This window comes from Rhinatrema bivittatum, chromosome 16, assembly GCF_901001135.1.
Source record: "Rhinatrema bivittatum chromosome 16, aRhiBiv1.1, whole genome shotgun sequence".
Lineage (NCBI taxonomy): Eukaryota > Metazoa > Chordata > Amphibia > Gymnophiona > Rhinatrematidae > Rhinatrema > Rhinatrema bivittatum.
Genome location: NC_042630.1, coordinates 26,814,697 through 26,923,734, shown reverse-complemented (window position 1 = coordinate 26,923,734; position 109,038 = coordinate 26,814,697). Strand labels below are relative to the sequence as shown.

General features: G+C 47.8%; 3 protein-coding genes across 11 annotated transcripts; all 3 read right to left on the bottom strand.

Moving 5' to 3' along the window:
- Positions 1-227: 227 nt before the first annotated feature.
- Positions 228-38,969, bottom strand: PI4KB (phosphatidylinositol 4-kinase beta). 5 transcript variants are annotated; one of them, XM_029581147.1, is made up of 13 exons: positions 25,930-26,189; positions 24,121-24,248; positions 22,408-23,368; positions 15,364-15,408; positions 11,935-12,162; positions 11,334-11,561; positions 11,055-11,164; positions 10,008-10,112; positions 9,059-9,182; positions 3,841-4,106; positions 2,546-2,678; positions 2,190-2,310; positions 228-1,481 (listed from the first exon to the last, which is right to left on the bottom strand). In XM_029581147.1, the coding sequence occupies exons 3-13, from the start codon at positions 23,338-23,340 to the stop codon at positions 1,300-1,302; spliced, it is 2,475 nt and encodes an 824-aa protein (XP_029437007.1). In that variant the 5' UTR covers positions 23,341-23,368; positions 24,121-24,248; positions 25,930-26,189; the 3' UTR covers positions 228-1,299. The 5 variants fall into 5 exon arrangements, with proteins under 5 accessions (XP_029437007.1, XP_029437008.1, XP_029437006.1 ...); XM_029581148.1 differs by lacking the exons at positions 24,121-24,248; positions 25,930-26,189 and adding an exon at positions 38,865-38,969; XM_029581146.1 differs by lacking the exon at positions 24,121-24,248.
- RFX5 (regulatory factor X5) lies at positions 30,787-59,951 on the bottom strand. Of its 3 annotated transcripts, none has more exons than XM_029581145.1 (10): positions 59,705-59,951; positions 49,886-50,000; positions 44,608-44,641; positions 43,106-43,188; positions 42,299-42,421; positions 41,838-41,954; positions 40,687-40,768; positions 39,888-40,086; positions 39,134-39,225; positions 30,787-39,020 (listed from the first exon to the last, which is right to left on the bottom strand). In XM_029581145.1, exons 2-10 carry the CDS (start codon positions 49,978-49,980, stop codon positions 37,929-37,931), a joined length of 1,917 nt encoding a protein of 638 aa, XP_029437005.1. In that variant the 5' UTR covers positions 49,981-50,000; positions 59,705-59,951; the 3' UTR covers positions 30,787-37,928. The 3 variants fall into 3 exon arrangements, with proteins under 3 accessions (XP_029437005.1, XP_029437003.1, XP_029437004.1); XM_029581143.1 differs by lacking the exon at positions 59,705-59,951 and adding an exon at positions 57,632-59,550; XM_029581144.1 differs by lacking the exon at positions 59,705-59,951 and adding an exon at positions 53,993-54,054.
- Positions 59,952-75,675: 15,724 nt separating this feature from the next.
- Positions 75,676-108,119, bottom strand: SELENBP1 (selenium binding protein 1). 3 transcript variants are annotated; one of them, XM_029580730.1, is made up of 12 exons: positions 108,033-108,119; positions 87,109-87,162; positions 86,699-86,811; positions 86,227-86,412; positions 85,659-85,779; positions 82,131-82,313; positions 81,516-81,694; positions 81,219-81,297; positions 80,166-80,287; positions 78,869-78,955; positions 76,279-76,397; positions 75,676-76,188 (listed from the first exon to the last, which is right to left on the bottom strand). In XM_029580730.1, exons 1-12 carry the CDS (start codon positions 108,034-108,036, stop codon positions 76,026-76,028), a joined length of 1,410 nt encoding a protein of 469 aa, XP_029436590.1. In that variant the 5' UTR covers positions 108,037-108,119; the 3' UTR covers positions 75,676-76,025. The 3 variants fall into 3 exon arrangements, with proteins under 3 accessions (XP_029436590.1, XP_029436591.1, XP_029436592.1); XM_029580731.1 differs by lacking the exon at positions 108,033-108,119 and adding an exon at positions 107,926-107,946; XM_029580732.1 differs by lacking the exon at positions 108,033-108,119 and adding an exon at positions 101,392-101,411.
- Positions 108,120-109,038: the final 919 nt, after the last annotated feature.

The following is a 109,038-nucleotide window of genomic DNA, read 5'->3' as shown; positions in this document are numbered from 1 at the left end:
TCCCCCCCCCCAACCACCTTGAAAATTGCTTGTGGATGTCGCACTGCATTTTGAAAGCTGCCTTGCTTTCGGTTAATAATAATCAAAACCACGTGCCAATTTCTGAGTCAAAGGCAGAAACCAGGCTTCGTGAAGTGCTCTCTCCCATCTCACTCTTAAATGTGTACAGAAAAGGAACAATTAACTCCCCTCCCCACCCCCACATTCATCTGCCATGACCGGAAGCAGTAGATTCATCATATTTTAATACAAAGGAACAAGAAAGCAGTAGCAGCAGCAGCACTCAAGGCTGGTTCCTCTTAGAAAGTTCAACCTCACCTTCCTTCGCTCGTAAGGCCGCTCTCCTGGAAGCGGTGGCGTCGCTCCTGCGATACTTGCTGGGGTCCCGTGATTCTGCAAAAAAAGGCACCATGCCGTGCTCCGTGGATGCAGGAGCGGGGCTCAGAGATGGGGGGGTGTGTGTGTGTGCGCTATATCAAGCCCACAGACCGGAGAGAGCAAGGAAGACTTGGAGATGGAAAGGAGAAGGCATAACAAGACGCACAGAGGACGTCTCCAAAGGAAATGAACCATCTTCAGTATAAAAAAAAAAAAAAATTCTTAACCCTTACAAATAGTGTGAAAGGGAGGGGGCGGGGGGGGGGGAGGAGCCAACACTGCTACGAAATATTGAAGGTACAATTCCCACCCTCTCTACCCCAGAGCCTGGGGTTGAAAGGACTCTGCTCTGCTGCCCTTCCATCACAGACACAACAGAGAGCAAGAGGTGCAGCTGTGAGGCATACGTGGTGGGGAAGGGTTTCTGGTGCAACCTGCCCAGGCCAGAATATCGGTGACAAGAGCCTAAGCTGCTGAACACCGAGCACACACCAGGGGGGGGGGGGTCGTCTCCGGACAGGGGCGGTGGAGTGAGTGAGTAGTGGCGGTGAGAGAGATACCAGTGCAATAAAAGGGGAGTGATGGTGGAACCGAGCTCCATAACCAATGTAACAATGACGGAGGTTGTGCGGCAGGGAAGCGCCAGCTCTGCACCTTCAGGAGGCGGAAAAGCATGATTAGCACTGCCCAGAGCCCTAACACTGCAAGAGTCAGAAAGGTCACAGGCCTAATACTGGAAGGAGCCCCTCTCTCCATTCAAACGTCCAGAGAGGGGGGGGGGGGGCGCGGCTCTGTCCTGCTGGCCCCGGGGCCCCACAGACGACTCTCTGCACATGATCCTCGCAGTCCATCTCTTTTTTTTTTTTTTTTCCCTTTACTACATTTGACACGATTCAAGTCCAGCGGGAGCCTGGGCCGCGCTCACATAATCCCATTGGTTAGGTACTGAAAGCCATCGTACAGCTTGGTGGTGATGGACCTCATGCTCCCGTCCACCATCTGCTCCACCAGCAGCTGCAGCTGCTCCTCGGTCATGTTCATATGGAAACGGTCCTTCAGGTTCCGGATCGTGCTGGAGCCATGGAAGCAGGGCAGCTGGGAACCTACAGCCAAGAAGCACAGGCAGAGTCAGGCGGGAGGGCCGGAACCCATCCCCTCCCCCTCCTCCACCTTCACCTTCCCCCCCCCCCCCCCCCCCAGGCACAGGGGGAGGGGCACGAGAGCTCCGCCTGTGATCCTACCCCTGCAGCACCGCCCCCTCCCTCCGCTAAACCCAAGAGACATCCTTTGCAGAAAGCTAATGACGACGCTGGATATGCAGGATATTCTAAGCTGGATTTCTTGCTAAGGGAAGCAGAAGATGCTATTCTGACACTCACATATGACCTGCACTAAGTCGAAGGCCTGGCTCTGCTGGGCTGCTCCTGAGTAACCTGTGGGACAGACTGACACGCGCTCAGTTATTTACGCTCACTTTCTCTAGGTATCTGTCACAAAGCAGGAGAAGACAGGTTATAGCCGTAATACACATTCACTTCCTGACATTCCTCCGTTGCTCACTAGGCTTTTGGATCATGCACAGGGGATTGGCAGTGTTCATCCAGGGCGACACAGCCATCTCGGGGGGGTGGGGTCAGAGCTGCGCCGAGGCTGCGTACAGGGGTGGGTACAGGTAACCCAGGGCGCTGCTGCCATCTTGGGGTTAGGGCTGGGCCTGGGCCAGGTCATTCGGACGTCAGTGCCATTGCCGTGTGCATGCCCTGGGTCAGCGGCACCGTGCTGGGGAGGGTGGGAGGGGGTGATTACCGTACCTTGCTGCATGATCTCCACAATCTGAACCACCCTGTCCATGTGCTTGCGAGCAGCGATCAAGCCCTGCAGCATCAGCATCTTGTAGTAATTAAACATGTCCCCGTCAGGGCCTCCCATGACCTGGCAAATAAGAGGCAAGGCGGATTAACCTCACTGCAGGTCCAGCAGAGGAGTGAAATAAATCTGAAGAAAGGCCAAGGAAAAAAAAACCAAAAGAAATTCTGCAAAACACACAAAACTTCAAACTAAGGTAATAGAATATCTGTCCTCCCATCCCCAGGTACAAAAGAATATTAGCAAACCCCATCCCGCCCTAAATACAAAAGAGTAACAGCAGACCCCCCCCACCACTCACATCTACAAACTCTGAGGTAAGTTTGAATGCAGAAGTCTCAAAGCCGAGATTCCTGGGGGAGCTGGAGAGGATAAAGCCGAAGTCGATGTGGATGATGTGTCCGTCCGCATCCAAGAGGATGTTCCCATTGTGCCTGTGAGCAGGGGAGAGAAAGAGAGACGGCATCAGGGAGCTATCACAGCCTCTAGCCACCCAGCTCTCATCAGGCAGCCACCAGAGCCAGCCTTGCACAGATACAGCAGTACTGCCTCATGCCATCTCCTGCAGCAGGGCCCCCCCTGTGTACCCTCGCTCGCCTGGCCCCAGGTTAATCTAGCAATTCAGTTTGCTTTTTCAGGACTCCTCCTGTACAGAACGGACTAAAGCATGAATCTTACACACTGAATGCAGGTTCAGCAGATCAAAATAATTCAGCACATGCACAGTAAACATAAAACATATGCAACCTTATTTTTACAAGCCCCAAACTGGTCCCACCCCCAGCACTATACACTGTACCAGCCACTTCCTTCACTATTTACTATTACAAATTCAGGCCCCCAGAAATGGTCCTCCCTGGGTCCTCTGGTCTAACCCCTATGAAATCCACTAGTTAAAATGCCAAGCTTTTACACTATGGCAGGAGAGAGAGTCCTTGTTAATTCCTTAAATGTGCAACCAAAGAGTATCCCAAGAACATGGGGCGCTGCTGAGAATACCTCTCCCTGGTTTCCAGCAGGCCTAGGGCTTTAGGAGAAGGAAGCACCAATTTCAAGGCTCAATTCACACAAAGGGGGCCTGAAGAACTAGGTCAGTAAGAGAGGAGGAAAGAGGCCGCACAGAAGGTTAAGCAGGCTAAATTAATGAAGGCAATGCAAGGAGAGGAATAATGGGAGGTCCTTGCCCAAACAGCCTTGCCCTAACCACTAACCTGGCATACAGCTTCTATACCATCCGCAGCCTAGTCACAACCCTGATGGGCAAACGCACATAAGACGGCAGAGTACCACCCCCATACAAAAGTCACCTGGCCTTGGCTGGGTAACCAGCCTCAACCTTATAACTTCAGACTCTTGGGCCTCCATTGACAAGATGGAATGTACAATCATCCCAAATTTGACCTGCAGCAGGCCACACCCCCTCAGGTTCAACCACCCTTAACCTGCAGCAGGCCACGCCCCCTCAAGCTCAACCACCCTTGACCAGCAGCAGGCCACAACCCCTCAGGCTCAACCACCCTTGACCTGCAGCAGGCCACGCCCCCTCAGGCTCAACCACCCTTGACCTGCAGCAGGCCAAACACCCCTCATGCTCACCTGTCCTTGACCTGCAGCAGGTAGCACACCAGACAATATCCTGCACAGCTCTGCACAAAGTTGCGCTGTGCGGACAGGAAGGCTTCCGTGGTGTAGTTGCCATGCTCCTGCAGAAAATAGTCCAGCAGCGAGAGCTGGGATTGCTTTTTCACTTGGTGGATGGACACTGCATTGACAACAGGTTCAATCATCCCACTGTCTGCAGAGATGACCAGGATTTTATAAGGTCGGATCCAAAGGGGGACACGCTCCTGCTCCCAGATGGCCTAAAACCCAAGAAAGAGGCAAAGGCAACTAATACAATCTGTGGTTATAGGGAACATGTGCCTGATACTGATAAAACCAAACAAAAAGCCCCATTATTGTAAGCTCTCTATAAACTCCCTTCCTCTCACTTAGAAGCACGTGCTCAGATACAGCTGAAGGATTTCTGGTAGAGCAGCGCATCCCCCTACACTGGACCATAGACCTCTGCAGGCTGCCACTGTTTCCAATAGAAGGTGCTCTCTATCACCTTCTCCCCTCAACTTTGGGGCCAGGTGTACTGAGGGATTTCTTCCATAATTCTGGTCATGCCCTGCCCTTCTCATCTCGGGAGCAGGGTTTTTTTTTTAATAGGGAAATCAATCTTTAGCTCCCACCTAACTGTGGTAGAGCCTTCAAGCTATGCACTCATCAGTCCCCTGCAAAGCTCTGAGAACTGTAAAACAGCCTTAGAGAGAGGAGGCATTCAGAGGCATGAGACAGGGCACGCTGTCTGAATGCAATATGGATAGGAAAATTGGTTCTTACCTGCTAATTCTCATTAAAAAAAACATAAGAACTTGCCATACTGGGTCAGACCAAGGGTCCATCAAGCCCAGCATCCTGTTTCCAACAGAGGCCAATCCAGGCCACAGGAACCTGGCAATTACCCAAACACTAAGTCTATCCCATGCTACTGATGCCAGTAATAGCAGTGGCTATTTTCTAAGTCAACTTGATTAATAGCAGATAATGGACTTCTCCAAGAACTTATCCAATCCTTTTTTAAACCCAGCTACACTAACTGCACTAACCACATCCCCTGGCAATAAATTCCAGAGCTTAATTGCGCATTGAGTGAAAAAGAATTTTCTACGATAGTTTCAGATGTGCCCCATGCTAACTTCATGGAGTGCCCCCTACTTCTTCTATTATCCGAAAGAGTAAACAACCGATTTACATTTAACTGTTCTAGACCTCTCATGACTTTAAAGACCTCTGTCATATCCCCCCCTCAGCTGTTCTGTACCACAAATCAGTCCAGACTCCTGGGTTTTGTACCTGCCAGCAGATGGAGATAGATAAAGTCTTACTGACATTGCTATATAACCAAGTGTGCCACCTGCAGTCCCTCAGTATTGACCTGTACCCAAGTCAAGAGAAAAACAAAACTATACCAAACTTAACAGCTCACCCCTTCCCAACAAACAGGAGGATGGTGACATTGTAACCTATTGGAAACATAACTCTGTTCTGGAACATACATACAGAGTTGTTAGCAGTTCACTAAGCTATATAATAAAACAGCTTAGTGAACGGCTAACAACTCTGCACGACATACAGACCAACAGAACGAGCAGAAGACTCTCTCACTTTCTTTCCATGGCTGGGTCTCTGGACTGATCTGTGGTACTCCGGGAGCGAAAATTAGCAGGTAAGAACCAGTTTTCTTTTCCAGTACGTACCCAGATCAGTCCAGACTCCTGGGACGTACTTAAGCTCACTAAACTGAGTGGGACCTGGAGAGTCCCGCTCACAGAACACGCTGCAGCCAGAGCCCCGACATCCAAACAATAGTGTCTGGTGTGCAGAGACTTCCGAGATACTGCTCTGAAAATCTCCTGCGGTGATACCCGCTGCGCCTCGGCCCAAGAAGCTGCCTGCGAGCGTGTCAAATGAGCTCTCAAACTTTCCGGAACCAGATGACCCTTAAGAAATATACACCGAACTGATCGCCTGTTTGAGCCGACGTGGACTGGTAGCTTTGGAAGCTTGACGTCCCTTCCTCAGACCATTCCAGAGGATGAAAAGATGATCAGGCGCACAAGTCCGGAAAAGCCAGAAGCTCCACTGTCTGATTAACTGGAAACCTGACACCACCTTCGGGAGGAACGAGGGCACAGTGTACAAAGATTCCCCCCCCCCCCCAACTCTAAAATCTGCAAGAAGGGATCCCAGCAGGACAAATAGCTACGAGAAAAACCACCCTAAGCTTCAAATCCTTCAGAGTTGCTCTCCTTTTGACTCAAACGGAGCCACGCACAAAACTGTAAGCACCAGATTTAGCTTCCAAGACGGACATGCCTTCCGCAGATGCGCAGACAGGGAATAACTCTGCACCTTGCAACAGTCACAGCCCAGGCCGCCATCTGGACAGAATCAAGTCAGATCCTTGTGAAGGACCGGTCCCAGCAGTGGGAGGCAGAGGGTGTCTCCACGTGTCGCATACCACGGGTGCCTGGGCCACTCTGTGGAGTTCCATCCTGTGAATGACCCTGCCCAGGAGGGGTCACAGAGGGAAGGGGTATAGTAACTCTTCTTCCAGCCAGGTCTGAACAAGAGATTTGATTCCCAGGGATCACTGGGCTCTTCTGTAACTGAAGAATCAGGGAACCTTCCCATTGTGAGATGCGGCCAACAGGTTGATGGACGGGAGACCCCAGCTGAAAGACTTTGACCGACAACACCCACTCTCCTGGATCCAGACTCTTCCTGCTTAGAAAGTCTGCTCTGATGTTGTCTTTTCCTGCAATGTGGGAGGCCGAGATCATCTGTAGATGTATTTCCGCCCATTCCATATGGAGATCTATCTCCTGTGACACCTGCTGGCTCTTGGTTCCATCTTGGCGGTTGATGAAGGCCATCACCATTGCATTGTTCGACATTACACGGACCATTTGACCCTGGAGTCTGTGGCTGAATGGTAGACATGCCAAACTTACTGCCCAGGCTTCCAGGGCATACTGGCTGAGGCTCCGTCCGAACAGGGGCAAGTGAGGTAGCAGACTGCGCCTGTACGAAGGCTTGAAGGCCCTGGAAAATTTCAGCCCTAGCGTAGGCAGCCGGGTCCATGCAGGAGGTACTGGGGTAGGTGCCACTGAATTTCCCTCTCCCATGGATGACCCAGTCCCGGGGGTACTCAGATCCGGGTCACTTCCAGTTAAGGCTGTGGCTAACCTATCCTCTGAATGGGAGGATCCAGGCTTAGCAAAATCCGGGGAGGCCAATTCTCCCTGGGCTTCCTCACAGTGCTGACATAAGCTGGAATCCAGGTCAGACTGTGCAGCCCTAATAGGACAAGCAGCGCAGAGAGAAAGGCGCTTAAGTTTCTTGGCTGCTGAAGCCATTGGCGGCGGTAACTGTGTGTTCTGTCGGCTTGCACTTAAAATGTTTATGCGCACTGATTTTGGGCGCCTAGGCGGGACGCGGCAAGGCGCACACACAGCCCGTGCACCCGGCTTTACCTGCATTCGGCACTTAGTGGGCTGTGTGTGCATGTGCGCATGCGACGTTATGCAGCGCCTGCACAGAGCTGACGCACTGCGTGTACAGATGTTCAATGGAGGGCTACTTGGCACCCACAAAGACATGCGCAAGATGGCGCCGCTGCGGTCTGCCATGCAGTGCGCCGACCAAGCCTAAAGCGGGGTCTAGCCCACCGGGGGGCCGCTCAACCCACTCGGAAGCCCACGTCCCCTTACCCCAACGGGATCGGGAACGACATCTGCGCACCAAGTAAGGAGACCGGAATTCTTACCAAAACCCCTCCAAATGTCTCTGAATTGGGAGGTAAATATATATATTTTGGGTTTTGGGTTTTTTTTTACTTACCTGGGCTCATTGTTTACCGGCTGAGTACAGAGATGGTCTCCAGCTGCGGGAGGAGAGGGTTTTGGCAGTCACCGCTGTGCTCGGCTTCCTGCACCCGCTGCCTTTCAGCTGCTTAAGCAGCAAAGTCTGCGTCAGGGAACGGCTACCAGACCAAGGCTCACCTCTGAGGGAGCTCAGAAATCACCTCAGGAATTCTCAGCTGGGGGAGGGACCTTTAGTTATCACCACAGGAGAGTGGGGCTCAATGTTTTTCCAATTTAAATGTAGAATTTCTCCTTCCAAAAAGTACAATCATCCCCATACGGAGAGGTACGTCCGCCATCCGCTGGAGACGGAGAAATACTGAAGGGCTGAGGGTCACTGCAGGGGTGTGTGTAGGGTGACGTCAGCTTTAACACCTGACTCCGTCTCCTCCTGCAGGCAAGGGAGCATATAACCCACTGGTCCTAGGTCCATCTGGCTACACGCTAGGAAATGTTCCTTTTCCTTCTTACATTTTTTTCTCAGATTGCAGGTTTTGCACCATCTACCATCTGCTGAAGACAGAAAAATACTGAGGGACTGCAGGTGGCACACCGGGTTATATAGCAGTGTCAATAAAGCTATCAGTCTCCATCTACTGGCAGAGGTATAAAACCCAGGAGTCTGGACTGATCTGGGTACGTACTGGAATAGCGGTTTTCCATCACAACCCCAACTGCACCTGGTACGTGGAGGAAGGGCCAGATTAATCTGCAAATTACCCGGCACAACCTGAGTCAATCTTCTGAGGCACACCCACTCCCGTTTAACTTCTCTCCCTCACAGACACTAAGCAGCTCTTGCAGCCAGATGAAGGATTCTCAATTTTGGGTTTTACCAGTAAGAAAACAAACGAAGAACCTCCTCCCCAGCAACCCCACCTAGCCCTGGCAGTCTCACAGCAATGACTACTAAAAGCAGAGCCTCCCAGGGAGGATTCAGGAGAATGCGCTGCATGCTCTCCCTGTCTCACACCACACAGCTGTGATGACAAGTCCTACCTCTCTGCTCAGATGCATGTCCTACAGGCCAAAAGCATCCCAGCTTTCCCTCAGCACGGATGGGAGCCATGCCAAGTCCAACTGTATCCAGGGGCCTAGGTCTTGGCCTTGCTAGCCACTCTGGCGGAAGCATTACAAAGTCTCCTTGACGGAGACTGCTGGGATTGCAATGCAGGCATGCTGGGCATCTCTGTCTTCTGAATGTAGTACAGTGCTATGAAGAGGCAGCAGTGCTCTTGGGCTCAGCACAGTGCACCGACTTTCTAGAAAGCGGGGCCAGCACTTGCTTATGGAAGGTAAAGAGGTATTTTCCTGGCTGTGTTTGCTTTTGCCTTCCCCACCTGTAGCTGCTTGAGGACCTGGAATGCCAGCAGCTCTTGTCGCAGGTCATCTCCACACTTCACTATCACAGAAAGGAGACGCCAGTTAGGAAAGTGGCCGTAGGGAGACCCCTCTCTGATTCGCCTAGAGGGGAAGGAAGAATCAAAGAGTGCTCAGTGCCGCTCGGCTCATACACGGCTCCATACTGCTAGGTAAGAGAATCAGGACTGTTACAGTCACCACACGCTCCACAGCCTGCCATGCCCACGCATTCTCCAGCCCGCAGCTCCTACCCAAGCCTGCAAAGCTCACACATACAAACATACACACTCCATGCCTACTCAGGCCTGCAACACTTGCATATGTTTTCCAACCTGCAACACACACACTACACCTTGTCTACCCAAGCCTGCAACTTATATTCCACATGCACATGTAACTGTCTCATATGATCACACTGTGTGAGACATCATCCAAATGCTCAGACAGGGCACTCAGTTGGTCAAACCCTTTTTCAGCTCCTGATTAACTGTTCCCTAACACCTCGGCACCTTCTGTACAGATGGGAAGATATCAGGTTCCCCTCCTGCTCACCCGTCACCTTCACCGCCCCATGCACAACACGGGAAGCACGAGCGATGGAGCCGCGTCGTCATGCATCACAGATCCCACTCCTCGCTGTGCACCGGTCTGCATATACTGACAGAACCGGTAGCCAGCATCTCGGGCTGACACATTCCCTCAGTCAGCCAAGTGAGGGCAGCCCACAAAATGCCACTTCTGAACAGTGGGTTCATCAGAACCCGGGGAATAAATTATTGACAAGGATGCAGCAAAACCACCTGCTCCTGTCCAAAGCTCCTCCTTTGGTCTTTTCATGCACAGAGTTCACCCTAATCCAGGGCTGCAAGATAAAGGGAAGAGGACACGCCCTTTGATACAAGCAGGCTCAGGACCCTGGAAACCTACCCGACTTTCTCCTGCCACGGTTCCTTCAGTGCAACGGCAGATGGGTCTTCGGGGTCTCTCCGGAAAGTGGTCGGGGTGTGCGCCAACTGTTCCGACAGACGCCGCCTGCGCAGAGAAACACAGACATGGAAAAGGGAGTCAGGGAGGCTTGCTCCTGGGACAGGCGGTTTTGTCCTCTTGGGCCAGCGAGGCGACAGGGGCACAGCAGGACCGAGCAGCACGTTCTCTTAAGTGTCTGGAAAAAGCTCTGTACGGGGACGAGGAGCACAACTAAACCTCAGAGCCCTGTGACCTGGAGACCTTGGGTCCAGTCCCAGCACAATTCACTGCATGAGCCAGAAATTACTCATCTGGGTGTGCTACAAGGGTTTCATGCATTTAAGGTAAAAAATGCCAGAGACGTTGTTTCATCAGCACTACCCTCTGCTCAGCTCCTCCTACCTGTTCAACTTAAAACTGTGGAAGAAGTCGCTCCAGCTTCCCCGAGGCCAGTGATAAAAAAGTGCAGAGCCCGCAGTGCTCACTGACCCTCCAAGCACAGAGACACTGAAGATTGTGGAGGCTTTGACCTGTATCCTCCTTATTAAATCGATCAGCTTTATTCAGAAAGCAATATACTGCTACGAAGTCAGGATGCAAATAATCAGACCTCCGCCTTTCTGGCCTCAGACGCTTTGCTGGTTGTTTCTTCAAACCACTACACAGTTACTTTAGCTTAAAACATACTGTTTCCTATCAAAACGTTGGCAATATATATTGAGTACTTGACGAAATTTGCTCCTTCCGCCTCCTAATTGCTAATTTGTTAATTTTTCTTATAATTAAAATGTCAGTAATATATATATATATGATGAAATATGTATATTTCGATAGACTTTGTTTTCTTGTAATGACATTGAATTTTCTGTAAGGAGTTTTTTTTCCTGGAAAATTTCAAAAAATTTGAAAATAAAGAACTGGAAAAAAAACCCAAAACATACTGTTTCCCCAGACTGGTACCCGCTCCCAAAGGGCAAATCTCCCGACATTAATCGCGAAAGCTCTCACCGGATATCGCCAGCTGCTATGAAGACGGGCTCTCTGCCCTCCTGGCTGGTGATGCTGTCCACAGAAAACTGAGAGATGTTATCACAGCTGTTGGTGTGAATCTCCGGAAGCTGCAGAGAGAGAGAGAGAGAGAGACAAGTTGGTTCCAGAGAGAGGTGTAGAGCCAGCTCCCACTCCAACACCGGCACCCTCTAGCGTGGCGAGGATCATCCCACTCCTGCGTCCATCACCGTTACCCTCCCTTACCACCAACAACCCCCCCCCGGGGTCTTTCCTTACCTCCACCTGCAGCTCTCCAATGTCATCCACGGACCAGGCTTCGTCGTCATTGTCGTAGTTAGGGACCGTGGTGAAACTGCTTGCTCGCTGCTCGTGCGTAATCCCACACTCCGGCAGGTTCTCCACCGACCTCGTGCTCCGGATCCGGCTCTCCGGAATCCGGGCTGGGACCAAAGAGGTCTCAAAGTTTTCACATTCAAGTACTTCAACGTATATTAAATACGGAGCCTGAGAGGACAGAAAAGCAGGGGCCATGGGAGACCACGTGGTGCGGCAGAGCAAGACCGATTCCTCTACATCCCCACCCAATCACTTCCAGTCCTAGCCCACACACACACACACACCAGTGTAGCCCCGGCATTCGCCGCCAGCAGACATCCTAGCACGAGACGCTCTCGTCGACGGCGCCGCTTCTCGCTCATTCTCTGGCCGAGAGCATGGATTGCAGCGCATGCAACACCGGCTGGCAGCGGCGCTGGGCAGACGCTGGGTGCGAGGGCCCTGGCAGCTGCCTTCCTTGCCGCCCCCAAATTAAGAAGGACCCAGCGAGTGATCAGCCAAGATAAAATGGACGCCATGTGCTCACGTCAGCCAGACTTACCTTGTCCTTAGAGTTGAGGACCACGGCCTGCGTATGCGGCACCCGGACCACATGGTGGTCGAAGCCGGCCGTGGGGAGCCAGACTCTGGCTGGCAGCTTGTGGTTCAGCAGCGAGAGCTCAGAGATGAGCCGCTGGGTCTTCTGCTCTTTGGTTGGCAGGGTGGCTAGTCTTTTCCCGATGGCCATGAGAGACTTGATGAACTCCCTCTCGGGGGCAAGTCTGACCGGCTGTAAAGGGGCAAGAGGGAGCGAGGTGGTTAATTGTGCTATCCTCCTGCCTGGTGTCGCTCAACACAGCAGAGACTGCTTCCCCATCCTCTGATCTCCCGGCAGTACCAGCAGTCTCTTAAGACAAAGAAAGTATTCAGAGGTGGCCCAGAGAAGGTCCTGCAGGAGCACAGAGAGGACATCGCCTCCCCGTGCTGCGAGATCCTGCAGCAAGTACCAGGGACCTGCGTGACACACCACTGAGAATGTATTCGAAAAAAAATCAGAATTTCAGTTTATGACCGGGACAGAGCCTGGAAGCCTGGGCTCTGATAATGGGACGGGCCGAGGACGTCACTCTGCTTTTTCACACATTCAAACTGCAACGTCATCTGCTCCCAAATCGGCACTCCTTGTTCAAGAGCTCTGGAGAACCGACACTGAAAGTGGAACTGCACCCCGGCTAGCCCCATGCACTAAGGCGTGGACGGTCTCGGTGTGGATCTGCTGCCCACAGAACAGCTGACGGCTTCTGTAGGGGCAAATCCTGCTACCACCGAGGGGCCCTGCAAGGGGACCTCAACTGTCTGGGGGGGTCAAGGTGCAGGGTAGAGAGAGAGAGATTGATTAAAATATAAAGCTTTCGCCACTATATGAGAAGAGGCAGTAAGTGGCTACAACACGGCTATTTTAATCCCCCTTTCACCGTATCTCTGATATGCAATTGCAACATGAGCTCTAATCCTGGCTACCAGGACCCAGCAGCCACCCACGCAGAAGCAGGCCTCCCTCGAACGCGACGGACAAATCTACAAAGCAAAGCTCTCGCAGTAAGACGTGCAGCTCGTTTCCAATGGAGAGCAGCTGTGCAGGGACTGCAGACCTCCCCCCTCCCCGTGCCAGTGATCCTCTTACTCAGAAAGGGACGTGTGGCAGGCACCAGCCTTCCTGGTCAGGTTTCTGCCCATACCCCCCACCCCCCAGCTGCTGGGTTTTCAGATCGCCAGCAAATCTTCCTCAGGACCTATGCGCACACACACACACACAGCCTGCCAGAGGCACCTGAACTGCAAAGCCAGACAGCACACAATTCAAGGTCTTTTCAGGAAGATGCGATAATGCCCATTGAGGGGGGAAGAAAAAAAAAAAGTAAGAGTCACTCATTGCGCTAATAACCTGCAAATTACGACCTTAACGTTTCTCACCGCCTGAATCAAAGTTCAGCGCACACGTTCTACCCGAGTCAGATGATCCTGCACTCGTTCTACACAAAGGGCAAGGAGCAATGATGCAGGTGGTATGCACCGTCTCAGCTTGCACCATCCCCCAAACTGCTGTATTCCTGACAGCGGCCCTGTTGGAGGCCACGGATAAATCGTTTTCCTGCACTGCTGTAGGTCTAGAAGAGCCACTGAACTCCCCTTCAACTGCAGTCGAGCAAGGATATTGTCAGCCAGCCCTGGTTTCAAAACGTCAAGCACGCCTGGATATGTAATCCTGCATTTTCTTATCAAAGAAAGCATAAAACACAAAACCCAGAACTGGTTCCGTGCCCTCAAAGGGCAGGACCTGGCTTAGGGCCTCCTCCCCATGTCCTCCTGCTCTTCAGCTGGCCAAAGAGCTGGAAATGCAAGAAAGCATCCAGAGTCTTGCTAGCCCTGCTCCCTCACTTTCAAGCCGTAGAAAGCAGAACAATGCTCCACGTTCTCATATGACTGCTGGATCTGACCACACTGAACACACTACCACCCCCCCCCCCCCCATCTTTCCATCCTAAACAGGGGGCTCTGCTCAGCATCCCGCGTAGGATACGGCCCTCCAACAAGGCTCAGAACAAAACAGGACCACTAAAGCATCCGGACTCATCTGCAGAACCAGGAAAAGACCCACAAGAGAGCCGCCCGAGGGGACGTTCATAACTGTGCCAGCTTGCAAACCACCCCTCACTCGGTAAATGCTCTGCCCTCTCAGTGAGGCGGTGTCGCCCCCCGATATGTGGAGGAATTACAGGGCATTGCCCCACCAAGACTAAGCAGAAACCAGCGCACCTCTAGCTTGAGAGAGAGAGAGAGAGAGAGAGAGAGATTTGTGCTCCTTCCCCATCAGTGGCCTCAGTCGTACAGGGCGCCTACATCTCACAGCACCGAGACACCGGCACTTGGCAGGAGCTCAAACCCTGTTGGCACGGCTGTGCTTCTCGGGGAATGGGAAGACGTCTGGAGATCAGTAGGAAGGATGAGGAGAGCATGTCCGTTTCTCATTCTCCTCCCTTCCTACGTGCAGGTCACATACTGCAGGCCCCCCCCTCCCTCAGCGGGTCTCCAAGAGGTGCTCTGCCCACATGCACAGCCGCGAGTTCAAGTCCCAGCCCTTCCAAGGAGGAGGCAGGAATGGGACCCACGCCTCCCGAGCCGAGCGCTACGGTCACATCAAACGCGCGCAGTTTGCAATTCCAAGACGTAAACCTTACAACTCTACGGTTCTGAGATCAGTACAGAGAATATGTGAAGAAAGTGTATTAGGAAGCCTTCTGGTAGAACTGACAGACTGATTTCCAAAAGAAACGAAAGCTGATTTTGGAAGGCAAAGTAAACATGTCCACATGGCAAAGGAGCAGCATTTCCTCTTCAGTACCTTCGGGGGGGAGGGCAAAGGAGGGTACAACTCTGAGGATCTGCAGAGACGCTAATGTCTCCTGCAGGAGCCCCGCCAGAAGCTTCTAATCACCTCTCCCCCCCCCCCACCACCACCACAATCGTTCTGCTCCCCCAGGGGCAGCACCCAGCTCGTCCGGGGGGGGGGGGGGGGGGGGGGAGTGTTTCAGTTCTGTCTGGTTTTATTACAGTTAGAGGGGGGGGAGGGAATAGCAGAGCAACCTTTCTGGTTCACTGGTACCATCGCAGGGAGACGCGGACTGGTGACACCGACAGCCCCCCCCCCCCCCCCCCCTCCCCGTAGCTCTGCGATTCCCAGACCTGGAAACGTTTCTGAACTTCATAAATTTCCCAGAAAGCATTTTATACCCTTTTGAGTTTCACGGGTGCCGCTGCAAGCCTGTGCGTGTTTATGCAGGGCTACGAGGGATGGGGGGGGGGAGCGCCGTGGATGAGGGGGAGGCGCAGGGTGCCACCGCCAGGCGGGGTGCCACGGCGTGAGGAGGAGATGCTGCTGTGAAAGGAGGGAGCCAGCCACCCAGCCAGGACAACAAAACTGGTGACTTACAGAACAAAACGATTTAGTGAGACTGTCCGAACTCGACGAAAGCTCCTGGGAAAAGGGTGACAGAGAAAATAAAGCGGGGGGAGAAGAAAAAGTGAACAGTTAAGCTCCACTTTTTACTTTTTTTTTTGTGGAATTTTTCATTCTTCACAAAGAAATACAAAAATTCTCAAGTGTGTTATTAAATCTGGACAATGACTCCATGCTCTCTGCTTCTGCAGGGGGTCTCACTATCGGCTGTGCGCCCTGGCCCCTCTCCCCCCCCCCCCCCCCCCATTCTCTCTCAAAGAGATTCTGCCATGCAAACCAGTGACCACCAGATACGCTCCAGCCCTGCATCTATAACCCCGGAAAACCTCGCTAATATCTCCTACATCCTCATTCACAGGCTAAAACGGAGCACAATCTCAGCACACAGTGCAAACATGGACAATCACAACCAGGCGTGCAGCTGCAGCTTCAGGGCATCAACTCCCACATCACAGGGACCCCCCCTTCGCCAGGGCCACAAGCTGCAGGGACCTCACATCGCAGGGACCCCCGCACTCGCCAGGGCCACAAGCTGCAGGGACCTCACATCGCAGGGACCCCCGCACTCGCCAGGGCAACAGCTGCAGGGACCCCCGCACTCGCCAGGGCCACAGCTGCAGGGACCTCACATCACAGGAACCCCCGCAGTCGCCAGGGCCACAGCGGCAGGGACCTCACATCACAGGGACCCCCACACTCGCCAGGGCCACAAGTTGCAGGGACCTCACATCGCAGGGACCCCCGCACTCGCCAGGGCCACAGCGGCAGGGACCTCACATCACAGGGACCCCCACACTCGCCAGGGCCACAGCGGCAGGGACCTCACATCGCAGGGACCCCCGCACTCGCCAGGGCCACAAGTTGCAGGGACCTCACATCGCAGGGACCCCCCGCACTCGCCAGGGCCACAAGCTGCAGGGACCTCACATCGCAGGGACCCCCACACTCACCAGGGCCACAAGCTGCAGGGACCTCACATCGCAGGGTCCCCCGCACTCACCAGGGCCACAGCTGCAGGGACCTCACATCGCAGGGACCCCCCCGCACTCGCCGGGGCCACAGCTGCAGGGACCTCACATCGCAGGGACCCCCCCCGCACTCGCCGGGGCCACAGCGGCAGGGACCTCACATCGCAGGGACCCCCGCACTCGCCGGGGCCACAGCGGCAGGGACCTCACTTCGCAGGGACCCCCGCACTCTCCAGGGCCACAGCTGCAGGGACCTCACATCGCAGGGACCCCCCGCACTCGCCAGGGCCACAGCTGCAGGGACCTCACATCGCAGGGACCCCCCGCACTCGCCAGGGCCACAGCGGCAGGGACCTCACATCGCAGGGACCCCCCACACTCACCAGGGCCACAGCGGCAGGGACCTCACATCACAGGGACCCCCCACACTCGCCAGGGCCACAGCTGCAGGGACCTCACATCGCAGGGACCCCCCCCACTCGCCAGGGCCACAGCTGCAGGGACCCCCGCACTCTCCAGGGCCACAGCTGCAGGGACCTCACATCGCAGGGACCCCCGCACTCGCCAGGGTCACAGCTGCAGGGACCTCACATCGCAGGGACCCCCCGCACTCGCCAGGGCCACAGCGGCAGGGACCTCACATCGCAGGGATCCCCCGCACTCGCCAGGGCCACAGCGGCAGGGACCTCACATCACAGGGACCCCCCACACTCGCCAGGGCCACAGCTGCAGGGACCTCACATCGCAGGGACCCCCCACACTCGCCAGGGCCACAGCTGCAGGGACCCCCCCGCACTCGCCAGGGCCACAGCTGCAGGGACCTCACATCGCAGGGACCCCCCGCACTCGCCAGGGTCACATCGCAGGGACCCCCCGCACTCACCAGGGCCACAGCTGCAGGGACCTCACATCGCAGGGACCCACCGCACTCACCAGGGCCACAGCTGCAGGGACCTCACATCGCAGGGACCCCCGCACTCGCCAGGGCCACAGCTGCAGGGACCTCACATCGCAGGGACCCCCGCACTCGCCAGGGCCACAGCTGCAGGGACCTCACATCACAGGGACCCCCGCACTCGCCAGGGCCACAGCTGCAGGGACCTCACATCGCAGGGACCCCCGCACTCGCCAGGGCCACAGCTGCAGGGACACTTGCACTCAAAGATACAACTGCAACTGCAGGGCACCTACACCAACTCCCAGGAAACTGTCTGGACGGAGGGCACTTCCTATCGGCACTTATTCAAAGTTAAAGTCCAAATGTGTACCCACCCTCCAAAAAACACTGGGCCATTTCCATCACCTCTCTTTTGTTTTAATACTAGGACCCTAATTATTAAAAGCTGCACTGTTCCCCAGCACCAAATGAAAGAAGCTGGGATCCTTGACTTGTGCTGAACACAAGATGAGGTTGACCTGTCCTTCTGGAGTTTGAATTACTGTGATATTCTGGGACTGCAAACCTCAGCTTGCACGCTGTCTCCCCCACGGATAAGATTATATTCCCATCTGCGGCCAGCCTCGGATTTGCTGACTGCCCTCCGCAGCCTCAGCCATACAGCACTGACAGTCGTCGTTGGGCTGCAAACTCTGACCATTATACAGCAGGGCTGGGCTCCAAGGCGCAGGAGCCCACTCCCATAGCCCATGCTGTCCTTTTGCAACATGCTTACAAGCTTCAAGCTCAGAGAGAGCAGGCCACGTTGCTTTGCCTAGAACAGAAGCCCCTAATATTTAGAGGTGTGTACAGCAGAGAACATCAGCTTGCTCCGAGCATCCCATGAGCAGCCATTCAAGAATGTCAGGGAGCAGCAAATAATCAGAAGTCATCCACAGCCCACGTACATAACCGGGCCAAAGGCTTTGTGGCAGCTTCACGGGAGTGTTCAACTCCGGGACTCAAACTGCAAAACCTGTTTGTCAAGCTTTGCTACGCCTTATCTCCCAAGATCCCTGCCATCAATAACAATGAGTCTCGGAGACCCTACACATACAGACACACACGCACGTATACACACTACATACAGGCACACAGAAACCCACGCCCGTATACACACTACATACAGGCGCACAGACACCCACGCCCATATACACACTACATACAGGCACAGACACACACGCACGTACACACACTAAGTACAGACACCCACGCCCGTATACACACTACGTACAGGCGCGCAGACACCCACGCCCGTATACACACTACATACAGGCACAGACACACACGCACGTACACACACTAAGTACAGACACCCACGCCCGTATACACACTACGTACAGGCGCGCAGACACCCACGCCCGTATACACACTACATACAGGCGCACAGACACCCACGCCCATATACACACTACATACAGGCACAGACACACACGCACATACACACACTAAGTACAGACACCCATGCCCGTATACACACTACGTACAGGCGCGCAGACACCCACGCCCGTATACACACTACGTACAGGCACACAGACACACAGAAGGCCCAGACCAGAGGAGCAGTCAGATGGTACAAGAGTTCCTTCAGGCATCCCACCACCAAAAGAAACATTTTTGCTAAGGCAAGGATGGGAACCTCACGGTAATGACAAATTGCAGCTTGGGTTGTATATGCTGCTCAGCAGCCCAGCGAGCACAACTCCAAAGGACAGAGGGAACGTGTATATAATTTTCTCTTTGTAAACTTGAATCTCGCAGAGTGTAATAAAAGTTATTTTGGTGGACCGTTCTATTTCATAAGACGTCAGGTTATGTTTCCTGATAGGAACGTAAACCCCCACCCTCCCTTTAGTGTAAGAGCCTGGGAGTAGGGGGGGCTAACCTTGGACTCGTCCAGCAGAGATTTTATCAACTAGTCACAGGGCAAGTGACTGCTTCCTGGGCGCGCACACATGCAACTCTCGCGTTTCCCTGACCCACCGTCACACGTTCTGCTACTGCGCTGGCTCCCATATCCAGTCCTCCAGGATCCACACAAGGGCTGCTCTTCAGCTAATCCAAATAAGCAAGCTTACATCTTACAGTCACACATGCAACTAGGTGCCCCGTGCAGAGAAACCTGAAGACCTGGCAAACTCATGTCACATGTGGGCCACTTCCGATCCCCTCTCTTCTGGGGTAATGTTACCCACTAAGGGCCTGATGCAATGAGGTGCACTCGGCAGACTGCACAGTTTAATACCAACAGCTGTGCAAAGCTGCAAACTGATTGACTGATAAGAGGGCCTGCTTTGATGATGATGATACATCAGTCACACTAAAAACGCCCAAACTGAAAGCAAAGCTGTGAGGTCACTTTGTGGACCTCCCACACGTTGCCGTCACCTTGTCTCAGCCACACGTCAGGAGCAAGGGAAGAAGCTTCCTGCAGGGGCCCGGGAAAGACATTGCCAGGCTCGACCAACGTACAGAAGTCACCACGGTGGGATGTCAGCAGCAGAAACAAAAAGGGGTAGCGTTCCTTCTGAGGGCGGGCAACACTGTGGCAGCTATCGCACGTGCGCGAACAGAGCCAACACGGCCGCCCGATGCCACTGCTCTCTCTGCTATCCTACTGCAGTCTCCCCAGTCCCGAACTCACCGATGCCTGTACATAACATCCCCACACCCACCACACTACCATCAGCTGCCATCTGCAGAGACCATTAGGCTAGAATACAAAGAGACCAGGTCTGGACATTACCCCTCCCTCGTCATCATTAGCTGGCATCAGATGAGCCAGAAACCTGCCATTATAGTAAAAGCAAAAAAAAAATTCCTGACAAGAAAATCCCACAGAAGCTCCTAACTTTTTTTTTTTTTGGTTATTGGCTTATTTGATTCTCCTGCCACTGGGTGATAGTAACTGGGACACGACATTCTCCGGTAACCCATTTTGAAACTAACACCAGAGCCTACAGCAGAAAAGGAACATAATCTAGTGCACCAACGACAAAGAGAAGGTTCGCCTTGCAGGACAAGGGCATGCAACCAGGGTCCATCAATATTCACAGAGTCAATGTTTTAGTGCCGATAATTGCCAGCAACCCATGAAACAAACGCTGCAGCCTCGCCACTGTAATTCAAGGAAGAGTTCCTGCCCGCTGCCCTTCCCACTCCCCATGTCAGCAGACACAGACAAAGGGCTCTCCAAGGCAACCAGGAGAATGGAAATATAGGGCAGAGCGTCTCACTTACTCTGCCACACAACAGAAGCTCAAAGAAAACCTGAGAGCCGTACTGAAGTCACAGGACCTAATTCATTATGAATGACCAAGTCCATGCCTGTTCCATCCTATAAAAAGCACGCGCACACACACACACACCAAGCAGCTGTAGTTATAATCTCTTAAATCCACAGCCATGAATGCATGGAATGATCTGCCAGGGGAAGTGGTGGAGGCTAAAGCAGTAACAGAATTCAAAGATCCCTAGGATATGCACAGAGGATGCTTAGCTGTGGGGGAGTGAGGGGGTAAAGCCTAGGATATGCACAGAGGATGCTTAGCTGTGGGGGAGTGAGGGGTAAAGCCTGGGATAAGCACAGAGGATCCTTAGCTGTGGAGGAGTGAGGGGTAAAGCCTGGGATAAGCACAGAGGATCCTTAGCTGTGGGGGAGTGAGGGGTAAAGCCCGGGATAAGCACAGAGGATCCTTAGCTGTGGGGGAGTGAGGGGTAAAGCCCGGGATAAGCACAGAGGATCCTTAGCTGTGGGGGGAGTGAGGGGTAAAGCCTGGGATAAGCACAGAGGATCCTTAGCTGTGGGGGAGTGAGGGGTAAAGCCTGGGATAAGCACAGAGGATCCTTAGCTGTGAAGTATTCAGGAAAGGTTGGATGACAAGGCACCGGACTATGCCTCATCTGTTGTCATCAGAGACTACACATTCATTTCTAAGTGAAGAAGTAGTCTTCCTGTGAGCCACACTGGCAGTGCAATTACCCAGAAGGGGACAGACTGCACCTTTCTGCAAATCACGGTTTCCCAAGAAAAGAATCTGGACTAAACCACAAGAGATCTGCTCAAAAACAGCCATGTCCTGCCATGTACATGCAAAAGGGTGCTGCAGCAAATGTTTCCATCTCTGAAAATGTATTGACAATGCAGAAAAAAAGCATGTCTCCATGAATGAGAAAAATGATCAGACTCCACAACAAGTGGCCAGTGTGTGGCCAGCTGTCAGACACCCGTTAATGGCAGCTGTTTGCCGGACTGTGAACAGCACGTGCCAGTACGCTCTGAGGAAGAAGAATCCCATCTCCCTGATCACTGGATGTGTGGCACAGTTGGAGTTCTTGGAGGCCTAGTGGGCTGAAGCTTTGTCTCTTCTAGCAAGTGTTTTTTTTGCTCTATTTCCTGTGAGCCCCCATGACTAATGCTACTGGCCTTTAGCTGGAAGGGGGGGGGGGGGGGGGGGGGGGGTAAGATGGCCCGTTTCCTGCCTGTGACAGCAGGCGCCGAATAGGCTATGTACGTACGCACTCGTACTGCACCCCAAAACTGGCTCAGGAGCAGGAATGGGCATGCAAAGCAGCACCTCAGGTACGAAGACGGAATGGGAGTGGGGTCGGCGCAATTTTTCTTGGGGGTTTTTTTCCCCCTTTCTTGCCCTTTGCTATCTCTCCATTCCAGGCCAAGCCCTGCCCCTGGTACATCATCAGGATGCTGGGCTTGATGGACCCTTGGTCTGACCCAGTATGGCATGTTTTTATGTTCACCCTCCACCAAGCACCGACCCATTGATAATCAGCCAAGTGATCTGAGCTGAGAGAGGAATGTACGTGCAGCGTCCCAGAAATACAGCACAATTTATATACACACATGTACATGTTCGAGCGATGCCCCAGGAGCCTGCAAAACCACGGCGGCATGCTCTCTGCTTCAAAATTATCTCAGCCCCCATTCAGTAAGACATTTCTTATTATGCTCTGATGACTGCCATGCCCCAACAAGGCAAACGTTTAACATCACTGTAATAAAAAAAAAAAAGGTTACCTTGGTTATTTCCATCCCAAATCCCTCCCACTCCCCCACTCCCAAAAGGGAGTATCTCAGCCCCCCCCCTACATTACCTCCTCTTCATTTTCCACCTTGGGATTACTGGAGGTGCGCTTCAAGTTGCTGCTGAGGCTGATGTTAGCGGTGGCATCTGACTTGGATCTCTGATGAGTTCGTTTGGAAGGGGACAGCCCCGCATCAGGTGCTGGGCCCAGCACTGGCAGTTCCCTCCTTTTCTGAGCTGGCTTCAGTTCATCAGAGAGGATGAGCTTGCGCAGTTTGGTCCCCCGGGAGTGGCGCTGGGTGGAAATGTGCATGTCGGAGGAGTAGGCGCCCAGCAGCCATGCGCACTGCAGGGAGAAGTTGATGCTTTGCCGGCAGCGGTGCACAATGTAGGGTTTGATGGCATCGCCCACATCCTCATCCATGTGGATGTACATGTTTAGCAGCTGAGGCAGGTAAAAGTCCACCTCCTCGTTCTTGAAGTAAAACAGTCTATTCCCGATGTAGGCCTGCACCCCAGGTTCTTTGGAATTGTACAAGTATGAAATAGCCATGGAAATGTCAAACAGTTTGGACTCAAAGAGCCGCAGCAGCCAGGACTGCTTGGCCGAATTGTTCTTTTGCCTCCTGCGGGCATTTTTAACTGTGTTTATGTCCATCAGGGATTCATCTTCTTCTTGGATTTTGGAAGGGGTAATGGGAGGGGGCTCCGTGCTTTTACTATTGCTTCTGGTTGTAATATCACCATTTGCCAATGTGATGCTCTCCAGGCTTTCACCATCAACCTTGTCCAAGCTCTCTGTGGACGTGCCATGCAAAAGCTTCACCTTTTCCAGAACTTCCTCACAGGCCTTCTTGGCCACTTCAGGGTCAATCACCAGGGCAAGCTCTCCAACACCTTCTGTGATGACATCCAAAGCATCTCCTCCTTTTCCTTGAGGGCCCAGACCCGGCAGATGGTCCACAGGCTTCTCAGGGACTGGTTCCACCACTGTGTCACCCATCTCAGTGACAGTACCACACACCTCAAGGCTGAGAAAAAAAAAAAGATAGGGAGAGAAATCTGTTAAAGACATTATAGTAAACCACAGTATTATCATAGGAGAAAATTTTAAGAAACTAGAAAAGATGTCTCCTTCCATAAGGAATCAACAGAATTACTCCTATTTGTTTCATTACAAGAATGTTTTCACAGCACATTATTGGAGGCTAAACACCTTATAAAGTTAAAGGGAGCCTACACAACTATTTTTCAATATCGGTCGCATTTCTGACACAGATGTGAATCTGACAGTGAGCAGCCAACAACTTGGCACTGTAGGGCAAGCCCTCTGCTGACAGTAAGTGCCCCAAAGCACTGTCCCTGTGCCCCCAAACTAGCCCAGCAGGTCAGAACCCCTACACCTGCACAAAAGTAAACATATACAATCAACCTCTGGGCACCTAAGCAGGCCAGACGCACACCCATTAAATTAACATCTCTCTTGCTCTTTCTACAGCTTATTGACATGCAAACAGGAATGGACTACAAACGCCTTCTCTTTCCTTTTGCTAAAGGAGAATTGGACACAGCCAGGTGCCAGTGCTTTATTTATTCATATTTACAAAACCGACCCTTAAACAAGGACTCGGAAGAATACATAACATGCAACAAAATTGCAATCAAAAACACTCCACTTAAAAACAGTTACAATAAAAATTTAAAAAATTACCACAGGAAAAAAAAAATAAGGTCCTCACTTAAATCAATCAGTTGAATGCAAGGGTAAAGAGCCAGGACTTACAGAATTTACAGAAACTCAAATCTTCTGTGGAACGTATTTCTTTCAGCCATGAATTGTTGAATAGGGAAACTAGAATACTGTGGCAGCTGGCTGTAACCTCTGCATTTGTCACTTGCATAGACCTATGCCTGTTTTACAATCAAAACAGATCAATTACTGCAATGTGCATAAACGTGTGTAATGATAAAACAGCAATCTGCTTCCCATCATCTCCATTAGAAACCTGCACCTAGAAACCTAGTGAACAAATCCAAGTGCTTACAAGAAGTGGTAAAGCTGTCCATTTTACCTAATGAAAGTGGGGCCCCAACATGAACAAGCACACCCCCCACACTACCAAACCTGTCAAAGAATAAAAGTATAATCAGTGGTGAAGCAAACCCCTAATGCATCCAAGTGAAAAGATCGCTTTTAGAGCCTGCCTTTCAGCTCTCCACCCCACATTTGTGGCAGAGACCCAGGCAGCATGCCCTCCTACATTCAAGGACCCCTGGGTTGGTCGAACTCGAGTCACCCGAGTTGACTTCAATTACAAATATTTGTAATTTCTCCGGTGCCTAGTGGAGACTTTCATCCCTGGAGAAATGAGATTCCACATCTAGCTACTCATCTGTCCTTCAAAAGGATTTTCTTCTCACATCTCCAAAGAGGTCTCTCAGTTTGTAAATGAAAATTTCAGGTCAAGGAGGGCTCCATGGACTTGGAAATGGAACATTTCATAAAATGCACCAAAAGTGAAAGGAAAAATCCAGCGCCCCTATTCAGAAATAAACAGCTTTTTGTACAGATTCAGGGCTAAAAAGGATCAACTCATCAGGAAGCCTAATCCTGCACTCTCATGCCCTACTCTGCTGCTTCTTCACCTCAATGTGTAGTGGGCAGGTCTCTTCCCCCCTCCCCCCCAGAATATCTGGAAGGGTCTGACTCCCAGGTATGGGAATAACCTGGAAGGATATGACATGTCTGGTGCCCAGAGTAACATCAAAGAGCTGAAGCTAGCAGTGAAATTTCTCTTAATCTATGGAAATTTCCACCATCCAGATATGATCAGAACAGTGCTGAATCAAAGGCATGCAGAAATGATCAGCAATAAAGTGCAAGATTTAGACCAGAAAAGTGTGTTTTGGTTTTTTTTTTTAAATCACAGGGCAAAATGTAATGAAACAGCCAAGAGGGGTTGAGGAGGAACAGCTCTCTCCCTGAAGTCCACCCTCTCTAATAATTACAATTGTAGGCGGGTGACAATCCACATACATGCAGAGGAGGCTGTCAATGGAAGAGAGGCTCTAGAATGAGGGGTCATGGGATGAAGTGATTCAGGAATAATTTTAGGAAATATTTCTTTACAGAGAGGGTGATGGACGCATGGGTCTCCCAGTGGAGAAGTCAAGGACAGTACTGGAATTCAAGACAGACCAGAGGATCTAAGAGAGAGGTGTGGATGGACCGTAAGGTCTTTCTCCTTTTCACTTTCACTGTGACAAGAACTAGCCCTGGTTCGATTCTGGGGTTGGATCTTCCGCTCCCTGGGTCAGCCAGGGATGCTGCGGAGAGCGCAATCACACCCCCCCTATGGAGGAAGTCGTGATCACCAATCAGAAGTGACGCGTAGTGGTTGGATTCCGGGTTTGAAGAAAACGCACTGGTACACGACCCCCAAGCCAGGACTCTCACAGGTAAAAAAAAAAAAATAATAATCCCGAATAATTGTGATTGAAGGCTCACTGCTGCAGCATCCAGTTCTGGAAGCCCACGGGCAGCCCGACCGGGTGTGCAAACGGTGTATCTGCAGGGGGCGTCATCTCATACCTGGGTAAGTCGGTTGCAGCAGGCAACGCGGCGGAGGACCAGCTCCGCTCCTCCCTTTTCTCTCTCCAGCCCTCCGCAAAGCCAGGATGTGCGCCTCTCCCTCGCCCGCACGCCCCCTGCTCACCCGCGCAGTCCTCGGAAGCCCGCGGCGGGAGGAGCGGGGAAGAGAACAGCTGTAGCGCTGCGGAAGTGATCTCATCGGAAGCCCGGCAGCATAGGAAGTGACGAAAAAAGCCCTCCTAGCATACCGCCACCGCGCGCTTCTGACGCAACTTCCTCTGTAGACTATTCAAAAGAGGAAGCGAGAGAAGAGGAAGGAAAGGCGGGATCAAACTACGGACCGGCGCTCAATCAGGCCCTGCAGTGACCCCGCCCCTCGTACGGTTTCCTAGGTAACAGCGCCTGAGCGCGCGCCGGGTCACGGCCTGCCTTCGCCTGTGCACGTGCACAGCTTACTCCCGCAACCTTGGGGTCCTCCTAAATGAGCTCAGCAAAGCAAGGGGAGGAAGAGGGGCTGAGAGGGAGTAAAGGAGGTGGGGGCCATGGGAGGAGACTGGGCCGACAGTTGAGGCGTAGAGAGAGGGTAAACAAGGGAGATGCTGGTAAAAAAAAAAAGGCGGGGGAAGGTAGCAGGAAATCTGTAAGAAGCGAGATGCTAGAGCAAGGGGAGAAAAAGTGATGGGTAATGCTGTGTGGGAGGGGGTAGAGAAAATGGTGGGAAATGCTGGAATAAGGGAGAGATGGTGCGAGATACTATAAAAGAGAGAGAAGTGGGAAATGTAAAAGGAGAGAGTGGAGGAAGATACTGGATAAAGGAGTGTGTGGTGGGAGATGCTGGGAAAGGGGGAGAGAGGGGCCATGCTAGGGGAAATAGGAAGTGAAAACAGAAGGAAAGAGAAGAAAATGTTAAATCAGAAGAGAAAAGCAAGAGACTAGTACCGACCTGATTAAAAAAAAAATGTGCAGACCACAAAGGTAGAAAAAAAAACATTTTCACTTTAGTAATGGAAATATGTCAGCTGTAGCAAGTATATCTTTGTACTTTGCTTAGTACAGGAGAAATGCATTTCTGTTCTCCAGCATTGTATGCAGTCTTCTTCACAGGGACCCCATTTCATATTCTGTCTGTGCATTTCCAATTTGTGGTTACTTATTCTGTATTTCGTGAGGTTCTGCATGGTATGAGCAAGGTAAGCGTTTCCACTGCTGAGTTGTAATCTGTAGCAGTTAATCTTGTTTTTCTAGTAGGTTTATTGGTATTTTGCTGCCTTGTCATAGGTAGGAATGGTTTTGTTTGAGCTCAGGGTGTCATAATGGCCAGTACTTTGAAATCCACAAACAGCATGCGGTGGCAGTCAAAAAAGCAAAGTATTTTAGGAATTGTTAGGAAAGGAATCGAGAATGTCATAATGCCTCTGCATTGCTCTATGGTGAGACTGCACCTTCAGGCCAATACAGTACGGTGGAGCGCATTGTTAACCGGCATTTGGACACGCGTTTTTGACGTGCTAGCTTTACCCCTTATTCAGTAAGGTGTAATAGCACGTCGAAAACGCGCGTCCAACCCCCCCCCCCTGTGATTAATAGCGCCGCACATTTTACTTTAAGAAATTAACGCCTACCCAAAGGTAGGCGTTAATTTCTGCCTGCGCCGGGGAAGTGCACAGAAAAGCAGTTTTTACTGCTTTTCTGTGCACCCTCTGACTTAATATCATGGCGATATTAAGTCAGAGGTCCCAAAAGTTAAAAATAAAAAAAAAATTTTTTTAATGGACTCACAGGTTGAAAACCGGACGCTCAGTTTTGCCGGCGTCCGGTTTCTGAACCATGGCTGTCATCGGGTTTGAGAACAGATGCCAGCAAAATTGAGCGTCGGCTGTCAAACTCGCTGACAGCCGCCGCTCCTGTCCAAAAAGAGGAGAACAGAAATGCATTTCTCCTGTACTAAGCAAACTACAAAGATATACTTGCTACAGCTGACATATTTCCATTACTAAAGTGAAAATAAAATGGTTTTTTTTCTACCTTTTGTGGTCTGCACATTTTTTTTTAATCACGTCGGTACTAGTCTCTTGCTTTTCTCTACTGATTTAACATTTCTTTTCTGGGGTTTCCTTTCCATTTTCTTCTCTTTCCTTCTGTTTTCACTTCCTATTTCCCTTAGCATGGCCCCTCTAGCCCCCTTTTCCAGCATCTCCCACCACTATTGTCCCTAGCATCTCTTTTTACTGCAGGCCCTAATTTAAATAAATTAACTTACTGAATCGCGCGCACAGGAGAGTGGCCTGTGCGCGCGCCGGGAGAGCAGGCACTCTCCCGCGATTTTTACTGTATCGGCCCGCTTGAGTATTGTGTGCAATTCTGCTTGCTCCATCTCAAAAGAGATATAACTGAACTGGAAAAGGGACAGAGGTGGTTAACCAACATAATAAAGGAGATGGAACAGTTCGTGTATTAGGAAAGGCTAAAGAGGTTAGGGCTGTTCAGCTTGGAGAAAAATGGCTACATGATGATAGAGGTCTATACAATCAAGATGTGAAAGGTCCTGTATTCCTGTTGCTCTCCACTCACTGGTTACTTTGTTAAGTTTCTTATCTTCAGTGCCTCACAAACAGAAGGGGAAAGTGAAGATATACTCTTCCCAACCCTCAATCCCTTTGGATCAACAGACCATCCCCGAGCTCCATTGGTGAGAGAGGAGCTGTTCTCAGCCCGCCCAACACACACTCCTCACTGTTTGCGTTATCCCAGATGAACACTGTAAAGCGGGGGGCATATGCTGATGACCTCACAGTCACACCCTACTTGGAAGGCGCTGTCGGCTTTTCGCCTGGAAAGGGGCAGAACTCCACGCCATTGCAGCATTTTCAAACATCAGCAGAAGAAGATAGCGTTTCTGTCTTGGACTCACCTCCTTTGGGGGGGGGAGGGGGGGGCGGGCCAAAGTAGTTCTAGAAGGTGAGCAGTCCACTTTTGGGGTTCCCCCTTTTGATTTCCAAACCAGCAGTGGATACCCTTCACTCTCGCTGGGATCTGATTGCAGGATTATCCCCAAACCTTTAGAGTTCATTTTTAAGAGGTGGAGGCAGTCTCTTCAACATTGGATAAGGTTGCCATCAGAGCACTCTGTGACCCCGCCATCCTTGGAGAGGGATGTGGAAGGTATCAAGGCTGCCAATGCTACTGTAATTCGAGCGCATCATTTCCTCTCCAGGAGAATGGAAAATCAGGCCAAGCGTTTGAATTCAAGACTTTTAAACTTTCCCACAGGTATGGGTGAATTGCCTCGTTTAAAGCTTAGGCATTATTTTTTAGATGCCCTGAAGATTCCTGCAGACAAGATACCTTCTGTCGATCAAGTGATATTTCTGCCCTTTAAGTCAAGCACTATTCAAGAAGTTCAGCCTCAACGTATTGTTGATTCTCCGAACTTCTTATTTGGAGAACACTAAGATTGAGGTGACTGAAAGGTCTGCAGTGTTGCTTTCTTCTTCCCGTGAACAGGATGTTTCCTTCGTAATGAAGTCCTATTTTTTGAATTTCAATGTTTCTTTTTTTTGGGAGGCCTGGTCAGAATTTATCCTGACCCGGCTGAGATAACACAAGATGGACTTAAGGGGCTTCTGGTCATGCGCTCTGATGTATTAGCTTTAGGTGCTTCTTTTCTTTGACGATATCCTTCCAAATGCGTGGTAAAACAAGGTGCTAATACTTACATTTTCTTTGATCCTGAGCAGTTGAAAGAATGTTTGCATACTTAGAATGGACAATCCTGTGATCAACCCAGATTCAATTTAGGGGAAAAAAATCGGCTTATTATTGTAGGTGATAATATCCACGCCGTCTATTAAATTTAGATTCCTTTATTTCTCCTCGATTTCTTAATTCCTCCCCCCTCCCCACCCCTGTGTTTGTTTCCACTTATTTCTTATGTTTCTCCAAATGTTACTGTGCAAAGGTTCATTCTTTGTATGAGAGGGGGTGAGAAATTACATCCTCCCACAGGCAGGGTGAATGAGTGGGTTCCATCAATGGGGGTGGAAAATAGGACAGCGCTTTTCGATCGCCTAGGCTGCCTGAATTAATACAGAGAATTCGTGCTGTTTTTAGATCTGGTCCCTGCCCCCATAGCCTGGCAAGGCAGCAGTGACAGACTCCAAGGCACAGAAGCTGAGAGCAGATGAGGTCCATAAGGCCCACTGAGCCTGTCCAATTTCATACAGTGCAACTGACCTCACCCATCTCGGGCTTTCCCCTTACCTCATTGCCACTAGGGAGCCTCTGAGAGTATCCCAGGGTATCCTGAACTCTGTTACTACTTTCATCTCCACCATACCAAGTTTCCACTTCCCTTTCCCTGACAAAATATATTCTAAATGTCGCTGTGTCTATCCCCCCCCCTTGGAGCCTCATCTTGTGACCTCCTCATTCTAGAACACTGTTTTCAGAGAAAATGATTTGCTCCTTGTACATTTTTACGTCTGAGGCCTGAATGTCTGATCGCTCTCCTCTGGCTCTAGGGGATAGAGATTTAGGTCCTTAAGTCTCATTTCCTACACTTTTACAGCCTGCACTACACCTCCAGCCTATATATATATATCCTTTCCTGTGCAAAGCCTCCAAAAGTGGACACAATTAACACCGCACACCAGTGACAGTTAAGGAGCAGGTTCTGAAGGGAGCTAAGCTCCCTGGTCCTCAAAAAGCTATCACTACCCTAGATGGGGTATTGAGGGAGGAAGGGCGTTAAAAATGAGGAAGAAAAAGTTAAAAATATACAAGAAAGGGGATTACTCAGAATGCGCCTATGTATGAGGGCTGAAGTATTATACACCTCATAAAGCTACCACTACTCAGCAATTTTGGCACAAATTTATTACTAAAACATTTTAGAAACACAATTAAATGCAGTGGTTTATTGGTGACCACAGCCATAGCAGAAAAAAAAAAATTAAACTCCCACATCAGTGGTGGCGCCGAAATTCTGCTTGCTAACCCCTAGAAGCCTCCCTCTGCAATTTAAAGGTTACAGTTAAATCCCCCACCAATACAAGACAGGAGAAAGCGGCCTACGTGAGAGCCCCAGCTCAAACCCTGAAAACAAAATACTAAATGGAGCTGGCCCCCACCTTGTACCAGAGCGGCACAGTTGTCTGTAAAATCTAAACTGGCTCAAATTACATGGGTGACGGAGGCTTCTCTTGGCATGACCCTAACAGGAGGAGCAGGCAAGCAAGAGGACACCTTCATTTGTTACAAATACACTCAAAAGATTTCTGATGGAGCCAAGAGGAAAGCAGAGAGCAACTTTGACCCTGAAGACTATTCAGAATGGCATCTGAACTGGTACATTTGAAAAGCGGAATAATGATCAACTACAGGCCACTGAGAAGTCAGTTAGCAACTATTAAAAATTAACTCATGCTTTTCAGACTTTTTTTTTTAAATACCATGGCTGTAATCTTCCTAAATTACTTTACACCTAAATATGTAAGCCGATAAACCTGTTAAACCATTTTTAAGCTTCTGCTGTAAGTAAAGTGCCTGACGTCATACAAGTCACTGTGCACCTTCCAGGACATATTTGCTCATCCTACTAACCCCATCATGGTAATACAGTGCAGCAATGAATTGTGAAGGTAAATCTATTGGGCATCTGTAGAGAAAGGTACAATCTGGATTGGGTAATAATCATGTGAGAACAAAGAGCACAAGATGAGCCTGAAGTTACCCCCCAAAAAACCTATTCACACAAACCCAAAAGATCTAGGGTTCTTTCAGCCTCATCTTGTTCACAAATGTACCAAGATGAAAAATGTAAAATAGCCAAAGACTTGTTGATGTGCACAATAGCAACACCAAAGAGTTAGATTCAAGGTGCATGCACAGCAGGTTTGGGATGGTTATAAAAGCTGGACTGGACAGGAGCTGCTGTAAAATTGAGTTCCAGTACATACCCAGATCAGTCCAGACAAGTGGGTTTATGCATCCTTACGAGCACATGGAGGCAGAGAACAAAACTTTGAGGCACTGCTACATGACCCAGAGTGCCACCCGCAGTCCCTCAGTATTTCTCTGTCTCCAGCAGATGGTAGAGGTGCAAAACAGAAGTCTGACAAAAAAGTTTTAGATTGAGAGAGAATTGCATGGAAGAAGTTATCGGAGGCTCTCTGAGGTGTTACGCTCCTTCATGGACCATCTCTCAGGTGAAGTAGGGCGACTGGGGGATTAGAAACCCCCGGCTGGTGTTTGTCCTCGTCTGGCTGGAGGTCTTGATAGTCGGGGGACTGGCTCTCTCCGGGCTTCTGATGCCTCTTCTTGAAGCCTCACTGGCCTTTTAAGAAAGTACCCTGTTTTTTCTTTAAGCTGTTTCCAAAAAAAAAGCAAAAGCACAGAGGGAGAGGAATCTTCTTGTGGTTTACAGCGGCTTGAGGGAACGGTCTGAGGCAGTGAGTGCGCCAGAGTTCGTTCTGCTTCTCCAACAGGCCTTCCTGGCAAGGAAGGGGGCAGGGATCAAGTGTCCAAAGGGAAGGCCACCCAGGCATGCTGCTAAGAACCCTAAGGTGGCCCCTGTGGGTTCCTAAGGTGGATGTGGCGGACTCGGTGATGACCAAGATGACGACCATCCCAGTGGCAGGGGCTACTGTTCTAAAGGATGTTCAGGACCGCAAGCTGGAGATTCAATTGAAGTGGTTGTTTGAAGTGTCTGCTTTGAGTCTCCGAGCTGCGATGTGTGGTAGCATGATGCAAAGAGCTTGTCTATGTTTGGTACAGAAGACATGAGAGCAAGCCTCGTCAGGGGATGTTGATTCCCTGCAGTTGGCACGGAGGCTGGAGTAGCCTACATTGCGGATGTGCTTTATAACTTTGTGCGCACTTCGGCCAGGAGCATGATCTCGGCCCTAGCAGCTCGCAGGCTTTTGTGGCTGCGCAATTGGTAAGCGGAAATGTGGTGCAAGGCACAGCTGTGTAATCTTCCCTTTAAGGGGAAGCTCCTGGTTGGAGATTATTTGGATCAGTTAATGAAGACTTTGGGAGAGTCCAAAGGGAATAGGTTGCCTGGATTGGCCACTGTTGGACACAGGATGCTGGGCTTGATGGACCATTGGTCTGACCCAGTATGGCAATTTCTTAAGAGGATCGGAAGTCCAGCAAGAAGGTGTTTCCACCTTGGTCCTGTTTTCGGGATTCACGTAGATTCCAATCAGGCAAGTCCTCCTCGGGAGCAAAGCAGTCGGCAGGAAGGCAGCAGTCCTTTCAAGGCACCCGCAGACCTGCTAGGGATGGTGCCGGCCAAGGGGCCGATGGTGGAAAATCCTCGCAATGAAGCCAGCTTTGCCCATTCCTCCATAGAAGCGGTCAGGAGCAGATTATCCGAGGAGTGGGCCAAATTTATCTTGGACTGCTGGGTTTTAGAGGTGGTGCGAGATGGTTATGAGGTAGAATTTTCTCACCCTATCAGAGCAGCCTTTCTAGAGTCCCATGTTGTCTCTCGAAGCAAGCGAGTTGAGGTGCAGGGGACTCTGCAGAGGCTACTGAGCCTCAAAGCAATCGTTCCTGCCCTGACGGAGAAGCAGAGACCCCCACCCCAAAAAGCATCCTCGCCCCCTTCCCCACCCCCAAACGAATCTTGATGCCTAATCTAGTTAACATTCAGTTAATTCTGAATTTAGTTTAATACAGATTCTTGCAAATAGTTAATCAATCAATCAATCTCTTCTACTCACCCTTCTCTAGTCCACTGGACCCTTTCACTTCCTCTCCTCTCCCAACTTGTTCCTTCATCTCCCTGTTACACGTAACTTTATTTTTCTTTTTCTAATCCTTGTTTAATAAACCCCGTTAATTGTAAACCGATGTGATATGCAAATGAATGTCGGTATATAAAAGTTTTCAAATAAATAAATAAAATAAGGGAAGGTACTCCATTTATTTGTGGCTCCAAAGAAGGAAGGCACGTTTCAGCCCATTCTCAATTTGAAGAACGTGAACAGGGCCCTTAGGGTTCCACACTTTTGGATGGAGACATTAAGAATGATAATAGTGGCGGTCCACAGAAGAGAGTACTTGGTGTCGTTGGACCTGACAGAGGACTATTTTTACAGCACAACAATTGTTTTTGCGTTATACCTTCTGCTCTGCCTCTGGCTTCTTCCTTGCCCCCCCCCCTTGTTCCCGTTTTATGTATTTTCCACCTGTCAGTTCGGATGTAAACCGGTATGATGTTGCACACTAATGTCTGTATATAAAAGTGTTAAATAAATAAATAAATAAATATTCCCATTTGCCAGGACCAGTTTTGCACCCTTTGGGCTGCCCATGGCACCTCAGACCTTCACAAAAGTGATGGTGGTAGTGGCAGCAGCCCCTTCGAAGAGAACGGGTGTTGGTGCAACCATATTTGGACAATTGGCTGATTCGTGAGAAGACAGGAGTGCCAGAGGTCTCTCCAGCATGTTATGCACAGCTTGCGGTCTCTAGGTTGGGAGTCACTTGGTGCCGTCACAGTCATTGTAGTATCTGGGGGCGCTCTTCGATACCCAGCAGGGCAGGGTATTTTTTACTTCTGACAAGGTGACAAAGTTGTAGATGCAGTTGTCTCATCTGCTCCGGCTGTCGGTGCCAATGGTTTGGGAATATTTACAGGTTTTGCAGTCCATGGCTTCCACAATGGATTTGGTTCCGCGGGCCTTTGCGTACAAGAGCCCTTTGCAGAAAGCGCTCTTATCCAGGTGGAATCCTGTGTTGAAGGAGTATCTTCTGCCCTTACCTCTTCTGCCAGAGTCCAGATCCAGTCTGTCGTGGTGGCTGTTGTGTGGCAACCAGGAAAAGGGAGTAGGTTTGGAGACTCCGGAGTGGGCGGTAGTTTCCACGGACGCCAGCCTCAGAGGTTGGGGAGCAGTGTGCATGAGGCGTTCTGCCCAGGTGCGGTAGGTCTGGGTGCACTGGTGTGTCCTTGGCCAACATGGATCTTGCTGTACGTGTTTCCTCTGTGGCCTCTCTTCGGGCGAGTTCCGCAGCACATAGAGTTGCATCCGGGGTCGATGGTGCTGGTAGCGCCAGAGTGGCCGAGTCGCCATGGTTTGCAGATCTAGTGCATCTCGCAGTGGAGGGGCCCCTCTGGTTGGCCCATCTGCCCCGCTTACTGCATCAGGGGCCCATATTTTTGGATTGGATCACTTTTGTCTCAGGTCTTGTCTTTTGAGAGGCAGCAGTTGTGTCTGAAGGGCTATATCGAAAAGGTGATTTCCTGCTAGTTTTCGGAGACCCTAGACCTCTATGGTGTATGTCAGGGTATGGAATGTTTTTGAGGCCTGGTGTCTGCAACATCTTAAAAGAGTAAAGCATTTGCAACTGCCAGTGCAGAATCTATGTTCAGATTGTAGTCTCAGTTTGGTTCTGTGAGTACTCTATGAGGCGTCATTTGAACCTTTAAACAGGGTGACAAAGGATATGACATTAAAGACTGTTTCTAGTGGCAATTTATTCGATCAGGCGGATTTCGGAGCTGCAGGCTCCGACGTGCAGGGATCCTTTACTCCTGGGCCGTGCTGTTTCAACTGTGCCGCCACAGGTCTCCGCAAGGAGCCAACCCCACCGGATAGGCAGCGGGAGCATCGGCCGGCCTTGGAGAGCCGCAAAGAGCGCTCTCCACGTGCGGTGCATTTGCTCACTCACGGCATGGCCCGGTGTGATTCTGACCGCGTGGCAAGCGCCTACAAAAATCAGCGGGATCGGAAGCCATACCTCCAGCTGCCGCCAGCAACAGGAAACGCCAAAAAATACCACCACCACAGAAAAAGAACCCTGATGTTTCTTTTTTTTTTTTTTTAACTTTATAAAGAAGAAAATGAAAGTTCACTTCCCTGAAGAAGGGTGGCAGAGACTTCTCCAGATCCTCACTGAAGGGGAGGGAGCCGGACCACAGCTGTCACCGCTGGCGCATCAAACAGATCAAGTCAGGGTTCCCAACCCTTGCTTGTCGAACACCTGCCACCAGGGGAGATGGTCCAATTAGAACCTGCCAACCCCCTGGTAGGCAGGTTCTAATTGGTAGATAAGACTTTTTTTTTTTTTTAATTCAGGTACAGGTCGCAGGTTTTGCTCCGCCTCCATCTGCTGGAGACAGAGAAATGCTGAGGAGATGCAGGTGGGCACACCGGGTTAAGAGGCGGTGCCTGCAAAACTTTGTCTCCGTCTGCAGAGAGGGAGGCAAAGCCCAGGAGCCTGGACTGTTCTGGGTACGTGCAGGGAACTTGCGCTGTCTAGAGGTAACTAATTCGTTTTGACGCTGATCATCTTTTTGTGGTTTGGGGTGGGGGGCGCGAAGAAAGATAAGGCCTGAAAGGCCATGACCGCACAATGGCTGAGGGAGGCCATTGTTCTGCTTCTATTTGTAAGGTTCCAGTGCGGCTGAAAGCGCATTCTACGAGAGCGCAAGCAGCTTCTTTGGCAGCGTGCCCATTGCTTTCTCCTCGGGAGATCCGTAGAGCGGCGGTGTGGTCTTCACTTCACGCTTTCACCAGACGTTACCCTTTGGACGCGGGCGCACAGCAGGACGCATCTTATTATTTATTATTATTTTTTATTTTTATATACCGATGTTCCTCTATAAATATACATATCACACCGGTTTACAAGGAAATAAAACTGTCGCCTCGGGGGCAGCTTACGTTGGAACAAATAACAATAAGGAACTTAACAATAAGGAACTTACAGAGAACTTACATCTTCTGGTGAGTGTGTGTTGCACGAGGGTCTTTCGGGTTCCCGCCCAGTTTAGAGGGGCTTGGGTGCGTCCCACTTGTCTGGACTGATCTGGGGTATGAACAGGAAAGGAAAATTGGGTTCTTACCTGCTAATTTTCATTCCTGGAATACCACAGAGACTCTTCCCCCCCCCCCCCCGGTCGCTGCCAAAAGACTGTTTCCTGATAGTCGATGAAATATATTCCGAAAAGGTTTTTGTACATAATTTGTCAAGTTTCTGGAGATGACAGAGGCTCCCGTGCAGGGGGGTCCAGCCCTGCTTTACCTGTTTGCCCTGGAGAGCGGTTTAAGTTCTAATTCTTTGGCTTGGGTACAGGTCAATACTGAGGGGACTGCAGGCGGCACTCCCGGTGATGTTGCAGGGCCTCCATGTTTTGTTCTCTGCCTCCATCTGCTGGCAGGGATGCAAAACTCACTTGTCTGGACTGATCTGGGGTATTACAGGAACGAAAACTAGCAGGTAAGAACCAATTTTCCTATAGCTCCATGGAGGTAGGAAAGAAGGCTCATGGCCAAGAGAAATCACTGTTTATCTTTTCCTCACTGTGGCCATAAACACACTACTCTTAACCACAGTCAGCTGACCTCAGACGGCTCGGAGACCCAGCCCAAGACAAGACACTGCCTCCCCAAAGCAAGGGCAGGTAATGGGGGGCTAGTGCTTTCCCCCAACAGCAAATTAAAAACAGCACAATATTAGAAATTGTTTGTGCATTGTATTCCTACGAAAATGCAGCCATTTCCAAAGCATACTTAAGGTAAGGCCTACAGGGAATCGCCAGGACCCCAATGACACTTCAGAAATGGACAGGACTGGAAGGTGCACGGGACAAGCTCACTCCATCCCCACTCCCACCCAAAACCACGTGGAGTTAATATCTCCTGTTCCTCCCCCAGCAGCCAAGAACAAGGGGTTAGGAAGTGTCCAGCAGTACTAGCTTAGAAGAGACAAACCCGCACAGGATGCCAGGCTCTCCCTATTACATTGGCGATGACTTTGGTTCCACACATGGGGCTGCTCACAGGTTTAAGTTTCGCAAGATTGTGCCCAAGTCCAGAGAGAGTCGGCTGTGACGCAAAGCACTGTGAGGGTCCCGCAGGCACTCCCTGGCACAGTCTGAGGGGGGAAAGGTCCTTGAGCAGAAGTGCATGCAGGCCAGAGCATGCCCAGACTCCTCCAGATTCCTCCACTTGGGATACTGGCTTACCTGATAGCTTTGCAGAGCCTCGTCACTTTGCTACATCCTTGGGTCTCTCCTTCCCATTGTGCCAGCTGCGCTGGATCACACTGACTTGGGAGATCCCCTGTTTTGGGCGGTTGAGGTGGCTGGTGAGAACGGCCGTGCCTTTTGCATGTGCCTGATTAGCAGAGCCCTCTTCTTTAGGCGGCAGAGAGCTGCGCGGCTTCTGGCAGGCTTCCAAATCAACCTCGTCTATCACTAAACGGCCCGTGCCCTGCACTGCGCGCTCCAGACTTCCTTGCCGGGGCAGCATTTTTTCAGAGCTGTCCTCCGTGCGCACCCTTTTTACTCTGTTTGTGGCTAATGCCGCCGAGGGCACGGCAGGGCAGTCCTGGCTCGATCCGGGAGGAAGAGATCCCAAATCCGTGCCCATCTCTGGGGATCCTTCAGTCCTGGGCAGAAATTCTTCTCCAATGGTGACTTCCATGATTTCGAACTGCTGGTCCGGGGGCTGCCACTTCGGAGTGCCGTTGCTCTTCCCTGCACTTCCTGGCAACGAGGCGCTATCCAAGGCCGCCAGCTGGGTTTTGGGGGGCACTTTCCTGGGCCGCCCACGTTTCCTCGTGGCCACCGCAGAGGCTGAATCCGACAGGCGGTTGCCCCCACTGCTTTTTGGAAGGTCTTGCCCGCTGCAGGTCGCAGCCTCACTGCTCGTGACATCGCCATCCCCCTCCCTCGGGGGTGCCTGTAAGTCAGGGATAGGGAAGCTGAACCCCGCTGGTATATTTGGAAGGATCATGTTTACATGAGGGACTGCAGCCTGCTGGCTCACCAACCGCGACCCGTTTGCCCTGGCCAGGTGTACAGCAGAAGCAGCTCTCGAAGGCAAGGGCAGAGACGTGACTTTCACGTGCCCTGCAGGGGACGATGTGCCGGCCTCGGAGGTGATTATGGAGGAGTAGCATATAGGTGGGCTGCAACTCACTAGGTTTCCCCATGGCGCCACGCGAGGCAGGATTGGATGCAGGCGAGCTACCAAGGCAGTCACTTGGGAGCTGCTGTGGGACTTCTGAGCCTTTGCATTCTTTCTCTGCTTGGCTGGTTGGGAGCTGGTGGGTTTTGAAGCACTTTCCTTCTTGATCTGAAAAAGGGTAACCACAGCGCAGGTAATAACATGATCTGCTGCAACAAACAACGGCACCAAGAATACAGTGCTATGCTACTGCCTTTCACCATACAAACTCCAGCTCTTACCTGAGCTGGCTGCTCTGCGGCCCCCTCGGTACTTTCCGGCTCGTCGCATTTGGAACTAGCTGGTTGACGTTTCGGGCCCTTCCTTCTGCTCTCTGTCCAAAAGAAGAATATTAATCCAGTGCGGGTTAGGTTGTGCTTGCACCCAGGTTTTCTGAGTAGCTGCGCTATTACTGTTACACTCACTACAGTCTGCAACCAGGAAACAAGGGAGCCAATACCAACAAGAGCACAGTTTAAAATCCAATACCAAGATTATAAGGACACTATATTAAGGGAGAGGAAGGGCCCTTGTAAAACAGTTCGCCTTGTACAGCAGCAAGGCCGGAAGGCAGGCGTTAGCTGATCTTCGACAGTTATGCTAGACTTGGTTTTATTAGCTGTTGGGTATTTTGCCGTAATCTCCGGCTTGTACAGAGCTGTGTCAGGTGGCACGTTCAGGGACAGCTATAACTAGGGCATTCGTTTCCAATTAGCACAGTATTTTACAAGCCATTCCAACTCGCCCAGCCCAGTCAGCACAGCAACCGTTCTCAACCAGGGCTCCTTTCAAACTCTGCCACCTGATCACTTCAGGTCTGGTAACCTTTATGCTTTGCAAGAGAAGAGGGTGTTCTGTTTCTGCCAACCTGGATGCAGTGAGGTATGAAAAGGAGGTACATGCGATATATAAAGCAGGCACAAGTGGAGGACAGAACTGATACATCTGAAGGGAGGGACAGGGACATCTATAAAATACAGGAGCCAAGAGACACACCTGAGACCTTCACAGACATGATGAGCTCTGCACTGGCATCGCGAGGGTTAATGAATTGCTGCTGGAGAAGGAAATGAGCCACTTCCACCACATTGTTGAAGGAGCGTTTCAGGATCTTCTCAGCCCAGTGGCAGATGAGGGTGCAGGCCGCATCCATCACCTCGTTATTGTGCACCTGCACAAGATCCACCAGCTCCGACTGCTCTCAACAAGAAACAACCCGTTTAGTACCAAAGAGGAGGACCGGAAACCAGTTCCACCCCTTCCTGTGCCCACATCTTAGTGTCCCAGCTTCTGACTTTATTGGGTTTTTTTTATGGTCAATAAATCAATCATATGGGTAGAGCACAAAGCGACGAAAGCTAGCATCTGAGCTGACTGAAACACCAGCGCGTTGGGATACAGTCTGCCCCGTTTGCTACTCTTCCTCCCTCTTTGCTTCATCAGGACAAGCTTGTCACACATCTGCTTGGCTGAAATTTTTCCCTATGCGGCCAAAACACAAATATAATAGAGCAACCGACGGCTCAGGATCCCCCTGCAATATAAAAAGTGGCGAGAGCAGGAGCTGCTGAAGGATGAAGGGAGAAAAAAAAATAAAGTGACTTGTAAGGCCCCATCGGAAGCCTTTTTTGTTTTTAATATAACCGCAGCCTATTTCTGAAGCCAACTGAATGCACTCAGGTGGAGGTGCAGGGAGAACACACAGCTGACAGAATAACGTGCTCGACACACACACACACAGCACCAAACATAGGGAAAACCTCTCGTGAGAGGAGCAGGTTTCAAATAGACTTACATTCTCTGTGACTTTGTGGTCCAAGCTTGGAAGCGGAGGCATGCTCACCAGAGCCTTCCTCCTGATACCGCTGTAACAGTACGTTTTACCATGTTAAGGTCATGACTTTTTTTTTTTTTAAGCATTCCTCTGGTGGCGAGAATACATACAGCTAAGGTGCAAAGCTGCACTTACACTGGTATTTATCATGGCCCCTCTCTCCGTGCTGCCTAACCAGGAGACCTGGGTTCCCTACCCAGAGGGCCGAGGGCACTCCTAACCCGGAGGGCAGTAGACACAAAACAGTAACGGAATTCAAGAAGGCGTGGGATAAACACAAAAGGATCTCTAGGAGGGTAATGAGCACTGGGGGTACCGTGCGCAGAGAGGCATTTATGAGTTTAACAAGAAGCATGGGGAATAATCTGCAGAGTGGCAGATACAACCCTTGCTGGGCAGGCTAGGTGGACGATTTGTGGGTTTTTTTTTTTCTGCTGCTATTTTTACTATTAAGGTCTACATTCAGCCGCCGAGCAGCTCAGTAAGTTAACCGGATATACTTATCTGGCTAACTTTAGCTGGGATATTCAGCGGCATTATAACCGGCTATCTTAAAGTTAGCCAGATAAATATATGCGGCTATCTTTGGGACAGCCCTACAATGTGACCAGAACTAGCCGGTTAGGTTAGCCAGCTAACTCTGAATATCAGCTAACTCCACTCCTCCCCGGAATGCCCTCCTGCCCGGCCACAGAACGTCCCCGACTGATCCAGCTAGAACATAGTCAGATAAGTCTTTTAATATCACAGATAAGCCATTTAGATGGATAACATTTCAGTCATCCATCTAAATGGCTTGTGAATAGCGGCCTCTATGTTACAGCCTCTGGGAAAGGAGGTTTGTGTGCCGCTGACTACAGCATGTATTGTGCTGGCCAGCTAAAGAGCAGCACTGGACTATAGCTCTCCAAAAAGATCTGGATCCTGCGCTCTGGGCTACAAGAAGCTGCTCCTGCATTTGGCCCACATACCGATGAAATTTAGGAGAAAGCAGCTACCCAATGGCTTTCTTTACACAGTATAAACAGGTATGAAGAAGGCAGCCTGTGGCCAATATCACATCTGCTACATCCACTACAGCTTCGCAATCACTGGTAGAGGTAAAAGGATATTTGGACTGGCCTCGTCCTCCCAATCTTCTGGCTTTGATGTTTGGAAAGATTTCCCTTATAATCTTCCCAAAGTTAGCTGCGCTCAGAGGACGACAACAAAGATTATCACAGTATCGGCTGGGGAAGAACATACGGGAAAGGGCAGATAGTTTCAGCACAGTCTTTGTGTCCAGGCATTACTAACACAGTGCCCTGGCTAACTCATCCCCTTTATCGTAATCTGATTCTATGTGGGGCTCTAGAGCAGACAGAGGTTCTCAGCCTTTCATGAACTGACCAGATACTTCCTCAAAGAAAATCTTGTTGGGGGGGGGGGGGGGGTTCCCTGTGGCTTAAGTTGAATCAAAGTCAACAGAGCCTGAAAGGCTTTCCCTTCCTACTCCCAGTTTATAATTTGTAAGGTCCTGGATTCCACGGCCTCTGCTCCGTGGCTGCAGCCGAGATCTCAGAATTACACTCACTTGTAGGCATCATATACATCTTGTTTGGGCAGACATGTGTCTATGTGATCCTCCAGGTGATTGCGGATCCAGGTGCAGGCATGCATGTGCTCTGCCGTGCTCAGAGAGTTCAGATCCAGGCTACTGTGGGGGGAAGCAAAGCAATGGAGCAGGGTTTAGAAGCAGACCGTTTGCACCCTGGCATGTCACGCTCTCTGCCTCTGCCAGTATCTTTGTAGGTATGGTCAAGGTGACTAGCACAGCAGGATTTAACAGAGGTTGGAACAAGTTCCTAGCCAGGCAGACAAGAAAAAGCCATCGTTATTGCTGGGAGTAAGCTTTCACGTCTGCAGGGGATTTGCGACCTGGATTTGTCACTGTGGGAGACAGGATGCTGGGCTTGATGGACCTTGCTCTGACCCAGTATGGCATTTAGGTTACTTTCACAGAAATCAGATAGACTCTCTCCAACAGGCATCTGACACATCCAGGAAAATATTACTCGCCAAGGACCAGATGCCCCAGAATGTGGACCGTCTGTCTTTGGGCAAATGGGCATAAATATTTTCTTTCCTGTCTGCTGCACTGAGATCCTATGCCTTACAATACTCAAATCCCACTGCTCTCTCCCCAGCACAAGACACCAGGTTACATCCATCCACATGTTTAGTAAAGAGGATCCACACGTGCCCCACAGTGCCCGGTGAAAACAGAGAGGGATGGCAACCCTATGGCAGGGCAAGTACACAATCTCTTGTGCTAGCCAAGGTGTGACCAAAAGCAGGGGGATTCCACCTGCCACTGAAAAGCCAGTTTCCAAGGACTTACCTTTTATCTGCTGTGCTTGGGCCAGAGGGCAGCTGGAGGTACAAGTACAGCTTGTCATTATCCGAGAACTTCAGCACATCCTCCTGTTATAAAAGAAGAGAGATTCTGAGAAGCCCCAGGATACAGCTCAGTCTTACTTCCCTCTTTATCCGTCACAAGCAGCCAAACCCAGCCATTGCTCTTCCGCGCTCCACATTGCTGTGCAAGGATTTTAGAACAGTGGAGCCCAACAAGATTCAACATGTGTTTAAAAAGAGGAAGGGGAAGAATGTGTTTCTCAAGTCCACAAACATTCCAAGGTGTGCATTAAATAACGTCCAGGCCTTCCCAGGTGTCCACAGTACAAGGGGTCATGCACAGACATCCTTACTACCTTTCGACACTGTTAACACCTGAACACAGCGCCATTACTATAAAATCCATGCACAAGAACCCACCATGCATTTCCATATCCAGAACATAAATCTGAAAAAAAAGTCAAAGTCCAGCCCTGAAGGAGTGAGTGCCATCTCCGCTGCACTCAGTGTGCCCCAGGGCTCTAACCCAAGCCTCCTCCTCTCCTCCCACAGCTTTCAGTAAATCTTTATGCAAATGACTCCCAGGTCTGCTTTAGCAGCAGAACTTTCACCAAGCATCCAGTCCCATCTCTCAGCTTGCTTGCCTGAATATGCTCAAGAAATAGCTTCTCACTTTCCTCCTCAAACCTCCTTCCCCTTTATCCCCCCATCCACCCCCCTCCTCCTTCTGTCTCTGTGGATAATGCTGTCATCCTCCCAGTCCCCTCTGGCTACAAACATGAGGGTCAACTTCTCTCCCCCCTTCAGTGCACACATCTGAAGCGCTGCTAAAATGTGCCTTCTCCCAACTCCAGGCTTTCCATCCTGCTGTGCCATACGTCTGGAACAGCCTTCCTGAGGCGAGGTGCTCTGATCTCTGGCCACATTCAAGCCCCACCTGTAAAACCACCTTTTTTTTAGGTTTCTTTTAGCTTTTAAGTCCTGGCTCTCATTGATCATAACCTCATTGATTTTAACAATATTTAATGTAGTATTTTGATTACTGTGTTTAGTGCTATATCTGTATGTATTTTAATGTGCTTTTTATTGTAATGCGTACTGAACAATTTTGGATTTGTGGGCTTAAAGGTTTCTACAATAAGTAAATAATTTCCTGAAGCCTATCTTGTCGATCTCTCAACTATACAGAAAGCTCCATGGAGCAGGGTTGCTCTGATGTGCATCTGCGTACATCTTCTATTGCTATCAAAATGAGGAGGAGGAGGGGCATTAGGTTTAGCACTATGTCGAACTGCCAGTGGGTCACACAAAGACCCCAGCAATGGATGGCAGATCACAAACTACACATAGGAAAAGCACTATTAAGTTCATTAAATCCACCCCTAGACCCCCTCACAAGCAAGCCACCTGTTCCTTTGGTTGCACGTGTTAAAAGGGGTATGCAGAGCATCCAGCAGAGGCCATACACCAACAGTAAACACTTACCAGAATACCATGTACTTTATTCTGCACAGGCTTGCTGAGGAAACAAAGTAAAAATAAAATATGTAAATGTATTTAGAAATACTACTAACCCAAACAAGATTTATTTATTTATATATACACCGACACTCAATCTGACAGATCACATCTGTTTACATTCAGGTACCGTAGGTATTTCCCTGTCCCCAGAAGGCTTACAATCTAACTTCGTACCTGAGGCAATGGAGGGTAAAGTGACTTGCCCAAGGTCACAAGGAGCAACAGCAGGACTCGAACCCTGATCTCCTGGTTCATAGTGCACTGCTCTAACCACTAGAATATCTAACCCTTCTTCCATATACTGTAATATATTTTCTAAATGTAATCCATAGAAAATTAAATACATACAAATAAAAAAAACCCACTATCAACCCATATGTGAAAAAAAACAAAACTCAACCACCTCCAAAAAAAAAAATGCATACATAACCCATACTACAATCATACTTCAATACACTTAACATTTCTAGTTTTGTGTATAGAGAATGGGATATGTAACACGAAATGCAAACAGGACTCCAAAGAATAAAAAGCTGTACGAAGATGTAACTATGCCTATAAATATTATAACACAGGTGTAACTTGATTCGTTCACTGTGACGACTCGGTATATTTACTAGTTACAATTTATAAAGTACCATACACAGATGAAGGCTTAAATGTTGCTGTCCCAATAACTTAAAGTTTAAGTGGAAAACATTTCAGACAGAGATGCACAGCTGTGTGAGCTAAACCTAAGCCACACTTACACTCCCCTACGGAGGGAAAAACTGGGTTCTACATAATCTATTTGTACTGATCCAGAAAAAGACAAAAAAAACCCAAAAACAAGGTACAAAAAGGTTTATGATTGCTAGAATTATCTCCTGCGTTTTGCAACATACAAGGAACTAGAAGAGAAATCCTTTGTACTAAAGATATTTATATACAGAGCTGAGGCAGGAAGTACATTTGAAATAGATTAAAACACTACAAATTTGTTCTCAGAGTGCCATCTTGAGGTGGGAGGAATGTACTACAGATCTACTATTGCTATTGGGTTACTCCTCCACTGACAGATCTGCACAAGCAGGCGAAGGATTTTCCATTCTTCTGCATTCTTAACATTCCTTTATAAAATAGCATATATAAAAGAAAAAGAGTTCCTCGGGGGAGCTAGGAGAAAGGCAGAGGGTCAAGGTACAACCTCTGCATGGTGCGTTGGTGAATCTGGAAAGCCAACAAATTCCATCTTCTACGGAGGACTTGGAGTAGATGAAAAGAGATATATCCAAGGGTTGCCCCAATCGGTTGAGACACTGAATTTCCTAACCTCTGCTTACCCTCCTTGCCTGAGGGACCAGGGCCTAAGAGCAGAACATGAGACAAGAGGAGCACACAGCCAAAGGCTGGGCAGACTAAATGGTCCATTTTGGTCCTTATCTGCCATCATATACTACGAGGCTAATCTTCAAAACAGCTAAGCTCTTACAATAGGTGCCTCAGGTGCCTATTTTCAGCTGAACATTCACCTAAATTTCCACTAAAACAGACTCCTAAGTTTAGACCTACTATTCATTTGCCTAGATTTAGGCTCATAAGAATATAAGATATGCCATACTGGGTCAGACCAAGGGTCCATCAAGTCCAGTGGCCAACCAAGTCACAAGAGCCTGGCAAGTACCCAAACATTAAATGAATAGATCCCAAGCTACTAAGCCTTATTGATTAATAGCAGTTTATGGACTTCTGCTCTAGGAACTCATCCAAACCTTTTTTAAAACTCAATTATACAAACTGCCGTAACCATATTCTCTGGCAATGAATTCCAGAGCTGCTTTATGCATTGAGTGAAAAAGAATTTTCTTTGTTTTAAATGAGCTACTTGCTAACTTCATGGCGTGCTCCCTAGTCCTTGTATTAAGCAAAAGAGGAAATAACCGATTCACATTTACCCGTTCAAGTGGGTGCCCACCTCAGCACCAGTGATCAAACAGTATGGTTTTATATCACAAATAGGATACGGAGAAGAAGCACGAAGACCCGAGTTTTGCAGTTCAAAAACTCGAACTTTGATGAAATGGGGAAGTATCTGGAAGAAGAACTAGAAGGATGGGAGAACAAGAGAGATGTGGAACAACAATGGACCAAAATAAAAGTTGCAATTACCAAGTCAACTAATCTGTATGTCAGAAAAGTCAAGAAAAGCAAAAGAAAAATGAAACCTGTCTGGTTCTCAAAGGAGGTGGATGACAAAATAAAAGCTAAGAAAACAGCGTTCAAGAAATATAAAGGATCCCAAAAGGAGGAGCACAAGGAAGAATATCTGGTGGAACAGAGGAAGACGAAGAAAGTAATCAAGACAGCAAAAAGTCAAGCGGAAGAAAGGATTGCCAAAGAGGTAAAGCAAGGTGACAAAACATTTTTTCAGATACATCAGTGAAAAGAGAAAAGTCCAAAGTGGTATAGTGAAATTGAAAGGTGAAAAGGATCAATGTGTGGAGAGAGACGAAGAAATGGCAGAAATATTAAACAAATACTTCAGCTCGGTGTTCACTAAAGAGGACCCAGGAGAAGGACCGTCGCTAGTTAACAAGAAACTAGAGGGGAGTGGAGTAGATGTAACTCCATTTACAGAAGAGAATGTATGGGAAGAGCTGGTGAAACTGAAAGTGGACAAGGCCATGGGGCCTGATGAGGTTCATCCCAGGATACTGAGGGAGCTCAGAGATGTGCTGGCGGGTCCGCTGTGTGACCTGTTCAACAGATCCCTGGAAACAGGAGTGATGCCGAGTGATTGGAGAAGAGCGGCGGTGGTCCCTCTTCATAAGAGTGGGAGCAGAGAGGAGGCTGGAAACTACAGGCCGGTGAGCCTCCCCTTGGAAAATTAATGGAGAGTCTGCTGAAGGAAAGGATAGTGAACTATCTACAAGCAGCAGAATTGCTGGACCAGAGGCAGCACTGATTCACCAGGGGAAGATCCTGTCAGACAAATCTGATAGACTTTTTTGATTGGGTGATTAGGGAATTAGCTAGAGGAAGAGCGCTCGATGTCATCTACCTGGATTTCAGCAAAGCTTTTGATACGGTCCCGCACAGGAGACTGGTGAATAAAATGAGAAGCTTAGGAGTGAGTGCCAAGGTGGTGGCCTGGATTGCAAACTGGTTGAAGGACAAAAGACAATGTGTGATTGTAAATGGAACTTACTCGAAAGAGAGAACAGTGATGAGCAGAGCGCCACAAGGGTCGGTGTTGGGACCAGTCCTGTTCAATATCTTTGTGAGCAACATTGCGGACGGGATAGAAGGTAAGGTTTGTCTATTTGCGGATGATACTAAGATCTGCAACAGAATGGACACGCCAGAAGGAGTGGAGAGAATGAGACGGGATATAAGGAAGCTGGAAGACTGGTCGAAGATATGGCAGCTGAGATTCAATGCCAAGAAGTGCAGAGTCATGCATATGGGGTGTGGAAACCCGAAAGAAATGTATTTGATAGGGGTGAAGGGCTGATGTGCATGGAGCAGGAGAGAGACCTTGGGGTGATAGTGTCTAATGATCTGAAGTCAGCGAAACAATGTGACAAGGCAATAGCTAAAGCCAGAAGAATGCTGGGCTGCTTAGAGAGAGGAATATCTAGTAAGAGAAAGGAAGTGATGATCCCCTTGTACAGGGCATTGGTGAGGTCTCACCTGGAGTACTGTGTTCAGTTCTGAAGACCGTATCTCCGAATGGACAGAGACAGGATGGAGGCGGTCCAGAGAAGGGTGACCAAAAAGGTGGATGGTCTTCATAAAATGACTTATGAGGAGAGAATGAAGAACCTAAATATGTACACCCTGGAGGAGAGGAGGAGCAGAGGTGATATGATACAGACTTTCAGATACTTGAAAGGTTTTAATGATCCATTGTCAACAACAAACCTTTTACAATGGAAAAAAAATCAGTAGAACTGGGGTCACGATTTGAAGCTCCAGGGAGGAAGACTCAGAACCAATGTCAGGAAGTATTTCTTCACGGAGAGGGTGGTGGATGCCTGGAATGCCCTTCCGGAGGAAGTGGTGAAGACTAAAACTGTGAAGGATTTCAAAGGGGCATGGGATAAACAATGTGGATCCATAAAGGCCAGAGGATGTGAATGAAGAGAAGAGCCATGGGGGTGGCTTGCTGGAATGTTGGCTACTACCTGGTGATTACTACCCTTACTCAAAAAGCCTTTGCATGGTTAATGCAACCCCAAATTTACTCTCTGTTTTAACAGCAAGGTGAAATGTGGAAAAGAGGATGTGCATTCAGACAACAACCAACAAGGACTGAACTTCATAATCTGGGTAAACAAATAAGCGTGGGGGTAGCTGCTTATTACGGCAGTTAATACCCTAAACCAATTAAGCCTAATACATCAGTTTGAAAGCATATACAACATTGCTCTCTGCTTTAAAGGTACGGGGAAATGAGGAAAACAGGATTTACATTCAGACAACATCCAACAAAGCATCGATCTGTGCAGTCTGGGTAAACAAGCATCAGGGTAACTTGCTGGATGCGGCGGTTACTACCCTTTGATGCAACTCCAACATTGCTCTCTGCATCAATGACAGGGGATGGCAGGAAATTTGAATCAAACAGTTACCAACAAGGGCCCTGAACTTGGTGGTTGATGAAACAGATAAGTATGGGAAAATAAGTGTGGAAGCTTGCTGGGCAGACAAGATGGGCCGATTGGTCTTTTTCTGCCGTCATTTCTATGTTTCTATCTGTCCTTTCTGATTTTGTAGACCTCTAACAGATTCCCCCCTCAGCCGTCTCTTCTCCAAGCTGAACAGCCCTAACCTCTTTAGGCTTTCCTCATAGGGCAGTCATTCCATCCCCTTTATCATTTTGGTTGCCCTTCTCTGTACTTTCTCCAGTGCAACTATATCTTTTTTTGAGATGCAGCGACCAGAACTGCACACAGTATTCAAGGTGCAGTCTCACCATGGAGCGATACAGAGGCACTATACATCCATTTTATTCACCAATCCTGTCCTAATAAATTCTAACATTGTTTCCTTTTTTGACCATCATAGCACACTATGACGCCTAGATCTCTTTCCTCGGTGGTAACTCCAAATGTAGAACCTAACATCCCTCAGCTCTCGATTATCTATCTTCACCCTCATAGTCTTCCAATTTTTAGGTTTCTAAATTTAGGAGCAGAGTGAAACTAGAAGGCAAAATGTAGGGGCTTAGGCCTAGTTAATTTTCAAAAAGATTACTTACGAAATAGTGTTTCTCAACTTTTGCAGGAGAATGTCGGATTCTGCTGCTTCACCTTCCTTTTGGGGGATCTTGGAATAACTTTCTTCTTGATCCATGCTACTTATTTTCTCACTCGCTGCAGTAGAACAAGAAAGGTTTATTAAAGAATCAGAGAGCTTACAAACAATCCCAGTGAACAGTGTCCCCGCACAGGCAGCTGGGCTTTAGCAGGGCCAGCTTTAATCGCAACACGGCTCCGCCACGGCGCATGAAGCCCAGCCAGAAACGGTCAGTCTGCCCGCCTTGACCAAGCCACGGGCAGAAAGGGTGGAAGCCTGCACAGCCTTAACGGCTCAGGGCCGGTCCGACCAGGTATGCAAACGGTGCACCTGTAGGGAACGGCAGCGGTATCTCCTAACCAAGCGGGTCAGCGTAGCAGGCAATGGTGGAGACCCAGCGCCGCTCCTTCTCCAACCCTCCGCCCGTACAGTCCTCGGCGCGGGGAGGAAAATAAGGGTAACCCTGCAAAAGTGAGCTCATCAGAAGCGCGACATCATCGGAAGTCACGACAAAAGCCCACCGTTCCTCCTCCCAGAATGCTGCCACTTGCCTGTGAGGCCACTTCCTGTGCTGCTAACTGGAGAGAGAAGAGGAAAGGCTGGGCCAGGCTGTGGAACAGTGCACGCTCAGGCCCTGCGGAGACCCCGCCCCTCACAAGGGTTTCCTAGGCAACAGGGCCTGAGCGCGCCCAGCTGCCAGTTCACAACTCAGCACCGTCTGCGCACCGCTAGCCCCGGGGTCTTCCTGTTTGTGTTGAGCCAAGCGGGGGGGGGGGGGCTGGAGGGAGAAGGGAGTGAGGGAGAGAAGGCGGTGGGGAGAAGCTGGAGGGGAAACGGGTGAGGAGAGAAGGCTAGGGCAAGGCATTGTGGGCAGAGGGTTGTGGAGGAGAGATGTTGGCATGGGATGGGGGAGAGAATGGTGGGAGATGCTGCACAAGGATTGTGGAGGAGATGAAAAGGAAAGAAGCCTTCTCAGCCTTAAGAGCGGCTTGCTTCAGATGCCTCAGTGATGCCTAATGTGGTCAAGAAATGTATGTCTTTCTGAAGGCCTCTACATAACAAATTGTGATGGCGTCTAGGGTCCCTGTTACAAGAGGGATTGAAAGTTGAACTCATATCAGCACTATGATTTTAAATCCTGAGACAGCAAGGGCACAGGGACTCCCTTGTCATAATACAGCAAAGCTACAGGAAAACGACCTCCCAATACGGTGACAGCATGCTGTATTGTCATGATACAAAAAGCACAAGGCCGTGGCAGATCTGAGGTCCACAGATGAAAGTGCAATACCGGCCTGCACAGTGGGGTCTGTGACAGGCTGGCCTAGCCAGCAATAACCAACAAAATCCGGAAAACGTGCAACAGTGAGCCCAATAGTTCTGGAATTGGTACAGCAGCCATGGACCCCATCTGAAATAGCCAACAGCACCATAAGAACATAAGATTTGCCATACTGGGTCAGACCAATGGTTCATCAAGCCCAGTATCTCTTTTCTGATCTGAAGAGGTAGATAGATTCCAAGCTGCTTATCCCAAGAATAAGCAGTGGATTTCTCCTACTCTACCTTAACAATGATTAATGGATTTTTCCTCCAGAAACTTCTCCAAACTTTTTTTTTAAATGCAGCTACACTAATAGCTTTCACCACATCCTCTGGCACTGAATTCCAGAGCTTAATTTTGCATTGAGTAAAAAAATATTTCTCTTATTTTAAATGTATTACCTAGAAACTTCATTGTGTGTCTCCTGGTTTTTGTACTTTTCAAAAGAGTAAACAAATGATTAACATTTACTCATTCCATTCCACTCATTATTTTATAGACCTCTCATATCTTCTCTCAGCCGTCTCTTCCAAGCTGAAGAGTCTTAACCTTTTTAGCCTTTCTTCATAAGGGAATTGATACATTCACTTTATCATCTTGCTTGCCCTTCTCTGTACCTTTTCTAATTCTGCTATATCTTTCATGAGATGTGGTGACCAGAACTGCACACAATACTCAAGATGAGGTTGCACCATGGAGCGATTCAGATGCATTATGATATTCTCTATTCCTTTCCTAATAATCCCTAGCATTTTATTTGCTTTAGAAGCTGCTGCTGCACACTGAACAGAACATTTCAACGAATTTTCAACAATGACACCTAGATCCTTTTCCTGAGTGGTGACTCCTAATGTGGAACCTTGCATTGTGTAGCTATAATCTGGGTTACTCTTCGCTAAGTGCATCACTTTGCAGTTGTCTGCATTAAATTTCATTTGCATGCCCAGTCTCCCAGTTTTGCAATGGCTTCTTGCAATTGCTCACAATCCTCTTGTGATTTAACAACTTTGAATAATTTTGTGTCATCTGTAAATCTGATCACCTCACTTGTTGTTCCAATTTCCAGGTCGTTTATAAACATATTAAAAAGTAGTGGTCGCAGAACAGATCCCTGGGGCACTCCACTATTCAGCTTTTTCTATTGGGAAAATTTACCATTTAGCCCTACTCTCAGTTTTCTATCTTTTAATCAGTTGGCAATCCACAATAGGACACTACCCCCATCCATTGACTTTTTAATTTCCTAAGAAGTCTTGCATGAGGGGATTTGTCAAATGTTTTCTAGAAATCCAGATACACTACATCAACTGGCTCAACGTTATCCACATGTTTATTTACGCCCTCAAAAAAACCATGTTGGCTTTGTCCCATTAAACTATGCTTATCTTTATGTTCAGCAATTTTGTTCTTTATAATAGTTTCTACTATTTTGCCTGGCACAGACATCAGACTCACTGGTCTGTAATTTCCTGGATCAACCCATGATCCCTTTTAAAAAAAATGCTTCCACTGCTTTCCCTTTCCACCTGGCACTGCTGCCTCTTCACTACCTACCATGGCAACACTCCAAACCAATGCCACTATCCTCCAGCAGCCTGTCTGTTCTCTTCCAAGGCCAAAATGATGTGTTTTCCACTGGCTCAGAATGGCAGCGGGCCATTGATGGTGAAGATCATCTTTGACATAGGCAGGCTGCTAAAAAGAGGGAGATGGAATGGTTCTGGCCTATGGGCCTTAGTTTGACCACCCCTACTAAACTTTAGTAGTTGGTAAGCACTAGTTTTGTTGCCACTCATGTCATGGTTAGATCTGGCAATATTCATTAACAGAATGAAATGGGAGGGGGAGCTCCCTCCCTTAGTAGCAGAACATAACAAGTTATGAATAGCCAGCACAAGAGGTTTCAGAGCTGAGTGAAAATGAAACCTACTGGATTAACAGCCAGCACAGATGACACCAGACCTCAGAAAACAAAACTTACTTGGACTCATTTCTTGGAAATTACAACAGAGGCTTCTGCCCATAGTAACAGAGCACGTACACATGCACAAATTTATTAATTGGCTATAAGATAAGGGGGGGGGGGGGGAGGGGAGAAATGCAGACACCTGTTGATTGGCTGAAGGCACTCCCTTATAAGTCTGTGCACTAGCAGTTTAGGGGTAGAGTAGGCTTGAACGTACACCATTGCTTTGTATTGCTTGCTACTTCTGGAGAAACCACGCCTTTCTCCATCAATAAACTTCTCACTTTTATGACTCTTAAAGCTGGTCTTTATTGGTCTCTCTAGTCAGGGGTTTATATTCACAAGTTACCATACTGGGTCAGATGAGGGTCCATCAATCCCAGCATTCTGTTTCCAACAAATGCCAATCCAGGTTTCAAGTACCTGGCAAGTACCTAAACATTAAAAAGATCCCTTGCTATACTTGTGATACAATTGCAACATTGCAGCGTGGCTAGTCTCAGCGCTCTGGTGTTTGTTTGGTAATTAATTTTATTCGTTTTGCCTTCGGCTGTATAGGTGGTCTCAGCGTGTGCGCCAGCTGTTTCCAGTTACATGCTTATCTGCAGGGCGCTAGTGATCACTTTCCTAGTTTATTTCACAGCTGTTTGTATGTGCGCATAGCCTCCGTGGACAAGTTTGAAAGTTCTGCTCTGCTGCTACTGTTCTGGGACCGTGTGTTGTTTTTTCTTGCTAAACAGTCTATTCGTTACAGTGCGAACAGGAAAATTAGTTCTTACCTGTTAATTTTCGTTCCTGTAGTACCAGGGATCAGTCCAGACTGTGGGGTTGAGCCTCCTTTCCAGCAGGTGGAGACAGACTAAAACTGAAAGGATATCCTATATGAGGACAGAGCCTATCCTATAACCCTTCAGTATAACGAATGTCAAAGCAGAAAATAACAAAAGCAGAGTAGGATCAAGCAAGTAACCTTAAAGCTCAATGGAGCAACAATAGAACTACGGTAGAAAACGAGGTAGGACTAACCGCTCTTGCATATACTTGGTTCTTGAACCACCAAGGCCTCCGGTGTATTTGCTCAGTATTCTTGCACAAAAATGATGTCTTGGAATCTGCAACCTGCAAGAAAAAAACAAGCTTCGAGAGGACAGAAAAAAGACAAACAGGGAAGGGCATCTGGACTGATCCGTGGTACTACAGGAACGAAAATTAACAGGTAAGAACTAATTTTCCTTTCCCTGTATGTACCCGGATCAGTCCAGACTGTGGGATGTACCAAAGCTTCCCTAAACCGGGTGGGACCGAGACAGTCCCGCTCGAAGCACTTGCCGCCCAAAAGAACCAAAAACCGGAGCTTGCACACCCAGACGGTAGTGTCGAGCAAAAGTATGCAGAGACATCCAGGTGGCGGCCCTGCAAATCTCCTGCGGAGAGACCGACTGACTTTCCACCCAGGAAGTAGCTTGGGAATGCAATGAATGAGCCTTCAGGCCCTCGGGAACCGCCCGACCTTAGCAAAGATAGGCCGAGGAGATCGCTTCCTTCAACCACTGCACAATAGTGGTCTTAGAAGCCGGCTTACCCCATTTGGGCCCACTCCAGAGGACAAAAAGATGGTCCGAGACTCGAAAGTCATTGGTAACCTGGAGATAGCGAAGTAGAACCCGTTTGGTATCTAGCTTACGGAGATCGCCCCCAGCCGTACCCGCAATCTCCTCTGGGGAGAACGCAGGGAGTTCCACCGACTGGTTGACATGGAAGGAAGAGACAACCTTAGGCAAGAAGGAAGGAACCATCTTGAGGGATACTCCTGAATCGGAAAAACGTAGAAAAGGTTCCCGACAGGACAACGCCTGGATCTCGGAGATCCGGTGAGCGGAGGAGATACAGACGAGAAAGACAGTCTTGAGCGTAAGATCTTTTAATGTAGCGTGACGGAGAGGTTCGAACGGAGCCGCACAGAGGGCCCGAAGGACCAGGTTAAGACTCCACAACGGACAAGTGGGCCGAGAAGGCGGACGTAGGTGCTTGACGCCCTTCAAGAGCCGAATCACATCTGGATGTCCACTAAGGAATGGCCTTCTACCCTACCCAGGAGAGAGCCGAGAGCGGAGACCTGTACGCACAGAGAACTGAAGAAAAGACCTTGGAAAGACCGTTCTGGAGAAAAGAAAGGACCAAAGAGACCGGGGCGGAGTGCGCGGGGACACCAGACGCCGCACAAATAGACTCAAACACCTTCCAGATATGCACGTACGCCAGGGAGGTCGACTGTTTCCGGGCCCTCAGCAAGGTGGAGATGACCTCCTCCTTATAGCCCTTGCGCCTTAGGCGTCGCCATTCAAAAGCCAGGCCGCTAGACAGAAACGATCGGCCTGGTCGAAAAATACAGGACCCTGTCGAAGGAGCCGAGGAAGATGGCCTAGCCGCAGAGGTCCGTCCATCGCTAGGTTGACAGGATCCGCGAACCACAGTCTGCACGGCCACTTGGGCGCTACCAGAACCATGGGTCCCCGGTGGAGCTCTATTCTTCTGAGAACTTTTCCCACCAGGGGCCACGGAGGGAACACGTACAGAAGGACATCCGCTGGCCAAGGGAGAGCCAGAGCGTCCACGCCCCCCGAGCCGTGTTCCCTCCAGCGGCTGAAGAACCGATTTGCCTTGGCATTGTGCAAGGTCGCCATGAGGTCCAGGTGTGGGGTCCCCACCTGTCAATGATCAAATCCATGGCCGCGTCCGAGAGCTCCCATTCCCCCGGATCGAGCAATTGACGACTGAGGAAATCGGCCTGTAGATTCTCCTTGCCCGCGATGTGGGAAGCTGCCAGGTACTGCAGATGCCGTTCCGCCCATGTGAAGAGACGGCTGGCTTCTAGGGCCACCAGGGGACTGCGGGTGCCCCCTTGGCAATTGATGTAAGCCACGGTGGTGGAGTTGTCGGACAGAACCCTCACCGCTTTGCCGCGAAGTAGGGGGAGAAACTCCTGAAGAGCCAAGAACAACGCCCGAGTCTCCAACCGATTGATATGCCAGCGAGATTGGGCTGTTGACCAGATCCCCTGGGTGGAATGGGATAGGCAGATTACACCCCAGCCTGAGAGACTGGCGTCCGTGGTTACTATCGTCCATTGTGGAGCTTGGAGAGGCATTCCCTGGAGCAGATGAGGAAGGGAAAGCCACCACTGCAAGTCGGCGACGGTAGAATCCAAAAACGGGAGGACTATGTGAAACTGTCCAACACTGGCTGCCACCAGGACAGCACAACTCTCTGTAACGGTCATATATGAGCAAAAGCCCAGGGGATGAGATCGATGATGGATGCCATAGAGCCCAATACTTGCAAGTAGTCCCAAGCCGTCAGAAGGGGCAGCGAGATCAGATTCTGGATCTGGTCAATCAACTTGAGGGCCTGAGCGTGAGGCAAGAAAACTTTGCCCACCCGGGTGTCGAAGTGAGCTCCCAGGAACTCCAGCTCCTGGGAGGGCTGAAGGTTGCTCTTGGAGAAATTCACTATCCACCCGAGAGACGCAAGAAGAGACAGATCGTGATCCACCGCCTGCCTGCAAAGGACCTCCGACTTGGCCCGCACGAGCCAGTTGTCCAGGTATGGGTGGACAAGAATTCCTTCCCGGTGAAGAGCCGCCACCACCACCACCACCATGACCTTGGAGAAGGTGCGAGGCGTGGTCGCAAGACCGAAAGGAAGCGCCCGAAACTGGAAATCCCTGTTGAGGATGTGGAAGTGAAGATACTTCTGGTAATTGCGATGAATCGGAATATGAAAATACGCCTCTGTCAGATCGAGCGAGGCAAGGAACTCTCCGGGGTGAACCGCTGCGATGACCGCTCGCAAGGTTTCCATACGGAAATGTGGGACCTTGATAGCCCGATTGACCCGCTTGAGGTCTAGAATCAGACGAAAAGACCCGTCCTTCTTGGGGACGACGAAGTAGATAGAATACTGGCCTGCGCCAAGTTCCATCTCTGGAACCGGGACCACTGCGCCCAGACTCAGGAGCCTGGCGAAAGTTTGCTCCACTGCTTCCCGCTTGGACCGCCTGCATGGAGAAAAGAGAAAAAGATCCGGAAGGTTGTGAACAATCTCAAAGGAGTACCCGTCTCGGATAATGTCAAGGACCCACTGGTCCGACGTGATCTTGACCCATTCCTCGAAAAACAGGGAAAGGCGACCGCCTAGGAAGGGGACAGAGGAATGAGTCAAGGGACCTTCATTGGGTGGCAGGCTTGGGGGTGGAGCGCGCTGGCTGGCCTCGCGAAAGGGCATGCGTCCACGAAAGGGCTGTGACCAGGACTGCGACCGAGAAGAGAAACCCCTCGAGGAGCCACCCCGCCCGCGTGGGGTAAACTGCCTCTGCCCCCGAAAATGCTTCTCAAGGTCCTCGCCGAAGTGCAGCTTACCTTTGAACGGCAAAGTGCCCAGCCGGGCTTTAGAGGATGGATCGACCGACCAATTCCGCAGCCAGAGGAGTCGGCGGGCGGAAACCACTGAGGCCATCGCCTTTGCCTGGACGTAGAGGAGGTCGTACAGCGCATTAGCCCCATAAGCAACGATGGCCTCGAGACGCTCAGCCTGCTCCACTTCTGCCGACGGGAGATCCTGGGAGCAGAGTAACTGTTGGACCCACCTGAGCCCTGCCCACAGCATGAGGCTGCTGCAGGCAGATGCACGAACTCCCAGCGTCAGGACATCAAAAATACGCTTCATGTGTGCCTCGAGCTTGTGGTCCTGGGCGTCTTTCAGCGCCGTAGAGCCCTCCACCGGGATGGTGGTATGCTTTGTGACCACAGAGACGGAGGAATCCACGGAAGGATTCTTTAGAATTTCCAAACAGTCTTCCGGGAGGGGGTAAAGCTTGTCCATAGCCCGCCCCACCCGGAGTGCCGCCTCGGGGGCCTCCCATTCCCGCATGAGTAACAGCTTGTGCATGGGATGAAAGGTGAAGGCAGTTGCCGGAGCCCGGAGACCCGCCAGGACCGGGTCCATATCCTTGGGCAAAGAGGCCATAAGTGTATCCGCGGGGGGCCCCTCCAACCCCAATTCCTGAAGGACAAAGGGGATGAGGGGTTCCAGTTCCTCCCTGCGGAACATCCGTAAGACTCTAGGATCATCCCCCTCCAGGGAAGGAAGGGTACCCTCTGGGTCAGGAAGGGCATCAGGATCCTGGAGTCCCGGGTCCACAGGGGGATCAGAGGGGGGAGGGTGCCCTCCAGGAACCACCCCCACACGAGACGACCCCGGGGGCTCCGCAACCGGGCCAACAATCAACGGTGCGGGATGGGGAATTTTTGCCGGGGGGGGAACAGGGAGGGGACCTTCTTCCTCCTCCTGCAGGCTAGCTAGATAGGATTTATGCAGGAGGAGGACAAATTCTGGTGAAAAACGGGTCCTAGATTTCCCGGGAGGGGGAGGGGGGGTCAAGGAACCCATCCTGAGGGACCGCAGGGCTCAAATCGGAGGGTGACCGAGAAAAAATCGGCCCCCCAGCCCCAGGGAGCTCCGAAAACGGAACCGATGAAAAATCCAAAATGGCTGCCGTTCCCGGGCTTTCCCGACCCGGGAACAGCCTGGCCATGCTTGGGGAACTCGATCCCCGGGTTAAATTTGCCTGCCCTGCCAAGGAGGGACCTTCCCCACCCGGCAGGCAGGCAGAGCAGAGGCCCTCTCGCGAAAAACGCGACGAGGGCTGGCCACAGGAGAGGCAGGCTGCCTGTCGCGGCATAGGAGAGCCGCACTGAGAGAAAAAAAAACTGCAGAGAAAACAATTTGAGTGACAGCCTGCAGGCCCAGAGTGAAGCAGGGGGGAAACCTGCTGACTCCTGCCTGTCTGGCTGCCGGTTGAAGCCCTGTGAAGATCAAAAAATAAAAAGGATGGGTCTACTGCTGAAGGTAAATAACAAAAGCACTTTGAATACTTTTAAACTTAAACCTGTCTTTTTGGGGTTTTTTTTACAGACTGAGCACAGCAGTGTGGAATTGAGACCCCCTCGGCAGCCAGAGGAGGGGGAGACGAGAACTGGACCACCAGACTCAGTCCCCACACCTGGAAGAGGTAATGGACACAGGCTATGCACTGGGCAAAGCCCCCCTGAGTCTGGCAAGAGCCGGGAGACAGAGACGTCTCCTGAAGAAAAAAACAAAAGCTAAAAACTCCCTGACTAACTTTTTTTTTTTTCCCAGGAAGTAAACACAAGATATCCCTAAGGAAGAAGTACTTGCTTGATCCAAGGAGTAAGGAAGAGAAAGAAGGCTGACTAGCCTAGAGCAGGATACCGAAGGGAGACCTGCTGCACCTGCTGGAGACAGACAAATACTGAAGGGTTACAGGATAGGCTCTATCCTCATATAGGATACCCTTTCAGTTTTGGTCTGTCTCCACCTGCTGGAAAGGAGGCTCAACCCCACAGTCTGGACTGATCCGGGTACGTACAGGGAACTCTCAATTGGTTTCAGTGTGAATCTTTAAACCTTACCGTGAATCTGTGGTTTACGAGAGCCCTTGTAGTCTTCCCTTGGAGTCCGTTTGTCCCCTCCCCCCCTCCCACCGTAGGAATTTCTTTGTGTCCAGCGGCCGAGGGTACGGGGCGTGGTGACCAACCTCCCGCCCCCACCTCCCTCCTTCCGTTGGTTGTTGGGAGCTGTGGTCTTAACGTGGAGCGAGTTGGCACCCCCTCGGCATTCCTTTGTGTCGTTGCTCCGTGTCTGCTGCGCATGCACGCTGTTCCGTGGGCGTTACCGTCTTGGACGTTCCTGGTGTCCTGCAGGGCGGGAGACACCCTACCACCCCTTCCTTACTACTCGTGCTGCAAAGTCTTTATGCAGTGTTACATTCAGTTCCTTTCTAGGTGCTCAAAGTTCTGATACACAATTTCGTGCTGCCAGCTCCTTTTTTTGCCTGCAGTGTTCAATGCCTTCCTTCCGCAGTTATTTCTTTTCCTGCAGTTTATCTAGCGGCATCTCCCTGCGTTCTGCTTGTGAACGCAATTTGTTTATTAAAAGCTACTTTCATTTAATCATTTGAATTGATTTCTCATTTGCTTTCCCTCGCTTCTCTGTTAAAAGTTTTTCTGATGCTAGCTGCTTAAGTGCCTGTGCGGCAGAGAGAGAGAGAAAAAAACCAAAACCCTTTTACTTTTCCAGTGTGCTAAAGCTAGGGGGGTCATCAGAAGGGAACTGCTGAGGGTCGGCCAGGAAGGCACAGGGGAAACGACAGTTTCCATTTTTATCCATTTTATTCAGATTTCATGAATTCTCACTTTAGATCCTTTTCTTTTTCTAAATTCCTGTTTTTCAGAGTCACAGTGTTGCATTTGAATTTAGTGTATTAACTGCAGAACAACGTGAATTGTTTTATAAACCTGTCTTATACAGGGGTCCATGCTTAGGGTTTAAAGGGCAGGAGCTGCATGCACATCTGCTGTGAAATTTGAGAAGGTGCTGCAGATTTGCAGAGATTAGTGTTAAAGTTTAAAACTCACCGCTTGTCTAGCAGTGCGGTGACAGGGAGAAAGGGGGGCTGCCGAGGAACGGTCACAGAAAAAAAAAAAAAAAAGAGAGAGACTCCATTTTAATGAATTGATCAGTTTAGTTTAAAAACTGAAATTTGTGTGTTTAGTTTAAAAACAGATTGGCAAGGAATTAAAAGATATTAAGAAAAATCATAATAGTTCTTGGGACATTGAGAAACAGTTATTCGGCGGTCAGGATTCAGGCTATTACACAGCATACAGAGAGTTGGTCATCGCACTGGCACACTTACAGTACATCCCTAAGCTTTTTCTTGCAAATTTAAAATTGCCCTTATGTATAAGTTATATGTCACAATTAACAATGTTTTGACATTTCACAGAGGAGAGAGATTTCCCCAGAAGCGTTATCTCAGTAACAAAGGTTCTGTTGCAGGACTGCCTTCCAGAAGAGAAAAGAAAAGAAAAAATGAGTGGAAACTGAGTATTAATGAGTACAGCGCCTCCTACAGGCACAGCAATATAAAAGAACGAAAAGTAGCTTTATGACCGCAGAATGTTTAGTTTCAATTGCGTTGTAATTTCTCTAACCTTTATGTTGCCAGATTTTATATTTTCCCAGGTCAATAGCAGATGAAACATTTGAAGATTGTTGAAGATTACATTTTCTCCTTTTCCCCAGTTTTTTAAACAGATCTCTTTTTGATTTTTACTTTTGCTTTATTCTATATCGATCTAGACACTATCAAAGTACTTTTTCACACACTTTTTTGGCCTACTTGTATTTCTGATCAGGGGTTTGAGCTCATCAAAAGAAAACATATGTGTAACTTGTTTGTTTCCTGTGTCATGTGTCCTTACACCTGAAGAGTGAATGAAGTTGTGTGTCTAAGTTTAATGTTGGTTGGTATATTTGTGACACCCATATGCATAAGCACCGATCCGACCTCATGTAACCACAGTGGATATTGGCCCACTCCATTGTTGCAACATAGTGTATCCATAGACCTTACACAGTATTGCACACTATAGCTATAGGCAACTCCTCTTGCTTGTCATAATCTTCCCTCACCTATACCACGAAAGCTCAAATGGTAATTTCCTATTGGCCCAGTATTGTGACCTATTACGACCCTGCCTCCTGGGCTCAGGATGGCTCTTGGGGTTAACAGAACTCCAATTTACATGTTAAATCGTATTATAAGATTACAAGCTGTTGTTGAAATAATTCTCACAGGACAAGCAGGATGGTAGTCCTCACATATGGGTGACATCATCAGGATGGAGCCCAATCACGGAAAACTTCTGTCAAAGTTTCCAGAACTTTGACTGGCCCCTACTGGGCATGCCCAGCATGGTACTAACCCTGCAGCCAGCAGGGGTCCCCCTTTAGTCTTCTTTTTTCCTCACAGCAGTAGCCTCGCGGTAAAGGAGCTCTGAAGAGATTCCTGACAGGAATTTTCCTCACGGAATTATTTAAAGTTAAATTGCCCCACAGGGGTCCCTCCTCTAACTTTTCTCTGACCGCGGTACTCCGGTAAGTTTTTACCCGTTTTCCGTCGATTACCGTCGAGTTTGGCCCTTGTGGCCTTCTGGCCGTCGACCGTACCATGGCTCGATTTTTTTCAATGGCCATGGCGTCGGGGTTCCGTCGGTGCCCTGACTGTACTCGCACCATGTCATTCACAGACCCCCATGGAGTCTGTGTAATGTGTTTAGGCCGTGAGCATGATGTCCTGACTTGCACCAAATGTGCCCTCATGACACCAAAAGGTCGCAAAGCCAGAATGGAGAAGTTGGAACTCCTCTTCCGTGCTCAAACCCCGACTCCGTCCATTGCATCGACGTCGTCGGAACTGGCACCGTCGACTTCGCGCCAGCATCGACCACCGACCGGTGACCGACCGCCATCGACGTCTTCATGGCCATCGACACCCTCTACTCCCCCACAGGATCGAGGGGATCACAGGGAAAAACATCGACATCATAAGACTCGGACCATCGAGGGAGCGAAATCATCAACCTCGCCACCGTCGAAGAAGCCCCGTCCAGGAACAGCACCGACCATCCCTGCGACCGGGTCACCGAGGCAACCCTCACCCGATCAGGGTTTGGGAGCCACGATTCCACCTGTAAAGGTGGTCCCTCCAGCTATGCCTCCCTCTTCTGTTCCAGAGCCGGGGCTGCTTGCTCCAGGTCTCCGAGAAGAACTGGACGGGCTGGTTCAGGAGGCCATCGACAAGGCGATGCTACGTCTCTAGGTTCCAGCGGCACCGACACTTATTGTGGAACCTGTCATCGACCCGATTTCAGCAGCGCTGGCACCACTGCTATCCAGAATGGAAGCACTGATGACCGCCCTTCCTCTGATGGATCCCGGGTCTCCGATGCCTCTGATGCCCTCCCCAATGACAGCTCCATTGGGAGGAGAAACACCGTTCCACATCTCTTCATCGGGTGTGTTGCCTCAGCCATCGATGCCGATACGTCCCTCGCCATCGATTTATCCATCGGTACCGATACGTTCGTCGGCGCCACCGAGTCATCCATTGATGCCCTCGATGCCTGCACTGGTGCCTTCCATGCCGTCATCGGTGCCTCCGGTGATTCCTCTGATTTTTTTGGAGCCTAGACCAGGACCCTCAGGTATCCAATCCCCTTCACTTCCTAAAGGACAGTCTGCTGATCCTTATGACACTTGGGGTGATGATACTTCAGACACCGATGACTTACCTTCACCACCTTCTCCCACTGAAAGTAGAAAGCGTTCTCCTCCAGAGGACCTCTCATTCATAAATTTTGTGAAGGAAATGTCTGAGTTGGTTCCTTTTCAACTACAGATGGAACAGGATGATAGGCACCAGATGATGGAGTTACTCCAATTCCTGGATGCCCCCAAAGTGATCACCTCTATTCCCGTTCATCAGATCCTTCTTGATCTTCTCAAAAAGAACTGGGAAAATCCTGGATCAATTGCTCCAGTACATAGAGAGGCTGACACTACTTATTTAGTTCAGTCAGTCCCCGGGCTTTCAAAAATCCAAGCTTGACCACCACTCAGTTGTGGTTGAGTCTGCTCAAAAGAGGGCAAAAAGGTCAAAACCTCACTCGTCTACCTTGCCTGCTAAGGAACAAAAATTCCTAGACAACATTGGTCGACGAGTATTCCAAGGGGCCATCCTCATCTCCTGAATTGCTGCCTATCAGCTTTAAATGACCCAATAGAATAGGGTCATCTTTAAGCAGATACAGGACTTCTCCGAGTCCCTTCCTGAGCAATTCCAAGACCATCTACAAACCCTTGTAAACAAAGGATTTGAGGCAGGCAAGCATGAGATTCGAACATCTTATGACATTTTTGACACCTCTACCAGAGTGTCTGCAGTGGCTATTTCGGCAAGACGGTGGGCCTGGCTCAAGTCTTCTGACCTTGGCCCAGAAGTGCAAGACTGGTTATCCAACCTACCATGTATCGGAGATAATCTGTTCAGAGAACAGATCCAACGAATGGTGGCTGAATTAAAAGACCATCATGAGACTCTCAAACAGCTCTCTTCGATGCCTTCCGACTTCTCCTCAAGACAGCCCTTCAGGAAGGACTCTAAGAAGTCGTTCTACCGTCCAAGGAAGGCCTATCCGCCACCAGCAAGGTCCGTGCTACTAGACCTTATCAAAAGCCTCAGCCTCGCCAAGCCCGAAAACAAAAACCACAAGCAGCTCCCCAGCCAGGGCCTGCTTCAGGTATTTGACTTCCGCTTGGTGAGCAGCAGCCAGATTCCTCTGCCAAGCATACCAGTGGGAGGTCGATTGTGCCACTTTCACAACATGTGGCAGTCAATCATGACCGACCAATGGGTATTGGCAATCATTGCTCAGGGTTTCCATCTGAACTTTCTCGCCCTGCCACCGGACTCCCCACCTCTGCAAGATGTGGGGGAAGTCCGACCACTCCATTCTTCTGGATCAAGAGGTCTCCCTCCTTCTCCAGTCAAAAGCAATAGAACCCGTTCCGTACTCGCAGCAAAGCCTAGGGTTCTACTCCCGGTACTTTCTGATCCCCAAAAAAGCAGGGGCTGTTCATCCAATTCTGGACCTACATGCTCTCAACAAGTACCTGCAGCGGGAAAAGTTCAAGATGGTAACCTTGGGATCGCTTCTACCTCTTCTACAAAGAGGAGACTGGCTCTGCTCTCTGGACCTCCAGGACGCATACACCCACATTGCGATAACTCCAACTCATCGCAAGTACCTGAGGTTTTTAGTAGGCCCCAAGCACTATCAATACCGAGTGCTTCCGTTCGGCCTAGCGTCTGCACCATGAGTCTTTACCAAATGTCTCGTAGTTGTCGCAGCTTTCCTCAGGAAAGAAGATGTTCACTTCTACCCCTATCTGGACGACTGGTTAATCAGGGCTCCAACCCAGCAAACTGCTCGGTCGGCCTTCGATTTGACTCTACACACTCTAATTTCACTAGGATTTCTCATCAATTACGAAAAATCCTATTTAGTCCCATCTCAAACCTTGTCATTCATTGGGGCAGACTTGGACATCTTGCAGGCAAAAGCCTTCCTGCCTCGACAGCGAGTACTAACTCTCGTGTCTCTCGCTCACCAGTTGCAGTCTCAGAATACTGCAACAGTTCACCAATTCCTCGTCCTTCTGGGACACATGGCATCCTCAGTCCATGTCACACCAATGGCCTGCTTGGCCATGAGACTCATGCACTGGACTCTGAGGTCACAATGGATTCAAGCTATTCAGCCTCTGTCAGCCATTGTCCACATCACCGACTCACTCAGTCTGTCTCTCGCCTGGTGGAAAAATCAGAACAATCTCCTCCAGGGATTGCCCTTTCAAGTGCCAGATCCTCAAGTCATTCTCACCACCGACGCTTCCAACCTCGGGTGGGGAGCCCACGTGGCCAATCTGCAGACACAAAGGGCTTGGTCTCCAGAGGAAGCCAAACACCAAATAAATTTCCTGGAGCTTCGAGCAATGCGATATGCTCTCAGGGCTTTTCAGGAACGCCTATCAAATCAAGTCATCCTGATTCAGACGGACAACCAGGTGGCCATGTGATACATCAACAAGCAGGGAGGCACAGGCTTCTGTGTCAGGAAGCTGCGCAGATATGGGCGGAAGCTCTCTCCCATTCATACCTCAGGGCCACCTACTTGCCGGGAGTGAACAATGTGTTGACAGACAAGCTGAGTCGCGTCTTCCAACCGCACAAGTGGTCTCTCAACCCCTCGGTAGTGAACTCAATTTTTCAACAATGGGGATATCCTCAGACAGACCTCTTTGCATCCCCTCAGAACCACAAAGTGGACAATTACTGCTCTCTCATTCGCAGCAAACACTCTCGGCCCAGAGATGCATTCTCCCTCTCTTGGGCAACCGATCTGCTTTATGCATTCCCTCCACTTCCTCTTCTCTCGAGGACTCTCGTGAAACTACGTCAGGACAAGGGAACCATGATCCTGATAGCACCTCACTGGCCATGCCAAGTGTGGTTTCCAATATTACAGGATCTCTCCATCCGCAGGCACATTCCCTTAGGAAAGGACCCGCTTCTGATCACTCAAAACAACGGGTGCCTACACCATCCCAATCTTCAGGCCTTGTCCCTGAAGGCATGGATGTTGAAAGGTTAATCCTTCAACCACTTAACCTTTCAGACCCAGTTTCCCGTGTCTTGATTGCTTCACAGAAGCCTTCCACGAGAAAATCTTACTGCTATAAATGGAAAAGGTTCACATCATGGTGCGCTTCTCAGTCCCTTGATCCCTTTTCCTGTCCAATCCCAAAGTTTTTGGACTATCTCTGGCATCTGTCAGAGTCAGGTCTCAAGCCATCTTCCATCAGAATGCATGTCAGTGCTGGAGCCGCCTTCCATAAAGGTGTCGGGAATGTCCCTATATCAGTACAACCCCTTGTAATACGCTTTTTGAAGGGCTTGCTCCACATCATATGAACATAAGAAAATGCCATACTGGGTCAGACCAAGGGTCCATCAAGCCCAGCATCGTGTTTCCAACAGTGGCCAATCCAGGCCATAAGAACCTGGCAAGTACCCAAAATCTAAGTCTATTCCATGTAACCATTGCTAATGGCAGTGGCTATTCTCTAAGTGAACTTAATAGCAGGTAATGGACTTCTCTTCCAAGAACTTATCCAATCCTTTTTTAAACACAGCTATACTAACTGCACTAACCACATTCTCTGGCAACAAATTCCAGAGTTTAATTGTGCGTTGAGTAAAAAAGAACTTTCTCCGATTAGTTTTAAATGTGCCCCATGCTAACTTCATGGAGTGCCCCCTAGTCTTTCTACTATCCGAAAGAGTAAATAACCAATTCACATCTACCCGTTCTAGACCTCTCATGATTTTAAACACCTCTATCATATCCCCCCTCAGTCGTCTCTTCTCCAAGCTGAAAAGTCCTAACCTCTGTAGTCTTTCCTCATAGGGGAGTTGTTCCATTCCCCTTATCATTTTGGTAGCCCTTCTCTGTACCTTCTCCATCGCAATTATATCTTTTTTGAGATGCGGCGACCAGAATTGTACACAGTATTCAAGGTGCGGTCTCACCATGGAGCGATACAGAGGCATTATGACATTTTCCGTTTTATTCACCATTCCTTTTCTAATAATTCCCAACATTCTGTTTGCTTTTTTGACTGCCGCAGCACACTGCACCGACGATTTCAATGTGTTATCCACTATGACACCTAGATCTCTTTCTTGGGTTGTAGCAACTAATATGGAACCCAACATTGTGTAATTATAGCATGGGTTATTTTTCCCTATATGCATCACCTTGCACTTATCCACATTAAATTTCATCTGCCATTTGGATGCCCAATTTTCCAGTCTCACAAGGTCTTCCTGCAATTTATCACAATCTGCTTGTGATTTAACTACTCTGAACAATTTTGTGTCATCTGCAAATTTGATTATCTCACTCGTCATATTTCTTTCCAGATCATTTATAAATATATTGAAAAGTAAGGGTCCCAATACAGATCCCTGAGGCACTCCACTGTCCACTCTCTTCCACTGAGAAAATTGCCCATTTAATCCTACTCTCTGTTTCCTGTCTTTTAGCCAGTTTGCAATCCACGAAAGGACATCGCCACCTATCCCATGACTTTTTACTTTTCCTAGAAGCCTCTCATGAGAACTTTGTCAAACGCCTTCTGAAAATCCAAGTATACTATATGTACCGGTTCACCTTTATCCACATGTTTATTAACTCCTTCAAAAAAGTGAAGCAGATTTGTGAGGCAAGACTTGCCCTGGGTAAAGCCATGCTGACTTAGTTCCATTAAACCATGTGTTTCTATATGTTCTGTGATTTTGATGTTTAGAACACTTTCCACTATTTTTCCTGGCACTGAAGTCAGGCTAACCGGTCTGTAGTTTCCCGGATCGCCCCTGGAGCCCTTTTTAAATATTGGGGTTACATTTGCTATCCTCCGTCTTCAGGTACAATGGATGATTTTAATGATAAGTTACAAATTTTTACTAATAGGTCTGAAATATCATTTTTTAGTTCCTTCAGAACTCTGGGGTGTATACCATCCGGTCCAGGTGATTTACTACTCTTCAGTTTGTCAATCAGGCCTACCACATCTTCTAGGTTCACCGTGATTTGATTCAGTCCATCTGAATCATTACCCATGAAAACCTTCTCCATTACGGGTACCTCCCCAACATCCTCTTCAGTAAACACCGAAGCAAAGAAATCATTTAATCTTTCCGCGATGGCCTTATCTTCTCTAAGTGCCCCTTTAACCCCTCGATCATCTAACGGTCCAACTGACTCCCTCACAGGCTTTCTGCTTCGGATATATTTTAAAAAGTTTTTACTGTGAGTTTTTGCCTCTACAGCCAACTTCTTTTCAAATTCTCTCTTAGCCTGTCTTATCAATGTCTTACATTTAACTTGTCAATGTTTATGCTTTATCCTATTTTCTTCTGTTGGATCCTTCTTCCAATTTTTGAATGAAGATCTTTTGGCTAAAATAGCTTCTTTCACCTCCCCTTTTAACCATGCCGGTAATCGTTTTGCCTTCTTTCCACCTTTCTTAATGTGTGGAATACATCTGGACTGTGCTTCTAGAATGGTATTTTTTAACAATGACCACGCCTCTTGGACATTTTTTACTTTTGTAGCTGCTCCTTTCAGTTTTTTTCTAACAATTTTTCTCATTTTATCAAAGTTTCCCTTTTGAAAGTTTAGCACGAGAGCCTTGGATTTACACACTGTTCCTTTTCCAGTCATTAAATCAAATTTGATCATATTATGATCACTATTGCCAAGCGGCCCCACCACCGTTACCTCTCTCACCAAGTCCTGTGCTCCACTGAGAATTAGATCTAAAATTGCTCCCTCTCTCGTTGGTTCCTGAACCAATTGCTCCATAAAGCTATCATTTATTCCATCCAGGAACGTTATCTCTCTCACTTGACCCGATGATACATTTACCCAGTCTATATTGGGGTAATTGAAGTCTCCCATTATTACTGCATTACCAATTTGGTTAGCTTCCCTAATTTCTCTTAGCATTTCACTGTCCATCTCACCATCTTGACCAGGTGGACGGTAGTATACCCCTATCACTGTAGTCTTCCCTGACACACAAGGGATTTCTACCCATAAAGATTCAATTTTGTATTTAGTCTCATGCAGGATGTTTATCCTGTTCGACTCTATGCCATCCCGGACATAAAGCGCCACACCTCCTCCCAAGTGCTCCTCTCTGTCATTGCGATATAATTTGTACCCCGGTATAGCACTGTCCCATTGGTTATCCTCTTTCCACCATGTCTCTGAGATGCCAATTAAGTCTATGTCATCATTTACTGCTAAATCAACCAACTGCAGAGTGAGAACTCGATGTTTTGGATTCAACTGTATCTTCACTTAAATAACCAATACTCGTTAACTGTACCCAATATTGTAGACGCTTCAGCTTGTGAATGACATTTATCACATTAGAAATTTGACCTTCATAATAGGCATCATCGTTATTGCTTTCGCGTATTTAAACTCTGCCTTATATTTAATCATGTGGTCAATTCAGTTCATTTTGAGAATTTTTAACCATATTTTTCAAGACATTTTCTTATGCATTTAAAATTGTATCCATAAAACTTCTTGTGCAAGAATAAGCACTTATCTTGATTTTACTCGATCCACATCCTTTGCTATCTTGCTATAACTGGCAAGAAACCGATGACCCTGGGTCATCGGTTTCTTGCACCATCGTCTCATCCATGCATTGAGACTCCGGAGCTCTGCCTGCCTCTGGTGACCAGCGCGTGGAACAGGAAGCATTTCAGAGAATGCTACCCTGGAGGTTCTGGATTTAATCTTTCTACCGAAGAGCCTAAATTTGGCTTCCAGAAACTCCCTCCCACATTTTCCTATGTCGTTGGTGCCCACGTGTACCACGACAGCCGGCTCCTCCCCAGCACTGTCTAAAATCCTATCTAGGTGACGCGTGAGGTCCGCCACCTTCGCACCAGGTAGGCATGTTACCAGGCGATCCTCACGCCCACCAGCCACCAAGCTATCTACATTCCTAATAATCGAATCACCAACTATGACGGCCGACCTAACCCTTCCCTCCTGGGCAGTAGGCCTTGGGGAGATATCCTCAGTGCGAAAGGACAATGCATCACCTAGAGAGCAGGTCCTTGCTACAGGATCCTTTCCTGCTATACCTGGTTGGTGCTCTCCCATTATGAGACCTTCTTCCTCCAAGGCAGCACCAGGGCTGCCAGTCTGAAGTTGGGACTTGACTACTATGTCCCTGAAGGTCTCATCTATATACCTCTCTGTCTGCCTCAGCTCCTCCAGGTCTGCCACTCTAGCCTCCAGAGATCGGACTCGTTCTCTGAGAGCCAGGAGCTCTTTGCATTGCATGCACATGTACAACTTCTCACCGGTGGGTAAAAAATCATACATGTGACACTCGATGCAAAAGACTGGGAAGCCCCCCTCTTGCTGCTGGACTACTGCCTTCATCTCAGTTTTGATCAGTTCCTAGTTAAGTTTTAGGTTGCTATGGGAGTAGGAATGTGTCTAACTTCCTTTAAATGTATTAGTGAATTCACTATGTGTCTGGTAGTGGCCTACTGGGGTCTGATCGAATTCTCAATAAAGTTTTTGTTGATGTGTATTTTTTTTGTTTGTTTTTTTTGTGAAAGTGGCACCTGCCTATAAATTAAGGGATGAGCTAGGGTTGGGAAATACAAACAGTCTAACTTCAGTTAGTCAGCCTGAGTGACTCACTGCTCCCTTTTTTTTGTGGGGGTTTTTTTTTCAATACAATGCACTCAGTTAGTATTAAATACAAACACTCAGCTCTTTAAAAGTCTGGTGAACACTCAGTTCTACAGACTTTTAAAAATAAACACACTACCTACTGCTACCTTATTGACTGACTATTTAAAAATGCAAACAGTCTAACTTGTTTATTCACTGCCTTTCTGACTATTAAAGACACAAACACACTAAATAATATTCCCAAATAGTTAACTTTGCCCCAATACTTTTAAAAAAGTCAATGTCCCAAGCAAAAACTTACTGATTCCTTTCAGCCACCAGCAAGGTGATCCTCTCCTCTCAGTGTTTCCACTGGAATCAAGCCACCTTTACGTCCTCCGTCCCCTTCTTGGGACTTTAACCTGGTTCTCGGTCGGCTCATGAAACCACCATTCGAGCCTCTTCACTCCTGTGACCTAAAATATCTCACATGGAAAGTGATTTTCCTTTTGGCTATCACTTCAGCTCGCAGGGTTAGTGAGTTACAGGTCCTAGTTACCTATCCGCCTTACACTAAACTCCTGCAGGACTGGGCGCTACTCCGCACTCACCCTAAGTTTTTACCTAAGGTAGTTTCGGAGTTTCACATTAATCAATCCATCATACTATCTACCTTCTTTCCCAGGCCCCATTCCAATCCAGGGGAACAGGCTCTGCATACCCTTGACTGTAAACGGGCTCTAGCTTTTTATCTAGACCATACAGTTACCCACAGGAAGAGCACTCAGTTATTCGTCTCTTTCCAACCCAACAAATTAGGGCAACCTGTGGGTAAGCAGACTCTCTCCTCCTGGTTGGAAGACTGCATATCTTCCAACCAGGCATTCCTTTTCAAGACCGTGTTAAAGCACACTCTGTAAGGGCCATGGCGACTTCAGTAGCACACCTACGATCGGTGCCGCTACCTGACATTTGCAGGGCTGCCACCTGGAGTTCCCTCCATACTTTCACAGCCCACTATTGCTTGGACAAAGCCGGAAGACAAGATTCCATCTTCGGCCAGTCTGTCCTGCGTAACTTATTTCCAACGTGATGTACCTACACCCTTCCGCCTGCCCGGTGGGGTTCAGGATGTCCTCTACCAAATTCCACCCCAGTTGTTGTGCCTGTTGCACGCCGTTGTGTACATTTGGTGCATGTTCGGACATCCTCAGCTCAGTACTCACCCATATGTAAGGACTACCATCCTGCTTGTCCTGTGAGAAAGCAAATGTTGCTTACCTGTAACAGGTGTTCTCACAGGACAGCAGGATGTTAGTTCTCACGAAATCCGCCCGCCGCCCCGGGGTGTTGGGTTCGTAACGTTTTGTTATTTTATTTTTCGGCACTGCCTATAGCTTTCAAATAAGACTGATGGGGGACCCCTGCTGGCTGCAGGGTTGGTGCCATGCTGGGCATGCCCAGTAGGGGCCAGTCAAAGTTCTGGAAACTTTGACAGAAGTTTTCCATGATTGGGCTCCATCCTGATGATGTCACCCATATGTGAGGACTAACATCCTGCTGTCCTGTGAGAACACCTGTTACAAGTAAGTAACATTTGCTTTACTAATGTAACTGTAAAAGCACTGAGAATACTAGCTGCACAGGAAAAGGGTTTCCGGAATGCCATTTACCAGAATTGTCTAGCGTTAGATTACATACTAGCTTCAGAAGGCGGACTATGTGGAAAGTTTATTGCTCATGTACCTGTGCAAACCTGGAAAGGCCTTGATTTCAGTGATTCATTTGGATCCCTTGGATCTCTAGCTTAGGTTCAGGATTCAAAATTCTAATTGGCTCCATGTGTATGATTGCCTTACTGGAAATTATTGTCTGCCTCTGCTTGCCATGCCTTTGTATCTGTCTACGAAGATGCCGCGATCAAGTATCTGAAATGCTGGTAACCCAGACCAGCGCACTGATCATGCTAAACCAAGCTGAAACCTTGAACTTGCTATTCTTGGATTCCAATGACATCACCACGCCATTCCCCGCCACCTATAATAACTATCTGTGAAAAATGAGCACATTGGTACTAAGACGGGTAAGTCTCTAGCCAGTAAGGCATAGCCTTAACTAGGCAGAACAACCTAAGACAGGCGATGTGCGACGCAGATAGGTGTGAAGGGTTCCTAGTAGGAACCCTTCAAAGGGGGGAATGTATGAATAGCCAGCACAAGAGGTTTCAGAGCTGAGTTAAAACGAAACCTACTGGATTAACAGCCAGCACAGATGACATCATGCTTCAGAAAACAAAAAACTTTCTTGGACTCATTTCTTGGAAATTACAACAGAGGCTTCTGCCCATAGTAACAGAGCACGTACACATGCACAAATTTATTAATTGGCTATAAGATAAGGGGCAGGCAAATACAGACACTTGTTGATTGGCTGAAGGCACTCCCTTATAAGTCTGTGCACTAGAGTTTAGGGCTGAGTAGGCTTGAGCGTACACCATTGCTTTGTATTGCTTGCTACTTCTGGAGAAACCACGCCTTTCTCCATCAATAAACTTCTCACTTTTATGACTCTTAAAGCTGGTCTTTATTGGTCTCTCTAGTCAGGGGTTTATATTCACAAGTTACCATACTGGGTCAGAAGAGGGTCTATCAATCCCAGCATTCTGTTTCCAACAAATGCCAATCCAGGTTTCAAGTACCTGGCAAGTACCCAAACATTAAAAAGATCCCTTTGTATACTTTTGATACAATTGCAACATTGTTCCCTGCTTCAACAGCAAGGGGGAAAGGGGAGCTGGAGTCAAACAGCCAATGAGAGCCCTGACTTTTATGGTCTGGGGAACTGAGAAGCATGGGGATAACCTGCACAGAGCAGTAATTACTACCCTTAACAGAAGGCATGGAATGTCTACTCTAAACCAATAAGCCCTGCTGCTTTTGATGCAACTCTCTGCTTTTATGGTGGTGGGGTGGGGGAAGAAAGGAATTGGAGTCAAGACGACAACCAACATGGGCCTTGACTTTTATGGTCTTGGGTACTGATATAAGCGAAAAAGCACAGGACTGCTTCTAAGGCCAAGTCAATACACAAAACACATCAGTCAGCACTGTCTGAATTTTCAAGAAGGCTCATCACCAAGTAAAATGTTGCTAGCAGTAAATTTTTTTATGGGTTATAATAAGGCTTGGCAATAACTGCATGGAGTTGCAGTTGCTACCTGTAAGCGAAACAAGCGGGTAACCTGCACAGCATGGCAGATACTAACATAAGCTTTCTGGGCAGACTAGAGGGACCATTTGGTCCTTTTTTGCTGTCATTACTATGTTACTGTATATATGTAATAAGCAGTGGCTATTCCCTAACTAAACATGGTTAATAGCAGTTTATGTACTTCTCCTTCAGGAACTTGTCCAGATCTTGTGCATTTACCACATCCTCCGACAATGAATTCCAGAGCTTAATTGTACATTGAGTGAAAAAGTTTTCTCCGATTTGATTTAAATGTGCTACTTGCTAACTTCTGAAAGAGTAAATAACTGATTCATATTTATCCTTTCATGATTTTGTAGACCTCTCTCATATCTCCCCCCCCCCCCCCCTCAGTTGTCTCTTCTCCAAGCTGAACAGCCCTAACACCTCTTTAGCCTTTCCTCATGGGGGTGCCATTCCATCTCCTTTATCATTTTGGTTGCCCTTCTCTGTACCTTCTCCAGTGCAATTATATCTTTTTTGAGATGCGGCAACCAGAATTGCACACAGTATTCAAGATGCAGTCTCACCATGGAGCGATACAGAGGCATTATGACATTCTCTGTTTTATTTGCCATTCCCTTCCTAATAATTCCTAACATTGTTTGCTTTTTTTTTTTTTTTACCACTGCAGCACACTGAGCTGATGATTTCAATGTGATATCAACTATGACGCCCAGATCTTTTTCTTAATATGGAATCTAACATCATGTAACTACAGCATGTGTTATTTTTTCCTATGAGTCACCTTGCACTTGTCCACATTATATTTCATCTGTCATAGGGACATCCAATCTTCCAGTCTCGTAAGGTTCTCCTGCAATTTATCACAATCCATTTGTGATTTAACTACTCTTAATAATTTTGTGTCATCTGCAAATTTGATCACCTCACTTGTATCTCTTTCCAGATCATTTATAAATATATTAAAAAGCACCAGTCAAGTACAGATTCCTGAGGCACTCCACTGTTTACCCTTTTCCACTGCGAAAATTTAACCAGTTTGCAATCCACAGAAGGACATTGCCCCCTACCCCATGACTTTTTACTTTTCTTAGAAGCTTCTCATGAGGGACTTTGTCACTTTTTAGATTTCTAAATTTAGAAACCTAATGAAAGTAGGAGCTTAAAATTAGGCATTCAATCACATTAAATTTTCAAACGAGTCAATTTAGAATCTTAACTTCCAAAGTTAGCCTCCTAAATCCTTTGAAAATTGACTTTTGTGTCCTCATCATTCCATCATCCAAGCTGTTAAATAAAATATCGAATACACCAGAGCCTGGCCCAACTTCTATAGAAACCCACTGGATAATTCCTCCCAGGTTAACAAGGCAGATAAAGGAAGTTTAGACCTTAAGAGACTGGTTATGCTAGTCATAGAGCCCCTCTTCATTTGTTACTGCTGAGATTTCTCTCTAAGCTGCACCTTAGACAAAAAAAGACACAGAAACGTTGCACATTTTATTGGATATTACATCACAAATCTCCCAATGCCATTTTCATAGTAAACAGGATTGCAAATGCTTGTGCCCCCACGTTCTCTGCAGTGGCCTCTTGCCCCAACTCCTAGCTGAAGTTTTAAAAGCAGAAGCGGCAAAAGACATAATGAAATGTGATACTGAAAGCACTGGAATGTTATAGAATTAGCTTTAAGAGGCAATGTATATGACCTGGCATCAGTTAGAAAACATGGAGGGGACCATCGCCGAAAGCCTCTACACACAGATGCTGTACCAGAAAGGTTTGTGACCTCTTTTCATATCTCTCCCCCACCCCATAAACACTACAGCTGTGCATTCTAGATCCAGATGTCAGAGGAGCAGTCACCCCCAGGGTAGCGAATCTCATGAGCGAGGACAGGGCCATCTGGCTCTTTCCCAAAATCCAGCAGGAAATTCTCATTAACCTTCAGGCCTCCTTTCCTGGTATCCACATCAATCTGCACCATGAGCGAGCCGTGCCTAGAATGAACCAGAGGCATCATGTCAAGCTTGGGGCAGACCCTCAGTACCATCCTCCTGCACATGTAGGGATTATGCGGGGACTCTTACTTGATCATGTTGGGGTAGAACTGCTTGTCCCAGCCGCTGTACAGGGAGTTTGTAGCATACAGCCTCTTTCCATCCAAGCTCAGCTGGATCATCTGTGGGGCACCCTGCACCTTTGTGCCCTGTAACACACACAAGCACTCAGCTCTTGCAGAGATGGGACTGCCTGCTTCTCAATTTGTGGGATAGGACCTAAAGCGAGTCAAGCCGCAGCCTCTCAGAAATCCAGGCCGGAGTGATAGGTTTACAAATGCTAAGGGCGCAAAACACAGCTGCTTGTGGCAGTTGAAACGTGGTACAAATTAAGAACATGCCAGTAGGAAAAATTGTTTTGAGGTGGTTCCTGTGACGATAGGGAGGAATGGTTTGAAACTGGAGCAGAGAATACTTTCATCTCCTGCCTTGAGCCTGTGTCCTTTCTGCTTCTGGTACACTAAACTGCTGCTAGAAGATTGGCAAAGCCAGCAGGACCACAAATACCATTTAGGGTGTCCAGGATCCCACTGCACTATGGGAAAAAAAACAAAAACCCACATTTACAGAAGAATGCCAACAAAAGTTTGAGGGATGGTGAGCTAGGCCCCAGAAAGTGCTTGCATCTCATCCTCTGCTGACTAACTATTACTCTCCTGCTTAGTGTAAAGGCACTAACTGACCAATTACTTCCTCCCCCCAATATCCATTCCAGCGCCATCTTCTCTCGTCTACCTCACTCCCTCTGTACGTTTGTTTTAGCAAATATTGAGGCCACTGTCACAGGAAAAATTGCAGTTTTGCATGGCCACTTTGGATGGTTTAGGATGGAAGAATTCCAGGTTTCTGAAGAGGAGACCAGGAGCGGAAAGGCACCACTTTCCACTATACAGATTCTGAGGTTCAGGCACCAAGCAGCACCTGGGCCATCATCCACCTACCCGTCAGGATGCAAAGTGGCTGCCCCCTGCCAGTCAGTCTATGGAAAGGCCGCACAGACTGTTGGCCCAGGAGGTGCTCGTGAGCAGTTTATTCTGTTTGTTCCAAGCTGAGCTTTTTGCCTTTCTGGTTGTGGCACTTTGCATGGCCTGCTTGTATCCAAATGCCCACGTGGGCTTTTAGATATGCTGCTTACTGGCTCAAAGTATTTTATTGATGTTTTATGTTATTTTTATTATGCTGTAGACCGCACTGGCCAGATCTTCTGATTGTGTGGTATGTAAAAAGTTGGAAATAAAGAAATGCAGTCTAGGGGATGAAACTCTTATGCACAAAAGAAGAGCAGGATCTGGGGGTGATTGGCCACCTTTAAGATCATCAGATACAAACAGGTGGATAAAGCGATGGTAAAAGCCAGAGAGATACTTGGCTGCGTAGGGAGAGGAATGGTCAGCAGGAAAAGGGAGGTGATACTGCCCCTGGATAGGACCCTGGTGAGACCTCACTGGGAATACTGTGCACAATTCTGGAGACCGCACCTTCAGAAGGATATAAACAGGAAGGAGTCTGTCCAGGGGGTGGCTACTGAAATGGGCAGTGGTCTTCATGCAAAAGCATCTGGGGATGGGGGGGATACAAGGGACACTGAGGCAGCCTCTCAACAGAAAGGAGAATCTGGAATAAGGGGATACAGGATGAGGGTGAAAGGGGGAGATGCGGAAATAATCTCAGGGAATATTTCTTTACAGGGAGGGTATTGGATGCATGGAACGGCCTCCACGCAGAGGTGGTGGAGACAAGGACAGTGCCTGAATTCAAGAAAGCAGGGGATCTGAAGGAGAGGTAGAGATGGTCTTTTTCTCCAGTCATGTTTCTATCTCTGCTATAAATGATAGGGAGATGAGAGAGAGGGCTCATATGCTTTGCCCCTTTTTGATGGGATTGTGAAGGATTTAATCTTTAGAAGAAGTGGTATAACCTGGCCTTTTACAGAAGCTTTTAAGAGATTATTAGGAATTTAGGAGTGAACATCTCTGGTTTTTATGTTCTGTGTAATTCTCATGGGAGCAATCAGTGTTTGTAATTAAAATGCTGTATTTTTTTATAAGACCGATTTAATTTGTGACTAATAAGTTTGCTTGTTTGCTATTTGGACAGACAAAATATAAAGTAAGAATCCTCTGTGTCTGTCCCAGACTTTCTTGAATTCTGTCTCTGTCTTTATCTTCAACACAGGCCCTGATGCCATTCCATGTATCTGAAAAAAAAAAAAATCTGCCTACTCTGAGCTTCGTACTATGACCTTTTTTTATCCCCTGAACAGTGTGTGATTCTTGCGCGTTTATATCTGAGGTGTTTGAATGTCTCCATCATATCCCCCCCTCCCAGAAGGTAATACATACAGTATTTTAAGTTCTTGAATCTCATCTCATAGGGCGTAAGGTACAGACCTATAGCAGTCCCAGCCACAGTGGGCCTGAGAAGTGGGTCCAGATGTCAGAGAAGTGCAGAGCAGTTCCCCTTGAATGGTCTGTGTGCACAGATCTACTGTAGCCCTTCAAAACACATGACTCCGGTATAAGAAATGCCGAGTCTCTTACCGTGGACACGATGGGAGTCAAGAGCCCTCACAATTTTGTATTTCGCTGTAGACAGAGGAATCGGGGGTCTCGTTACTCACCTTAATGATGACTGGCTTGGGCTGGCAATCCTCCTCTCCCACCACCACCACTGGCCCTCCCTTCACAAAACTGCCTCCTATAAACACCTACAACAGGTAACAAGCACAAGGTTACTGCATCCTCAAGATATATGCAGGCCAATGCAATATCACCCCGGAAAGAACGTGCGTCGAAACTGGGCGCACGGTTTGTTTTTTTAGCGCGCGCACATCCACTTCTCCTGGGCACTCGATACAATAGACAAATGAGCTGCCTCGTTAAGAGGGACGTGCAATGGATAATTTGTGCATCCCTAGTGCTCTGCATTGAGTGCCCAGGAGATGTGGCTGTGTGTCCACAACAGCCTGGCCAGAGCTCCCTCCCCCAATTCCCAATTGGTCCTTTTCACTAACACTCGTCAGTGAAAAGGACCAATTCCCTTTCAGGACAACCTTCTAAAAGGGAATTGGTCCTTTCTCCAACATGTGACAGTGAATGGACCAATCAGCGGTAGGTGAAGGAGTGAATACATTAATATTAAGTGCCTGTCACTTAATATTAATTTATTCACTCCTTCAATTGGATTAGAACTTGGGGATACTGCTTCCTATGGTTCTTCCTATTTAGTATCGCACTGATTCTAATAGAAGGAACCACAGAAAGCAGGATTTGTTTGTTGAGCCCTTAAGTGCAGCATGCTTTAACACCTGCTGCATTAAATTTGATACCTTAAAATGGGCGCCTTGGCCGTGCAGCAATTTTTGGCATTGCAGGGTAATAGCTAATAGCCTCATCTTCATGGAACCTGCATGTGATGAGCGTCTATTAACTATGCACTTGATTGGACATGTTTTGGATGCACTAATCCTTGTATTGCATTGGGCGTAAGTCTAGTGCATCCAAAACGTGTGTCCAGCAGCATGCTGACCTGAGTGCCTGATATTGCATCGGACTAATTAAGTGACGTACATAGGGTGCCAAAGGACATGCAACCATTACAGTACAGCTTCCTGCTTGTCTGAAGCCTTGCCACTTACTGTCTGTAGCAGTGCTTCTCAACCCAGTCTTTGGGACACACCTAGCCAATCAGGCTTTCAGGATATCCACCATGAATATGCTTGAGATAGCTCTGCATGCATTGCTTCAATCCTATGCAAATTTATCTCATGCATATTCATGGTGGAAATCCTGGAAACCTGACTGGCTAATTGTGCCCAGAGGACTGGGTTGAGAAGCACTTGTCTGTAGGGCAAGTGTCACTGCATGGTCCCCAGACATGCCGTCCCCCTTCTCCCAGTCCTCCATACATGGGCTCACCTGCCCCACCAGCTTGGGATGCTTGGTATCCGATATGTCATACTGACGAACGTCTCCATGCAGCCAGTTGCTGAAGTAGAGGAATTTGTCATCCAGAGAAATCAAGATATCTGTTATGAGACCTGGAAGGGGTGAGGCAAGGCATGAAGCTCTGCTCTTGTGAAATCAGCCTAGAACCGGAGAAGTTTGTGACTAGCAGCTGGATCCTATAACTTAAATATGACAGCTCTTGTGAAATGCAAGGGCATGGCTCCATGCTTAAAAACATTTGTGCAAACAAATGTCAAGTCTGAATTAAGACCTAGCCTCATTTGTAGTGATGAGCCTACAGGGAATAAGGCAGAGAGCAACCAGCTGGCCTGGATGTTACCACAAGCAATGGTTCCCACCCCCTCTCCCCCCGGGAGGAAACTTCCTTGCTGAAAGGACTAGAAGGGACCTTAAGAGGTCTTGTCCTGCTCTCTGATCCAGCTCCCCATCATACGTCTCACAGTATGTTGTGCAGGACTCTGGTCAAGGTACTCCAAACTACAATGCTCCCTCTTGGAAGTCGACATTGAAAGCAGAGACATTAACATGTCCACCACGATAGACCCAATGGAATCCACACAATAGCATTTTCAGAGTCAGGATGGCAGCATCAGCTCCATGCAAAGCACCCTCTCAGGTCCTCTCTAATGAGAAGAGGCTCACCCCCATAATTTCACACCCCGCCTGCCCCACCTAAGGTTTTAATGTCCCTGCAATACTGGTTAATGCACCAGTCACCACCTCAGATTTATGGAAGAGACCTCAGGAAGGAGCGAGCGTAAATTCTAAGCAGTGTATACAGATGTAAAGTTAAATGCACCAACCTTTTTTATTCAAAATATAAAGAAAAGACCAGCAACAAGCAATATTCTGCAGATACTAGACCTTCAGTGGAACAAGACCTCCCCTTACTGTCAACTTAAAACAAAAAGCCTAGTCTTAAGCTACTATGGCCATAAGAATTTAAAAATTCTAAAAAAAAAAAAAAAAAAAAAAAAAAAAGGGTCATATAAATCCACTTACTTGGCATCTCTGGTAGCAACCAGCCTTCAACCTTCTTACTGGGCACCTGGATCACCTTCTCTGCAGCCCACTTCCCTTCCTGGTTAGATGAAGGTATAAGCTGTTAGGTAATTCACTCCACATGAGGGCATGAGAACCTGTTTGCCATCTGTGTCCAGCACACGCATTCATAGACAAGATACAAGGAAGGTCCAAAGCTCTGAAGAACACCGTCTACATAATCAGCAAGGAAACCAACCAGCTTCCCATGGCAGCTTCTACAGTGCACATTTTGAGTCCTCACTCTTACATGCTTACCGGTGTCTTATAGAAACGGAAGATAGAGCCACTCAGTGCACAGCCCACAAAGCCCTCTGCAGCATCTGGGTTATGGAGGAAGCGGATCTCCAGTGGAATGGCTCCTTCTCCCAGGTCAATTGACTGGATATGGGTGTGCGTGGTCCAGTCCCATACGTGAAGGTGACGTCCATAGTGTCCTATAATGCATCGTGTCAGATGTGTAGCAGCTGTTCATTTGTGTTATACTCCTGTACCCAGACAGCATCCCTAGACATTGTAATGTATGTGAAGACAGTACTAGTGAAAGTAGCCTTGTGCATTGCACAGCTGCTTCCAAAGGGAAGGAGGAGTCAGATTAACGTAAGCATTACTGCAACTGAGAAAAGAGAATGCGGCATGCCCAAAACACCAGAGAGAGTTAAGAGAACACATGGTGTTCACTCCTGGTCTCCAGTGCCAGCTTTATGAATTCCAGTTACGTGGGTACCGTAGGATTCCCAAGGACACGTTTCTGACCAACATCAGTAAGACTTGACACAGGCCTAATCAAAAACTCAGGGAGTGTCTCCCACCTAGCTCCTCTAAAAAACAGTGCAAATCTCTGCAGTGATATGAAAGCCCACATAGTCTTACCAGCCTGCACATCCTTTGGGTTGAAGCCTTCTGCCAGGACTTTGGGGGTTCCCCATTCTGTGCTGATCATAACATTATGTCGAGGCTGGTACCAGTAGTCATAGCCAAAGGGGACGGCCTGCCCTTGCTTCTCCCAGTTCCCTTTCACCTCAAAGGTCTTTCCATCCAGCAAAATAAATCCACCTGATCGGACAAAAAAAAAAAGGTGATAGTCTCAGGCCAACTCATAGCCACTATGCCTTACAAATTGTATAATACCATACTGATTTATATATTCAAGACTGGGTGTCAACAAGCCAATCATTCATGTGAGACCTCACCAGCTCCTTGCTGGACTTCAGTCATTCACCCATTCATTTTTTAACCATTTTCTCTTTGCAGGTAAAATGTATCAAAATATCACATTCTTCTTTATAAATCAAAAGTTAGAACAAAACACCCTATCTGGGACAGACACATCATTAACTGGACCGCAGCTTTTTTTTTTGTAGGCAGATGCTGCTTCAGGGGTTATTAATGGCAATGCTTAGCATGGCAAGATGTTCAGTCAGGATGCCATTCACCTGGTCTTGAATATATAAATCAGTTTGGTGGTGGTGTGAATTTTGTATTGGACTGCTCTCTGTTTTGATTGTTTAACAGTAATTCCAAGCCCCTCTTTATCACTTTATATATCTCATGCGTTTTCTCACAAATTGTATCACATACTGTGTTCAATCATGAAGATATTCACGACTGGACAGATGAAATTGGTGGAGGCATGGTACTATATGTAAAAGATAGCATAGTCAAGCATGACATTAATCCTCTAAGAAACAAAATGTAATGTGAAATCCTTATGGATAGAAATGCCATGTGTGATGGGTAAGGATATAGCAGTGGGTGTATACTACCAGCCATTTGGCCATGATGAAGAAACAGATAAGTGCTAGCTGAAATTTAAAAAACAAATACATTTGGTAACACAATAGATTTCTATTACTCCAGTACTGATCGAGTCAGTGTCTCATTGGAACATACTAGAGAGGTTAGGTTTCTAGATGCCATAAATGACAACTTCATGGAGCAACTGGTTCTAGAACTGATGAGAGGGGCAGCTACTTTAGATCTGGTCCTCAGAGGAATGGAGAATCTGGTGTTAAGGTAACTGTGATGGGGCTGCTAAGCAGTAGTCATAATGCAATCAAATTTAACAATTACTGGAGAGGGACAGTAAGTAAAACTACTGCAGTAGCATATAACTATAAAAAGGAATACTATGATAAAATGAGGACATTAGTTAGAAAAACTAAAAGATGCAAGGTTACTATTTGAAAATGCCATTTTGGAAGCCCAGATAAAATGTATCTTTCAAAAAATGGAATGCAAATCCAAATGAAGGAAATAGGCAAAAGCATATGCACTAGTAGTTTAGATATAAAACAGGCCAAGAAAGAATGTGAGAAGAAGCTTGCCTAAAAGGCAAAAACTAAAAATCTTTTTCAAGTACATTCAAAGCAAAAAGCCTGTGAGGGAGTCAGATGGGTCCTCAAGAAGGACAAGGAAATCAGAATTAATTATGTGCCTTAGTCTTTACTGAAGAGAATGTTAGGAATATATCCACACCTAAAATATTCTTTAATGATGGAGATTGAACAACTAAAACAAATCTCGGTGATAATGGAGGATATAATAGATCAAACTGATAAACTAAAGAGTAAGAAATCACCAGGACTGGATGGCATCCACCCCAGAGTCCTGAAAGAACTAAAAAATTAAATTGCAAAACTATTATTAGTAAACTGTTACCTATCATGTAAAACAGCCACAATACTTAAGCATATTGGAAGATGGCCAATGTGATGCTGATTATGGGATGAACTGGGAAATTACAGACCAGTGAGTCTGGTTCAGTGCTAGAAAACTGGTAGAAGCCATTCTTAAAAGCAAAATCACTGGCCACATAGACAGACATGACTTAATGGGAAGAGTCAACATGAAAGTCTTGCGTTATAAATCTTTTAGATTTTTTTTAAGGTTTAAATAAACATGTAGATAAGAGTGAGCTAGTGGATAAAGTATTTGGATTTTCAGAAGACATTTGACAAAGCCCATGAGAAATCCTCAGGAAATTTTTAAAAAGTCATGGGATAGGAGGCAGTGTCCTATTGTTTATTGGCAAGTGGATAAAAGACAGAAAACAGGGTAGGCCTAAATGGAGAAAGTGTGATAGTGGAGTACTGGGACCTGTGCTGTGCAACATCATCATAAACGATCTGGACAGGGGAACGACAAGTGAGGTGATAAAATTTGCAGAGGACAAAATTATTCAAAGCAGACTGTGAAAGTCCCTGTGAGACACAGCCTGGGCCTCTAAACCGTAGATGAAATTTAATGTAAGAAGGTGCAAAGTGATGCACATAGGGGAAAAAAAACAATCCCAACCACAGGTACACGATGCTGGGTTCTGTTTTGGGAGCCACCACTCGGGGGAAAAAGACCTCGGAGTCATTGTGGACAGTACATTGACATCTTCAGCGGTCCAAAAAGCAAAAAGAGAGTGTTAGGAATAATCTGAAAAGCAATGGAGAATAAAGCAGAAAACCTCATATTGCCCCTGCATCGAGACATGGTGCAACCACACCTTGAGTACTGAGTGCCGTTCTTGCTCACGCCATCTCTTAAAAAAAAAAAAAAAAGAAAGAGAGACCTAGCAGAACTAGAAAAGGTGCAGAGGAGGGTGACAAATGATAAAGGGGATGGAACATCTCTCCTATGGTAAGAGGCTGCGGAGGCTGGGGCTCTTCAGCTTGGAGAAGGGACGGCAGGGGAGAAACAGGATAGAAATGTATAAAATCAGGAGTGGGGTGGGACGGGTGAACAAAGGGGACAGTTATTTACTCTTTCAAATACTAAAACAAGGGGGCACTCCGCGAAACTGACGACCAGCAGATTTAAAACAAATCATAGAAAGTACCGTACTTTTTTTTTTTTTACTCCGCGCACAATCAAGCTGTGGAATCTGCCGTCAGAGGACGTGGACAAGGTGACGAGCATAGCAGGGGATTAAAAAAAGGTTTGGACAAGTTTCTGGAGGAGAAGTCCATAAACTGTTATTAACCAAGAAAACTTAGGGAATAGCCATTAGCAGCATGGGATCTGCCTACTGTTTGGGATCTGCCTACTGTTTGGGATCCTGCCAGGTACTTGTGACCTGGATTGGCCACTGTTGGAAACAGGATACTGGGCTTGGACCTTGGTCTGACACAAGATAGCACCTTCTTGTAAACCAGGGGAAGGCAACTCCAGTCCTGGAGTGCCATAAGCAGGCCTGGTTTTCAGGACATCCACAATGAATATGCATGAGAGAGGTTTGCATACAATGGAGGCAATATCCATGCAAATCTCCTGTGCATATTCACTGTGGATATCCTGAAAGCCTAACTTGCTAGATGTGCCCTGAGGACTGGGTTGAGAACCGCTGACCTAATAGGCAGGCTCCCTGTCTCATAAATAAGGTCCATGACATTAGCTGCTCTACAGGACTACCTTTGCCATTTCCAGACGGGTCCCCTATGGTACTGATCATGATCTCTCCACTTGCCAGGCAGTGTGACGTGTGTGGATTCGCCAGGTTACATTTCCAGAAGATATCAGTGGGTTCAACCGTCTGCAATATGGTTGGTGTCGGGGAGGGAATTGGAACAAAAGGAACAAAACAAAGTCATGTGCCGTTACATCACCAGCCCAGCAGCCTCTCCTGTCTCTCAACTTTGCCTATGGAATACACTCCTGATGGTCCTGCTTCTTACAGACATGCCAAATTCTGATAGAAATTAGTTGCTTGGAAGTTCAAAGTAAGGGCAATCACCAGCTGTGACCCCCCCCCCCCCCCCCCCCCCACTCTTCCCAGGGCACCCCTGTACTTCAGGGTATAGGGTGAAGCCATGCAGATACCTATCGGTATCTGGTTCCACCCAATACCCTGGAAACTGGCAAGTTTGAGTACTTGAATCGGTTGGCACGCAACTCAGATAAAGCTACAGTAATCCTTCCCTCAAGCAGAGCATGCACGGGCCTTGCACAGGCCAAGGAGGAAAAGCTCATGCCACCAAACCTTGTGAATCCTGGGTGCACGTGGATCTGTGCCCACATCAATCACATAGACGCGTGAGGAGATGAGGCAGGGCAGGATCAGACGGTCACGTTTCTTGGTTGGATCCCCATGGCAGCTGCTGCAGTTATTCCAGCCAGAGTGATGCAGCTCATCAAAGGTGTTGCTCATGGGTAGACGATGGATCACCTGAGTGTGTTACAGAGCGGTATTAGTAGGGGAGCTCACAATCCATGCTAACATTATACAAATCTTCATACACATTCATTCTGAAGTGGGTATTATTTCTGTTTCATGTTGTAGTGTTTGTATTTCACACTGAGATGTGTATGTAATGCAATCCATACAATTTTTTATAATAAAATAGTCAGCTGCTCCTCCAGAACACCTTCAGCTGGACCTCCAGCTGCCTTATACATCTACTTCCAGTAACTAGGATTGATATGAAGGGGGCACCCAGCAGGGCAAGGAGTACCTGGGAGTAAGTTGGAGACTTGGGGTCCACATCAACCGTGGCCAGATAGTCTGGTTTCTTTATTGGGGTGTTCCTATGGATACAGGGCAGGTACACAATCTCTTCTCTTGGACCTTAGAACATTAAAGGATCACAAAAAGAAACAAAAAAAAAACAACAATTAAGCTCCTCCAGAAAAAAAAAAATGGATTAGTAGCCACCCAAGTCTGAAAGCAGAGCTGCTGCCTGTGCGGTCAATCTAAACTCTGCCCCATCCCCCACCTCCCAATAACCACTTGCAAGATGGGCACACATCCTGCTGGGTTCCTTCTACTGTTGAGATACAGTCCCTGCACATTATCCAGCAAGCTCTTACTCAGTAAACGATCATTGCTCGATCCCCAGAGGGGGCAAAGCCCAGCTTTTCTCACCTTTCATGGCATCCAAAGGGGTCTTGTACCCAGGGCCACATTCACCATGCTTTGCTTTAAGAGAAAACAAAAAAAAGCACAGAATGAGCAGCTGGACCTGAGGCCTGCGACCTTCCAGCTGTCCAGTGCTATGGAAGAGCCAAAGGAGCAGCCGGAAATAATTTCCTATTTGCAAGTCAATGAGAGAGTTTAAGAGGAAAAAAAAAAGGAGTTTCAGGCCTGTGTATCCTACTCATACCACATCCAGGGGTATAAGCTGAATCAGCCCCGGTACTGTCCCGGTGCATTTTTTTTTTTAATTTATATTTTATTATGTTTTTTAAACAATTTAACATTGTAAAAAAACACAAGAAAATATTCTGTTTTGAGAAAATAACAACATATTAAACAAATGCTTTTACCATATACATTCAAAACAGTAATATTTAGTCCACATTACGGGAGGTTTCTCAAAAAAAGAAAAGATCAAAGGTAAACTGTAATCATACCTTACAGAAAAATCGGAGAATATATCATTTTATTGCAGTTTCACTTCTCAACCCTTCTTTATCTAGCAAAAAGGACTCTAGGTGGGATGGATCTTGAAAAATAAATGTATTCTTCTGATAAACCACAGAGCATTTACATGGGAATTTTAAATAGAATGTTGCCCCCAGGGCTTGCACTCTAGACTTCAAAGTCAAGAATTGTTTACGCCTAACCTGTGTTGCTCTAGCTACATCAGGGAAAATTTGAATCTGTTGTCCACAAAAATTATAATCCTTATTTTCAAAATATTTTTGCAAAACCTGATTCTTATCTCTCTCTCTCTCTGCAAAAGGTAACTAACAGTGTTGACCTTTGTGATATATCATCTTGAGATGCTTCTAAGAAGGAGGTTAAATTAGGTGAATGTTGGAGAACATCTTGATCCACTTGTGCCCTTAATCTGGATTTTGAAATATAATATAGTTTGTTTTTTTTTAAATATTTATTTATTAATTTTTAGAAGAACATAACAACCGATACGTGACACAGGGAATGTCATATCGCGTATAACAGGCAAATCAATTGATAGCAATAAACAGAAATGAAACCAGAGACATGAAATATTGCCACTGCTTTCTTCTATATATCCTCCCTCCCTCCCCACCCCCCCCTATCCCTCCCCTCTTCCCTTGTCTAGAAACAACTAAGATAGGTACAGCTCAATTGTACAAGGTCAAGATACATCATAATTAGTATGTGGTTACTACAAACAACCTGAGACCGAGAAACAGAACAGAAGAAACATAAAGAAAAAAAAAAAAAAATACAAGCCAAAGAGCATCATCCACATGACCGTAGAAGAGCATATTATACGATACATGTATGTACAGCCCCCAGGAAAAGGATATCTTCACAAAGGTCTTGCGGTTTAATTGCTCATATACAAAAGGCTTATTATAGAAACGATTGGTCATGGATGGTGCGTGGTGGGTGCTAAATAAGTCGTGAACGGGGACCAAATTGCAGATATGGTAGCATAAGTCTTTGCCAACGTGTTCCGTGCTGTGGCAAACTCGAGTGCGCAGAGATGTACCATTTTTCGAAACCAAACCTCATAATTCGGCGCTAGGTTAGAGGTCCAAGTGAGTAATATGGTCTTTATCCCCATCAGGGCCGCTTTCTGCAGTAGTAGACCATTGGTCTTTTGCAGTGCTGTCAGGTCAGGTGGAAGCGTTCCAAAGAGCCACAGGGAAGGATCCAGTGGTAAGTCCAGGTGCAGTAGTTGAGAGCAAAACTCAGAGATTAGTTTCCAAAAGAGGTGCACAACTGTACAGTCCCAAAAACAATGAGAGTAAGTCCCAATCTCGATCAGACATTTGAGGCATTTATCAGACGTGATGAGACGCATCCGTGCAACCCGCAGTGGAGGGAGGTACACCTGCCACAGGAATTTGTATTTGGTTTCACGAAGGGCTACGTTTCCAGAGACTAAGTGAATCCCTTTCATAGATTTCTGGAATTCGTCGAGGGTAATTGTACATTTCGGCCAGGACTTCCATTTAAGGAAAGGAGTATCAAGCAGGGATGGTTTAATAACCGCAAATATGGATTTCAACAACTGAGAAATAGAGTTTTTCCGTGTCGTGCCCATCTGCAACATGCTCCTCATGTTTTGGGAAATTTTGAGAGAGTTTGCTGTAAAATGGAGTCCACTGATAAAATGGTGTGCTTGTTGAAAAGCATAAGAGTCATTTGGGGAAAGAGAATGGGCCGGTTGCAACTCCGAAAAGGAAAGTCTCCTGCCGGTGGTCTCCTCAAAAAATTGATAAATATAAATCAGCCCTCGGGATTGCCACTGAGAAAAAGGTCCTTTGTGAAGTCCTGGGGGAAAAAGCGGATTCCCACAGAGTTGTGAGAGGGGTGTAAGGTTCCCAGGGTGTTGCACCAGCTTGCAAAAACCACTCCAAGACAAGCGGCAGGTTCGCAAAAAAAGATGAGGTTTGAGACGTGCCGGTACCTCGTGGGCGGGGATCTGTATAAGATGATTGAGAGCTGATACACCAAACCACTCCAGCAGGTATGGATAGGGTATGTATGAAGACGTAGACATTAAGCAATCTTTGATAAAGCGCAGAGCACAGGCTAAGTTATAAAGAAGTAAGTTCGGGCACCCCATGCCTCCTGCATGCACCGGAACCATAAGGACATCCATAGCCAGTCGTGCGCGCTTACCTCGCCAGAGGAATATGCGAAGGTTATTTTGAAATTTTTTATTATCGGTCTTGGTGAGCCATAACGGTGTCATTTGCAAAACATAGAGCCATTTAGGGAGAAGAATCATCTTCACTAAATGTATCCGGCCCGTGAGGGATAGCGGTAACGCTTGCCATTGCTGAAACTTAGTTGTAGTGAGGTCCAGAAGTGGTTGAATGTTGGCTTTATACAGGAGGTCTATCCGGGTAGGAATTCGGATGCCCAGATATTTAAGTTCCTTTGTGACCCAACGCAATGGAAAATCCCCGGGCCATGACGTCCGAACCGTGCCTGTGACATCAATAACCTCAGATTTTTCTTGGTTGATCTTAAGACCTGCAAACCGCCCATATTGGTGCTGTAGTCGGAGAACCTCCGGCAGGGATGAATGCGGCTGGGTAAGAAAAACCAAAACGTCGTCCGCGAAGGCCGCAGTTTTGAAAACGTAAGTAGGCCCTCCAAACCCTTTGATAATCGAACTCTGGTCTAGTTTGCGTAACAGGGGATCTATGGCTAGGATGTACAAGAGCGGGGATAACGGGCAGCCCTGGCGAACTCCTCGTGTAATATGAACATCCTTAGAGAGGTAACCATTTGCTACGATTCGAGAAACTGGAGAAGCATACAAGAGCTGAATGAATTGGAGAAACTCCCCTGAAATGCCAAAGCGCTGTAAAGTGGAAAAAAGATACGGCCAAGCCACTCTGTCAAAGGCCTTTTCGGAGTCGAACCCGATGGCAAGTGCAGGGATTTGTTGGGTTTGACAGATTTCCATAGCTGTTATGAGCTTTAAAATATTCGCATGAGGTGAGCGTCCTTTTACAAAGCCCACTTGCTGGGAGGATATCAATGAGGGTAATAAAACATTCAGGCGGTTAGCAAGCACCCTTGCCAGAATTTTCAAGTCACAATTCAACAGCGAGATGGGACGGTATGAAGAAGGGTGTAGCGGGTCTTTACCTGGTTTAGGTAGTACTGTGATGTGTGCGAGATTAAAGAGAGATGGGAATTTATCCTTTGAGAGAGCAGCAGTATAGAAATTGGTTAAGGGTTCAGTTATTTGTTGTTGAAGTATTTTAGAGAAATCATAAGAGAGTCCATCGGGGCCGGGTGATTTCCCCGTTTGGGTGACAGAGATAGCTTGAGAAATTTCGAATTGCTGGAGTGGTCTATTCAGAAAGGTGCTCTGATTGGCATTGAGCTGCGGTAGTGGCAGGTCTTGAAAGAATTGTTGTTCGTCGTCTTCATTTCGTTCATGATCCGCCGCATAGAGATGTTCATAGTATTGGCGGAAACATTCACAAATGACCGTGGGATCAGTTGTCGTGGTGCCATTGGCCTGAGCCATACTATTGATAAAGGTTTTTTTCCTTGCGGTACGGACTAAGTTAGCCATTAATTTACCCGCTTTGTTTCCGAATTGAAAAAGCTGTTGTTCACCTTTCAGAAGGAAGGATTGCGCCCTTGTATGTAGCAGAGTGTTAAGATTTCCCAGGACATAATAGTATTCTTTCTGGTGTTGTGGGGAAGGAGTGTGGATCATCTTCTGTTTGCACTGCTTTAATTTGTGTTCGAGATCTATAATATTCTGATGCAGCCGTTTATTTCGTGCATGAACATAAGAGATGATTTCTCCTCTTAAGACCGCCTTGCCAGCTTCCCAATAAAGATGAGGGTCGGAAACGTGTTGCTGGTTGGTTACCGTATACTCCTTCCACTTCCCTTGTAGGTAGTCTCGAAACGTATAGTCATCCTTGAGATAATTGGGAAACCTCCAAGTTCTCTCCGTTAAGGTAGGTGATTTTGAGGTCAGCGTCACCGAAATTGGGGAGTGATCCGAAATCGCCTGTGGTTCAATAGTTGCATGTGTAATTTTGAAGAAGAGAGATTGCGAGATGAGGATATAGTCAATCCTTGATAAGGACATATGGGACCGCGAAACGTGAGTAAAGTCCTTTTCTGCAGGATGGAGTACACGCCATATGTCTAGTAGTTGGAGACGCTGACAGATGTATGCTATCCCCTTTTTTTTTGTAGTTGTGGCTCGGCTTTGCGGAGGATTGCGATCTACTGTAACATCATGTACGTAGTTGAAATCCCCTAATAGATAGATCTGCCCGATAGCATGAGTAAGCAGAAGATTACATATCTGGGTGAAAAAGCTATACGAATATTCATTTGGTGCGTATATGTTACAAATTGTGACAGGGGTAGCATTCCAATGCCCGGTAACCAAAATGAATCGCCCATTTGGATCTGCGATGTTTTGTACAACCTGGAAATTTGCAGTTTTACTAATCAGAATAGCAACTCCAGCTTTCCTATGTACTGCTGCTGAGTAAATGCACGAGCTAATCCAATCACGACGAAGTTTTTGGCTCTCTTCGGCTGTGAGATGAGTTTCTTGGATGCCGGCAATATCTGCATGCAGATGTTTAAAGTGGTTTAAAACTTTTTTTCGTTTGATAGGTGAGCCAAGCCCATTAACGTTCCAGGATATGAGTTTATTCATGGTGGGCGGAAGCAGAGAAAAAAATTGTGCGGGAAATAAAAACCATAAGGTCCATGGAGATTTGGAGGTGAGACTTCCCAGCAGAGCCTCCCCTCACTCAGCCAGCAATGACACATGAAAGCAATGTGACTGTCCTCGATCCACGGCAAATGCTGGAGGTCGTCATTTGTAGAAATGATGAAATGCACACTTGTTGTATGAAGCTTGAAGCAAGTTAAACCTGTACAATTAAACATAGAACAAAGGAAGTTTGATTGTCCCCTCCCCCCTTGCCCCCCAACGAAAAAAACCCCAGTCCCTCGAGTCCAATAGTGAAAACGCCTCACTCGTAGAGGCACAGAGGTCATTTGATTCGTGAACAAGTGGTGTGTCTCCATAAATAGCATCGGATATGATGAGTAATTGTGAACCCTAGTGTTCTTTGTCCATAGGATAAACAAATGAGAGAAATAATAGATCCTACTGTGGCTTGGAAGGAGTCCCATAGATACGGAATCACTAATGCCCTAAAGCATTAAATAAGTGGTGCTGCAGTCTTTTAAAGAATGAATAAAACAAAAATTTATAATGCCAGGTTGGATACCCAGGTCTGCGTTTCCGGGCTGCGAGCAAAAGACAAAAAAAAAAAAAACCCAAAAAGTAAATAAAGTACTTGTGATCCCGCTTTTGGCCAGCAAGCCGGGTGTCAGCTTCCACATTTTGTAGGAGAGGCAAACTCTGCCTAGTGAGTAACAAAAACTCAGAGCATGTCCGCTCAGGAGCGCGCCTTAGCAGGCTGAATTAAATAATTAGGGTGCTGGCAGTGTTGCCATGAAGTCGGAGGCTAATTCGGGAGTCTGAAAAATATGTTGTTTATCCGCATACCAGACCCTAAGTTTGGCAGGATATTGGAGAGCAAATTTAATATGCCGTTGGAAAAGCTGAGAACATACTGGGGAGAAACCCTTGCGAAGCTCAGACACCCGCACCGAGTAATCCTGAAAAATACGGATTGTATGTTTCTCATGGAGGAGATTGGAGTTGCGTCTGTATGCCCGCCATATTTCAGTCTTGTGCGCAAAACTGAGTATCTTGGCAATAACCAGACGTGGCCTGGATGCTTCGGGTCTCCTTGCCCCCAATCTGTGTGCTCTTTCCACCTTAAAAACACCCTTAAGGTCTGGCAAATCCAGTGCCTCCGGAAGCCACTGTTCCAGTAGCCTCCCTAGGCTTCTTTCTTCCAGTTCTTCTGGGAAGCCTAAGAATCTTAAATTAGCCCGCCTCTCCCTGTTTTCTAGGTCGTCCACCTTTTCCAGGAGTTGGTTAATTAATTTCCCCTGCTTTTCAGTTTTAGTTTCAGCCCGAAGGGCTTCATCTTCCAGGACAGATATTCTCCCTTCAACATGATCAATGCGGGGTGCTAACTCAGCGAGTGCAGTCTGAACTTCCCCCAATTGCGTTTTCACCCCCTCTAGCTTTTCATCAAGGGCTGCTTTAATTACTCTCTCGATTGCAGGCAAAGAGAGCCCCGGATTCGGGGATTCCCCGCCGGGTTCGCTCGCGGTGGCCATTTTGGAATCGGGGCCGCGCGGTTTTTCTCTTTCTTTTTTCCCTGCTCTTGCTGCCATCTGAGGTGGGGTTTTGTTCATAAAGCGAATTATGGACATGCAGACTTACAGTTCTCCTATTTTTGGCGCTTTAGGGGTCTCAATTGCGAAACGGATTCGCGCCGATGGAGCACAGGCACTCGGAGCTCCGGGTTTCCCTGCCGCCCAGGCTCACCACATCACGTGACCTCCCTATAATATAGTTTAGATGTACTTGTCTCATCAATTGACGCAATAGATAACACCTCAACCAAATACTTTTTAAGCAATTCCATGGCAGATATCAATCTGGTTTCAGGAAAATTCAATAACCTAAGATTTCGAATACGATTTTGATTTTCCAGATTTTCCATCTGTCTGTGAATTACTATCCCATCCTTTATAAAGGAACTATTTATATCCTTAAGTGCTTCTATCTGGGTAGACATATTTTTATTTTGTTCTTCTAATTGTATCAAAGGATTATGTCTCTCCATTACATTTTTTAATTCACAGGTAGTGATTCTATTTTGCTCAATTGAATTAACCATTATTTTCTGTAAATTATCTAGAGCCTTCCATACATCCCGTAAGGGAATATTCTGGGGAGCTATGGACTCCGTGGCCGTTTCTTGCAGACCCGGGCCCAAATTGCACCCCTACAATATCTACATTTGCAATTACATTAGATAATTCAGTATTAACTTCCACCGACTCAGTTAGTCCAGGAAAACTTATCTGGGTTATAGGATTAGGCTCTCCCATATTTAGTTGAGACAACTGCTGTGGCCCTTGAGCTTCTGGGGATCCTGAAGAGAAAGATATATCTGGAATTATTCTTTGGGTAGCTTGACTTACCCCTCTTGCGACATGCGAGTTTATCGGTCCCCTCACAGGCAACCCTAGAGAGGAAGTCCAAACTTTCACTTTTCTCTTCCTGCCCATAAAGATTTAATAAAAGAAACCAGGAACATTTTTCAGGAGGGGTGGGGGCCGTAGCCGCCTCGATTTTAAAGATGCAAAAGTCCGTCCCCCAGCGATGACCTCACGGGGGCGGAGCTACAGGCAGGTTCGCGTTGTTGCTCTGACTCCGGCCCCGGAGGGGTAGGAGCCCCGAACTCAGTCCCGGCCAATTTCATTTGAGAATGTATTAGACCAATCAGCTAATGGGTCTGGGGTGTTGGCTGGCTGCAGTCCAGCACGTAGTCAGAGTCCTTTGCATTCTGTATCTAACACTGGTATACAGGAATACAGCACTAAGAGGTGTCAGAAAGACAGTGCATACCTAAAGTCTCTCCTGCAATACCTCCGATTCCACGCCGTAGCCGCCTCGATTTTAAAGATGCAAAAGTCCGTCCCCCAGCGATGACCTCACGGGGGCAGAGCTACAGGCAGGTTCACGTTGTTGCTCTGACTCCAGCCCCGGAGGGGTAGGAGCCCCGAACTCAGTCCCGGCCAAAACCCTCTCTCGACGAGGGGTCTCTCCTGCAATACCTCCGATTCCACGCCGTAGCCACCTCGATTTTAAAGATGCAAAAGTCCGTCCCCCAACGATGAGCTCATGGGGCGGAGCTACAGGCAGGTTCGCGTTGTTGCTCTGACTCCGGCTCCAGAGGGGTAGGAGCCCCGAACTCAGTCCCAGCCAAAACCCTCTCTCGTCGAGGGGTCTCTCCTGCAATACCTCCCGCGGTGCATGTTTTTAGCCAACTCAACTCTTATCTCCTTGTCTTCACTGGCTCCGCCTGTTACCCCTACTCATGCATGCTTAGAAATAATTGACACTTTGTATAATAAATTTGTATTCTAGCATCCTTACTCGGTTACATATTATCGCACATCTGCCTTCCAGGCATTAGTCAACAAAATTCTGTAATCAAAACCCCCAAATTGTTGGAGACATTTTTAAAGATAAAATGTTTTTCTGCATTACAGATCAGAAGCAGGTCACGTGGAAGTCTTGTTCAAGTTAGCATAGAAACAAGAAATAATGGCAGAAAAGGACCAAAATGATCCATCCAGTCTGCCCAGCAAACTTATGACAGTATCTGCTGCACTGTGCAGGATACCCCCATGCTTATCATTTTACAGATCGTAAAAGTCAGGGCCCTTGGATGCTGTTTGAATCCAATTTCCTGTAACCATTGCTGTGAAAGCAGAGAGTAATGTTGGAGTTACATCAAAACTATCAAGGCTTAATTATTAAGGGTAGCAACTGCCACACCAGCAAGTTACCCCCAGTTACCCCCATGCACTCTTTTCTTTATTTCCATCCTCTGGCCTTTAGGGACCCACAGTGCTTATCCCATGTCCCTTTGAATTCCCTGACTGCTTTCGTCTTCACCACCTCATCCGGAAGGGCACTCCCGGTATTCACTACTGTGGATGCTGTGAAGAAATATTTCCTGACATTGGTTCCGAGTCGTCCTCCCTGGAGTTTCATTTCATGAACCCTAGTTCTATTGATTTATTTCCAACAGAAAATATTTGATGTTTATATATCATTAATCATTAACCAAACACAAACCATTTTGAATTATTGTGGACAACAATGGATCTTCAATTTAAATAGCATGCAACCGAATGGACTTAATGCTGCTATTGAATGGTATTCGGTATTGTAATTCTAATATCCATGGCAACTGATGACACCGTTGTTCCATTTTAAATGTGGCATTTCTCCATTGGCTAGCTACCTCTTTAAAAAATGGCGCTAGTGCGGCCCCTCCGGTAGAGGAAACAAATTACCGGTGCAGAACATGCCGCTGCTGTTCCAATACGTTAGTACCTGAGTGTGTAAGTGTGAATTCTATTTTCCAATTTGCGCTATTTTTTTTCACATAATATTTGCATTTACAGATACAAACACCGTCCGTGTCAGGCTGACACCATCTAAGCCTCTCCGACTAAGAGTTCAGGCAGTTCCTCCGCTGATTTCCAAGCTAATAAGCTAAGTTTCTTTCAAGAACTTCTTGTCATTATATTGTCATGTCTCAGAAATGCAATGAAATAGAACATGACACAAATGAAATAGAATATGACAAAACTTTTATCACATAAAGCATGAAAAAATATCAATCATAAGACCAATGATTATACCTAATGGTGTACATAATATCTTAGCCAATAAGCATTCATTAGTATGCCGTTCTATGAGGTCTTTTTGAATGAACAAAAAATTCTGTATTTCACAGTGTAATCTGAGCATATTTTCTGGGTTTCTAGCTATCTAATATGTTGTACACATCATTAAAACCTTTCAGGTATCGGAAGGTCTGTATCATATCTCCCCTGCACCTCCTCTCTTCCAGGATATACATATTCATATCCTTCAGTCTATCCTCATAGGTTTTCCAATACTGACCCCACACCATTTTGGTCGCCCTTCTCTGGACCGCCTCCATCCTGTCTTTGTCCCTTTTGAGATAAGGGCACCAGTACTGAATGCAATACTCCAGGTGAGGCCTCACCAAGGACCTGTACAAGGGCATCACCACCTCCTATTTCTTACAGGTTATTCCTCTTTCTATGCAGCCCAGCATTCTTCTGGTTTTAGCCATCACCTTGACATATTGCTTCACTACCTTCAGATTGCCAGATACTACCATCCCAAGATCCTTCTCTCAGTCCAAGAACATCAGTCTTTCACCCCCCATCACATACAGCTCTTTTGGATTGCTGCACCCCAGATGCATGACTCTGCACTTCCCAGTTGCCAAATCTTTGACCACTCTTCAAGTTTTCTTAAATTGCTTTTTATTCTCTCTACTGGTTCAGACGTGTCCACTCTGTTGCAGATCTTAGTACCATCAGAAAATAGACACACTTTGCCTTTTATCTCTTCCACCAGGTCACTCTCAAAGATATTGTACAGAATCAGTCTCAAAACTGATCCCTGTGGCACTCCACTTAACACCATTCTTTCTTCAGAGTAGGTTCCATTAACCATTACATGCTGTCTCCTGTCAGATTTATTTATTTATTTATTTGGCACTTTTATATACCGATATTCTTGTAACAAGTTACAAATCACCTCGGTTTAATTCAAACAATAATCTTTGCACAAGGATGCATTACATTGAACAGGGAGATCAAGACTTGGAGCCAACAAACGGGGATAAACAATTAGATAACTTGGTAAGAGTATTACAGCTGAAGAACATTTGATGGTATATCAGTCCTAACCAGTTTGCAATCCATGCTACTACCTTGGCACCCACTCCCAAGCTTTTCATTTTGTTCCCGAATTGTGTATGTGGGACCGTATCAAACGTTTTACTAAAATCCAAGTAAATCACATCGAGCACTCTTCCCTTATCCAATTCTCTAGTCACCCAATCAAAAAAATCAGATTTGTCTGACAGGATCTTCCCCTGGTGAATCCATGTTGCCTCGGGTTGGGCAACTCACCAGATTGTAGACAGTTCACTCTCCTTTCCTTCAGCAGAGTCTCCATTAATTTTCCCACCACCGAGGTGAGGCTAACCAGCCTGTAGTTTCCATCCTCCTTTCTGCTCCCACTCCAAGATTGGGACCACCACCACCTGGTTTGGCATTAAAGCTGCATCTCTTGAGTGTGTCCTGTCTCAAGCATCAGTCAACTTACAGATCCTGGCAGGTCTGTCTGTGTTAATGGCTGAGCCACCACCGAAGCTTTGCTCACAAAAGCCACAGGCAACACAAGGCAGCAAGGTAAGATGTTTCTCCAGGGACTTGGCCCAGCTGGCATTTCAGTGAGGAAAGGAGTTAACCCTGCACTGCCAGGAGCAGGTTTGAGACCTTGGAGTTCAGGATGCACAGGCACCCAAAGGTCGTAGTCATTCACTCCATGGGTTTGCATGTGGTCAACAGACCCCAGCTGTTCCATGGTACAGGTCTTGTGGATGTGAGTCTGTGTGAGAGTATGTGTGCATGTGAGTTTGTGTGTGTCTTTGAGAATATGTGTATGTGAGCGCCTGTGTCTTGTATGTGAGTCCGTATGAGAGCTTGTGTCATATATAGGCTCTCGCAGGAACACACACACGTGTTTGTGAGGGAGAGACAGCCTGAGGCCATAGGCATGTATATGAGAGAGGGTGTATGTGAGAGAATGAATGTGTTAGAGTGTGTGTGTGTGAGAGAGAGAGAGAGAGAGAGAAGATAAAGTTTGTGCAACTCTACTCCCCCAATCCACAACAATCTCAGGGTGACTGGAAATCAAAAGATCCCAAATATGATGAGCAGGAGATTTTGTAATCTTTATTAGTTTTAATTATTGGGTGTAATTTAATGTTTCTGCTGTTTTGAAATATTGTATTGGTGTTTGAGAAATATTATTGCATGTTCGTGGGCTGTTTTGACATATTTATTACTTGAATGCCAAGAAGTGCAGAGTCATGCATCTGGAATGCAGTAATCCAAAAGAGATGTATGTGATAGGGGGTGAAAGACTGATATGCACGGACCAAGAGAGAGAGATCTTGGGGTGATAGGGGCTGGGAATCTGAAGACAGTGAAGCAATGTGACAAAGCAATAGCTAAAGCCAGAAGAATGCTGGGCTGCACAGAGAAAAAGGGAGGTGGTGATGCCCTTGTACAGGTCCTTGGTGAGGCCTCACCTGGAGTACTGTGTCCAGTTCTGGAGACCGTATCTGAAAAGGGACAGAGACAGGATGGAGGCGGTCCAGAGAAGGGCGACCAAAATGGTGTGGGAGTCTATATGAGAAGACTTCTGAGGAGAGGCTGCTTCTACGGCTAAGTTCATAAAGCAAAGCGCATCATTGCTGACTGATACATGGGGGTAACCTGCAGGGCGCGGCAGATACTCCCATGGGAAGCTCGCTGGGCAGACGGGTTGCTCCTTTTCTGCTCTCAGTTCTATGTTTATGTTTTATATCTATTGATTTGATTGCTTGATGCATAATTTAATTGTGTGTGCGCCTGTAGAGAGAGTGGGGGGGGGGGGATTTGCAGAGGCTCACCTAGAGGATTTGGCACCTGGGGCGGATACTTCTTTGGCAAACACCCCCCCCCACCCTAATATAATTTTAAATTTCCTAAACATCCATAAAATGTTTGAAAACAGCAGACACATCAAATAACACCCAATAATTACAACTAATAAGGATTTTAAAAATCTCCCGCTCTTCATATCTGTCATCCTAAGATTGTTGTAACTGGGGGCACACACACACACACACACACACAGGCTTCCTCTATGTCTCTCATATGCTAACACACTCACATGCTTCCTCACTCTCTCACACACACACACACACACACACACGCTTCCTCTATGTCTCTCACATGCTAATACACTCACATGCTTCCTTCCTCACTCTCTCTCACACACACACACACACACACACTTCCTCTATGTCTCTCACATGCTAACACACTCACATGCTTCCTCACTCTCTCTCACACACACATGCAGACATAAACTGAACTGGAACCCACAAGCCAGATTCTGTATGCAGTGCAACAATGGAAAAAGCAGAAAATCACTGTTCCTCAAAACAATACAATCAAGAAATATAAATCATAAGAATAGTAAAACCATACTAAAATATATACATTTCAAAACAGCTGATGAATATTCAATAATTAGAAGCTCCTGTACAAATTTTTTTAAATTTCCTAAACATCAATAAAATATTTCAAAACAGACACATCAAATAACATCCAATAATTAAAACTAATAAGGATTTTAAAAATCTCCCGCTCTCCATACCTGTCACCGTGAGATTGTCGTGAACTGGGGGTACACACCCACATAATGAGACACAAACGAAATATGCTCCCTCTCTCTCTCTCTCTCACACATACAAGCTTGGTGAGAGACAGAGGGAGCTTGAGTGTGTGAATGTGTGTGTGTGTGTGCGAAAGAGACAGACACACGTTTCCTCCGTCTCTCTCTCACACATACACGCTTCCTGTCTCACCCATGCGCACACACACATGCTTACTCTCTCTCACCCCATCCCCACCCCGCACACAGGCACCCTCTCATACACACACACACACTCTCATACACTGGCACAGGGACAGTCTCTCCCTTCTTCGGCTGCCGGCAGCACCACAGGGCCTCTTCTGCCGCCGGCTCTGTTCGTCTGCCGCCGTGCCGGCTCCAGGAAGTGCTGGCAGTGCCGCTGGCCTCTGCCACTGCAGCTCCTTGCTTTTGCTGGCGGGGTTCCCCCCCACCCACCTCGTCACTGTTCCGCAGCAATGGCACCCAGGGCAGACCGCCCTCCCCCCCTTAGCACACCTCTGGGCATTTGTGCAAGGCTGTTAGGTTTGCCTAGGGTAATAAATACCCATCCCTTGACCATGTGTTCCAGGACAGAGAGGGGGGGGGGGGCAGCGGGTGTCAGTTTTTTAAAATATTGATTGCCTGAGAGAACTGGGCGCTTTTTTTTTTTATGGGTCCAGGACAGAGACTGAAGGAATAGGGGTAGGGTGGGGTGAGAGACAGCAATCGGACAACAAAGACACTAGCGCTGGCCCTACCCTCAGGGGTTCTAGTAATTGTCCATTCTCCTCCATTAACAAGGCTCTTCCCCTCCTTTACTGCTCCTGGGGCTCACTCACCAGGCTGCTGGGCACAAGAAAGAGAGAGAGAGGAACGGTAAGGCTGAGCTTCACAGGCCCTCTTCAGCCTAACCACGTGCACCCCCGTTCACCCCACACTGGTGCCAGCAGGAAAGGAGCAGCCGCAACCAATCTCAGGCCCTGCTGCAGAGCTTCACAAAGCCCCAAGGCTTTTATATTCTGAGCTGTGCAGGCCATTGCAGGCACGCCCAAGCTACAAGCCTTGGAAAGTCCTCTTATTGCCTCTCTGTTAAAGGTTTTAGAATGCAGTATCCTATTATATTACCAGTCATATAGCTTTACACTCCCTGAATGAACCCCTGCTAGGGCAGAGGTGCCCAGTGCCTAACACCTGTACCACTCTTCACCTCAAATCGGCTTCCTTGTGAGCGTAAAGTACGAATTCACCTTTTCCACACAAAACCAGCACTGCACATCACCTCCCACCCTATCTTGAAGGATTTCTGCTTCCAGGTTAATAGTGGGGTTTCAGCCACTGTACCCACATGAATGTGCCAAATCAGTTCATTCCTTGAGTAAATACTAAGCCTCCATGGCTGGCATCTGCCCAACTGCACAGGGGTCAGCAGTAACTTTAAGCTGGCCTAAGCCCTCCTGGACTTAAGAGATCATTTTCCTAGTTGCTACCGTCTGTGCCCAGGACAAAATTTGGCAGGGATTTAAGTGCCACACAAGAGGACATTTAGCTGTTATACCCCAGGAGCTTGCAATGGGCTCCCAACTGGGACACTAATTATCTGAGGTGCCGGTGCCTTTGCTTCTGGTTAGTTAGAACATAAGAAATTGTCAGACTGGTCCAACAAGTCCAGCATCCTGTTTCCAAACAGTGGCTAATCCAGGCTACAAGTACCTGGCAAGTACCCAAACACTAATAGATCCCATTCTACTGATGCCAGTAATAGCAGTGGCCATTCCCTAAGTAAACTTGATTAACAGTAGTTAATGGACGTCTCCTTCAAGAACTTATCCAATCCATTTTTAAACACAGCTACACTAACTGCACTAACCACATCCTCTGGCAACAAATTCCGGAGCTTAATTGTGCGTTGAGTGAAAACAATTCTCAGATTAGTCTTAAACGTGCTACCTGCTAACTTCATGGACTGCCCTAGTCCTTCTATTATCCGAAAGAGTAAATAACGATTCACATTTACCTTTTCTAGACCTCTCACGATTTTAAAGACCTCTATCATATCCCCCCTCAGCCGTCTCTTCTCCAAGCTGAACAGTCCTAACCTCTTTAGCCTTTCCTCATAGGTGAGCTGTTCCATTCCCTTTATCATATTGGTCGTCCTTCTCTGTACCTTCTCCATCGCAATTAATCTTTTTTGAGATGCAGCAACCAGAATTGTACACAGTGCTCAAGGTGCGGTCTCACCATGGAGCGATACAACGTCATTATGACATTTTCCGTTTTATTAACCATTCCCCTCCTAATAATTCTTGCTTTTTTTGACTGCTGCAGCACACTGAACCAACAATTTCAATGTGTTATCCACTATGATGCCTAGATCTTTTTCCTGGGTGGTAGCTCCTAATATGGAACCTAACATCGTAACACTACATCATGGGTTATTTTTCCCTATATGCATCACCTTGCACTTGTCCACATTAAATTTCATCTGCCATTTGGATGCCCAATCTTCCAGTCTTGCAAGGTCCTCCTGTAATGTATCACAATCCGCTTGTGATTTAACTACTCTGAATAATTTTGTATCATCTGCAAATTTGATAACCTCACTCGTCATATTCCTTTCCAGATCAATATTGAAAAGCACCGGTCCAAGTACAGATCCCTGAAGCACTCCACTGTTTACCCTTTTCCACTGAGAAAATTGACCATTTAATCCTACTCTCTGTTTCCTGTCTTTTAACCAGTTTGTAATCCACAAAAGGACATCGCCTCCTATCCCATGACTTTTTAGTTTCCTTAGAAGCCTCTCATGAGGGACTTTGTCAAATGCCTTCTGATAATCCAAGTACACTACATCTACCAGTTCACCTTTATCCACATGTTTATTAACCCCTTCAAAAAAAAAAAAGAAGCAGATTTGTTAGGCAAGACTTCCCTTGGGTAAATCCATGCTGTGTTCCATTAAACCATGTCTTTCTATATGTTCTGTGATTTTGATCTTTAGCTTCCACTGTTTTTCCCGACACTGAAGTCAGGCTCACTGGCTATTGTTTCCTGGATCACCCCTGGAGCCCTTTTTAAGTATTTGGAGTTACATTGGCCACCTTCCAGTCTTCAGATACAACGGATGATTTTTATGATAGGTTACAAATTACTAGTAATAGACCTGAAATTTCATTTTTCAGTTCCTTCAGAACCCTGAGGTGCATCCCATCTGGTCCAGGTGATTTGCTACTCTTTATCTTGTCAATCTGGCCTACTACATCTTCCAGGTGTCAGTGATTTGGTTCAGTTCATCTGAATCATCACCCTTGAAAACCATCTCTGGAACCGGTATCTCCCCAACATCCTCATTAGGTATGGATTGAGTTAACAGCTGCAGCTATTTGGAAGGTTAAGGGTCTGTTTTTTAAACTTATGCTAAGATGGAGGGGACAGAGAACGTTGGGCAGGGGTTGCTGATTGTATTTTTGTTGTATTCAAAATGTCTTGTGAGCACTTTGATGCATATGGAAATTGCAGGATACGGAGAAGAATAAACAATGTAGGCAGGTGAGTGCCTTCATAGTTTTACCTGCAGTACACGGTCCTGCTGCCTGGGACTGGAAAGTTTTAATACTTGCAGCCTGCTCCAGGCACTAAACAGGAAACAAACATCACCTGCAGGTTTGATAGTGCCAGCAGCCCTCAGGGCCAAGCAGAAAGTCAAACCGGCAGGTTGTAAGCAAGATCTTTTTATTGGAGTTACTCAATACTTGTGCCTGACTCTGGGGGCTCTACTTCTTTCAGTAGCTGGAATTATTCGTTCTGAGGCCAAGAAAACCCCATAGACCTTCCATTCCTGCATAAAACGGACTCCCCAAACTGTTCTGGTGACCCCCACTCAGCTAGATGGCTTCACAATAACCCCCCCTCCCCTCCCATGCATGTGTGAGAGAACGAGGGTGTGCACTGGAGACCTGCGGTGTAGGCGGCAGCCATGTGGAAAACGAGAAAGCTCCTTATCTCTCGAGTACAGTCCTCGCCCAGCGCTATTAGGAAGAACAAAGCAGAGCTCCACCATCAGACGCCAGACTCAGAGCTGACATGGCAGTGCACGGCTCTGGCACCATCGTCACCCCAGGAAACTTTATTTTTACATGGATGCCCAGCCTGCTACCTCTCGTCTGTGTTTGTGGAGGGACAGTACTTCAGATATTTTCTGCTTGTGCCAAGCAGGCTCTCCCCTCCCCCCCTCCCTCTCCCCCTGGTTCTCCAGCTGTCGGGGGGGGGGGGGGGCTGCATAATGTCACTCAGTGGCAAACCTCCAACCCACAGCCAAAGCTCACAGCAACCCTCTCCACCCGCAGGGAGTCCTTTACGTTGCCCTGACCACATCAGAAGCTCTATAGAGAAGGGACTGTCTGTGAGGTGCATCTGTACAGCGCTGGGTACATCTTGCAGCGCTAAAGGAATTGGTTTCACCCTTTTGGGAGTTAAGCAACTTCCTCGGAGACCGTGGCGTTAATTCTTGTGTGGAGAAGGGAGGGCGTGGGGGGGAGCCAGTTCTCTGGTAGAGGAGGAGGGGGGTGAGGGTCCTAGGATGGAGACGGGAGGGGGACTGACATATGGTCTGTGTGCATGGATTGCCCATTTGCTATTGGTAACCTGGCAGCCTGGCAGCCAGGGCTTCAATTAATAGGAGCAGGGGGTAGGTGAAGAAGGGAACTGAGCGGAATTCTGTATATTATGTTTGGCATCACAGGTAACACTGTGCTGCCAAAAAAAGTGATCTGCCTCTTGAATTGGTGGAATAGGTTAGGCTATTGTTACATTTTTAATTTTGACTGTCTGATACGGCTCACCCTTTTGATGAATATGCCTATTGTAATTCACTCTGAGCTGAAAGGATGAGTGTGCAATCAAGTGTAATTATATAACTAAATATAAAAAATAAGAGCAACCAGAGGCTAGACCAGGGCTGCCAGGAACTGCAGGGCTCGTTTCACGAGCTGCTCAATACATGTCAGATACTGTGAGCCACCACTCCCTCCCATATAGAAATGTGACGACAGAGAGAGAGAGACCACGTGCCCTATCCAGTCTGCCCATCCACACAGCTGCTCAGCTCCACAGTCCCTCCCTCTCCCTCAGAGAGCCCCTTGGGTTTATCCCATGCCTTCTTTCATTCAGAAACTGTCGTGGTCTCTACCACATCCACGGGGAGGCTGCTCCATGCATCCCCCGCCCTTTCTGTAAAGAAATATTTCCTAAGACTACTCCTGAGTCTACCCCCTTTCACCTTCATCCCATGACCCTTCATTCTAGAGCCTTCCCTTCTGTGCATGGAAACCTTTGAGCTATTTGAATATCTCTATTCTATCTCCTTTTTTTCTCTTTTCCTCCAGGGTGTGCGTTTATTTCTTTAAGTCTCTCCTCATAGGCTTTAGCACGAAAACCACTGCCCATTTCAGTAGCCTCCCTCTGGCCTGACTCCATCCTGTTTATATCCTTATGAAGGTGCGGTCTCCAGCATTGGTCAGTCACAGTAGGGACCTGTCCAGGGGGCAGTATCACCTCCCTTTTCCTGCTGACCATTCCTTTCTCTATGCAGTGAAACACCTTTCTGGCTTTCGCTGTTGCTTTATCCATTTGTTTGACTACTTTGAGATCATCAGATACAATCCCCCCCAGATCCAGCTGGTTTTGTGCATAGAAAACTTTCACCCTCTATACCTTGTTTTTTGTTTTTGCAACCAAGATACATAACTGTGCATTTTTCAGCTTTAAATCTTAGCTTCCAGATCTTAAACCATTCCTCAAGCTTTCCAATATCATTCTTCGTGTTTTCTGGTATCATTAGCAAAATGTTAAACCTTTCCCGATAATCCCCATTGCTTTATCTCCGTTAAGTTTGGGTAGCTCCTCTCCAACATCCTTTTCTGATAATTGACTGAGCTTCACCTCCCTTCTAAACCTTTTTGTGTTCATTTTATGTGGTCCTGCTACGGGTCCTTTCGCGGTGAACGCCGAACAAATATTTTTGTTAAGCAATTTCACTTTTTCCTCTGCAGCCTCTGCATATTCCTCCCCCTTTGCAAAGCCACTTTTGCACTTCCTTCTATCATTAGGAAATCTAAAAAAAAAAAAAATCTCCCTTTTTTTTTTTTTATTGTGTTTGCTGTTTTTTCTTCCATTCGAATGGTCCCATTCCTGACTACTTTCCCAGCCTCTCTTAGCTTTTCCAGATCTTGTTTCCTATCTCCCTCTTTCTGCACGCTCATCCTTTCTCCCTTGCCTTTTATTGTACTTATTGGGTATTCAGCTCAGGCCCTTTCATCGGTAGCTGGAGGCGAGTTGCATGCAGGTACGGTAAGGAGTTTTTTAAAGCCACTTCTTTAGAAAACCATAGCGGCCTCTTTTTCCTCTTCCCTTTATTTACTTTCCTGGCAAAAACTGCCTTTCCAATTTTGCCCACTGCTCTTCTTCTCCCCCTCCTAGATTTTTCCCATGCAGGTCATGATTGCCCTGTCCTACAGTTTCCTGAAGTCTGGGAGCCTCGCCCTTGAATGAACCTTCACCTCCTGCCCTCTGACACTGAAGCACACCATCTGGTGATCACTGGATCCCAGATACTCAGCCCCCGGGGCATGGGAAACGCTGTCCCCGTTCACGGGCTCTTTCGACAGCAGGACACCGTGTCCTCATACGCGTCTTTCCTCATACTTCAAACCCACACCTCTGCAAACCTGCCCTGTCCTTATTTCCTCATTCACCGCAGACGTGGGGGAGCAGCCCATGAGCAGGCTGCAGGCACATTTCAGCCAGGATGGCCCAAACAGCCCCCCTGCAGAATGAGACCAGGAGTCCTGGCTCTCCCCCGAGCGTAGGTTCTAGCAAGGGACCTCTTGTTCACAGGTCGTGAAGCTCTGCCCAGGATTCAGCCTCCACACACTCCCTAAAAGCCAGCCCGGAGTAAGCTTTGGAGAGTGGTGACGGGACAGTCGCTGTTACAGGAGTGCCGCAACCCTAAGGCTCTGCCAGTGTCAACCCAAACCCGGTCCCAGGGCAAAGCCTGCAGCGATCAAAGCTCCGGTACCAGAACTGCAGGAGACTCCTTCCCAGCCACCCTGCAAATACAGCCCCCATCATCCAGAGCCCTGAGAAGCAGCACCCCAACATCCCAGGGAGCTCTGCCCTTCAGCAGAGCCCCCAGGAGCCTCCCCCATCATCCAGAGCCCTGAGAAGCACCACCCCAACATCCCAGGGAGCTCTGCCCTCCCCCATGGAGCCCGGTGGGGTGCAAGGGGTTCTGGTACCGGATCGGTTGTCCCAGTCCACGCCGGACCGGGAGTAGTCCGGGGAGCTGCCCGGGGTTCTGGGTCACCGGCCGGCGCCGAGAACAGACTCCCCGGAGCTCCCTTACCCATGTTGCGCGAGTCCTGACGAGATCGGAAGCGTCCCCAAGAAGCAAAGCCGAGAGAAAACTTTGCTCCCAGCCCGCAGGGGCTTTATAGAGCGAGGGAGGGAAGGAGAGGAGGGGCCGCGAGGGGAGGGGAGGAGCCGGGCACTGCTGCTTCCCTCCCTCCTGCAAGCCGGCGCAGCGCCAGGCCCCGCTGCGGGGAGCCTCTGCCTTGCCCTCTCTGCCTCTTTAGGGCTGGGCTCGGAGCGCCCTCTGCTGGAGGGGCTCCACTTTTCTTGCTTCTGGTTTTTTCACGTAAATATTGACAAATCATAAGAAGAAACCACATCCATTTCCACCCATGGGCCGAGGATCCGCAAATATCTGAAACCAGCACAGTTTACATTTTGGACACCCCTCCCCCCCCCCCCCCCCCCCCCCCCCCCCCATTAATAACCAGTTAGCCCAGGTTTGGACGCGAGTTTTCGACGCACTTGCTTTACCCCTTATACAGTATGGGGTAATAGCGCGTCAAAAATGCGCGGCCAACCCCCCCCTAAACTAATAGCGCCCACAACATGCAAATGCATGCTGATGGCCCTATTAGTTATTCCTGCGCCCAAAGGCAGGCGTTAAGTTCAGCCGGCACAGGGAAAGTGTACAGAAAAGCAGTAAAAACTGCTTTTCTGTACACCCTCCGACTTAATATCATAGCGATATTAAGTCGGAGGACCAAAAAGTAAAAAAAAATTAAAAATCTGCCCGCGGCCCGCAGGTCGGAAGACAGACGCTCAATTTTCCGAACCCGTAGCTGTCAGTGGGCTCGAGAACCGACTCTGGAAAAATTGAGCGTTGGCTGTCAAACCCGCTGACAGCTGCCGCTTCTGTCAAAAAGGAGGCGCTAGGGACGCGCTGGTATCCCCAGCGCCTCTTTTTACCGTGGGACATCATTTGCATCTTCTTCCCCCTTGAATCGCGCGCACAGGAGAATCGCCCGCTCTCCCGCGACGTTTACTGAATGGGCCTGCAA

Excerpts from the sequence above, each read along its gene's own strand:
- PI4KB (XM_029581148.1), bottom strand. The coding sequence starts at position 23,340 with ATGGGTGACACAGTGGTGGAACCAGTCCCTGAGAAGCCTGTGGACCAT. Across the intron at positions 11,562-11,934 it reads TCCTCAACTCTAAGGACAAG|GCTCCGTATTTAATATACGT; the intron begins GTAAGTCTGGCT and ends CTGTCCTCTCAG. Across the intron at positions 9,183-10,007 it reads CCGTGGCAGGAGAAAGTCGG|GCGAATCAGAGAGGGGTCTC; the intron begins GTAGGTTTCCAG and ends CTTCCCCTCTAG.
- RFX5 (XM_029581143.1), bottom strand. The coding sequence starts at position 58,661 with ATGGGTTCCTTGACCCCCCCTCCCCCTCCCGGGAAATCTAGGACCCGT. Across the intron at positions 41,955-42,298 it reads GATGTATATGATGCCTACAA|CCGATACTGTGATAATCTTT; the intron begins GTGAGTGTAATT and ends GTTCTTCCCCAG. Across the intron at positions 40,769-41,837 it reads GGAGGACGAGGCCAGTCCAA|GTACTGTTACAGCGGTATCA; the intron begins ATATCCTTTTAC and ends ACATGGTAAAAC.
- SELENBP1 (XM_029580730.1), bottom strand. Across the intron at positions 86,413-86,698 it reads AGTCTCCAACTTACTCCCAG|GTGATCCATCGTCTACCCAT; the intron begins GTACTCCTTGCC and ends TAACACACTCAG. Across the intron at positions 81,298-81,515 it reads TCCGTTTCTATAAGACACCG|GAAGGGAAGTGGGCTGCAGA; the intron begins GTAAGCATGTAA and ends TCATCTAACCAG.